Consider the following 144,179-nt stretch of genomic DNA (forward strand, 5'->3'; position numbering starts at 1 on the left):
TATTTGGTTTTGACAATTTCTTACTGACCTTCATGTGCTATATCAACAACACATTCGCTCAATGAGTGTGGAATGACAAGACAGTTGCTGCATAACACAAGATCAAATGCAATTGCAACAGTGAACTCATGTCGAGCATTGTGAAAACCAATTTTGTTTGTAGACACTCTCTCAATCATGTCTTCTCAGTTTTGGGATTCCATAATCATTATATGTGGACGCAACACCTCTTGTTTTGTTGTCGCTTTGATGTCAGCTAGTTTTATCGATTTTGGCACTTCACTAAACTTGACCTCAATGCAGGCTACCATCAAATCATGCATGCAGGAGAACTGAGATATCTTACAGTATTCTCAACTCACCTTTTTGAGAGAAGAGGCTCACATAGTTACCATGTTGTTTGGCAGACTTTTCTTCATGACCAGTAGGACTGTCAACAATGGATGTTGCAAAAGATAGTCGGCTGGGTTGAGCTTGTCTGGCTGATACTCAACATGGATGTATGTGTTTTTTTTGTTATGAGAAATAACAAAGGAGCCAGCTGGACAGACCACAACAAAGACTTTCATTTGTCTGTGGAATTTGCTTGTTGAAATCCTAGGACAATTTTATTCTGGCTCCACCAATGATGATTAATCATGTATCTGAATCTCTGCATACAAAGAGGCACTGTCTCAGAGTCCAAAACCTGGAACTTGCATTTATATTATGCCTTCAATATAGAAAACATCCCAAAGCACTTGACAGAAGAGAGAGAGAAAGAAGAAATAAAGAAACAAATACTTAAGCAATAGATGGAGAGTTATGAGAGATGAAAAGATGGGTTTTCAGAAAGTTTTAAAGGTGATGGAGTGACAGCTGGAGGGACTTGGAGAGAGAGTTCAGCAGAGCATGATCAAACTAAGGATTTGCTACCAATAGTGGGCCAAAGGGAAGGGTAAAGGATGGGGAAAACAGAGAAGGGACTGCACAATACAATACAATCAATCAATCATAAAAACAAACCATTCCATTAACTGTTTGAATTTGTTTTGGGCATGAGAATAGTAAGGACAAGGAAAATATAGCAGGGTATGATGTTTGTATCCAGATATTGGCCTCCATGGCTCATTTCTATCAATTTAGTGATATGCAAAGTGCCCACCAACAAAGATCAGACTGTTGGTGACTCAGGTCATGAGATTTGGAGGCCAAGGAGACTGAAGGTCAAGGGATTGAAGATCATTGGGGGAGGGAGGTAGCCAGTGTACTGGAGGCCAGGGACATCAAACCTTTCGCTGCAGAGATAGTGGATGCACTAGCTATGATTTTCCAAAATTCCTTAGATTTAGGAATGGTCCCATTGGAGTGGAAGTGGTAAACGTCACACCAATTTCAAGAAAGGAGGGAAAGGGAAAACAGGGGACTACAACCATGCTGTTAGCCTAACAACAGTTGTTGGGAAAATGCTGGAATCTATTATTAAGGAAGGGTTAGCAATGCATTTATAAAAGCATAGCATGATGAGAGCAAGTCAACATGGTTTTACGAAAAGGAAATCCTGTTTGACAAATTTATGCAGTGGAGTAGATAAAGGTGAACCAGTAGATGTAGTTTACATGGGTTTGCTGAAAAAAGACTTTTTTGTCAAAGCTTTTTGTCTTGCACTCATCAAGACAATTCACAAGAATACCAAATGTAAAGGGATCATCAATTTATACTGTATGAGAAGAGAGTGCTGATTAGTTGGCAAGTGGACTCTGAGTGGTAAAGGCATTGCCATGGAGAATGCACCTGCTAATGGTGACTGACAGTTAACTGCCAAGCATTGTTTGAAATTTAAACCAAGTTGCTTGACTCTGATTGGTCAAGGCATTGCCCTGAGGAATAAACCAGTGAATGGGTGTCACTTACTTTGTTTAGATGAAACAGGCACAATCTGTGTACAAGCTCTTTCTGTCTGCAAAAAACAGGGCCCTGTGTATTAATATATGTAGCTTCCAGTACACGCAAATGCACGACATTGTGAGCCCAACTGACAATCTTAAATTGGTTGTCAGTGTCATTCTTAGCACAATGAAGATTATTTAGCAAATGTTGTCCAATCGCAGAATCACAACTAATGTTGGAAAATGTGTTTTAAGTTTTGCCAGCACGGGCTGATTGGGTACAGTCTGTACCTTACCCACTGCGAACAACGAAAGGGGCATGCCATTGATACGATCTGTCAGTCTTTGGGACATATGGCCTACATACCTAGCATCGCACGGGCACTGAAAATCATGTACCACATTACTGACTTGTGTGATAGGCAGAGCATCTTTTTGGCTTTATCGGCAGCATCCTATTAGTGGTGAATACCACTCGTGTTACTACTGACTAGTAGCAGTATGAAACAGCTAGCTTCACCTGTTACTCAAATGTTTGAGATACCTTGCCCTTCCAGAGTAATCTGACTGGCACTTTTCAGGGCTGAAAGTGGCGGCCTTAGGCCCGTTCATGAGTTTGCTTGATATACAATGCAAAATGATCTGATCAGGGTAGCCATTAGCCTGCAGGATACCTTTGATGCACCCTATTTCAACATCAATGCAGAGTCATTTTTCTCTCTCCAGTTTTGGAGCTAGTACAATGGGAGAGCTCCAGCTGCTCTGGCAGGGCTCAATAACATCACTGTCTAGCATGTATTCTTGCCTGACCTGAGCTAGCTTATCAGAGTTCAGTTGGTAGGGATTCTGCTTTATCGGTGGGATATCCTCCTCATCCGCATCATGGGGTACATTCTGGTTGATCACTATAGAGTTCTTTAAATTCCCTGAGCAGGGTGGCTATATCTTCCCAGTGCTCATCTGCCAGGTAAGTGAACAGGGCATTTAGATTTTCTCGAATTTCAGTATTTGTCAGCCCAACAGTCAGGGGTTTGGTCTGGGAGTCCTCTATTCTCTCCTCCTTGTCTGACTCTTCCCGGCTGTCCCCTACGACCCCTAGTCCCTGGGAAGCACTTACGGGTTGACTAACTTCTCGGCTGTGATACTTCTTTAACATATTAAGTGGCATAGTTGGTGTTTCTTTCTCTGGTCAGGAATGTGGACCAGATAATTTACCTCACTAATCTTTTTAGCCACCCGATACAGGCCATTAAATTTGACCCTGAAAGAGTAATCTGGCAATGGCAGCAGCACTAGGACATGTTCTCCTGGCTGGAGAGTTCAGGTTTCAGCGTGACTCTCTGCCTGCCTTTTCATGACTTGCTGGGAGGCTTTTAAATGTTCCTTGACCACAGCACAGGCATTGAAGAGTCGTTCTTAGGATGTGGACACGTACTCGAGCACTGAGGTGCCTCCTGTGGGTTCCAGAAACTTTTCTTTTATTAGTTTCAGGGGGCTTGTAATTCATGTCCGTAAATTAATTCAAGTAGACTGCAGACTGTGGACTCATTAGGGGAGTCCCTTGTGGCAAACAGCAGAAAGCCTAAGCCTTTATCCCAGTTTTGAGGGTATTCTGCACAGTAGGTTCAAATCATGGTTTTTAGGGTCTGGTGAAACCGCTCTCAAGCCCCTTGAGTTTGAGGCTGGTAGGCCGACGATTTCAGCTGCGTTATTCCCAGGGTGTGAATAACCTCTTGAAACACATGGGACATGAAATTTGTCTCCTCGTCTGATTGGAGCACTTTTGGCTGGCTGTACCAGGCAAAGTACCAGGGCAGTCCCTTGATAGATGGGAACACAACCACATGGAAGTTCCCTTCCAAGCCACTCACCACCCTGACTTAGAAATATATCACCATTCCTTCACTGTCACTGGGTCAAAATCCTGGAACTCCCTCCCTAACAGCACTGTGGGTGTACCTACATCACATGGACTGCAGCAGTTCAAGAAGGCAGCTCACCACCACCTTCTCAAGGGCAATTAGGGATGGGCAATAAATACTGGTCCAGCCAGTGAAGCCCACATGCCATAAATGAATTTTTAAAAAAAGATCATGACTTTTGCTATGATCTTCTTGAGGGGAATGGCCTTGGGAAATCAGATGGCCAGGTCCATTGTGATAAAGAGATACTGATAGCCTGTCATGGTTTGGGCAGCAGCCTTACATAGGCTATCAGGATTCGGTTAAAATGTTCACCAAATGCTGGTATGGGCCTGAGGTTTCCCTGCAACCTGACAAGTGTGACAGGTTTTGCAGTATGCTGCCTCTACGGACCAGAAGTCCTCAAATAGTGTCTGCTTATGCAAGTGAAGGTTTTGCTGGTACCCACATGTCCAGCCACCGGGATAGCATGGGCAATTTGTAAAATTTCCTTACAATATTCTGGTGGGCACTACAACCTGGTGGAACATCGTCCATTCCTCATCTCCTGGCCTCCCAAGGTGTCTCCACTTCTGCATTGCTACTTCATCTTGCTAGTAATAGAACTTGGGGACCTGGGCAGCTCCATGCTCAGAGCAGGCAGTCTGTGCTATGTGCTTTAAATCAAGATCTGCCTGTTGTACTTTAATTAGGGATATTCATCTGAGCACCACCCCTCCTTCAGACAGGTTTCCAAAGAAGGTTTCAGCTAACTGGACTAGTCCAGCTGGGGTGCTGGCTTGTTTTCATTTAAATTTGCCTGTCTGGCTTGGGACTGGGTCACTACACAATTGGGAAAAATTCTTAGGACTTCCTCCTGTGGCTTCTTGGTTTCCCTTTTCTTGCTTGGTTGGTCTAGGACTATAGGGGCTGCTACCTCCTTACTACCAGCCAAACCATTCCCAAGTAAGAATTCTATCCCTGCCACTAGACCCAGTGGCTAGGTGCCAGACTATATCACTCTGTAAGTGGACTTGATGGAGGGGAGTAAACATGGACCCTACTCCAAGTCCATTGATTAAACTTGCCATTCAAGGAAGTTTCTGAGGTAGGATCAGGTCTTTATGCAGCATCAAGGATTGAGAGGCCCCAGTACCTCTGTGCAATATGATAAATTTTCTCTTTTTTTTCAAGGGGTACAGGGACACTGTTCCTTGAAGGACAAAACTCTATTGGCTCTTGGAAAATTTTGTCAGGCTCCACCACACATAAGGCTTCAAGTGGGGGTAATTTCTGCATCTGTGGGTCACTGCCTGATCTGCTGCACTACTTACACAGGCCTAGTCTTGTGCAGTCCTATAAGGCCCACAGGCTTCCCCTTGAGTTTCGAGCATTCAGATTTAGTGTGTTCTGTTTTATTTCAGTGAGGACACACGGGCCTCGGTGTGTCATTCCAGCTTCCTATGCCTTCTCTTCGGGCTTGGCAAGGACTTCTCACATCCTCATTCTTATTTTCTTTGTGTGCCTACCCTACTTTCTATTGTATTCCTCTTTATCTTTTCTAAATTCCTGGAGGTTATTAGGGAAGGGTCTGCTCGAATACCCAGGTCTATAGGTTAAATCATAATCAACAGTGAGGACTGCAGTCTTCCTGGCTGTTAAAACTTTCTGTTCCTCCACATGAGTCTTGAGGCAGGGAGAGAGGCAGTTTTTAAACTCCTCCAGCAATATTATTTTTCTTAATTTGTCATAGGTACGGTCAATTTTTAAGGCATGTATCCACCGGTCAAATGCTAATTGTTTAATTCTCCCAAATTCAAGAAAAGATTGGGTGGGTTTTTTATGAGAGTTTTGGAATTGCTGGCCGTGCGATCTGGAATGAGTTCATAGACACTAGCATAGATACTTTTGCCTGTTCATAATTTTCACAACTATCAGCAGGCCAGAGAGAATAAACCTCCTGTGCACCACCCTTTAAATGACCTTGCAGCAAAAGAGTTCATACTCTTCTGGCCACTCTAATATGGCAGCAAGCTTTTTAAATCACATGAAGAATGCCTCTATATCATTCTCAGCACATTATGGGTACTAACCTTGAGCACTTTACAAAATCAAATGTCTCTGAACTAGGGTCAGTCAAATCACCAGTGGCTTCCCCACTATGTAAAGATGACCCCTCCCCAGCCAATTCAATTTGCCTTAAGTCTCTTTCCTTTTGAAATTGCATGTTTAGCTTTGCCAGCTGGAAGACGCGTTCTCGCTCCTTCTCTCTTTCCTGGAATTCTAATTCTAGCTTCTGCTCTTCTAGCTGTATCAGGATAACCTGGTCTAACTCAGGGGCAGGATTTTCCGGTCATCAGGCGGGCGCAGTGGATGGGCCCGGGAGCGGCCCCCTGACCGTGATTTCACACTGACTAGCCAATTAACGGCCAGCCAGTGTGAAACGCACGTTGAGTAACACAACGCTGCCGGGGTTGGGGACAGGCGGAGTGCGAGCGCAAAAGTCTGCGCATACGCCGGGGGAGAGCATACCGAAAGCTCCCTGAAGACACAGAGCTGCCTCAGGGAGCTGAAGAAATTGTGGAAACAAAAATAAAGATTTGAAAGATGAGAGAAACATGTCCCCACATGTGACTCAGTCACATGAACAGGGACATATTAAAAATGATGTGCAAAAATTTTTAAATTAAAAAAAAATTAATGCTGAAGCCTCATCCCACCTGTGGATGTGGCTTCATGAAAAATCCAAAGGCCACCTGGCCGATTCGCTCACCCACCAGCCGTAAGCATAAAATAGCATTCAATTATTTGATTAAAGGCCTTAATAAGCCTCTTCAGCGGACATGCTGCTGACTCTCTCACACACGCCCGCCGACCAAAATATCGCATGCTATTTTACGCCCGATCGGGTTGGGAGCGTGTCCGCCCACGGGATGTAAAATCCTGCCCCAGGTTCTGAATCCTCTACCTTTTCCAACTCTGGGGTGAGGGAGAAGTGCACGGCCAGCACTTTCAACACCTCGTATTTCAGTGCTTTCTGACGTATTTTAAATTCCATAAAATAAAAGCAAAACACTGTGGATGCTGGAAATCCGAAATAAAAACAGAAAATGCTGGAGAAACCGAGCAGGTCTGCCAGCGTCTGTGAAGAGAAAAACAGAGCTAAGGCTTCGAGTCCATGTGGGTCATATTTTCAGTTCCACCTGCTTAGCTATGGCTCTTAGTTGTTCCATGATTAGGGATGCTTACTTAACTCAAGTTAAGTCCTCAAAGTCAGCCACCTTTCTATTGTTAGTATTCACAAAGCTTATTACTGGAATTTCCTTTTTTGTTTCTTGTTTCAACAATTTTGGCTATGTCACTTTTTCCCTTCTACTTCCAGTTTTCTTTTAAAGTCAGATTTAGCTTGTTTGAAATGGATCTAGAACGTGCACGAGTCCCCAGCTCTATTACAGACAGAATTTACATAGTCTTATCCAGTCCATAATCCAGGGTGTTTGTGTCTCTCTTCACCCTCAGAGCGATTTTTCCTAACCTAAAATAAATTCCAGCAGGCAGCTTTTGGTTATTTTAAAAATAAAGAAGGTTATTTATTATTACACACTTGCTCCAGATGTCCGAAACGCAGCGGGCAGGATTTTCAGCACCCGCCCGCTGCTGGGATCTTCCGGTCCCGCCACAAGTCTTCTGGCTGGGGCGCCACCTCGCCCGCGGCAAGTCCCGCCCACAATGGGGCCGGGAAATCCCGGCCAATGTCTCTTTTGGGGAAACTGGAGATAGTAAATTGGGAACAAAAACCCATGGTTGCATACAGTAACATCAAATTTTCACCAGTTTTATGTCCCTGTAAAAAAAAAATCAGCCTCCGAATGTTAAGGTGGAGCTGTTTCAACTCTTGTGTTCAAAAATACAATGTACAAATCATGAACTGGTTTTATTGAACAGTGTCTTATAAATGATTTATTTGTTTGGCTACTTATTGAGGTTCCAAGTCCACTGCCTGAATTTTTAAAGATGGTTGGGGCATCCGAAGAGTCAGCTGCAAACACATCCCCGCTGACTCCAGCTGTCCTACAGCCATTTTAGGCTCAAATGAGCAGTGATTAGCAGTCGGTGGGACTTCCGTCCCTCACTTGGGAGGAAGTCCCACTTTGGAGAGCTGCCGGCCAATTAGATTGGCCAGCAGCACTCCAGTCCCTGCAGCAACAGCGCCGTAGTGACCGGAAGAGTAATTGCACAGTGCTGCCTGAGACCAAGTCTTGGGAACTGGAGACCCAGCTAAGTGTTAGGGGTCCCAAGGTGGGAAAGATAGGGAGGCCTGGGGGTTCACCAGGCGGAGTAATCGGGGTCTCCTAGGCTCGGGAGGTGGGAATTCCGGAGGTCACCTGGCCTTAAGGGGTGGGGGCCCCCCCCCAGTCAGAAGGGGCTTCTGATGGAGGCACGTCCCACCCCACCTCCCTGCCCCACCCACCTTTCCCACCCGAGATCAAACTTTCTTTATTTTCAGGTTTCCCCCATGGAGTTGCAATCTGCCCACCAGCCAAGATTTGAGATGGGGCGGCAAGCAGCCTTTAAGTGGCCATAAATTGGCCACCTTAGGGCCTCAACTGGGGCAAGGGCGGACTTCCCGTCTAAGGCAACGTCCACCCCAGCGTAGAATTGCTGCGAGGTTGGGTGGGTGGGAACCCGGAGGGAATCCCGTTCATGCAATTTCGTGCACCGCACCCCCCATCCCCCGCCTCAAAACCCAGCCCAGGTTTATGGATATATACACGAGTGCAGCCATCAGGTTCAAATTCATTAAAGAGGCACTTTACCAAAATATGTTTGGTAAATGATTTTTCTCTTTCCCAATCATCCTGATGGTACACACTCGGTCAAACAGCCTCACTGTGATATGAAAATGCCATCATGTTGTACGTACTTGGCTTCATCGTGGCAAAAGTGGCACAGAGTCCACACATTCTTCTCTCTTTTCTATCCCTCTCTCTTAGAAAGAAAGATTCACAGTTATATAGTACTTTCCATGACCACTGGATGTCCCAAAGCGCTTTACAGCCAGTGAAGTGCTTTCAAATTGTTGTCACTGCTGTAATGTAGGAAAAACAGCAGCCAATATGCGCACAGCAAAATTCCCACAAACCAGAATGTGTTAATGACCAGGTGTTCTATTTTTGTGATGTTGAGTGAGGAATAAATATTGGCAAGGACACCAGGGATAACAGCACCTCATCTTCCGACTAGGCACTTTACAGCCTTCCGGACTTAATATTGAGTTCAACAACTTTAGATCATGAACTCCATTCCCACCCCCTTTCCGATCCCCCCTTTTCCAATAATTTATAATTTTTTATATATTTTTTTTTCTCTTCCCACCTATTTCCATTATTTTTAAATGTATTTCCGTCCATTGTTTTATCTCTACCTTTTAGCCTATTTCAATCCCTTCCCCCCACCCCACCCCCACTAGGGCTATCTGTCACTTGCTTGTCCTGCTTTCTACCCTTAATGTCACCATTAGCACATTCCTCAGCTAATATCACCACCGTCAATACCTCTTTGTCCTTTTGTCTATGACATCTTTGGCAATCTCTTCTTTGCCTCCACCCATCACTGGCCCCTTAGCCAGCTCTACCTGTCCCACCCCCTTCGACCAGCTTATATTCCACCTCATTTCTATTTATCTTGGTTCTGATGAAGGGTCATACGGACTCAAAGCGTTAACTGTGTTCCTCTCTGCAGATGCTGTCAGACCTGCTGAGTTTTTCCTGGTATTTTTGTTTTTGTTCCCAGGATAACTCCTTTGCTTTTCTTCGAAATAATGCCATGGGATCTTGCACATTCACCCGAGCAGGCAGACGGGGCCTTGAATTAATATCTCAGCCAAAAGATGGCACCTAGAACAATGCAATTCCAGGTGTGCACTGGAGTGTCAGCTTTGATTTTTGTACTCAAGCCCTTGAACCTGGAACCTTGTGACTCAGAGGCCAGAGAGCTACAAACTAAGCCACAGTTATCAATTTTGGAAAGAAAATAGGGAGCATCATGGTGTGGATTTCACTGTAACTTTAACAGAAGATCAGAGGAAACTCTGGATCTGATTATGCTGTTTATCTAGTGTTTCAGAGTTAGCAGGACCCCATGAAACACCCAGGAAGAGAGTAATTGGAGATAAGTATTCATGATTAGTTTTTATAATAACCCTAGAGACCTTTAATTCTCTATTATACAGTGGAGCAGGCAAGCTGTCAGGCCGCTAGAAGTCAATAACATTCCCTCAGCAGCAGTCATAGACATTGTCACATTCAAACCGTCATTGTGGGAATTTGGGGCCTGATCCACCATTCACCAACCTGTGATTTTCTTGTTTTTTATTCGTTCATGGGGTGTGGGCATCACTGGCCAGCCCATTCCTAATTGCCCTTGTTCAGGGAGCATTCCAGAGTCAACGAAGTCTCATGTAGGCCAGATCAGGTAAGGACGGCAGATTTCCTTCTCTAAAGGACATTAGTGAACTAGGTGGGTTTTTACAACAATTGACAATGGTTTCATGGTCATCATTAGACTTTTAATTCCAGATTTTTATTGAGTTCAAATTCCACCATCTCTTGTGGTGGGATTTGAACCCTGCTCCCCAGAGCATTACCCTGGGTCTACCGGATTACCGGTCCACTGACAATACCACTGTGCCACTGCCTCCCCCTATTTCTGCCCCTTCACCACTTCTCCACTGGCTAGGCTGCATTCAAGAAGCTTGGTTTTATGTCAAATATGCCCTTTCCCCTGCAAAACTGCCAATAAACAGTAGGGCCTTCAAAGAGGTGAATACTCTAGCAAGGCCTTCACTCTCCTGGCTAGGTTACAAGAGAAAGCTTGTTCTAGATAGAAAAGAGGGGTAAACTATCTCTATCTTTGATCATCATTTCCAAACATTTTCACCGCATTCACTCCATGTTATCAATATTACTGTGGTCAGTGCTCTTTTTAACTCCTTTTTCACATTCTAGACACTCTACCTTTTTCCTATATTCCTGCTCTGCTGTAATTAAGGATTGTTATGCAGCGATTTGCATTTATTCCCACATCACCTTAATAATATGGAATTCTTTTACTTGCCACAATCTTTCCTTTCCTCTCCAATTATTGTGCTTTTAAAACCCAAGCTTGGTGTCACTAATCATTCCTTTCTGATTTTGAGGGTTTGCTCTTATTTGGTTTGTGAACAGCCTGTCTGTAGACCAATTGGAAGCTCTTTTCCTGAATAGTTTCCTGTCCTGCCACATTTTGTTTCACCAACGGAGGCAACACATCCAAGGGTCCAAAAGGAAGGTAACATAGAAGGATACAGTTTCGCAATTACAGAGATTCTTTCTCTTTATTTTCAATGCCTTGTTTTATTTGAAACAAATATCAACTCTTCAAGGTTTGGATAGCCTTTGTCCTTGACAGTAAAACATTGTGCAATCGTTAAAATAAAAATCTGTGCTGTCTAACATTGAAGAGCCAGTCCCTTTTATACTTATCAGCATGTTGTTGGTTTAATTTTTTTTCAAAACCGAATTATCTCTGTCTTTATTTAACAGTGTGGGATGACTCATTACCCGAATACTCTGGGAAAACTTTATCGAAAGATTTACCAATGAAAGGAAATTGTATTTGAATGAGTGCATAGTTCAAGAATACAAGTTTATGAGGCACAGCGTGAGATAGTAACTGGGATCTGAGTAATAAAAGCTGGTTCTGTCAATTCTCAACCATTCAATTATCATTTCATGCCCCCAAAAAGCCAATGCACTATAGCTTGTGTGCTATTTTAAAATGCCTGAATAAACCAGAAAAGGCCTTTTTTTAAAAAAACACACTCAAAAATTGGAAATGATCAAGAACAAAAATTATCAACACACTTGGATGCCGAAATCATTTATCATATTTTATCATGTCAGGAAGCATTGATGATCTTGACTATCCTTTAACCATGTGATCTTAGATCCAAAGGTCGCCCTGCAGGCACAGGAGGAGCAAGTGGTACCTTTTAGCAAATTGTATTTTTACATCTTAGCATCTTAGAGTTTGGAAAATGATATAAGTATCATATGAAAAGCCAGTAGGATAAAGAGTCGAGAAAGGAATGATCTGAACAGAGCCGAAGTCAGCAGCCTTTATAACTTACAAAATAAGGAGCGGAAAATCCTGAAATAAGGCAGGTTAACTTCATATCCATCATGGTCCTTGTGTTTTTTTTTGGAATTTGGGAAAAATTGTTTAGGTAAACAATGCAATACTGTCTTTAAACTTTGCCATATCTTTGTGATGTGTTTTTTTAAAAAATTATGGAGGAACTGCAAAACTATTATTCTTAAACTTTTTTTTGAGCTCCTCTAGTAACTTTGCACAACTGAACCATTAAGGCAGGCAGGTCCTAAATTCGAACCTAGTCTCTGCTGAACAAGCTGACACTGGGACTGGCTCTGGGGGAGATGTCACCTGTACAAGCTGGACGGATTGCATCTGATCAGAGCCGGGACTGAGTTCCTTGCAGGTCGTTTTGCTAGTGCTGTTGGGGAGGGTTTGCACTAGCTCAGAAGGGGTGTGGGAACCAGGGGAGAATATTAGAGAGGAATACCAGGGTGCACAGAATGCTGGGAGAGGCAGATAGTAGCACTAAAATAGAGAATAGTAAGTTAATAGATGGAGTCGGAGTAAGGGAGCAAGTAATGAAGTCTAAATCAGGGTTACACTGCATGTATGTGAATGCACGGAGCATAGTTAATAAAATAGGGGAGTTACAGGCATAGATTATCTTGTGGGATTATGATGTTGTGGCAATAACGGAGACCTAGCTTAGGGAAGGGCAGATCTGGGTGTTAAATATTCCTGGTTACAAAGTGTTCAGAAAAGAAAGGAAAGGGGAAAAGGGAGGAGGGGTGGTGTTTTTCATTAAGGAGAGTATTGCAGTACTGGAGAATGAGGATGTGTCAGAGGATTCAAGGACATAATCGATTTGGCTAGAGATAAGGAATAAGAAAGGTGCAATTACATTGCTCGGTGTAATGTATAGACCACCAGCTAGTGGGAAGGAGATAGAGTAACAAATCTGCAAGGAAATTACGGAGAGGTGTAAACATTGTAGAGTAGTTATAATGGGGGACTTTAATTACCTGTATATAGACTGGGATAGTGGTCGTGTAAGGGGCAGTGAGGGATAAGCCTTCCTAGATTGTGGTCAGGAGAATTTCTTACAGCAGTATGTGTTGGGAATGAGGTCGGCCAAGTAGATCAAGTGATAGTAGGGGAACATTTAGGGGACAGTGATCAAATCGTAAGGTTTAGGATTATGGTGGAAAAGAATATTGGGGTCAATCCAGAGTAAGAATAATCAATTGGCAGAGAGCGGACTTCAATGGGGCAAGAATGGAGCTGGGCCAAATGGACTGGAACCAAAAGTTGGCAGGAAAAACAGTAGCTGAACAATGGGCTACCTTCAAAGAGGAGTTGGTTTGGGCACAGTCAAGGTATGTTCCCTCAAAAAGGAAGGGTAGGACAAACAAATTCAGAGCTCCCTGGATGACAAAGGAGGTAGAAATTAAGTTAAAGAAGAAAAAATGTGCTTCTGACAGTTGTCAGGTAGCAAATACAATTGAGAACCAAGCTGAATACAGAAGGTTCAGAAGGGATGTGATAAAGCAAATATGAGAAGCAAAGAGGAGTTATGAAAAAAGATAGGCAGTTAACATAAAAGGAAATCCCAAAGTATTCTATAAGCACATCAATAGTAAAAGGGTGGTAAAAGGAGGAGTAGGGCCGATTAGGGACCAAAAAGGGGATTTACACACAGGAGGCAAGAGGCATGGCTGAGGTATTAAATGAATACTTTGCATCTGTTTTTACCTACGAGGCAGATGCTGCCCAGGCCATGGTGAAAGAAGAGGAAACTCAGTCAGTAGAAGGGTTTAAAATTGATAAGGAGGAGATATTGGATAAGCTGTCGGTAGTTTAAGTTGATAAGGCACTGGGACCAGATAAGATGCATCCGAGAGTATTGAAGGAAGTGAGAGTGGAAATTGCAGAGGCGCTGGCAATAAGCTTTCAATGTTCACTGGATTCGGGGGAGGTGCTGGAGGACTGGAGAATTGCAAACATTACACCCTTGTTCAAAAAAGGTTGTAAAGATCTGCCCTGCAATTACAAACCAGTCAGTTTAACTTCGGTGGTGGGGAATCTTCTAGAAACAATTAGTCGGGATAGAATTAATAATCACATGGAAAAATGTGGATTGATTCAGAAGAGTCAGCATGGATTTGTTAGAGGAAAATCCTGTCTATCTAATTTGCTGGAGTTTTTTGAAGCAGTAACAGGGATGGTTGATGAGGGCAAGGCTGTTGATGTAGTGTAGATGGGCTTCCAAAAGGAGTTTGATATAGTGCCACACAACAGGCTTGTGAGGAAAGTTATAGGTCATGGAATAAAAGGGGCAGTAACAACATGGATACAAAATTGGCTGAGAGATAGGAGACAGAGAGTAATGGTTAATTTCTTGGGCTAGAAGAAGGTTTGTGGTGGAGTTTCCCAGGAGTTGGTATTGGGATCCTTGCTCTTCCTGATATATATAAATGATCCAGATTTTGGTGTGCAAGGGGCAATTTCAAAGTTTGCGGATGACACAAAACTCGAGAGAACTTTAAACTATGAGGAGAACAGTGGAGAACTTCAAAAGGAGATTGACACATTGGTGGAGTGGGCAGGAAGGTGGCAGATGAAGTTCAATGCGGAGAAGTGTGAGGTGATACACTTTGCTACAAAGAACATGGAGAGACAGTATAAAATAAAGGAATATAAAAATAAAAGAATATAAAATAAAGGATACTATTCTAAAGGATGTGCAGGAGCATACCTGGGTGTATATGTACTTAAGTCATTAAAGGTGACAGGACAGGTAGAAAGAGCTGCTTCTAAAGCAGGCAGTATTCTAGGCTTCATTAATAGGGGCATAGAGTACAAGAGCAGGGAGGTTTTTTTTTATCCATTCATGGGATGTGGGTTTCACTGGCTGGGCCAGAATTTATTGCCTATCTCTAGTTGCCCTTGAGAAGGTGGTGGTGGTGAGCTGCCGCCTTGAACTGCTGCAGTCAAAAAAAGAAAAAAAAATGAAATCTAGAATACTGTATGCTTTAGAAGCTAATATAAGATACTGGTTAGACCTCAGCTGGAGTATAGTGTACAGTTCTGGACGCCAGACTGTAGGAAGAATGTGAACGCATTGAAAAGAGTGTAGAAGAGGTGTGTGAAAATGGCTCGAGGGGTAAGACACTTCAGTTATGAGGAAAGATTGGAGAAGTTATGACTGTTTTCCTTGGAGAGAAGAAGGCTGAGAGGAGACTTGATAGAAGTGTTCAAACTAATGAGGGGTCTGGACAGAGTAGATAGGGAGAAACTGTTCCTGCTCGTAAATGGATCGAGAACCAGAGGGCACAGTTTTAAAGTGTTTTGTAAAAGAAGCAAATGCGAGGTGAGAAAAAACTTTTTCACACAATGAGTAGTTAGGGTTTGGAATGCACTGCCTGAAAGTGTGGTACAGGCAGGTTCAATTGAGGCATTCAAGAGGGCATTGGATGATTATTTAAATAGAAACAATGTGCAGGGATGCAGGGAAAAGGTAGGAGATTGGCACTAAGTTAAAATGCTCAGAGAGCTGGTGGAGACATGATGGGCCAAACAGCCTCTTTCTACACCGTAACAATTCTGTGTTTCTGAAGCTGATAGTAATCGATAAGTTTCCATGTCAGTCAGAAAGGATGGGGGAAATGGATTATGATTTCGCCTTTCTAATTGCTAACCAATGACATGAAAGAACGTGCATTCAGATGCTTAAGTCCGAAGCTATGGAGCGCCCTCTCTAAATCTCTTTGCCTTGTTACCTCTCTCTCCTTCTTAAAGCTTTCCTCTTTGGCCAGGTTTTTGGTCACCTATCTCACGTTGGGTTCAGTGTTAAACTGTGTTTGATAACCTGTGATGTGACTTGGGACTTTTTACTACATTAAAAGATGTTATATAAATGCAACTTGTTGCTGGATGTACACAGCTATTAGGCGAGGACAGATTCAACTGTGATGGTACCTGTGGTTGGAAAACCTGCTCAGTGTAGGCTATTACAGGAAAAATGACCAGTTTGGACAAGTTCTGGGGAAGTCAACCAACACACGTAGGACCTCCCCCCAACAAGGATTTAACAGGGTTGAAATTATTATTTTTCTTAGCAAAAATCTGAAATAACCAAAGATAAGTTATACTCCATGTGGAATTTTTCTCCATTGAGTCAGTGGAAGGAGGAGCAGCAGAGGGTGACGGCAGGCAGCAAAGCCCAGTGATGGCAAAAAGTCAATAGTAAGGAGAGTAAACAGCTCAAATGTTAACTGCATGTTACACAACAATAACATTAAACTGATCTGCAGCTGGCCCACAGAATAAAATCCACACATAATTTGTAAACCTTGCCCTTAGTGCAATTCAAAACATGGAGAAAGGTGAAGCTAAGAGCAGGAGCATCGCCACCTGCTGTTGGGAGGGATGAACAGTGAGTATAATGGTAAATGTGTGCTATCCTACAGTTAATAATAGACATAGTAGGGAAATAGTGGAAGTTCAGTATGAACACAGAAAATGCAGCAAATGCAAAGTGGAATTTGTAGGGTCATGATATTCTGCAGTAGATTTCCCCTTTGGGATGACAGCTGGGTGCTGGCCAAGGTGGTAATCTGGGTTGCCCACTTTTGTGGTTGTTGGGCCTAACTGATTTTCATGGGCCCAGCTTGTTCCAATGGCACTGGTGGTATGTCCATTGGTAGCACTGAAAGGCAGCCACCCCCCACCCCCCCCACCCCCCCGCCATGTTGGAATGTGGCATTTCCTTTCAAATCTCCAATATTAAAAGTTTGCATGTAGTTTTAAAGAGGGATGTGCAGTTGGCCTAAGAAGGCAGCTGTGGAACTGAGGTAGTCTTTGAACACTTGTTATTGGGCCTGCAGTGTAAGTCCTGCTATTTAATTCTGCTATTTGAGGGACAGGTGGTACGGCACGGTCCAAGTACTTGGGGCATTCTGCGGCAGCGTGGCCAGACCCATCCTTCGCAACACCAGGGACAGGTAGAACCTCAGCACGTAGTGACACTTGGTGTTTTAATACTGAGGGTCTATGCACAGCTTGATGCAGCTGCACACAAAGGTGGCCAACAGGATGAGGGCAACATTGGGCACGATTTTCCTCACCCTCTATCCATGGTGACCCTGTGGGCACGATCCATCTTTGATCTCCAGATAAAGTAGAAAATGGCTCGAGTGAGCTCTCCGGCACAGGATTGGGTTATGGGCCACACCTGCACCTCATACAGCAACACCAAGAGCACCTCACACCTGATGACCAGGTTCTTACCCGCAATATAGAGGGAGCATCGCTCCCACATGTCCAGTTTCTGCCTCACCTTGGCTATACACTCCTGAGTTTTTGGCATATGCCCAAGCCTCTCCGAACCATGTCCCCAGCACCTTCAGATAGTCTGACCTGACGGTGAAGGGGACAAAGGATGGGTCAGACCAGTTACCAAAGAACATGGCCTCGGTCTTGCTACGATTTACCATGCATCCTGAGGCCAGCTTGAACTCAGTTTGCACACTGTATCACCTGTTTGTGCAGAAAAACACTGTTGACCACAAGTCCATCAGGCAGTGCGCTGCACGTGACATCCTGGAGCCCCTGTGGGAAATGGAAATGGTGGATCCTGTCAGATGGTTCCCTGAACAGGCTGTCAAGGTCATTTGGCAGAATGCCTCATCGCCAGAACTTTCCAACAAGCAGCAAGACCTCACTTGGCTGGTGTTGAGAAGGGCCCTCCTCATCAGATCCTTCATGCACGCCACTGCGTGCTCCCCTCGAGTGGAATGTGTCTTTGCAAAGAAGGTCTGGAGAGAGATGCAGTGGTTTTTGTTGAGGTTCATCCCGAGCAGTTCTGTGACACAGGACTCTGTGCTGTACAGGCTGTTCCCAGGGTCACACACCGAGACAAACATCAACTACAGCTGGAGGATCATCAACTCGGTGAAAGACGCTCTTTGGTCTGCCTAAAACTTGCTGGTCTTCCAGTGCAAAGAATTGACCCTGACCAAGTGTTACAGACTGGCACATTCCAAGGTCCAGGACTATGTGCTGAGGGATGCACTAAAACTTTGGCAGGGTCCGCAAAGGTGCAATGGGGAAAGGTCACTGTCTAAGATCTTTCAACCGTGGTACACCGAGGAGCTGGTAACTGTAAGAACTCCTCAGACTGTAAGCATGTTGTTGACTGTACATAGTAAATGCAACTGTGTTGAAGCACCTCAGAGTGCAACATGATCTACGTAGAAAATGTGAATATCATTACACTTTCCTGTTATGACAATTTGAAATGTTTTGTAATGTTCTTTTAGATATTTTATGAATAAAGTATATTTTTCCAAAAATAAAATTCTACTATTAGAGTCATAGTAAAAACTGGGCATGTGCGAGTGATCAGGTGCGATGTGACGCAGGTATGGCCCACACCGCACTCCTGCACCACCATGATCACACGAGAAATCTTCCACTTTATCTGAAGATCGAAAATGGACCATGTCCACAGGGACATGATGTACAAACCCTTAGACAAGGGGGGAAAATGTACCCAAGTATCCCTCATCCTGATGGCTACCTTTGTGTGTGGCTGCAGCAAGCTTGTGCGTAAACCCTTGTAACCCCACGCAAGTGTCACTATGTGCTGAAGTTCTACCTATCCCCTGTGTTACGAAAGTTAAGTCTGGAACATTCCTCTCCGTTGGACTGTGCTGTACCACCTGTCCCTCGTGGAGAGGTTTATGCAGAAAAATACCTTTGATCATAAGTCCAGTTCACTCCTAATGTCCTAGAGGCCCTGCAGGAAAAGCAAACGGTAGATTCTGTTGAATGATTTCCTGAGCAGACTGTCAAAGTCATTTGGCAGAATGCCCCATTGCCAGAAATATCAAACAAGCACCAAGATGTAGCTTTGCTGGTGGTGAGAAAGGCACTCCCCGTCAGATCCTTCCTACGTGCCCAGAATCTCACCCCCTCCACATGTTGCCCCCAAGGCAGCTGCGATGGGGAAGAAACCATTGCTCACTTTCTACTGGAATGTGCCTTTGTAAAGAAGATCTGGAAAAAGATGCAGTGGATTTTTGTCAAGGTTCAGCCTGAGCAGCTGCACACTCAGGACTCGGGGCTCTATGGGCTGTTCCCAGGGATGCACACCAAGACAAACATCAACTGTGGCTGGAGGACCATGAACTCGATGAAAAATGTTCTTTGGTCTGCCTGAAACTTGTTGGTCTTCCAATGTAAAGAATTTTCCACAACTGAGTGTTGCAGACTGGCAAATTCCAAGGTCCAGGATTACATGCTGAGGGATGCACTAAAGCTTGGAGCAGCTGTTGCAAAGGCTCAATGGGGGAAGGACACTATCTAAGGTCTACCTACCAAAATATACTGAGGAACTATAAATGCCTAGGCAGTATCTTTAATACGGAATATATCTTGTAAGTGTAATTGCAATTATATTGAGGCACTTTTGAGTGCCACATGCTGTGTGGAAAGAACGTGAATTGTATTGCACTTTGGTAGTGTCCAATTTTAACTCTTATGGACTACAGTTTTACATATTTTTATGAATGAAGTATATTTTTGGAAAAGAAAATGCTGCTAATTGATTCTTAGGTGTTTATCCTGTCACACTCAGAAGTATCATTTCTTGTTGCCTCACTAGCTTGCAGCATCTGCTGAATGTCGAGGGCAAGAAAATTACTTCTCAGTGACATGGCAATGTGAGTAGCACTGGAGCCAGGTATGGAAGAGGAGTCTTGCCCTTTGCTGCTCATACCCTACACATAGTCTCATACAGCATCCTGGGAGTTCACTTTGTCACAACCACAAAGCCTTTCACTCATCCGCTAAATCCTTCCACCTTTTCTCACCCTCTCGCACAACAGCACCTTTTTACAAACGTTGTTGTTTCTCTCTCGACATGCTCTCCAGCTGAGCAGCAGATTAAAGCAACTTGATTTGCAAAGGCAGGTGGCACATTGCAAGACCGAGAGAATGAGAGAGAGAGGACCCGAGCCAGAAGAGCAGCTGTGCTCTCCAAGACAGATGGAAGAGGAAGTCATACACCTAATGGGCAAAGGATCCAGAAGAAAAGATTTTAAGCTCATAAATAGGTCTACAAATTACTACTATAATAACTCCTAACTTCCCTAATTAATCTAACTCCCAGTTACACCTCTGTTAAGGCAACAGTAAAACAAATAAATTTCAACAGACCCAAACAAAGCACACAATACCCTGCACAGTGATATTCAAAGTGAGTTTTCTCAGCTTCGGTTCCTGTAGAGAGCAACTAGATGCATAGAGACTGGAGGCTTTTTATACTTGTGTTAGATCTTAGAATGCCTTCATCCTTACACATAACCTCAACTCCTTTATACATGTTTCTCCCTTTTTAATGTAAATTCCTTTGTTCCAATATATCTTTGCAACCTTACTTTTCTCATAATATGAGCACTATGAAAGATTTAAATTATCAGTAACCTTTGGGAAAAATAAACACACTGTTTGGTTAGGTGTAACATCTTACCATCTCTGAAATTCAAACTAACCTAATCTATCTAAAAATGTAAATGTTCCTCACACCTCATATTCTAAAACTTCAGTCATGTTTATGTATTTAGCATTTAAAACCTAGCTTTCCTTTTGATAACGCAAAAGCTTTAGACCAGCTGCCTCCAATTCAATTAAATCCCCTCCCCACACACATCCACCTAGAGGAACTAATCCAAACCCCACTATTAACCTACCTTTACAATAAATCACAATAATATTATGTAAAGTATTATATTTTCATGACATCCTCACTGCTATGTTAACTGTCACCTCCATGATAAGCCTTGGCTCTTCTCCAGGTTCTCTTTGACCTTTGGAGCAGGAAACTGAAGACTTGGAGATCCCTCCCACAGAAGTACTATCACTCACTTCATGTTCTCTGGCCACTAGGTCAGAGAGAGACAACTCAGTTGGGATAGACAGTGAGACAGAGGGAGATACACAGGATGAATTAAACACAGTGTTTGTGATCAGGAGCAGGAGACGGTGCAAAGAGAGGTCCAGGCCATGATTTTCTGGAATTAAAGCCCAGGTCCCTAGCTGTGTAACAGAGGGCGGAGAGGCAGATCTCAGAAGGAGATCCTTTGACATGCACCAGGAACTGTGGAGATATTGTTCAGCCTGTTTAGGAGCAGCCTGTCTAATGGTATGGGAAAGTCCCATTCTGGCAAGTGCAGTATTCCGGCCACTGGAATCAGCAGTCTGCAGTCTACAATGGACCTTGTGGGTGACCTCCTGTGAACAGGAGCTTTGCACAAGGGTCTGTATCACTTTGATGGACAGTCAGGTTGCTGCTGTACAGGCTCAGGTCTCCTCAGTAACTGCTGGCTTTGAATTGCTGGTGAATTAGTTGGGTGCTGGCTTCAATAGTGCATGGATCTCCCATCAGATCAGTAGGAGTGAGATCCTGCAGGCCCGTGGGAGTGGCAGTGGTTTAATGGGAGTGGGATCTGCTGCCCTCCCTCAGGATGGCAGCATGTCAGCTCTCCCACCATCCCCTCAACCAATGTTTACAATGGTGCCCAGGAGGCAGCTGAACCAGACAAAATCTCATGGTCTCTGGTTGGCCCTTCACGGCCCCAAGTTGCAAGAGGCCACTGGTGGTGGAGGTGGAACAATACCAGGTTGTAACTGCTTTGACTGCCACAGTGTGAAGACAATAAAAATGTTAACAGCTGAACGATGCTAGTGTGTGTGTTGTAGGGATTACAAAGAGATACTGATCGATCAGCAAATGGATATCATTGGAGAAATGTTAGGTCAGAGGGACAGTTTCTTGCAGTGTGGATTGGTGTTGAAAAACTGTTATGCAGGACTGATATGAAGGAGTTAATTTGGAATTTCATTGGAAATGAAAATATCCCTCGACAACTGCCCTGGTTGACTGCTGGTTATTAAAGTGCCACCTTTCAGCTGGAACACATGGGTTGCAGGAATGGTGCCTTCAGCCAATGTAACAGCATGTAGCCCATGTATCCTGGAATGTGCTCTTCCTCAGATGTTGGTGTGATGTAGAATGAATGCACTTTGGCTGTTTCCGGAGTATCTGGCATGTACCTTCATGTTCTTACGCGTTGGTCGCTTGCCAGTTGGACATTGAGAGAGTAAAATGAAAGATCCAATATCGCATGGTAATTCCTTAGTCACCACATGAGTGCAGTCAACAGCAGCCTTTGGGAAGCTGGAAAACTGCAGCAAATCTCGTTGCTCTGACGTGATGACTTTAGCAGGGAAAGTTGATTTATCTTCTCAAAGGGAGCAATTATCACCCAACTTCCTGCAACCGTGTGCTGCCACCTGCCCAGACATATCTCCTGCTGCAGCCCGGGAAGACCTTGACGCATAAAAATTGAGGGTGACGATCACTTTGACCACTACTCGCAGAGAGTGATCAGGCACCAGAGAAATGGTGCAGTTTCTGCTAGAAGGAGAAGGTGTGGTTCTGCAGCCACCTGGTATGAGGGGAGAGCCTCTTTACATATCGCTCCCCCGTGAGCTCCAGGAAACTGATTCAGGAGCTGTAGATCCTACGTGGAATGTGGGGTCACTTGAGTGTAACCCCCATCATCCGCACTGTTCTAAATATGATCTGCACACCTCTTTTCCTAATCCTGTCTGCTGCTCATGTAAACTCTGCGCATAGGGAGGGACAGACGCACCATTACCAATATATTGCCTTACAAATCTGAAAACAGAAAGACTGGCATTTTTATAGTACATTTCATGGCCTCAGGCTGCTTCAAAGTGCTCTACAGCCAGTGAAGTATATTTGAAGCGTAGTCACTATTGTAATGTAGAAAATGTGGCAGCCAAGTTGTGCACAGCATGCTCCCATTAACAGTGATGTGATAATGGCTGGATAGTTTGATTTAGTGTTGTTGATTGAGGGATAAATATTGGTCAGGACACCAGAGAGAACTCCTCTGCTCTTCTTCAAATTGTTATGGGAACTTTTACTTCCACCTGGGAGATTAGATAACATCTCATCTGAAAGAAAGCATCTCTGACAGTGAAGCATTCCTTCAGTTCTGCCACTGGAGTGTCAGCCTAGAATTTGTCCTCAAGTTCGTGCAATGCACTGACTGGCTTATTGTGTTTCATAGGCTCATAGATGTTTACAGCACAGAAGGAGGCCACTTGGCCCATCGTGCCGGGCCAGTCAACAAAGATCTGACTACATTAATCCCATTTTCTAGCGCTTGGCCCATAACCCTGGAGGCTATGGCAACACAAGTGAATATCTCAATACTTCTTAAATGTTAATGAGGGTTTCTGACTCAACCCACCCTTTCAGGCAGTGAGTTCCAGACCTGCACCACTCTCTGTGGAGAAACAATTTCTCCTCGAATCCCCTCTTAGACTTCTACCTCTTACCTTAAATCCATGCCCCCTGGTTACTGACTCCTCTACTAATGGAAACTGTTTGAAAGAGGAAGTCAATGTTAAAATGTATGAACATTCTGAAAGTCACTAATCAGTCTCATGGCAGTGAATACCTGCAGTTGGAATGTAAAAGCTCAAATTTGAATGTATTTATGCTCCCATTGTCCTGTTATCTTAAACTTAGCAATGCTGCCAACCGGCATAATAACTGTGAAAAGTACACTCCGTAATTTGCCCAGCTTGATATTCACTTTTTCCTAATTGATGTGCTGTGAACTGGATCGAAGTTGTAGCGTAAAATATTTTTTCATAACCAAAGCTAGGTTTCCATGAAATTAACTCTTCACTTATGAGGAACAAAGTGAGAATCACTTGTGGAATAAGATATGTATCAAATTCTGCTTATCATAGGGGTACAATCAAGTCTAGGCATGAAAAAGGGGAAATGATGGACTGACGGTGGTAGTGTCACACAACATGATGGAGGGTATCCTCAATGTGAAGGTGGGACTTTGTCTCCACAAGGACTGGTCACTCCTACCAATGCTGTCATGGACAGATGCTTCTGCGGCAGGCAGGTTGGTGAGGATGAGGTCAAGTATGTTTTTCCCTCTTGTTGGTTCCCTCACAACCTGCCACAGACCCAGTCTAGCAGCAATTCCTTTAGGACTCAGCCAGCTCGGTCAGTAGTGGTGCTACCAAGCCACTCTTGGTGATGGACATTGAAGTCCCCCACCCAGGGTACATTCTGATGGCATTCTCTCAATTCTATGGGCTAGGACAATGTCTAAACTTATTGATTTGTCCCAAGCTGTTAAAAAATAGAAACACGCATTTATTTGGTAACATTCATTAGCTCAGGACACCCCCCCCCAAAGTGCATTACAAATAATGAAGTACTTTTTAAAGTGCAGTTACTATTGTAATGTAGAAAAGGCGGCAGCCAATTTGTGCACAGGAAGCTTCCACAAATACCGGTGAAATAAGATCATCTGTTTTTTAATGATGTTGGTTGAGGAATAAATATTGGACATGACATGAGGAGGGGAGTGGTGGTGGGGTGTGGTTGGGGGGGGGGGTATCTTCCCTGCTCGTTTTCCAATAGTATTGTGGGATCTTTTGTGTCCACCTAAGAGGGTAGGCAGAGACTCATTTTAGTGTCTCATCTAAAAGACTGCACCTCAGACAGTCCAGCACTCCTTCAGTATTGCTCTGAAGTTCCCACCTAGATCTTGTGCTCAAGTGTCTGAAGTTGGACACCTGCCCCCACACCTTCTGACTCAGAGGTGAGTGTGTGTCTTTTATTGCAAGGGGATTGGAGTACAAGAATAAAGAGGTTTTCTTACAATTGTACAGGGTTTTAGTGAGGCTACATCTGAAATTCTGTTGGGGTGGTGGTGTAGTGCTATGGTGAGATTTGAATCCAATAAAAATTTGGAATTAAAAGCCTGATGATGACCATAAAACCATTGTTGATTATTTTTAAAAACCCATCTGGTTCGCTAATGTCCTTTAGTGAAGGAAACCTGCCGTCCTTACCTGGTCTGGCCTACACGTGACTCCAGATCCACAGCAATGTGGTTGACTCTTAAATGCCCTCAGAATTGGCCTAGCAAGCCACTTGGTTGTATCAAACTGCTAAAATGTCTAAAACTGGACATGACCATCTGCATCAACCTAGGCACTGGAAACAACAAAGGCAAACTAAACCTTGTTGACCCTGCAAAGTCCTCCTTACTAACATCCCTGGTTATGTCCTGTCCCACTGGCAAGACAGATCAAGCAGAGGTGGCAGCACAGTGGTATATAGTCGAGAAGGATTTGCCTTGGGAATCTTCAACATCAACTCCGGATCCCATGAAGTCTCATGCCATCAGGTCAAACATGGGCAAGGAAACCTCCTGCTGATTACCACCCCCACCCCCCACTTCAGCTGATGAATCAGTGCTCCTCCATGTTGAACAGCACTTGCAGGAAACACTGAGGGTAGCAAGGGTGTAGAATGTACTCTGGGTGGGGGACTTCAATGTCCATCACCAAGAGTGGCTCGGTAGCACCACTACTGACCGAACTGGCTGAGTCCTAAAGGAATTGCTGCTAGACTGGCTCTGTGGCAGGTGGTGAGGGAACCAACAAGAGGGAAAAACATACTTGACCTCATCCTTACCAACCTGCCTGTCGCAGATGCATCTGTCCATGACAGCATCGTTAGGAGTGACCAGTCCTTGTGCAGACAAAGTCCCCCCTTCACATTGAGGATACCCTCCCTCATGTTGTGTGGCACTACCACTGTGCTAAGTATGTCCGGCAGCCAGGAGAACCTGTCAACTCATTCATTAATGATCTGTGCAGGATGACTGAAAGCTGTGATTATGGAGTCCTAAAATCTGAACGTACCAGGAATAGAATAGTTGTAGGCGCAGCGGATTCTCAGACATGCTGCAAGCGAGGGAAGATCTAATCCTTGAGAAAGCTATCCAGATTGTTAGGCAGTCTGTACTGTGTGTGTAGCTCAGGTCCATTTTAAGAGGAGAAAGTAAACTGTAATACATTGGAAACCCCACAGTCCAGCTGGTTAAACAGCACAGAAACGGGGACACTCCAGGCTAACGGAAGCAATACTCTAGTCGTCCAGTAGCGTGACCATGCCAGTGATGTGGAGGCGAGATCAATGTCCTGCAAGTTCTGCCCAATGCTTTCAATGTAACAGAATTGGATACTTCAGCAAACTGTGCAAGGCCAGAACATCTAAAGGCACAGAAGAGCCAAAGATGATTCATGAGGTCAAGACTGCACACCAAGAGGAGGCACAGCCATGCTTCTTGGGTGAGGTCAGAGATCCTGGATTTTTGTATTGAAATATGGACATTTCAGTTAACGGCCATCTCACAAACATTAAATTGGACACGGGAGCCAGTGTTATGGTCCTGTCAGATAGAGAACCATGGCTGATGTCACACACGACACACCTATATGGAGCAGGAGGCATAAACACATGGATGCTGTATTGGTTTGCAGTGCAATGTTTGAGGAACTTCCTGTTATGGACAAGAGGAGGTTTAATTTAAACAGCCCTGATTTCTCCTCTCACCATTTGTCTATAAACAGAAAGATGTTTGATTTTGATTTCCCCCTTTATAAGTGGTGCTGTATTTCCAAACTCCTCAGATTTGGTGTGATCCAGTGTTTATTAATAACCTCACAGCAAACTCAATATAGGGTAAAATCAGAGGGTTAGTTTATTTGCACACACCCAAAACGCGGGAGGGGCAGGCGCTACGTAGCCCTTGGTTAAACTCATACAATAAAAGAGTGATAGAGAAAGAAATATTTACAGCGCAAAGACCACAGAGCAAAGAATTATTGTTTCATATGAGTCCAGAGTCCAGAATCAAAGTCCAATGGTGCATTCTTTCACAGGGGTCCACAGGGTAGAGACTGCGTATGGGTGATTCACTTTTCCAATAGAGATAACTTCCATGATGGGATAGCACACAGATGAATTAGTCTTGTAGGCACTGGTGCAGAAGTTCCAGTAGAAACAGTGTATATGGGGGCCAGGCATTTAAAAGCTCAGCAGAGCTCTGGTTCTGAGCTGCTGCTTGCTAGATGGAAGATGGCAGACTGACTGGAAGTGCAGCAAGACAAGGTAACTGGTTCTCCCAGCAAGGAGGGTCATGTGACATGACTCCTGCTTCTCCACAATGGCTTTGACAAAGATGTATATTCCTTTGTCTGGATTCTTGAGATTTTTAATGTTAAACTATTAAGAATTTGAAAGGAAAGGTGCAGGATTCTTTGTCCTAGCAGACTGGTCATCTCTGTTGGCCAGGCCTGGCTTAGGAAATGTAGATGGCCTTTTGTATTCACCCCTTTGAATTTGATCTCTGCAGCCACAGGGGTCATTAGTGTCTCTTCAGAGATTACGAGGCATAAGTTTCTCTGATATCGCCAGAAAGTTCCCTTTGTTTAGCGTTACAGGGAGACAGAGCTTCAACCTCTTTAAGGTTTTTGTCCAGTTTTTTAAATTTTAGGATGTAGCCATGTTGATAAATATATATTTCATAAAAATATGCATGAGGTCTTAGCTCTGCGACAATGACAAGAGACTCACAACAGTCTCAGAATGTCCGCAGGAAGCAAGGCTAACACTGAATGAGAAATGTGAGTTCTCCAAAACATCAATTCAGTTCCTGGGCCACATTGTCAGCAATAAAGGCATCACAGCCTCAAGCTATTAGCAAGTTCCCAACCCCATCCTTGATTCCAGACCTCCAGCAATTCTTGGGGATGGTGAAGCAGCCAGCAAAGTATTCACCAAATTTGGCACAGGTCACAGAACCTTTGAGACATCAGCTTAAGAAAGATCAGGCATGGTGCTGGGACTCACATCAAGACGATGCTACTCTCTACTGATATTCTGGTCCATTATGACTCCTCCCTGCCCACTACTATAGTAGCAGATGCTTCATCCACAGGCCTTGGATCGATCCTATTCCAGGAACAACTGGATGGAAGTCACTGGCCAGTGTACTATGCTTCCAGAGGATTGTTGGACATGGAAACAAGGTACGTTGTCATAGAAAAGGAAGCCTTCGCAGTCACATGGGCATGCAAGAAGTTTTCAGACTACATCATTAGCCTCAGGGTCACAATTGAAACAGACCATAACCATTACTAAATGGGAAGGAGCTGGCAAAGATGCTTCCCAGAATCCAGAGATTCCACCCACGCCTTATGAGGTTTGCCTACGAGATGGTATACATCCAGGGCAAAAACCAAACAATGACAGAAACACTTTCCATGGCCACAGCAGACCTTCCAACAAAACAGGATGTCAATCTCATCAAAGAACTGAAAGTGTACTCCCAATTGACAAGGATTCTCCTACCAGTGTCCACAAGTAAACTCCAACAGATCTGCCAGGAACAAATGCAGGATGAGGAGTATGCCCACATCCACTGTTACTACCAATGATGGTGGCCATAACAGAAACCAAGGGGTGATGCCATGAACAACTTGGTTCGAATAATAAAAACACTTTACTGTCATTGACGATCTCCTGGTCTACAATGAGCAGCTGGTCAATCCAGTTTCCCTTTGGCTGGAGATCCTACAAAAAAATACACCAGGGTCACCTGAGCATCACCACGTGCACAGCCTGGTGGCCAGGCATGTCCAGTGTGATTGAGGACACCTTGGCAAGCTGTCAGGTGTGTGTGCTGCACAGGCAGGACCAAAGAGAGCCACTCATCCCCACACAATTCCCTACTAGGCCATAAGAGAGACTGGGCATCCACCTGCTTCTCTTCAACAGTAAATTGTTCCTTATATTGGTGGATTACTTTTCCCGAAGGGTTGAGGTGAAACAATTATACTACCATAGAGGCAGCAATTAAGGCACTGAAAGAGATGTTCATGAACCACGACATCCCAGATGAGACCGTATCTGATAACAGCCCACAATTTTCAAATGAGTACTTTGTGCACTTTGCCACCACATCCAGCTTCCACCACTGTACCAGAGATACTCACAGTCAAATGGGGAGGCCAAAGGAGGGGTCTGCACAGTAAAAGCCCTCATAAAAAAAGAATGAGCACTGTTCAATCATTACAATGCGGCCTGGCCCGATCTGAACTCCTGATGGGAAGAAAACTGCGCATACAACTTCCAATCCTGTCAAAAAAACTAATACCAGAGTTGGTAACCAAGGATTACCAGGACATCCAAGCAAGAGAGTAATCCTACAGGCAGAAGCAGGCTTCTGTCTACAACAAAAGGTACCATACCAGACACTTGCTACAACTACGAAAGGATGACAAGGCCTGGATTAAAAACCTCAAGAGAGAGGGTACTATCATCAGGAAGGATGACGATCAACCCCAGTCTTACCTGGTTGTACCCTCTGGGGTGCCAATCAGGAGAAACTGGATGAGGCAGTCTCCTCCTCATCCCTAGACCACATGTTCCCACTGTACAGTGGAGAGAAATGGAGGAAGATACCAGATGCCAGAACAACCTCTAAATCCACAAGCATTTATCTGCAACGACAGCCTACCACTCCTTTGACAATAATGCAAATGAGATATAGAAGGGTCAGAACTCAGAATGTTGAAATGGGGAGATGGGGTAGTAATAATGATGTAAGTACATGAGGTAAAAGGATAATTTGAAATACATTGGAAAAAGATTTGCGGGAGGTGTAGTATAAGGGTCTGGCTCATATAGGGTTAACTTGGGACTGTGTACAGTCCTACCCATACAGTGATGTAAGAGGACTCATGATCCATACCTAGAGGTCAGTCCAGTGTTGGACAGAGCCATGTACACAAGCAAGCATGGAGACAGCCCGTAGCTTGAACCCTTCATGTCCATAGTTCTTGTAGTTAATAAATATATACAGTTAACCTACTTAAGACTATGAAAACTTCATTAAGACCTACCTGAACAGCTTTTGACAATGTGACTGAAACTCCTCCTCCACAATGAAAGACCATCATTTGCCTTCAATCGTGTATCAATGACCATTCAACATATGATTGAAACTGCCTTCTGATTTTGAAATCCTTTTATCCAAAAACGGAGAAAGAGAGACCAGGCAATCTGCAGAACACCAGCAACAACATCACAGCTGCCAAAGAAAGGCTGTGTCATTTTACTTTTTCAAGACCTTGAGGCTAAAAGACTTTTAAAAGCCTCCTCCAACCTGTTTTGAACAGCTCTGAGTTTGTCTGTAAGAAATTGGACCTCTGGTTACAACCACCACCAGGGGTTATCTATATGACCCGCTGAACAGTCTTTACTTCTTCACTTTGAGGGAACTATACAGCTAGTCTGGGTTTGACCCCAGCCATCTGAACTTACCTGAACTTCACTACCAGAGTGCAAAAAGCTCCCTCCTTCACTGGAGTCTCTTAGACATGTGAACTGCGAACTATTCCAGTTTTAATATTTGGAGAGGTGCGCTACTCTCTTTAATTGTATCTTTCTTGGCTGTGTGTTGTGTGATTAATCTGGCGATAGACCTTGCCAGGGTGAATGTATTAATGAATACTACTTCTTGTTTAAATCCATGAAAGTCTGCTGCTGGTGACTCCTAAATTGACCGCACAGCAATGATGGGGGTTGGTGGGTTTGGGAATACACATCAGCTTTATCAAAATTAAACTGCACTGATTACAGACAGAAGGGAAAGGGAATTGGGGGTTTCAGTCTATCTCTCTGCCCCATCCATAATCTTGTGGTTTGTCAATGGAAGGCCAAATGCAAAGTTAACAATTGCTTGCTGAAGTAGGATTCCTAAAATACTCATCAAACTGCTGGGAATTTAAGTTCCCACAATGGTCCATCAATACAATTTCCTCTTCATCTTTCTGTGCTGTCTAAAAGTATCAGGTTCAATTTTGTCACATGTGGTTTCTTGTACCAGTTGTAAATCAACCTGCACCAAGTTGGTATATCATCTAATCCTGAGAATTAAACATCCTTTTGTATTTTGTGGACGCTGAACCTGACATCTATGCTGTGACTCTCAAACCTGGTCCCATCCTGAGCATCTCAACAAATGCTGAGAATTAAAATTAAAGTCAGGCCCAAGGGATGTTAGCCAGGGTTTGATAATGGGAAGACTAGCTGTTACAGTACATACTATTTCAGGTGGCTGGAAACATACTATTTGTGATAGGTGTGTTATAACCAAGGCCACTGATTTTACTGCAGCTGAATACTTTTAGTGCTGCTCTCTATTTAACATGGAATTACAGGATTTTTACTGCTGTTTTCTTTTAATCACACTCTGCTATTCAATCCATTTCAAATCAGAGTTATTCACTTATAATGGTTATATCAGTCAAATTCTGTTTTTATTACGTGGAAATCCAGGATTTTCACAAGTTTTTAAGACTGAATTCTCTGCTCCCATCCATTTTACTACAGAAACAATAAATCAGCAGCTTTGATTATATAAGTGACAATTCATGTTCCTTAGCACCATAAAGGCTGATTAGAAGGAGGGTGTAAGCTGGGTATGGGTGGCACATGGAACACACACCATTGCTATTGTTAATGCCACTATTAAAAGTGATGGTATTCTCCTAACCACGACTGGCTAAACAGATTTGTGTTCTTTATAGATCACAGACAAAGATATTGACCCGAGTTTCGTGGACTGTCGTGAATGAATGATGTCTATACTTATGGCTGCCCACAGGCTTTTTGTGAGCTTTTGAGCAGACATATACAGCTATTAGAGATCTTTAACAGTGCAGCGCCCTCTACAGACCATCTATGACATGTGTGAGCAGAACAAGAAACTGTGTTTATCCTCAACCAGTCAGATTGAAGAATGTTCACTAAGCCACGAGTCTAAATTAGAATATTTAATTCAATGTAAAATCACGTACTGCAAAATAGAGAGAAAGAAAAAAATCGGATTAGCAGAGAAAAAAAGGTTCAGAAAGAAAAAAATAAACAAAAATTATTTTAATTTTTAATAAACCTCCAACAATAATTGAATACTGAATGTTTGAGACTCCATAAGTTCATAAGAAATAGGAGCAGGAGTAGGCTTTTTGGCCCATTGAGCCTATTCCATCATTCAAGATCATGGCTGATCTGATTTTGGCCTTAACTCCACTTTTCTGCCTGTCCCACAGACCCTTGACTCCATTATAGATCAAAAATCTGTGTAACTAAGCCTTGAATATATCAATGAACCAGCCTCCACTGCTTACTGGGATAGATAATTCCAAAGAGTAACAACCCTCTGAGAGAAGAAATTCCTCCTCATCTCCATTTTAAATGGGAGACCCCTTATTTTCAAATTGTGTTGCTTTGTTCTCGAAACTCCCATGAAAGGGAACACCCTCTCAGCCATCTAACCTGTCAAGCCCCATCATAACTTATATGTCAATAAGATCACTCACATTCTTCTAAACTGCAATGGAGTACAGACCCAACCTTCTCAACCTTTCCTCATAAAACTTTCATCCCAGGAATCAGCCTGTTATGGCACAGCAGTTGATAAAGGTTATGTTATTTAAAATCCCAGAGGGAAACTTTAAACAACTGTCGTAACCTATATTTTCAATTGATATGTTTGAGATGCAGCTCTGAATTGAGGAATAAAACCCACCAAGCCTCAAGAGTTTTTTTTTATATAAATTAAACATTTATTAATTTAACAACAAATTTAAACACCTACCCAAGTCTACAAATTACTACCATAATAACTTTTAAAAACATTCCTCAAATGAATCACTCCCAGGTAATCTTCCCCCAAGGCAACAATGACCCATAGACTTAAACAGACACCAGGCAAAGCACATTTTATCTTTACGGATTCAAAATGAGGTTCCTTTCAATTTGGTTCCTTCACACAGTTGTAGGCTTATAGGCGGCATGCCTGACTTATACACCCAAAACTCTTTTTTGTCTATACCTAGCCTTCCCTTTAAAAGTAAATTCTTATTGTATCACCAGGCCCTTTGAATTCCACCTCTTCTAACAATAAAATCCCTTTCATAGTACCAATTTTATTAGTAATATAAACATAATGCTTGGTGTCTCCTAGCCAGGTGCAATATTTCACCCCCAGCATTTGAATGATTTATTCAACAAAATGCAAATGTCCCCTCTACCTTACTGTTTAACATCTCAAAACTATTATACATCAAAGCACCCAGGCTAGCTAGCTTTAATCCAACTAAGACACACACACTCACACCCACAGACACAGACCCTACAAGGCCAATTTAAAATAATTTCCAATAACATTATATACATTAATATCTTCATGACATCCTGCTCCCTATCGAAAAATGAACCGTCATAATTCTAAAAGACGGCTTCATTTTTTAATAACCCATCTCACATTATCAGATGCATGAATTAACATTATATATATTATATATATCAGAAATCACTCCAGTTCAGTGTCCAGGTTTTTATAAAATGTCCAATTTTCCACTAATCTTCAAACTCTTGATAAGTTATCTTAGAACAGATTCTCTCCACCAGCAACAGCTATAATCTGTAGATTAAATTGTTGTAATAATAGGCTCCACCTGAAAAGTCTTGCACTTTTGTCTTGAAATTTGTCCAAAAACTTCAAATGATTGTGGCCTGTATAAACAATTGTTTCTGATGAATTGTTTGCAACATAAGTTTCAAAATGCTGCAACGCTAACACCAAACTCAAAGTCTCCTTATTGATCATTGAATATCTTCTCCTTTGTACATTCAGTTTCCATGAAAAATACCCTATCAGTTTTTCATTTCTAGTGTCATCTTCTTGTAACAGTACAGCTCCAATGCCTGTATTGCTTGCATCAATGACCAAATTGAATTGCTTGGCATAACTGGGTGCTGTCAAAACTGGTGTCATAGTTAATACAGTTTTCAAACTATCAAGTGACTTCTGACACTCCAGCGTCCATTGAAACTTTTTGTTCCTTTTTAATAGTTCAATCAGTGGAGCAACCACACTGCTAAAATTTGGTACAAATTTCCGGTAAAGCCCACTCATGCCCACAATCTCAAAACTTATTGTTTTGTTGTAGGCACTGGGAAATCCATTTTGGCCTTTGACTTTTGCATCTCTCGGGGCCACCTTACCATGTCTAATGATATGGCCTAGATAGGTAACTTGCACTTTTGCAAATTCACTTTTAGCCAAGTTCATCACCAAATTAGCTTCTTGTAGTCGAGAAATAGTCCTTCCAGATGCTGTAAATGCTCCTCCCATGTAGGACTGAAAACTATTAGATCATCAATATAAACAGCAGAATAGCTTAAGCCTGCCACTACTTTGTTTGTCAGTCTTTGAAATGTCACAAGTGCATTCTTCATACCAAATGGCATGACTTTAAACTGATATAGTCTGCTTGGCGTTACAAAAGCCGATATCTCCTTTGCTCTCTCCGACAACGGTATGTACCAATATCCTTTCAGCAAGTCAATGTTTGTGATAAATTTCATTTGTCTCACTTTCTCATTGCAATCTTCCAACCATAGTATAGGATATGAATCCGCTTTTGTCACCGCTTTCACCTTTCGGTAGTCCACACACACAGTGGGATTTTCCACACAAGCCCACGATCTTCCAGTCCTGCCACAAATCAATGGACTTCTGGCTGGGGCGTCGCCTCACCCATGGTGGGTCCTGCCCGTGACGGGGCCGGAAAATCCCGGCCACAATCTTTGTGTTCCATCCAGTTTCAGTACCAGCACAATAGGCGAATTCCAGTTACTGCAACTACACTCAATGATCTCATTTTGAAGCATGAAATCAATTTCTTTTTGTACTTGTGATAACTTTGCTGGGTTTTATCCATAAGGGTGTTACCTTATTGAAGATGAAACCTGTACAGAGACATCATGTACAGCTAAATGTGTCTTTCCCAATTTATTCCCACAAATAGGTTTGTGTGACTGCAAAGGCTTTTCCAAATCGCTTTGCCACTGGAAGGTAACTCAATATTTCATTTAAATTTTCAAGCACCTCCTCATTATCCAATTTGATTAGAAGAAAATCAATTTCAGAGTCCTGCACTTCTACCTCTTTCTCATCATCCACCATCACTAATACCTCTTTTTGTTCCTCTTCCCTGTCAAAGTATTTTTTAAGCATATTTACATGACACCCCCTCTGCTTTTTTCTTCTACCTGGAGTATTTATTAAATAATTTACTTACTCAATTTCTTTTCAATCCTATAAAGCCCACTAAATCTTGCATTTAATCACCTAGTACTGGTAACAAAACTAATACTTACTCTCCAGAAACAAAACTGCAAGTGTCTCACTAACTTGATCGAGTTTTTCAAGGAAGTGACAAAGATGATCAACGATGGAAGGGCAGTGGATGTTATCTACATGGATTTCAGTAAGGCCTTTGACAAGGTCCCTCATGGCAGACTGGTACAGAAGGTAAAGTCGCATGAGATCAGAGGTGAGCTGGCAAGATGGTTACAGAATTGGCTTGGTCATAGAAGACAGAGGGTAGCAGTGGAAGGGTGCTTTTCTGAATGGAGAGCTGTGACTAGTGGTGTTCTGCAGGGATCAGTGTTGGGACCTTTGCTGTTTGTAGTATACATAAATGATTTGGAGGAAAATGTAACTGGGCTAATTAGTAAGTTTGCAGACAACTCTAAGGCTGGAGGAGTTGAAGATAGTGAAGGGGATTGTCAAAGGATACAACGGGATATAGATTGGTTGGAGTTTTGGGTGGAGAAATGGCAGATGGAGTTTAATCCGGACAAATGCAAGGTAATGCATTTTGGAAGGTCTGATACAGGTAGGAATTGTACAGTAAATGGCAGAACCCTTAAGTGCATCAACCGGCAGAGGGATCTGGGTGTACAGGTCTAAAGGTCACTTAAAGTGGCAACGCAGGTGGATAAGGTAGTCAGGAAGGCATACGGCATGCTTGCCTTCATCGGCAGGTGTATTGAGTATAAAAGCTGGGGAGTCATGCTGTGGCTTTATAGAACCTTGGTTAGGCCACACTTGGAATATTGCGTGCAATAATCCTGACATTATGCTCTCGTCATGGTTTTTAAAGTTTGATGCCATCTTTCCAAAGCTCCTTGTCACTCCGGATGATAAGCTGTTGACTTAAATTGTTTTATCCCCAAACTGTTCATTACTTCTTTAAACAGCTATGACATGAAATTTGACCCTTGATCTGATTGTATTTCCTTAGGTAAACCATCTCTTGTAAAAAATTTAGTTAACTCCTCTACAATCTTCTTAGTTGTAGTATTTCATAAAGGTATCGCTTCAGGAAACCTGGTAGACACATTCATTATTGTTCGTAAGTACTGATTTCCATTTTTGTCTTAGGGAGGTGTCCTACATTATCAATCATGACCCTAGTAAAAGGTTCTTCAAATGCTGGTATAGGGATTAAAGGCGCTGGCTTAATCACTGCTTATGTTTTCCCTGTTACTTGACATGTATGACAGGTTCTATAGAATTTAACTACAACCCTATGCAATCCTGGCCAAAAAAAAAATACCTCTGTATCTTTTCCTGTGTTCTCCTAATTCCTAAATGTCCCCTCATTAGAATTTCACGAGCAATGCTCAGAATCTCATTTGTTCTTTAAAGACAGAAAGAACATGCACACTCATTGTACCTGATTCAGCTAAACAAAATAAATGACAGCCATTTGCTGGTTCATTCCCCAGGGCAATGTCTTGACCAGAGTCAAGCTGCTTGGTTTAAATTGCAAACAATGTTTGGCAGTTAACTGTCAGTCACTATCAACTAGTGCATTCTCCATGGCAACACCTCTACCAATCAGAGTCCACTTGCCAACCAATCAGCATTCTCTCATATAGTATAAATATGTTCTTTCCCTTATATTGGTATTTTCTTGCGAATTGTCCTGATGACTGCCAGACGAAAAGCTTCAACAAAAAAAATCTTTTTTTTCAGCAATGTAGAGAACTATCGATCTCAGTTTTGAACATACTCAATGACTGACCCTCCATAGCCCTCTGGGAAGAGAATTCCAAAGATTTACCATCCTCTAACTGAAGAAATTGCTCCTCATCCCAGTTCTTAATGGCGCGCCCCTTATAATGAGACTGTGTCCCTTGGTTCTAGACCACCCCAACCAGGGGAAACATCCTTTCTGCATCTACCCTGTCAAGCACTGTATGGATTTTGTATGTTGAAATGAGATTTTTTTTATTATTCATTCACGGGATGTGGGCTTTGCAGGCTGGGCCAAAATTTATTACCCATCCGTAATTGCCCTCGAGAAGGTGGTGGTGAGCTGCCTTCTCGAACCACTGCAGTCAATGTGGTGTAGGTACACCCACAGTGCTGTTAGGGAGGGAGTGCCAGGATTTTGACCCAGCGACAGTGAAGGAATGGCAATATATTTCCAAGTCTGGATAATATAGAGCTTGGAAGGGAATTTCCAGGTGTTGGTGTTCCCATTTATCTGCTGCCCTTGTCCTTCTAAGTGGTAGTGGTCGTGGGTTTGGAAGGTGCTGTCTAAGGAGCCATGGTGAATTCCTGCAGGGCATCATGTAGATGGTACACACTGTTGCTACTGTGCGTATGTGGTGGAGGGACTGAATGTTTGTAGATGTGGTGCCAATCAAATGGGCTGCTTTGTCCTGGACAGTGTCAAGCTGAGTGTTGTGGGAGCTGCATTCATCCGGGCAAGTGGGGAGTATTCCGTCACACTCCTGACTTGTGCCTTGTAGATGGTGGATATGCTTTGGGGAGTCAGGATGTGAGTTACCCATCGCAGAATTCCTAGCCTCTGGCCTGCTCTTGTAGCCACAGTATTTCATATGGCTAGTCCAGTTCAGTTTCTGGTCAATGGTAATCTCCAGAATGTTGATAGTGGGGGATTCAGTGATGGTAATGCCATTGAACATCAAGGGGCAATGGTTAGAGGAGTATCTGAGGAGTTGCGAATGGTGCTGAAAATTGTGCAATCATCAGTGAACATCCCCACTTCTGAATTTATGATGGAAGAAAGCAGCTGAAGATAGTTGGGCTGAGGACACTACCCTGAGGAACTCCTGCAGCGATCTCCTGGAGCTAAGATGACTGACCTCCAACAATCAAAACCATCTTCCATTGTACTAGGCATGACTCCAACCCATGGAGACTTTTCCCCTTGATTCCCATTGACTCCAGTTTTACTAGGGTTCCTTGATGCCACACTCGGTGAAATGCAGCCTTGATGTCAAGGGCAGTCACTCTCACCTCAACTCGAGAGTTTAGCTCTTTTGTCCATGTTTGACCCAAGGCTGTTACGAGGTCAGGAGCTGAGTGGCTCTGGTGGAATCCAAACTGAGTGTCAGTGAGCAGGTTATTGCTAAGCAAGTGCCGCTTGATAGCATTGCTAATGACCTTTTCCACTGTTGATCGAGAGTAGACTGATGGGGTGATAATTGGCAGGGTTGGATTTGTCCCACATTTTATGTACAGGACATGCCTGGGCAATTTTCCACATAGCCGGGTAGATACCAGTGTTGTAGCTGTACTGGAACAGCTTGGCTAGGGGCGCAGCACTTCTGGAGCACAAGTCTTCAGTACTATTACTGGAATATTGTCAGGGCCCATTGCCTTTGCATTATCCAGTGCTTTCAGCCGTTTCTTGATATCACGTGGAGTGAATCGAATTGGCTGAATCTGTGATGCTGGGGACCTCTGGAGGAGGCCGAGATGGATCATCCGCTTGGCACTTCTGGTTGAAGGTTGTAGTAAATGCTTCAGCCTTATCTTTTGTACTGATGTGCTGGGCTCCCCCATCATTGAGGATGGGGATATTTGTGGAGCCTCCTCCTCCAGTGAGTTAATTGCCCACCACCATTCACTACTGGGTCAACCATATTGCTGTGGATTTGGAGTCACATGTAGGCCAGACAAGGTTATTATGTTTATTTTTCCCAAAAAGTACTGACCAAATTGGCAACATGAAAGACTTTTATATTATGGGAAAAGTACATTTCCAAAGACATATAGAACAATGGAATTTACAGATTAAAGAGAGAGAAACATATATAAGGAAGGAAGGAATGTGATGTTATGGGGCCAAATAAGAACCAAAAGGAGTGTGTAAAACAGCCTTGGGGAAGCCTCCAGCCATGTTTGCAATGTCTGCTATAACTAAAGAAAAGTCTTTGGACTTCCACTGTCAAGTGGGTGCTGTGGTAAATGTGCTGGCTTGCTATTTAAATTAAAAATCTATTTTGGACTGTTGCCTTAAAGGGGGCGTGTAGTTGGGAGTCAGTTTAATTTGGAATTTTGGGATTTGTTATAATATTAAGTAACTGTGATCTTATGCATGTACTTGAAAATCTTTTATTTTGTTAATAAATATTTTAATTTAGTTTTTAAAATCTCTAAAGCTGTTAGTGGACTCATTCTGAATTCAGTGTCCAAATCTTCTAATAAATACAATTGCAAAACCATTGTGATAATGTGGTCAGGTTTTCCTTGTGGATTTGGTCTGCCTGGCACACATCACCTGCTACATATTTTTTTAGTCATCCTTTGCCAATTTCTAAAATTTTCCCTATCCTCTGGCCTACCACTAACCTTTACAGCATTGTACATCTTTTCTTTTAAGTTGATACCATCCTTAACTCCTTTAGTTAGCCATGGATGGTGTAACACTCGTAATAAGTAATTTTTCAATGCCAGAGAGGTTGTTTCTGGTTTGTAGTTTGAATACTATTTGGATCTCTCTTCCCAATACCTATGAGTAACTTAGGTCTAATTTTGGTACGTTTCTTCAGAAACTCCTTTATTTACATGATAGTACACTCTAAGCTTCTAGGTAGGTGCATCTCTCTCTTGTACTATTCCAACTTCTCAGTCTCTTGCACACTGCTGTTACTGTTACATTTCATTACCATTAATTGTGACTTGTCATGTTGTTAAATAATCATTTCAATCACCACCTGAATACATCAGCCCTAACACTTTCTGGAATATTTAATGGCAAGTACAGAAACATCACCCCATTAGATGGATTTCAATGTCAAGTCTCTCAGTGATGTAGCAGAGGAGTCAGCATGTGACTTCCCCTTTTCTGGGTTCAACTTAATGTGCATTTTTCTGGAATTTTCTATCTGATTCACTGCACAATAACATAGAGCGCTGAAAGCCTATGTGTTATTCTGAGCACAAAACCTGTCCAAGGATAACCCTGCTTCTCTTTCCACAGATGCTGCAAACCTGCTGAGTATTTCTTTCATTTTCAGTTTTTAGTTTAGATTTCCAGGTTCTGGAGCATTTAAAAAAAAGTGTATACATATAAGATATCTTTCAATTTAACTTTAATTATATTAGTTTTTCTTACGTTTTAAACTTTTGAAAGATGTTAACATTGAGTTGGTTGTCACTTATCAATGACATCTCTGTCTGAGCCAATATCAGACCCATCTGGCCCCTCTACTGGCTGCTGTCGGCAGGTAGGGTGGAGATATGGCCCTAAACTTCTGCGCTGCCCAGTGTCGAACTTGGGGTGGGGGTGCGTTGTATCCCAAAGATGCGCTGGGAAATCCCTCTGGCAAGTTCCCAGGTAAGGGTTTGCACGGCAATTTCCCAGAAGTGCACACTTCCTCTGGGTAATTGCTCTGTGCTGGGAACCATCCGAAAACCGCAAACTTTAGATGGTTCCGCCGGGGTTATACCACCTGTTATCCAGGAAAAGTCAGAAGAATTAAAACATCTTCTAACTTCTGAGTAACTATTGCAAAGGCCCAGCCACCCCACAGGACTCCCCACCCCCTAAGCACCCCCCCAACCCCCTTCCATGGGAGCCACCCTCCTCCCCTGTGACCTTGGAACACCCCCGACCTCAGACCCCCACTGACCTCGGACCCCGCCACCCACGGGAGCCTCCCCACACCCCCCCCCCCGACCTTGAACCCTCCCCCCGACCTAGAACTGCCCCCCCCCCCCCACCGACATCCGACCCTCCCCAACCTTGGACACCCCTGACCTCGGACCCCCCCTCCTCAGATCCCCCCCCACCCCGACCTCAGACCTCCCCGACCCCGGACCCCCCCCCCCCCCACCCCCCACAAACGACCTCGGACCCCTCCCCATGATCTTGGGACCCACGCCCTGATCTCAGATCCTGCCCGACCTCGAAGCACCCCCCTTGCCCCCAGCCCGAGTCTCCCCTCCTCCAAACGCCCTCAGACCCCCAAATCCTTTTCACTTCACTTGGGCACTTAACCTTCTCCCGGGCCTGTCAATTCCAAGGGGACCTTTAAACTGAACTGATTTACGGCAGCTGATGCCGTAAAAGGAAAAGGTGGGGGCGGGGCGTGTCCTCCCCTTTCCAATTGGACGTTTCTGGGCTTCGGCGACGGTTGAGGCGCGCGGATCTTCCCCCCTCGCCCTGAGTCGGAAGGTCGGGCGAGCGAGCGTGCGTGCGGGCGGCAGGCACGGGAGGAACTTGGGGTGGGTTAAAGGAGCCCATTTCTCTTTCTATTCCGTGTGGGACGGGGCTACTGGCGAGTTTTAACGCGCGTTTCCCGTGGAAAGTTGCTGGGGAGAGGGAAGCGCTCGACGCCCCCCCCCGCCCGCAGGCGGAGCCCCGGGAGTTTGCGCTGCAGCCTCGGCGGGGAGCTGGAAGCTGACACCTGGAGGCGAGAGGGATGTGTCCTTCCCCCCCACCCCGCGGCTCTTTTTGTTGATGGCCGTCACCTCGCCGCCCGCTCGTGATTAAACCTGTTAATTGTGGGGTTGCGGTGCATTTATTGGTCGGGATTTTACACAACCTTTGTTTGCCAACACCTCTAACTCCCCCCTTCCCCCCACGCCCTCCCGTGGTTTCCGAACTGCTTTGCCATGGGCTCCCCACCTCTGCTCTTCTGTTAGGAAGAAAAGATCATGAGAAAGTGGAGAAGGCCATTCGGGCTCTCCAGCCTACTCCACCAAGTCAATAAGATCATGGCTGATCTGATTGTAGCCTTAACACCTTTTCTGCCTGTACTTCCCCCCCCCCCCCCCCCCATAAACTCCCTTCGTCAATCAAAAATCTGTCTAAACCTTGAATATATTTAATGACCCAGTTGCCACTGCACTCTGGAGGAGAGAATTCCAAACACCAATGTTCCTCACCGCCCCCCCCCCCCCCCCACTTTTCCTTCATCTGCTTCCGATGCTCTGGACTTAACCTTCAGCGAGGCCTTCATAGCCTCCGTTTTGGGGACAGTAGTCCCAGCGGTGGCCGCTGCTCGAACCTGGTGCTGCTGAGATTGCAGAGCTGCCGGCTAAATGGATTGGCCGGCAGCTCTCTCAAGGCAGGACTTCTTCCCCAGATGAGGCTGGAAGTCCTGCCGTGAGCCATTTGACACCCTGCCAAAGCGTAACATAGCTGTGGTGCAGCCAGCTTTGTTGTGGACAGACTCCTGGCTGACGTTTTAGTCTGCGTGATGGAAGAGTTGTTGGGGGGGGGGGGGGGGGGGGCGAGGAATACATGGCCCCCCCCCATAAAATCCAGTCCTATTTTTCAATGAGATCACCCCCTCATTTTTCTAAACTTCAGAGAATGTAGGTGCAATTGACTCAGCTTCCCATCATTAGGACAACTCTGTCATCTTGTTGATTTTAAAAACGTTTAAACTTCACAAATTGATTTTTTTTCTAAAAAGCAGAATAACATTTGGATTTTCAACAAACTATTTCTTCCCTGAAGCTACTGCCACAGCTTTTCTCCCATGTCCAGTCCCTCCCCCCAGTTCTGAAAGCTGCCCAACCATTGGTCCAATGGTAGTAATATTAATTCTCAGTTAGAAGGTTGTGGTTCAAATCTGAATGCTGGAACTTGCAATATAAATTTAGACTAACATGCTAGTTTAGTACTGAGGGTGTACTTTCAGATGAGTTGTTAAACTGGGGCCCTCTCGGGTGGATACCAAAGATCCCATGGCACTATTTTGAAGAAAAGCAGAAGAGTTCTTTCTAGTGTCTGTTTATCCATCAACCAATACCTCAATTAGACTAGGAACACCTTTGGTCTGTCCACAAGCATGACCCAGACCTCCCTGCCGCTTGCCATTTCAACACTCCACCCTGCTCTCATGCCCACATGTCCGTCCTTGGCCTGCTGCCTTGTTCCAGTGAAGCTCAACGGAAACTGGAGGAACAGCACCTCATCTTCTGACTAGGCACTTTACAGCCTTCCAGACTGAATATTGAGTTCAACAATTTTAGATAATGAACTCTCTCGTCCATCCTCACCCCCTTTCCGATTTCCCCCCTTTTTTCCCCAATAATTTATATAGATTTTTCTTTTCCCACCTATTTCAATTATTTTTAAATGTATTTCCATCCATTGTTTTATCTCTACCTTCTAGCCTATTTTGATCCCTTCCCCCCACCCCACCCCCACTAGGGCTATCTGTACCTTGCTCGTCCCACTTTCTACCCTTAAGTCACCTATTAGCACATTCCTTTGATAATATCACCACCTTCAACATCTCTTTGTCCTTTTGTCTGTGACATATTTTGGTTATCTCCACCTATCACTGGCCCTTTATCCTGCTCTACCTGTCCCGCTCCCCCTTAAACCTGCTTATATTTCACCTCTTTTCTATTTTTCCTTAGTTCTGTTGAAGAGTCATACGGACTCGAAACGTTAACTGTGTTCCTCTCCGCAGATGCTATCAGACCTACTGAGTTTTTCCAGGTATGTTTGTTTTTGTTTTGGATTTCCAGCATCTGCAGTTTTTTACTTTTACCTCAACTAGACTATTGGGTCATTATCACACTGCTGTTTGTGAAACCTTGCTATGTGAAAATTGGCTGTTGCATTTCCTACACTATAACAGTAACTACATTTCAAAGGTATTTCATTAGCTGCAAAGTGCTTTGGAACATCCTGAGGTCAAGAAAGGTGCTATATGAAGTCTTCTCCCTAGACACAGTCCACATATACACTGTACTCAACATCTCATCCTCTAAAAGAAGGACCCTGCCCTTGCCCCCAAGTCATTGGAATCATTAATCACATCTTTTTTAATATCAGATATATAACCTAGAGACAGTAATATGTCTGACGATAAACTTAATGTATTAATTTAAGCATTCATCTTAAGACTGCATACAGGGCAGTACACACAGTCCCACATCTAGGGCAGAATTTTACGTCTCGTGGGTGGGCATGCCTGACCTGATCTGGTGTAAAAATCGTGCAAGATGATGTCAGGTGAGTGTCCCGATGGTTCGGCGGGGGCGCGCAAAAGTCGAAAACACACCCCCCCCAACAAGAGGGCAATTAAGCCCATTAATGGCACAATTGTCTCCAAATTTATGGCCCGTCCAACCTTAGGGTGGGCGGACGCGTAAATTGGCCAGGCGGCCTTTACATATTTCATCAAACCTCATCCAGGGGCGGGAAGAAATCTCTGCTGTGAAACAAAATCAAAATAAATATCTGTGGGCAGCATTTTTATGAGGTATATTTTCAGGGGCTTGATTGCGATGCATGGATGTTTTTTTTGCAGCTTTTTAAATCTTTTTTTCATCATTTGAAGGTCTGCAGTCCCCCTGAGGCAGCTATCTGCCTTCAGGGAATTCTCTCGCAGCGCCACCCATGCCTGCGGTCACGTCATCGTCCACCTTCTTCCCGCCCCCACCTCGGCAGCGCTGAGATTTTCAGCACATGTTTCATGCTGGCTGTCTGTTAAATGGCCAGCCTGCGCAAAATTGCGGTTGGCAGTCCGTTTCCCGACCGATCCTGGGCCCAGCGATCGTGCGCACCCGCCAGAGGTAAAACTCAGGTCCTAAATACCTGTACGTAAAGATCTTCCCAGGGACTGTGAACAATCCTTATCCAAAATCATTCACTGTACCTTGCATTGAAGATAACTAAAGTTCCTACTGAATTTTACTTCATATCGGCCATTTGTACTAATTTTGAAACATGCTTTATGTGGCCTGTTAGGTGCCTTAGTGCTGTTGCCGCAATTCTTTCTATCGCAGCTTACAGCAGTTCAGTTGCTAGTTATGTTTCAGATGGAAAATTAAGCATTATGTAAACAATGATATTATGAATAAGAGTAATTTTTCATAACCTCTACCAGGGGCGTTGGTGGCGTGCATTGGGGGTAGCGCGGGGCCGGGCTAAGAGTTTCACCAAACACACTTCCCCATTCGATCTGTCTGACTCCAGAAATATTGAAGCCTACTGCTGTAACTTCATGCTGGCATTGAGAAAACTGTTCCCATTATTGGTCTGTAAGGTTGAGTATCATAGCTTAGTTTGATCTTTCTGGCAAGCAGATAACAGACTATTCTGTTTTGTGATGTTCCATCAGCCAGTCATTCAATACAAGAATAACTATAGTTTTTGCACCATCTAGCCTCACTGTGAGTTAAGAATGTGGAGGGAAAAGGGACAATGGTAGCTGAAAGCGGGAAGTATAAGGAATGCAAAAATGATTTCAAGCCTGTTAAGGTGTAAATATGTACAGGTATAGTACCTTGAAGTATGCTGCATAAATTGCCCTCTGCTTTAACAATAGATTTTTTTTGCTGTAAATTTAAAAATAATAACTTAAGCCAGTAAGGGTGTAAAGATCTTGACTCGATGTCAACTGTCAAATAGAGCACATGCAGCATCCCACCTATACATTGCTTTTCCTATTTCCCTTCATTTCTTTGTTTCTCCATCCTTGTGTGAGTGAGGAAGTTAGCAAAATGGTAGTTTCAGTGAGTGTTTCTTTACAGCAGGTTTAATTACCCCTTATGTTGCTGAGTGGTGTTCTATTCAGTTGGACCCAGGAACATGCTGTCCTGGTGAAAACAATGTGGTTGACTCTTAGTTGCCCCCTGACAAGACTTGCATTTATATAGCATCTTTAACGGCCACAAGCCACCCCAAAGCACCTTACAGCCAATTAAGTACTTTAATTGTAGTCAATGTTGTAATATAGTTGCTGTAGCAATCACCTACTTCTACCTCTGTAATATAGCTCATCTCCTCCCCTGTCTTAGCCTCTCTGCTCACCACCACTTTCTCAGGTACAATTAGGGAGGTGCAAAAGATATTGGACTTACCATCGATGCCCACATCTCGTGAATGAGTTAAGAAGGCCCCCTGAAAATAACCCAACTCCAGGTCGATTTCCTTACATAGTCAATAATGATGTAGCTCTCCTGTTGAATGGAAATTTAGACAGAAGCCCCTTTTCGTGCCTGTTTTGGTTGGGAGATTTTGGATTTGGGGGCCAGGGCAGTCGACTAGTCAAAAGGAATTTTAAGGTGGTTTATTAAAAAACAACAGTTTAGATATGCCACACCATCTCATTAGACAGAATAAGTCTATGACCTGTGATATGTGCGAGCGGTTTATTAATCCTAGACGGCGGACAAACGGTTGGCACAGAGTATGTTGATCTCATCTTTCTCCTCCTCCTCCTCATTCATTATGACCGTATTATAACTACTGGTGAGCACTGCAACCTCACACCACCTCAGCTCCTACTACCAGTATATATACCCTTTTTTGGGGGGGGCTGGTAGCTCACCCAGTGTCAATCATCTATCCAAACCCTTCTGACTATTGGATATAGGACAAGTACCCAAACTGTCAGGGTGGTTACCTCCTCCCTGCTCGAAGTCAGCTTTTTAGTTTACATCACGCTAAGGGTGATGTAAAGGATCCTAGTCCTTTCTAAACAATATTATAGATAAGGCGTGCACAAGACGCCATCCTACCAGTTTAAGAATGTCAGAATGGCAGCCTGAACTAAGACTGTTTAAAGGTGGGTGGAAGTGTTTAGAAATTCTCTTTCCAAAGAAGCAATCAATGCTGTTTAGAAAATCTTATGAAGGTTCTATATTATACAGAAAATACCTGTTTATTCAAGACCCCAATTTCTTACATGCTTTATTATCTCAGAACAGAATTTGAATTTGAATTTGGCTGCTTTATTGGCACCGCAAATATCGATCCTGGGATTAATTAAATATACTGTTTCTCTCTTTCTTTCCGTACAGACCATGGACAAGATCCGAATTGCTGTGATTGGAGCTGGTGTTGTGGGATTATCTACTGCCATATGTATAGCGGAGTCTATTCCAGGTTGCTCCGTTACAGTGATTGCGGAAAAGTTCTCTCCACACACGACCAGTGATGTAGCTGCAGGAATCCTCAGCCCACACTTCTCTCCAGGTGACCGGGCAGTGAATGAGTTTGCACCACATTTGAATGCAGATTTGCAGCGAAAAAACTATAGCAAGGATCAAGCTGCAAATTCTATTCCTGGAATAAACAATGCAATCATATTGCAATATAACAACAGCTTTTATAAAGCAAAGAATGAAAGATTTGCATTTATATGGTGACCACTGGATGTCTTAAACTACTTTACACCCATTGAAGTACTTTTAGGGAATAGTCACTGTTGTAAGTAGAAACGCGACAGCCAATTTGCACACAGCAAACTCCCACAAACAATATGATAATGACTGAATAGTGCCTTTGACATAGTCAAACTTCCCGAAGTACATCAAATAAAATTTGAAATGGAATCAAACAGTGAGATATTAGTATAGGTGACCATAAGCTTGGCCAATGGAGGTAAGTTTTAAGGAGTGACTTACAGGGGGGAACACAGGTGGAGAGGTTTAGGGAAAGAATCCTACAGCTTAGGGCCTAGGCAGCATTAGGTGGGTGGGTGGCGGGCGATGTGGGGAGGGTGTAGAAATTGAGGATGTGCAAGAGGCCAGAGGTGTAGAAGCACAGAGAACTAAGATGATCCTAGGGCTGGAGGATGGGACAGATGGGGAAGGAGCAAGACCATGGATGGATTTGAATGCAAGGGTGAGAATTTAAAATTGGAGGTCTTGCTGGACCAACAGCCAGTGTGGTCAGTGAGCATGATGAATGAACAGGACTTAGTGTGAGTTATAAAACGGACAGCAGAGGTTTGGATAAGCTGAAGGTTCTGGAGCGTGGTAGGTGGGAGGCCAGCCAAGAGAGAATTGGATTAATTGAGATAACAAGAACAAGGCTGAGAGTTTCAGCAGCAAGATAGCCCATCTCCTCCTCTGTCTCAGCCTATGTTAGAGAGGTAGAGGTAGGTGGTTACAACTCATTACAACAGTGACTACGCTTCAAGGAGTGCTTACTTGGCTGTAAAGTACTTTGGGATGTCCTGTGATTGTGAAAGAGGTTCTATAAATGCAAGTTTTTACTTTATGTGGGGTCAGAATCTCAGTTTAGAGTCAAATAGGATGTCGGGGTTGTGAACACTCTGGTTCAGCCTCTGGCCAGAGAAAGAGATGAAGTTGAAGGCTAAGTGAACAGAGGCGTTGGTGGGTACCAAAGACAACATTCCTTTACAAGTCTTAATAATCATGTAACAAGTATGAGGTACTCCAGGACAGGTGGAATCAGAGTTGAGAGAAAGAAATAAAGTCTAAATCAGGGTCAGTATGCATGTATGTGAATACATAGAATGTAGTTAATAAGATTGGTAAATTATAGGCACAGATTGCCTGTGGAAATACAATGTTATGACTATAACAGAGACCTGTCTCAAAAAAGGGCAAAATTGTGTTAAATATTCCTAGGTACAAGGTGTTCAGAAAAGATAGGAAAGGAAGAAAAGGAGGAGAGGTGACAATATTGATATAGGAGACCATTGCAGTGCTGGAGAAAAAGAATGTCCCAGAGGGTCCAAGGACAGAATCTATTTGGCTAGAGCTAAGGAACAAAAACAGTGCAACTACATTGCCCGGTGTAGCCTGTGGATCACTAACTAGTGGGAAGGATGTAGAGGAACAAATTTGCAAGGAAATTACAGAGAGGTGCAAACATTATAGGTTACTTATAATGGGGGACTTTAATTATCCAAATATAAACTGGGATAGTAGGAGTATAAAAGAGAGTTCCTCGAGTGTATTCAGGAAAACTTTCTACAGCAGTATGTGTCCAGTTCAATGAGAAAGGAGGGACCTTTAGACCTGCTTGCTGGGAATGAGGTGTATCAAGTGTCAGTAGGAGAACATTTAGTAAACAGGAAAATTGAGAAGACCGTCGGTGCAACAACACAGCCTTTCTTGACCCCCGTCCGAACGTGGATTGGGCCTGTGGTGGATCCATTGGTCAGGTTCACAGCTTGCATGTCATCGTGCAGCAACTGGAGGATGGTGACAAACTTTTGGGGGCAGCTGAAATGTAGGAGGATGCTCCATAATCCTTTGCGGTTGGCAAAGCATCCGGGAAGGAGCCAAACACCTCGAGTCTCATCACCAAGGGCTAGGTGAAGCCAAGCATCAACAGCAGAAGGAGCGTGTGGGGACCCAGACACTCCACCCATCTGTTCCCCCTACCACCATCCGCCCCACCTGTGACAGCAACTGTAGGTCGCGCATTGGACTCTTCAATCACCTGAGAACTCATTTTTAGTGTGGAAGCAAGTCATCCTCGACCCCGAGGGACTGCCTCAGAGAAGAAGATTTAGTGGGCAGTAATCATGCCATCATTAAGTTTAGGCTGACTATAGAAAAAGACAAAGAACTATCCAGAGTAAGAATAATTAAGTAGGGGAAAGTCAGCTTCAAATGGGATAAGAACAGATCTGAGCCAAATAAATTAGAGACAAATTTTGGCAGGAAAATGGTACATAAACAGTGAGCTACCTTCAAAGAAGAGGTATTTTGGGCACTGTCAAGGTGTATTCCCTCATATGGGAAAGATAGACCAAACAAATTCAGAGCTCCCTGGATGACAAAAGAGATAGAAATTAAGATAAAGTTGTAGTATACTAGTAACGGATGTCAGGTAGAAAATACAGTTGAGTACCAGGCTGAATATAGAAGGTTTTGGGGTGAAAAGGCAAATAAGAGAAGCAAAGAGGGAGCATGAAAAGAGACTAGCAACCAACATAAAACGGAATCCTAAAATCTTCTATAGGCATATAAATAGTAAAAGGGTGGTAAAAGGAGGAGTAGGGCCGATTAGGGACCAAAAGGGGGATTTACACATGGAGGCAGGAGGCATAGCTGATGTATGAGCACAATGGGACAAAGGAGGACAGAGAGAGAGAGACAAGAGGAAAGAAAGGATTGAGGCAGCAGATGGCCAAACTACTGCACCCTTTCCCAAACCTCCCTCTTCCCAGCAGAGTGAATCAATGGAGGAGGAGTCAGCAGACGATCAACTGGGGGAGTGGCAGCAGGTGAAGAAGACCAAAAATAAGGGGCTAAGAAGGGACCAAGCCACTTCACAGATGAGTGGCAAGAGGTAACTCCCAACTAACACAGATGACAGGGGCTGATGCTCTTCAGATGGAGAAAGGCGAAGAGAAGAAGAAGTGGCAAAGCTCTAGGGAGCTGGAGGAGGAGACACATGAGATCCAGAACATTGGAGAGAACGAAAAGGTCAATGCTCTGCAACTTCGCCCTCAGCTTGAAGAGGCCAGTGCACCCCAGCTCCAGGAAGCTGGGAGCAGTGAAGCGCTCAGTGCACCCCAGCTCCGGGAAGCCAGGAGCAGCAATGCCCCAGAGGGGGAGAGGATTGGAGAGACTTCTCCAATAGAGAACAATTCAAACCTCGCTCCTTGCACGAGCCCCCCTGATGTCACCTGAGTGGAACATCTCAAACGGGGCCGTTCAGGACAGTTTCCTCAGCCCATCCAAAGTGAGACAATTTGTGAACATATGGGTACGCAGGAGCTGACCAAAGGACTGGAACTGTCAAAGACAACAGGTCTGGTAAGTGACAAAATGCTTTGAAAATGGGGATAAAGATTGTGTCCATCAACGTGCATAGCATTAAATCTACTACTTGATGTGTTGTGACCTTGGATTACCTTGCTAAGGTCAAAGCTGACCTGTTTCTACAGGAGTGCGCGATACTGCACCTCAGTCCCTACAGGCAATGTTCACGATGGTGGTCCCATGGGCCATCGATCTGGTCGGGGAGAAAAGACTCATGTTCCTCTGGCTTGGGTATTCTGCTGCAGGGAGGCACCTTCACCATCGCCAAGGTTAAGGAGGTGGTGGGCGGGTGCCTTCTTGTAGCAGACATATTGTACAAGAATGCTCCACTCCGATTAATTAATGTGTATGCCCCGGCACAAAAGGGTGAGCAGCTGGCGGTCTTTCAGCAGCTTTCACTACTGCTGGCGACTTGCAGGCCGATCGTTCTGGGCGGTGACTTCAACTGCATCATCATTCTTGTGGCTGGGTGATCCGGCAGGACCGACAACAGATTGGGTGTAACGTCCAGACTCCTGATAGAAACAATAAAGGATGTCAAGTGCACAACATCTTCAGCAAATGGAGCGCAGATGGAGAGCAGCATAGATACACCTGGCCACGGCCAGACGGGTCTATCCGTTCCAGGATAGACATCCTGTTTGTGTCCCGAGCATTCACAGTCAGATCCACCGATGTCAAGCTGGTGTTCTTCTCTGACCATTGCCTCCTACTGGCTGACTGTCACTTACAGGAAGACCAGAGGGTGGGCAGGGGGGCATGGAAGCTGACCCCAGAGAACATTGAGGAGCTCAAGAGGGATTACAAAGGTTGGAGAACTGTGAAACCCTTCTTGGAGTCCCTGGCGCACTATTGGGACATGATTAAGGAGAACATCAAGAGGTTTTTCTTTCCTCAAAGACGTTCAGAAAGCTAGAAAGGAACAGAGGGAAATGTCCCGACTCCAGAAAAACATGCAGAACCTGCTTCGGCTGCAGTTGATGGGGGTCGATGTCAAGGAGGAACACCAAGGTGAAGAGCCAGCAAGCATTGCTGTTTGCCTCAGAGGCCTACAAAATTATCACCTGGTCCAGAGTGTGCTTCGTGGAACAGGATGAGACGTGTTCACATTTCTTCTTCCAAAAGGTACACACACACAGGTCTGTGATCAGCAGCCTGAAGGAAGAAGATGGCTCAGTAAAGTCATCGCACTCCGACATTTTAAGGATCTGCAAATCCTTTTATGCTGGATTGTATGAAGTAATGCCCACAGACAGCATGGCCTCCCAGTCCTTCCTGTCCTCTATCACGGAGGTTCTTAGATGACAGTACACAGGAGAGTCTGGACAAACCAGTAACTCCGGATGAACTGACTAAGTCCCTTGAGTCCTTCGAGGAGACTAAAACTCCCATAAGTGACGGCTTATGGGCTGAGTTGTATTTGGCTCTGTGGGACTGGATTGGACCAGACCTGCTAGAAGTGTACAAGAATATGCTTCTGGCCGGCAGCATGTCAGAATCCATGAGGAAAGGCATCGTCACTCTCATCTGCAAGCGGAAGGGGGAAAGAAGGAAATTAGAAATTGGCAACCCATTTCACTGTTGAATGTGGAATATAAGATTCTATCCAAAGTCATCGCCAATCAGGCCAAGTCTGCTCTGGAGTTGGTGATCCACCCTGACCAGACCTGCACTGTAACCGGCAGGAAGATCTCTGATAGACTTGTGCTACTCAGGGATACGATTGCCTATGGTACTGGACAGGGGTGTGGGCACCTGCCTCATCAGCCTGGACCAGGAGAAAGCCTTTGACAGAGTTGCGCACACCTACATGGTGGATGAGCTCTCCAAAATGGGGTTTGGGGAGGGAATCCGCAACTGGATCCAACTGCTCTACACTAACATCTGTAGCACAGTTTCAATCAATGGGTGGGAATGAGAAAGCTTTCCAATTAAGTCTGGAGTCAGGCAGGGCTGCCCTCTCTCCCCTGTCCTGTTTGGGTGTTGCATAGAACTCTTTGCTGAATCCATCAGAAAGGATCCGGGCATAAGAGGAGTGACAATCCCAGGCAGTGGAGGCACTCAGGTCAAAGCCTCCCTGTACATGGATGATATCACTGTCTTTTGCTTGGATCTGCTGTCAGTGCGTAGACTGATCAACATCTGTGACCTGTTGGAACTGGCCTCAGGAGCCAAGGTAAATCCTGGGTAGAGTGAGGCCATGTTCTTTGGGAACTGGGCTGACTGATCCTTTATCCCTTTCAACGTTATGTCAGACTGCCTGAAGGTGCTGGGCATATGGTTCAGAGGGACCAGGGCATGCTTTAGAAAATTGAAGGAGCGAGTGGCTATGGTGAAATGAAAACTGGGCATGTGGAAACGACACTCCCTCTCCATTGTGGGTGACAACCTGGTCATCAGGTTTGAGGCACTGTTGCTGTACGTGGCGCAGGTCTGGCCCATTCCTTACTCCTGCGTGACGGTGATCACCCAAGCCATCTTTTGCTTTATCTGGAGGTCGAAAATGGATCATGTCCGGAGGGACGCGATGTACAAGCTTCTAGATAAAGGGGGGAAAATGTGCCCAACATCGCCCTCATACTGATGGCCACCTTTGCGTGTGGCTGCATCAACTGTGTGTTGACCCTTGGTATGCAAACACCAAGTGTTATTACGTGCTGAGGTTCTACCTGTCCCTGGTGTTGTGAAGGATGGGTCTGGCCATACTGACATGGATCGCTCCAAGTAGTTGGACCGTGCCGTACCACCTCGTGGAAAAATTTATGCAGAGAAACACCTTTGACCACAAGTCCATCAGGCAGTGGTCACCCATGTGATATCCTAGAGGCCCTGTGGGAAAAGGAGATGGTGAACCCTGTTGGTTCGTTCCCTGGACAGACTGTCAAAGTCATTTGGCAGAACGCTTCATCGCTAGAACTTTCCAACAAGTACTAAGACGTAGCTTGGCTGGCGGTGAGAAAGGCCCTCTCCGTCAGATCCTTCCTACACGTCAGGAGTCTCCACCCCCCCCCTCCCCCCCCCCGCCATGTTGCTCTGGAGGTGGCTGTGGGGTAGGGAAGAGACTGCTGTTCACCTCCTTGTGGAATGTGCCTTTGCAAAGAAGGTCTGGAGAGAGATGCAGTGGTTTTTGTTGAGGTTCATCCCGAGCAGTTCAGTGACACAGGATTCTGTGCTCTACGGGCTGTTCCCAGGGACACACACCAAGACAAACATCAACTGCAGCTGGAGGATCAACCACTCGGTGAAAGCCGCTCTTTGATCCGCCTGAAACTTATTGGTCTTCCAGTGCAAAGAGTTGTCCCCAACCGAGTGTTACAGACTGGCACATTCCAAGGTCCAGGACTATGTGCAGAGGGACGCACTAAAGCTTGGGGCAGCCGCCGCAAAGGCACAATGGGGAAAGGTTGCTGTCTAAGACCTTTCAGCCATTGTGCATCGAGGGGCTGGGAACTGTATAGACCCCACGGGCTGAATGACTCACATTAAATGTATGCAGTGAATACTAAATGTATCACAGTTGTATTGAAGCGTCTCAGAATGCAACATGATCTATGTAGGTAACTTAAATACCATTGCACTGTCTGACTGTCTGTAATTACCAGGTTGAAGTGTCTGCAATGTTCATTGATTGTCCTGAAGCACCTCAGGGTGCAACATGGTCTATGTGGAAAACTTGAATATGATTGCACTTTTTGTGATGGCTATTTTGAAATGTTTTGTAATGTTCTTTCAGATATTTTATGAAAAAAGTATATTTTTTTTTAAAAATTACTTTGCATCTGTTGTTACCAAGGAAAAATATGTTACCCAGGTCATGGTGAAGGAGGAGGTAATTCAGACACTTAAGGGTTTAAGATTGACATGGAGGAAGTAGTGGATAGGCTATATGCACTTAAGTGGATAAGGCACCAGGACTAGATGAGATGCATTCCAGGTTACTGAGGGAGGTGAGAGTGGGAATTGCGGAGATATGGGCCATAATTTTTCAGTTTTCCTTAGACTCAGGAGCTGTGCAGAAGACTGGAGAATTGCAATTGTTACATCCTTGTTCAAGTATAAAGATAAGCCCAACAACTACAGGCCAGTTGGATTAACTTCAGTGGTGGGGAAGCTTCTAGAAACAATAACGCAGGACAAAATTAATAGTCATGTGGACAAATGCAGGTTAATTAAGAAAAGCCAGCAGGATTTCTGAAGGAAAAATCATATTTCTCTCACTTTCAGGAGTTTTTTGAAGAGAAAGAGTTGATGAGGGCAATGCAGTTGATGTGGTGTATGCGGACTTCCAAAAGACGTTCAATACAGTGTCACACAACAGACTTGTGAGCAAATTTATAGCTTGTGGAATAAAAGGGACAGTAGCAACATAGATATGGAATTGGCTGAGTGACAGGAAACAGAAAGTAGTGGTTATTTGGTGGTTTTTTTGGAGGAAGATTTGTTGTGGAGTTCCCCAGGCGTCAGTGTTGGGACCCTTGCTTTTCCTGATATATATTGATGACCTAGACCGTGGTGTACTGGGCACAATTTCAATATTTGTGGATGATATGGAACTTGCATGAACAGTGAGGAGGATAGTGTAGATCTTCAAAAGGACATAGACAAGTTGGCTGAATGGGTGGACAGCTGGCAGATGAAATTCAATGTGAGGAAATGTGAACTGATTCATTTTGGTAGGAAGAACATGGAGAGGCAAATAAAATAAAGGGTACAATTCTAAAGGGGATGCAGGAACAAAGGAACCTGGGTGTATATGTGCATTTGTCAATGAAGGTGGCAGAACAGGTTGAGAGGGTGGTTAATAAAGCATACAGTATACTAGTCTTTATTACTAGGGGCATAGAGTACAAGAGCAAGGAGGGAATGTTGAACTTGTATAAGACACTAGTTTGGCCTCAGCTGGAGTATTGCACCCAGTTAACGTTGACCAGAAACTGAACTGGGCTAGCCACATAAATACTGTGGCTACAAGAGCAGGTCAGAGGCTGGGAATTCTGTGGCGTGTAACTCACATCCTGACTCCCCAAAGCCTGTACACCATCTACAAGGCACAAGTCAGGAGTGTGATGGAATATTCTCCACTTGTCTGGATGATTGCACTTCCCATAACACTCGAGAATCTCAACACCATCCAGGACAAAGCAGCCCATTTGATTGGCACCCCATCCACAAACATTCATTCCCTCCACCACTGACGCACAGTAGCAGCAGTGTATACCACCTACAAAATGCCCTGCAGGAATTCACCATGGCTCCTTTGACAGCACCTTCCAAACCCACAACCACTACCATCTAAATGGACAAGGACAGCAGATGGATAGGAATGCTACCACCTGGAAGTTCCTCTCCAAACCACTCACCATCCTGACTTGGAAATATATCACTGTTCCTCCACTGGAACTCCCTCCCTAACAGCACTGTGGGTGTACCTACACCACATGGACTGCAGCAGTTCAAGAAGACAGCTCACCACCACCTTCTGAAGGGCATTTCGAGATGGGCAATAAATGCTGCCCTAGCCAGCAAAGCCCATTTCCCATAAATGAATAAAAGTTCTGGTCACTGCACATTCGGAGGGATGTGAAGGCATTGGAGAAAGTGCAGAAAAGATTCATGAGAATGGTTCCAGAAATGAGGAACTTCAGTTATGAAGATAAATTGGAGAAGTTAGGACTGTTTTCGTTGGAGAAGAGAAGGCTGAGAGGAGATTTGATAGGGTATTAAAAATCATGAGGGGTCTGGATGGAGTGGACAGGGGAAAACTGTTCCAACTCATGAAAGGATTGAGAGTGAGAGTGCAGAGATTTAAAGTAATTGGTCAAAGAAGCAAAAGTGACATAAAAATCTTTTTCATTCAGCGAGTGGTTAGGGTATGGAATGCACTGCCTGAGAGTGTGGTGGAGGAATGTTCAATTGAAGCATTCAAAAGGGAATCAGACTCTTATCTAAAAAGGAAGAATGTATGGGGAGAAGGCTGGAGAATGGCACTAAGTAAATTGCTTATTCGGAGAGTAGGTGCAGACACGATGGGCTGAATGACCTGTTTCTACCCTGTAACACTTCTGTGATTCTGTGTTAATGATTAACCAACCAATTGGCTCATTGGCCTTAGAGGGGTAAAATTCCAATGAAGGATGAGGGACTTCCCACTTAGTTCCAAGCAGTCCTGTGTGGCACTGCCAGAGTGGTTATTGCTAGTCCTTGCTGAACAAACAACAGGGACTGGACCAGAGCTCTGTACTAGTAACCTGCATGATTTTATCCAATTCCAGTAGACTAAGCCTTGGCTCTTTTCTTTTCCTAAAGTACCTAGACTTGGGTTACTTGCAAAGGGAGCAATTATGGATTCCACATCTTGAGCAGAACTACTTAAGTAAATTCTGCAAGTATCTTGTTTTGTAGATTGTTGCAAACTTGCATGGATTTCCATGGGTGTCAAACAGCCAGTTAACAAAAAAAAGGTTCCTGATCCGATTGTGGTTGGCAAAAACCAGCATGGAGACTTGAGGTCAGCACCAGAATTCACGTGTTAGTGAAGTCAATCTGGGTTCATTATGGAGAACAAATTTAATATGGAAATATTGTTTACCGCCTTTCCACTTGGAAAGTATCTTCAGCCATTTCTGATAAAAGGGGTACTGTAGCTTCAAATCACAGAATCATGCAGCACAGAAGGGTGCTGTCTGGCATTTGAAAGAGGTATCCAACTAGGGTGCACTCTCCTGTTCTTTCCCCATAGGCCTAAAAATTTCCTCTCTTAAAAGGGAATTTGCCTCTTTTCCTCTTACCAATTGACCAATGAAATTGCTAAAAGGCATTTGAAATGTTGGGCTGCATTTTACGTGCCCCCGTCGGGCGTATTCCGTAGGAGGGTGGATGCACACCAACATCGGGAGTCTGCCCGCCATACTTGAATGAATAATCAAGGATGAATTGGCAGAAGTATGGTTGAAAGCTCCAGGCAATTGTGAGGTAAAAGCCAATTCAAATTCAGGTTTTTGAAAGAGCTTGAGGCCTTGAAGTAACAATTTTAAATGAGAGTATTAGAAGATGCTGAAGGCACATAGGTGAGTTTAAGCACGTTATCGTGAAATAGTTCATGGATAACAGAATTTTCAGCTGCCGGGAAATGATGGATGAAATCTTTTTCAAATAGTATTGATTCGTTCATCAGCAAACTGATGCAAAAGTTCCCCTCCAAGTCACTCACCATCCTGACTTGGAAATATATCGCTGTTCCTTCACTGTTGTTGCGTCAAAATCCTGGAACACCCTCCCTAACAGCACTGTGGGTATACCTACACTACATGGACTGCAGCGGTTTAAGAAGGCAGCTCACCACCATCTTCTCAAGGGCAACTATGGATGGGTAATAAAATGCTGGCCCAGCCAGCGAAGCCCACATCCCATTAATGAATAGTAAAAAAAAAAATGAAAGAAAGACCGGTCTAAATATTTCAGTGCTTCACCTTGAAGTACTTTTGAAGCGCAGTCACTGTTGCAGCATGAAAAATGCAGTAGTCAATTTGAGCAGAGCAAACTCCCACAAGCAGCAATATGATTTGCAGCTCAGATAAGGTTTTTCCATTACAAATATTTACATATAGGGGTAGAGTTTTCGCATTGGGCACAATCAGCAAAATGGATGCAAAAATTATGCTGGTTTTGAAAGGCTTTTCTTGAGTTTCTGCTCAAACTAATTTGCATATTGCCAAATGCAAAGTCTGGCTTGAATCAACACAAGCAGCATTTTAAACTGTAACTCTTTTATAAAAAATCTACTTTAAAAAAAATTCCTTGAGCACTAACTAAGTGTGGTCTGTGATTAATACAGCTGAAAATGGGTTTATCACAAAAAAGTAAGCATTTTTAATGTGTCAATCCACCAACCTGCAATAACCTGGTTTCAAATTATTGAAAATGACATTTTAAAAATATACAAAACCATTTCCTAGTTATGGGCACACAAGTCTACCTGATGGCAGTGGTTCCCAACTGGTGTGCTGCCGCACAATGGTGTGCCGTAAGGGTTGGCCAACTGTGTCTTTGAGAACGCCAGCGAACTTTGGGCCTCCTGTGCATGCGCCGACTGGGAACGGGCAGCATATACGGTGTTTGTCAGGCGCAGGACAAGCCCCATGTGCCTGCACAGAAAGAGCAAAACGAAGAAGGACATGAAACCCAGCTCATGTGACTGGGTGCGCAGGGCCATTGTCACCAGAGAGAGGGACAAGGGAGGTGGACAGCCAGAAGTCCCAAACAGGGGAGAGGAGACAGGGAGAGGTCCCAAAAGGAAGTTTCAAATTAGGGAAGAAGACAGAGAACTGAGAAGGCAGCTGAGGTTGATAACTCCATGCTGTGGGGTGTTATGGCTTGGACATCCATTTGAAGCAGTACCCGGAATGAACTGCTGGCATATAGTATGATATACACAGCCATGGATAAGTTCTTGAAGAGCAGAAGTGAAGAACCCTACTCTGATTCAAATGTGGCCGGAACAACAGAATCTCGAGAGAAAAGCCAGGTGCGTCCACGGATAATACAGTGACAGCTACTTGACCTTCAGATTTTTGTGGATTGGTGATGCCACTTGCCCTGTCCTAGGATACCTAATTTGCAAGGAGAAACTCTCAAACACTGCAATGGTACCAAGTAAGTTGAGGTGCCATTTGAACACAAAACACCATTCACTCGCCAGCAAGTACTTCAAGCACCTGAGAGACCAAAATCGTAAAGCAAAATCAACGTATGATGGAATGTGTGCAGGTCTCAGATAACGCGCACCAGTTACCTGGTGGCTGAGCTTGTAGCGAAATTGAAGAAGCCACACACCATTGCCAAAACTCTAATTCTGCCAGCATGCAAAAGTATTGTGAGAGTAATGCTGGGAGTTGATGCTGCCAAAGAAGCTGACAAAGTTCCTTTTTCTGATAATATAATCAAATGGCGTATTGACGAAATGTCACTTGCTGTTGAACAGGTGCTTCAAGGGAAATTAGTGGAAAATATGTCCTGGGGAACGATGATTCCTGAGGTATTAGCGGACACTGCCAGCCCTTAGCCAATGTCAGGTATGTTGACAGGGATTCTATCAAAGAGAATTTCTGCTTTTGTAAAGAATTGCCCGGTCACGAGACCCAAGAGGAAATCTTTGTGTCACAACTGCTTACTTGGAGGAAAACGATCTTAACTGGACCAAGTGCAATAGCATTAGCACTGACAGACCAGCTTCCATGATGGGAAAAGTCAATGGATTTGTGAGTAAGATGAAAGAACAGAATCCTGACATCCAGGTCAGCCAGTGTATCCTGCACCATGAAGCCCTTGTTTCCAAAGCAATGAGTTAGCTGCAGTATTAGACCAAACAGTGAAAAACATGAATTATGTAAAATAGCGTTCTTCGAAATCATGCTTGTTTACTTTTCTGTGTGAGGGATGGGAGCCGAGTGTACCAGGGTTTACTCATGCACACAGGAGTGCGATGACTATCTTGGGGGAAAATCCTTCCCTGTGTTTATGAGCTCTGTAACGAGCTGAAAGAGTTTTCGGCTCTGCATGAATTGCCACACAAAATTTTAATACGTGACGATTCTTGGTGTGCTGAGCTTGCGTATCTTTCAGATATATTCAGCCATCTGAATGAGCTGAATGTTTAAATGTAGGGGAATAAAACGAGAACATTCTGACTGCCACAGATAAACTTCAAGACTTCAGACCAAAACCGGCCCTTTGGCAGGAAAAAGTGGCAAGTGGGTCGATTTGAGATGTTCAAGCCAGCATCAGTGAATCCTGCTGGCAAAACGCTAACCTCCTCTCCACACATCTTAAAACACTACAAGAGAAGCCCGAAAGCTACTTCTCCTCCACGAGTATGGAAGACTTTGACTGGATACGTGATTCGTTTAGATCACTTTCTTTTGAATCGTCAAAGAAGTTGTCATTAAAAGAATAAGAGGAATTCACAGAGCTCAGGATAAATCGTACACTGAAACTGAAGTTGGCAGAGATGTCTCTGGACACATTTTGGTCATTTGTGCAACAAGAATATCCATCTATTTCAGATCACGCTATAGCAATTCTTACTGTTTCCTACCTGTACGAGTTAGTGTTCTCAACACAGGCTTATGCAAAAAAAAAACATAAGGAGGGAGCACCTGTCAGTGGAGCCCTGTCATCAGTTCCTCCCCTAATCAAGAGACCGCTCATAGAGGCAGGCCCAGGTGTCGCACTAATGTTGTCGGTCAGCTGCTGCTCACAGTATTACCTTCATTTGCATTCTGCTTTGTTTCATATACTTTTAATTTCAATAAATTTTTTTTAATGATGAATAAAAAGAAAACTTCTTTATTGTCACAAATATGAACTTCTGCACTGTGAAATGCAGACTTAAAAAACTGAGAACAATCGAAATCGTTAATGGGAGACACTTTAAAATCGTACACATTTCTATAGGAAATGTTATATTTGACATGCAACTGGTGATAGGGCTTTCATTGTAAACTGCTTAAACTAATGAAAATTGTATAAGGTTGTGACTTGACATGTTTTTAGGAGGTTTTAGAGTTAAAAGGCTTTTGTTAGAGGGCTGTTCAGTTGAAAAAAATAGGAGGTGTGCCTCAAATTGTTTTGCTATAAAGCTGTGCCGTGACATACAGAAGGATGGGAACCATTGCATTAGGGTGCAGTAGTCAGTTTCAAATAATAAAAAAAAAAATTACGTTTAAAAGCTTTTAAAATGTACCTGTTAGTGCCCTTGCACCCAAAAGAACCTATTTCATTTTTGTAGCCTCCTTGAAGGCCCACTATGTAAGTGTAATTAGCTATGCCTAATTACCAATACGCTAAGCTACCAATGGTGATTAATTCAGGTGGGGGCATGGCATGTTTGTGGGCATGGTTCTGCTCTTAGATCAATATTGTTTAAACTTGTGCAAGATTGTGAATTGAATTTGCACATAAAATAACATGACCATTTGTGCCAATTTTGGACAAATTATGCCAAAAAAATCAGTGCAACCAAGCAGGAACTCCAGGCTTTAGACTTCTAATATTCAATGTTGATTTTAGAAAAGTGTGACTCCATCATGACAGAGAAAGTAAGTTTGTGTTGACAGGGAGTGTGCATTATATGCAAGACTTTTAATTATGCATAGGCAGATGCAAAAAGATTACGAGGTGGATTTTCTGGCATGGGTCGGAGCCCAGACATTGGGCCCATTTGGGGGTCCGGAACCCGCCCACGTCATCAGCGTGTCTGCTGGCACAACCCTCAGAGAGGCAGCCTCCTAACTGGCTACCTCCATGCTCGCCCAATTATTAAGGTTGGTGGGCGGACTCCCGATGCTGCAGGCCCAGTCAGAGGGCACACAGCGATGGCAGGCTGGCAACCCCTCCAGGAGAGGTAGCTGCTGCTGTTGTAGGCATGGAGGAGCGAAGGCTACCCGCATAGAATTCTTGAAGTAAAGACACCCGAAGTCTGTTGGATTAGAGGGCAAACCTCTCCAAAGGAATAGTCACGAATGGGCTTGCAGCCTTCCACGCCTGCAACCCTGTCATTGAGGCATGAAGCCTCTGGCTCCATTGACATCTACCACCAGAGGCTGCCTTGATTTGAGCTGGCAGCCTCTGCATTCGGGTCATTTTTATCACAATTTGAACACTTGTGAAAATTATGGTAGGCTTTTGTCAATAATAGTTGTTTTTTTTGTATCTTTTCTAAGCCTTAATGAATGTATAATGGATGTGTATATATGTTAGTGATTAAGTTTAGTTTAGTTTTTACTGATCCTAGCTTTTACAAGTATCGTCTCTTGTTCAACTTAGAGACACCAGTCGATCGTCAGAAGCGCTGGTTTGAAGATACATTTGCTCACATCTTCTCTATTGCACAGTCAGCAGAAGCACCTGTTATAGGTGTACAGTTCTTGTCGGGGTAAGGAGGTTAATTTTAGATTATATTATATATTAAATTGAGGACTCACTTTTGAACCCTGACCTGTTATGACACAGCAGTTGGTAAAGGCTGAGTTGTTTAAATCCCAGAGGGAAACTTGAACAACTGTCATAACCTAAATTTTCAATTGGAATGTTTGAGATGCACCTCTGAATTTAGGAATAAAACTACCAAGCCTGAAGAGGTTTTTGATATAAAACTACATTAAACAATTATTAATTTAACAACAAATTAAACACATACACATCTACAAATTACTACCATAATAACTTTTAAACAAATCCCCAAATTAATCACTCTCAGCTAAATCTTCACCAAGGCAACAATAACCCATAGACTTTAAACAGACACAGGGCAAAGCACATTTGACCTTACAAATTCAAAATGATGTTCCTTGCAATTTGGTTCCTTTTCAAACACAGTTGTATGTTTACAGGCTAGTTAGACCTTAAATGCCTCTGACCTGCACATACAGAAACTCCTTTCAGTTTATATCTAGCTTCCCCTTTGAATGTAAATTTTTCATTGTATCCGAGGCTTTTACTGTCACATCTTCTCCCATTTTCATCCCATTAATTTTATCAGTAATATAAACACATTGCTTGGTGTCTCCCAGCTAGGTCCAAGATTTTACCCATTCTTTTGAATGCTTTATTCAACAAATGCCTATACTCTTTACCTTCTATCCTTAATTAATGTTTACCCAATTAACATCTCAAACTACTATACATCAAAGCATCCAGACTCGCTGGCTTTAATCCATGCAGTCAAACTCACAGACATACACACAGACACAGACTCTACTACAAGTCCAATTTAAAAATAATTTCTAGTAACATTATAGACATTAATATCTCTTCATGACAGACCTATCAGTGAAATTTGACGGGTCCTCATCATTCAGATATGGCATAAAACATAGACCCATCTACCTTTTCATGGAATCGACGGCACAGAAGGCTATGCTGGCTCTTTGAAAGATCTACCTAATTGTAGCCACTCCTCTGCTGTTTCCCTATAGCCCTATAAGGTCATAAGATAATAAGAAATGGGATCAGGAGTAGGCCATCCAGCCCATTGAGCCTGCCCCACCATTCAGTAGTATCATGGCTGATCTAATTGTGGCCTTAATGCCACTTTCTTTGCCTTAAATCCTTTTGACTGTCTTGTCAATCAAAAATCTGCCTAACTCAGATTTGGATATGTTTAATGACCCAACTCTACTGATATCTGTGGAAGAGAATTCCAAAGACTAACAACCCTCTGAGAGTAGAAATTCCTTTTCATCTCCATCTTAAGTGGGAGAACCCTTATCTTTAAACTGTGCCCCCCACCCCCCCGATTCTAGATTCCTCAACAAGAGAAAACATCTCTCAGCATCCACCCTGTCAAGACCCCTCAGAACCTAATACGCTTCAATAATATCACCCCTCATTCTGAATGACTATAAGCCAAACCTGCTCAACCTTTCCTCATAAGACAACCTCATTCAATCCAGGAATCAGCCTAATGAACCTTCTCTGGCCTGCTTCCAGTACAAGTATATCTTTCCTTAAGTAAGGAGACCAAAACTATACTCAGTACTCAAGGTGCAGCCTCACCAATGCCCTGTACAGTTGTAGCAAGGCTTCCTTACTGTTATACCCATCCTCTTTGCAATAAAGGGCAAAATTCCATTTGCCTTCCTAAATTTAGAGAGGTGGTCACACTGCAGCTGAAGGGACTTGAGTAAGGAAGGGAATGGGTGACCACCAGGCAGTCCAAGAGAAACAGGCAAGTAGTTCAGGAGTCCCCTGGGGTCCCGCTCGCAAATTGGTATTCCATTTTGGAGCCTGATGGTTCCCCCAGGAAGTGCAGACAGAACCAAGCTTCTGGCGCCACAAGCAGCCTGTCTGTACAGGAGGGGAGGAAGAGCAATAGTAATAGGGGATTCTCTAGTCAGGGGAACAGAGGTGCTACTGTGGCCGTCAATGTGACTCCAGGATGGTTGCCTCCCTGGTGCCAGGGTCCGGGATGTCACTGAACGGCTGCAGGGCATCCTGAGGGGGGAGGGTGATAAGGCAGAGGTCATGGCACATGTTGGTACCAATGACATAGGTAGAAAGAGGGATGAGATCTAGCATCAAGAATTCAGGGAGTTAAGCAGTAGACTAAAAAGCAGGACTTCTTGGGTTGTAATCTCTGGATTATTCCCAGTGCCATGTGCTAGCGAGCATAGAAATAGGAGAAGGGAGGGTGAGTTTTAGATTCTTGGATCACTGGAACCATTTCTGGGGAAGGTGGGACCTGTACAATCGGGACGGTCTACATCTGAACCAGAGCGGGACTAACATCCTTGTGGGTGAGTTTGCTAGTGCTGTTGGGAGGAGTTTAAACTAATTTGGCAGGGGGAGGGGACACAATGTTAGCAGATTAGGGACACATCATAATACAGTAAAACAATCAAGTCAGAGGGAGTACAGCCGCATTAAGTTTCAAAGGAGTAAGGAAAGGCTGGATGGCCTCTACTTTAATGCCAGGAGTATTACAGGCAAAACGGATGAGTTAAGGGTGAGGATTGACACGTGGAATTATGATATAGTAGCCACCACTGAGATGTGGTTGAGGGAGGGGCAGGATTGGCAGCTCAACATTCCGGGATATAGAATCTTCAGGCAAGTCAGGAGAAGGGGTAAAAGAGGAGGAGGCATTGCATTATTAGTTAAGGAGTCAGTTACTGCAGTAAAGAGAGATGATATCTTGGAGGGGTCATTGAATGAAGCTTTGTGGGTAGAGCTTAGGTGTTTATTATAGACTCCCAGATAGTCAGCGGGAAATTGAGGAGCAAATATGTGCACAATTTGTGGAGGTGTGTAAAAACAATAACAATAGGGTAATTATATTAAGTGATTTCAACTTTCCCAACATTAATTGGGATAGACATAGTGTTAAGGGCTTGGATGGAGTGGATATCTTGAAATGTGTACAGAAGAACTTTTTAGGTCAATATGTAGAGGGTCCAACAAGGGATGGCATAGTACTGGACCTAATTCAGGGGAATGAAGCCGGACAGGTGACTGAGGTCGTGGTGGGGGAGCATTTTAGTGATAGTGACCACAACATGGTACAAATTAAGCTTGTTATGGACAAAGAAATAGACATGTTGTAAAAAAACGTTTTGGATTGGGGGAGAGCGGATTTTAGTAAAATAAGGCAGGATCTGGCCAAGGTAGACTGGGAACAGTTACTTGTGGGGAAATCTGCAGAAGAGCAGTTGGGGGTGTTCAAAAAGGAAATGGGGAGGGTACAGGCTCAACATGTTCCCTCTAGGATGATAGGAAGGAGTAACAAGCCCAGAGAACCATGGATGGCCAGAGATATTCAGGATATGGTGAGAAGGAAATGAGAGGTGTTTAGCAGGTACAGGGGGAGCAGTTCAGTGCAGGCATTAGTGGAGTACAGGAAGTGCAGGGTGGAGCTTAAGAAAGCAATTAGGAGAGCAAAGAGGGGATATGAGAAAGCTCTGGCTGGTAAAAGTAGGGAAAATCCCAAGATATTCTATAAGTATATCATTGGGAAGAGGATAACCAGGGAAAGAGTAGGGCCCATAAGGGGGCAATCTATGGGTGGAGCAAGAGGACCTCGGTAGAGTGTTGAATGAATACTTCACATCCGTCTTCACCCAAGAGAATGAGGGTAAAGGTATGGAACTCGGGGAGAGAGAGACTGTGAGGTTCTTGAGCAAATTGATATAGGGAGTGACAAATCTCCAGGTCCGGATGATTTGTGTCCCAGACTGCTGAGGGAGGCAAGGGAGGAGATAGCAGGGGCTCTGACGCAAATTTTTAATTCCTCTCTGGCCACGGGGGAGGTGCCAGAGGACTGGAGAACAGCTAATGTGGTTCCACTATTTAAGAAGGGTTGTAGAGATATGCCAGGGAACTACAGACCAGTGAGTCTCACATCAGTGGTAGGAGAAAATTCCGAAGGAGAAAATCTATCTCCAATTGGAGAGGCAAGGTTTGATCAGGGATAGTCAGCATGGCTTTGTCAGATGGAGGTCATGCCTAACAAAGTTGATTGAATTTTTTGAGGAGGTGACCAGGTGTGTAGATGAGGGTAGTGCAGTTGATGTAGTTTATATGGATTTCAGCAAAGCCTTTGACAAGGTCCCACATAGGAGACTTATAAAGAAGTCAAATGCACATGGTATACAAGGTAATTTGATAAGGTGGTTTCAAAGTTGGCTTAGCTGTAGGAGACAGAGGGTGATGACAAAAGGATGCTTTAGTGACTGGAAGCCCATGTCCAGTGGCGTACCACAGGGATCTGTGCTGGGTCCCCTATTATTCGTCATTTATATAAATGACATAGATGACTATGTGGGGGGTAGGATTAGTAAGTTTGCGGATGATACAAAGATTGGCCGGGTGGTTAACAGTGAGGTTGAGTGTCTTGGGTTACAGGAAGATATAGATGGGATGGTCAAATGGGCAGATAAGTGGCAGATGGAATTTAACCCTGATAAGTGTGAGATGATACACTTTGGAAGGAGTAATTTGACAAGGAAGTATTCAATGAATGGCATGACACTAGGAAGTTCTGAGGAACAAAAAGACCTTAGCGTATGTGTCCATAGATCTCTGAAGGCGGAGAGGCATGTAAATGAGTTGGTGAAAAAGGCATATGGGACACTTGCCTTTATCAGTCGAGGCATAGAATACAAAAGTAGGGAGGTCATGTTGAAGTTGTATAGAAACTTGGTGAGGCCACAGCTGGAGTACTGTGTGCAGTTCTGGTCGCCACATTATAGGAAGGATGTGATTGCACTGGAGGGGGTGCAGAGGAGATTCACCAGGATGTTGCCTGGGATGAAACATTTAAGTTATGAAGAGAGGTTGGATAGAATTGGGTTGTTTTCGTAGGAGCAGAGAAGACTGAAGGGCGACCTGTTCGAGACGTACAAAATTATGAGGGGCATGGACAGGGTGGATAGGGAGCAGCTGTTCCCCTTAGTTGAAGGGTCAGTCATGAGGGGACACAAATTCAAGGTGAGGGGCAGGAGGTTTGGGGGATGTGAGGAAAAACTTTTTTACCCAGAGGGTGGTGATGGTCTGGAATACGCTGCCTGGGAGGGTGGTGGAGGCGGGTTGCCTCACATCCTTTAAAGAGTACCTGGATGAGCACTTGGCGTGTCATAACATTCAAGGCTATGGGCCAAGTGCTGGTAAATGAGATTAAGTAGGTAGGTTAGGTGTTTCTCACATGTCGGCGCAGTCTCGATGGGCCAAAGGACCTCTTCTGCACTGTGTGATTCTGTGATTACTTCTTTTCATATTTTTGTCCAATAACCTTTTGAAAGTTATTATTGAACCTGCTTCCACCAGTCTCCAGGTGGTGCATTCCAGATGGTAACAACTTGCTTGGTTTAAAAAAAAAGCTTTTTCCTTTCCTCCCCTGAACTTATTGCCAATTATCTTAAATCTGTGTCTCGTGATTACCAACCGTCCTGCCAGTGAGAGCAGTTTCTCTATATTATTCGCTCATTCATTGGTTCATGCATTTGTTTTCACCATAGTCTTAGTGGGGCCGTTGCCATGGTCTTGTTTCTTCTGTCTTTTTTCAAGCATCCCTCAGTCCACGTCTCTGTCAGGAAGATATAATAATTCTCTTAATATTTTTGGAATTTATTGTAAAATAGAGTAATAGTGGGATGTGTCTATATGTGTCTGTGTGTGTAAGATTTAATTGAATTAGAGGCAGCTAGTCTGGGTGCTTTAATGTAAGAGGGGAAGTTTGGTTTAAAGTGTTAATTAGATAAACATGTAGAAGTTTAGAAACATAGTTGTCAAAGGAATATTTACAATTTTAAATAGACCAGACGAGATTGTTTTCAAAGGAGGGGTGAAATGTGTCACCTAGCCAGGTGAAGTTTAGAAATAGTGGCCAACATTTTCCCCCTTTCGGGCGGGCGGCCCTCCGATTGGCGTCCCCGTTTGGGAGCGCACTGCCATTTTACGTCGGCAGGCCAATTAAAGTCCACCCAGCGTGTTGTCCTCCAGGAAGCGCTATGCGCTCCCTGTGCGGCCGGGCGGGGGGGTGACTCTCTCAGGCAGGAGTGTGCTCTTTCGGGCATGCGTGTGAAAGAGAGCACAGAGGCAAAGTGCTGCCTCAGGGAGATTGGCTGTGATGTAAAAGTTGAATTTCAGGTAATAAAAAAATTTCCTTGTCACTGACACTGATACTATCACATGAGCTGGGACATGTCCATTACTTTTATTGAAACATTTGTTAAAATTTTAAAAACCCTCGTGAAACCTCATCCTGCCTGTGGATGAAGTTTCATGCTTTTTCCGAGGCCTGCATGGGGGCCTAAGGTTGGACGGGCAGGTCCATCAAACAGGTTAATTAGTTTTTTTAATGGCCTTAATAGACTGGTGGCAGTTCGGTGGGCACGCAGCCGATTTGGTTGTGCGCCCGCCGAACTGAAAATCTAAATGACGCGGGGTGACATCGGGATGCATGCCCGATGTATTCCCACGTCATTTTACGCGTCGGCAAGCGGGGCCCGCCCCTGCTTGCCGACTGGACAAACCTGCCCGGTGTGTTTATTTTTCCCAAAGATTACTGGTAAAACTTAGTGCTATGAGAAGGTTTTATTACCAGGAAGATAAAGTCCAAAGACATAGTAAAACAATGGGTATTTGCATTCAAAGATGAAAATATGTACAAAAGGAGCAAAGGCTGTGCGTAAAAAAAGGTATTTTAAGATCTTACAAGTGTGTGAAAAAGCCTTCAGCATCTATGCCTCAAGTCGCTGTCTTCAAAGTACTGAAGTTAAGAAAACTCACTTAGAATTCGACTTGTTCAGGGTATCATGTTTCTTTGCCTGGGTCTTTTAAAATCTATGTGTCTTACTGTTGCCTTAACAAAAGTGTAACTGATTGATTAGGCGATTTAGAAGTTATCATAGTAGTAATTTGTAGATCTATGTATGTATTTAAAATCATTTCTCTTATTAATAAATGTTAATCTAGTTTTGTAAAACTATAAGACTTGGTTATCTTATTACTACTGAATTCAAGGCATGCATCTTGAAATTTATACAAATTGCAAAACAAGTTGTGGCAGTTGTTTCAAGTTTCCCTCTAGGATTTGAACAGCTCCACATTTACCATCGGCTGTGTCATAACAGTCTCAATGTTATCCACCAGTCCGATTTTTCTTCTTCCTCTTCTGTTTTTACCCTCAATTTCTCCTTCAGTTGTTGCCAGGTCAAGGCTTTGTTTCCAATGTCCATACTTGGCTTTCTCTCTCTCTCTCTAACTGTTATTAGCAGCCCTTTTGATTCCTGAACTTCTACTCTTGATCTAACCCACTCATTTGTTATATCTCCAAATTTGCAGATCACACAAAGCTGGGTGGGAGGGTGAGCTGTGAGGAGGATGCGGAGATGCTTCAGTGTGATTTGGACAAGCTGAGTGAGTGGGAAAATGCATGGCAGATGCAGTATAATGTGGATAAATGTGAGGTTATCCACTTTGGTAGCAAAAACAGGAAGGCAGATTATTATCTGAATGGCTATAAATTGAGAGAGGGGAATGTGCAACGAGATCTGGGTGTCCTTGTACACCAGCCGCTGAAGGTAAGCATGCAGGTGCAGCAGGCGGTAAAGAAGGCAAATGGTATGTTGGCCTTCATAGCCGGACGGTTCGAGTACAGGAGCAGGGATGTCTCGCTGCAATTATACAAGGCCTTGGTGAGACCACACCTGGAATATTGTGTGCAGTTTTGGTCTCCTTACCTGAGGAAGGATGCTCTTGCTATAGAGGAAATGCAGCGAAGGTTTACCAGACTGATTCCTGGGATGGCGGGACTGACATATGAGGAGAGATTGAATCGGTTCGAATTATATTTGCTCGAATTCAGAAGAATGAGGGGGATCTCACAGAAACCTATAAAATTCTAACAGGACTAGACAGGGTAGATGCAGGAAGGATGTTCGCGATGGTGGGGGAATCCAGAACCAAGGGTCACAGTCTGAGAATATGGGGTAGACCACTTAGGACTGAGATGAGGAGAAATTTCTGCACCCAGAGAGTGTTGAGCCTGTGGAATTCGCTACCACAGAAAGTAGTTGAGGCCAAAACATTGTATGTTTTCAAGAAAGAGTTAGATATAGCTCTTGTGGCGAAAGGGATCAAAGGACATGGGGAGAAAGCAGGAGCAGGCTATTGAGTTGGATGATCAGCCATGAACATGATGAATGGCGGAGCAGGCTCGAAGGGCCAAATGACCTACTCCTGCTCCTAGTTTCTATGTTTCTATGTTTTCTCCATTACGGGTGGTTTTTGACTTTAGGACTTTTATAAACGATAAAATCACACAGACACAGGATTTGGCTCAACCACAAACTTGTTTATTTTTAAAAAACCCTCCTAACTTCCTAATACAAAGACCCCTAAACTAGTTTAAATGGCACCACACAACACCTCAGCTGGTTAGTCCGATTTAAATCCCTCCACGATTTAACCTTGGCTTCCACCCAAAAACACAAAGTCAACATGACCTATTTGAAAACCTTTACTGAAAAACCACAGGCAAAACCCCACGTTTCTGCCCCAAACCTTCCTCAATGCAAATTCAACCCCCTCACCCAGGATTTGGTTGTTACACTTAAGTCCTGATACCCCTTGGATTTGGCTGATAACTTGCAATCCTCCTGCGTGTTGGTCCTTTCTGGTGTGAATTTTAGGTTCGCGAGCCAGGTTAACCATTCCTGACGCTTCTTCTTGACTGCAGTCCAAACCCTTCTATCTTGCCCTTTTTATGATGATTCTTATTGGAATATCATAAACACATTTCCTGAGGCCATTCTGCTGGATGGTCAGTGCTCAGCACCTTTCAATCCTTTGCCCTGATCCAGACAGACTCACTCAGTGCTGATGTTATTTCCACAACTAAAAATGATGGACTCCACCAAGTTCCTCTCCTTCCTTGACTGCAGCGAATGCTGATGTGTGATGGCTGTTGTCTGGGGCCATTTGGTTGTAACAATGGCCTCCTCAATTTCTTAATTGGGTTACATTATGGCAGTTATCTTGTACTATTGTTGTGATAATGTCCCCATTTCTAGTCCTTTAATTGTGTCCGTTCTTTTGCGATGTTGGTATATTTGAAATTAACCCTTTACAGTATAGCCTGTCTCCATGTTTTGTGTTGAGGTTTGGCTTTTATTTATAGTACTTGCGTCTGGGTGTTTTGGGGTTTTTCATATTTCATAAGGACCAGTTGGAGGGGATTCTGATCTCATTGAAGTAAATAAGCTGCAGTGAGTAAGCAGAAAGCCCTAACAGCAGTAATTAGTAGGAGCAGAGGTACTAAAAAGTCCTGTAATCAGTGCTTAGGTTGAAATTGGGAACAGAATTTTCCATTTGTGAAGGCAGCTGCAAGAAGAAAGATCACCTTGCCAAGGCATGTTGAAGGAATGTAAATACAGAAGAACCTGGCTGGAGGAAACAGCAGTCACTGCATACGGTTGGTCGAATAGCACCAGGTCCATGAGGGATTGGTTGGGACCCATAGGATCTGACATCCAAGATGTCCAGTGGAAATTCGCAGGGTATCATGGCCCAAGTAGCGTTGGATGGAGCTCTGGTAAACATGGAGCTCAACACGGGTGCATCAGTTAGCATGATTCCTGAATCACTATACCGTGAAAAGTTGAGACAACGTCAACTGGAGAAGTCCTGCATAAAACTATAAAGTTATGGGGGAAAGAACATTCCTATGATGGGAAGTGTGTCGGTTCCAGTCACATACAAGGGGCAATGTCTAAAAATGGCCTATCATTGTGGTGAAGGGTGAAAAACCAGCCTTGTTAGGAAGAAATGAGTTAACAGCACTTAAGTTCAATTGAGACGAGCTTTTGCGCAGAGAAGTGAAGTTCACAACGCAAGACGACATGACTGCCAGGACCCTCTGGTATTTAGTGAAACTGGCAAACCAATTCAAGGATGTAAGTTCAACGTCAGAGAAAAGCAGGACCAGTTTATTGCAGGCCTCATCCAATACCCTATGCTCTAAGAGAGAAACAAAAGCAAGAGTTGAAAAGATTTGAGACTGAGAACATTAGACCAGAGTAATTGGGCTACTCCCATGGTGGTAGTACCAAGCCCAGATGTTGTGTAAGAATATGTGGTAACAATAAGGTACAGTAAATGAAGTACTGAAATTGATAATCCACCCAATACTTTGGCAAATACGGAGGATCTGTTCGCACTGTTGTCAGGAGGCCAGATTTTTTCAAAGTTAAATCAGACAAGCACTTAACTGCAACTTGAATTGGATGATGAGTCTAAACCATATTTGACAATTAATACAAACATGGACCTATTTCTGTTTCATAGGTTGCTATTTGGTGTTTCTTCAGTCCCTGGAATTTTCAGAGGGATGATGAACTAAGTATTGCAAGGAATTCAGGGAGTAGTGTGCTATTTAGGTGACATATTTATTTCAGCTCCAAAAAGACAGACCCATGATGAAAAGCTGGAAAAGGAGCTCCCGCATTTGGTGAAGCATGGCGTTTTGGCAAAGGCTCTTAATTTTTTTTCATTCTTTCAAGAGATGTGTGCGTAACTGGCTAGGCTAGCATTTATTGCCCAACCCTAATTGCCCTTGAGAAGGTGGTGGTGAGCCGCCTTCTTGCACCGCTGCAGTCCATATGATGTAGGAAGGGACTTCCAGAACTTTGATCCAATGACAGTGAAGGAACAGCAACATATTTCAAATCAGGATGGTCTGTGGCTTGGGAGGAAAACTTGGAGGTAATGGCGTTCCTATGCATCTGATGCCCTTGTTCTTCTTGGCGGTGGAGGTTGTGGGCTTGAAAGGTGCTGTTGAAGGAGCCTTAGTGAGTTTCTGCAGTGCATCTTGTAGATGGTACACACTGCTGCCACTATGTGTGGGTGGTGGAGAGAGTGAAAGTTTAAGGTGGTGGCTGGGGGAGCAATCAAGCAGGCTGCTTTGTCCTGGATGGTGTCGAGCTTTGAGTGTTGATGGAGCTGCACTCATCCAGGCAAATGGAGAATATTCCATCACGCTGCTGACTTGTACCTTGTAGATGGCTTGGGAGAGTCAGAAGGTGAGTTACTCACTACAGAATTCCCAGCCTCTGACCTGTTCTTATAGCCACAGTATTTATTTGGCTAGTCCAGTTTAGTTTCTGGTCAATGCTAACCCCCCAGAATGTTGACAGCAAGGAATCCAGCGATGTTCATATCATTGAATGTCAAGGGGAGATGGATGGATTCTCTCTTTTTATAAATGGTCATTGCCTGGCACTTAACGGTCCAAGCCTGAATGTTGTCCAGGTCTTGCTGCTGTTATCATTTTTGTATGTATTTATATATATGGTCAAATCTGAATAAACTATTTTCAGTTTGGCACTTGATTCCCATCTAGCACACTTTTTCTGTGATAACCCTGCAGGATATACACATAGGATTGTAATGGCCTATCTAAATCTCTCTGGAGGAGACCATTTGTCTCGAGATCTTTCAGAAAATACTTTGAAGTTGTCATGTAAATGGAGTCGGTTTAAATTATTCATGTAGGTTTGCCAGATCAAAGAAGCTCTAAAAGTAACTTGTAAACAAGGGTGTTTCTTGATGGAACCAGTGAGCCAGATGAGATAGCCATTATCTCAATTAGAGATAAAAATTATTCATATGGATCACAGAATCAAAGGGTTGTTTTGAAGGTAAAAGATAATTAATTATATTTCTGCTGAGAACATTCCAGATATGCCAAGTTGTTATGGAAATAGGCTATGCAAGGAAGTATTCTTTTGTTTTGGGTTATTAACCTGTGTGTTCTCACACAAACAAGCACCTAACCCTTGAGCAGCTTGGAAACAGGCAGTCAGCTTGGCTGATATTTGGGGAAGGCAGAGGGAATGGCTGCCAGGAGCTGGAACCATAGCAAAGGGCTGTCAGAAACATGAGGGGTTTTCTGATTTTAAAAGTCACTAAGCAAGTCTGTAAGTGAAACCCAACCTTGAGCTGAGAGATTTATAATCATGAGGTCTTGAAGGTGAATTGGATGGTTGCTTAGCCAGTTGTTGGTAGAAGGATCCCCATGAAATCACACACTTCAGAGAAGAATTAGAACACTGAGGAGAAACCAGAATGAATTCCCAAGAGCTGTGGCATACCTTGATTTGGTCCTAGAAGAAGTGATTGAAGCCTAAGATCCTCTAATATATGGGAGGACTCTTGAGTGGAAGTAAAAAGTAGAATGGCATTTAAAACTTAAGTGGTTATGCAATATAGCGTTAAGCTAGTAGAGTTTGCTTTGTTTCATTTTTGTACAATAAAGTTTTTTTTTGTTTAAAACATGAAATCTTGAGGTGTAGTTGTTTTAATTAATAACTGGGAGTTTGAATTGCTCTTTAAACGTTAATGGTCTGTACGGGGATCATAACACTCTTACCATTGGTAATGAGAGAAACTGATGGAGAAGATGAGAGCCCACGAGAGTGAATAATGGTGTGTATTAAAAACTCAGCAGTAAGAAAGGATTCAAGACAAGAACATCCAGGACAGAGCAGTCTGTTTAATTGGTGCTCCAACCAGTGGACTCAGCATACACACCCTTCATTAGTGGCACAGGATACACATCCAGAAACTTGAGATGGATTTCACAGCATATCTCTCCACTGCTACCTCGACCACCAAGAAGGACAAGAGCTGTGTCCTTACATGGTCTTACAGCATTGTTCCTTCAGAGTGACTGGATCAAAATCCTGAAATTTCCTGCCTTACACCATTATGGAGCACAGTTTCTAGAAGGATTGCAGTAGTTCAAGAAGGTCTCACCCTATGTTTCCATGGCAACAAGGGGTGTGTACCAACACAGCCTTGTTAGCATAATCCTCAGAACAAATTTTTTTAAAATCTGGCCTGGAGTGTGCCAACCCAACTTTAGAAGACAATGATGGAGAAGAGAAGAAAAGTCTACCAACTAGTGTATAACTTGATGCTAGAACACTGAGAGTTGCACGTTCAAGGTCATGACACAGATACAAGGGATGAGACTGTTTCTCATGTTTGTTGCTTTGTTTGTGCCTCAGGAAAGCAAATAATGGTTTGATTAATCTTTTTAATAAAGTGTAACCAGACCAAATAGTATCTCCTAAAGGAAAACTATGGAAACAAATATGATGCAACATCCAAAATTGTGCTAAAAATCTTTAAGCTGAGACAGCAGTGTTAGTACTGGTTCACTTATTTATCAAATACTATTTCAATCAAATCTGATCTCCATTTGACTGTGGGTTGCAAGAAATCTGTTTGTTGGTTGTAATTATAATGAAACCCCACCTAGATTAAGGCCAGGATTTTCCACTTGTTGGATGGGCTCGATGGGAGTGGGCAGGGGCGATCGCAGAGCCGGCTGCCCTCCGCAACTGGCTCCGCACCACGATTTCACACAGTGTGCCAATTACGGCCCGCCCTGCGTGGATCACGAGCCGTTTCAGCGCTACCTGTGCGGGCAGGGGGAGAAGGGCCTAGCGTGGTTTGCGCACGCGTACGAAAAAGCGCTTCAATCTCAAAGATTGAAGCGCTTTTTAAAAAAATAAATAAAAACGTGAAAAGTTTAATGAAACATGTCCCCTCATGTGACTGTGTTACATGAGATGGGACATGTTTTTATTTTCAAAATAAAGTTTTTATTTCATCAGCATTAGCTTTAGGAAACCTCATCCCGCTCGTGGATGTGGTTTCCTAAAAAACGTAAAGGTCGCTTGGCCTTTTCGCCTGCCCACTAACCGTAAGGTTGGACGGGCAGCGTAAAATTCACCTTAATTACCTAGTTAATGGCCTTAATAAGCCTTTTAATGATGTGGCTGCCGAACAAAATATTGCGCGAGTTTGCGATGATGTCAGGATGCATGCCTGACGTCATTGTGCATCATTTTACGCTCTGGCGTGTTGGGCACACGCCCGCACACCGAATGTAAAATTCTGCCCTAAATTTCATGAAAATGGAAGACCAGTCAATTTCATTACCTTAGCATTCTGAGCATTGCAGTAACTCAGCCACTTCCTGCTATTTAATAAACTCTAATTAATCTACAGTAAATAAACATTCTGACATCTGGACTCAGCATGTAAGACAGTAAGTAAACAAGAGAGAATATATGGATCTTATTGGAGTGATTGAGGCAAATAGCATTGATAGAAGCTAGGTAAGCACTTGAGAAATAAAGGAATAAAGGGTTATATTGATAGGATGACAGGAGTTGGTCCAGTTGGACTGAATGGCCTTATTTAGTACTGGTAGCCAGCAGTATAAATAGAAACAGAAAATGTCAGAAATACTCTGCAATTCAGGCAGTATCTTTGGGGCGAGCGGTGGTGACAGGGGTCCAGATCTTCTGATGGCAACAGTAGTGCATGTTGATACATTCACTGCTGTTGCATGCTGGAACCCTGAGGAAGTCCCAACCTGAGCACATGTATGGTAATTACCTGGGAAGTTTAAAATTCTGATGGGCAGAGTTACGCTGCCCCGGGCCACTCCGAGAATATCCCTGGCACTGACCTTAGTGTCGGAGACTTGGGTGCGGATTTCGGACTCCGGATTTCAGATTACCCAGTACCCCCGCCCCCACTGTCCACCTGTGCAAACAGAAAGGAACTCACCAATTCGGCAATAATCATAGAGGAATCTCAACCCTCCCGAATGCTTTGCCGGCAAAGTCTTTGCCAGAATTCTGATCCACAGTTCTGGGACAGTTCAGGGGTGGGCAGGAAGGCAGTCGGTTGGCAACCCACTTTATCTTACATGCCCCTCTGCCACCACCCCCGTACTCAAATACACTGGTGGTGGGCTGTATCATTTACCCCTTGGGCTTGATGCCCTATACTTACTCAGATATTTACCTCCAATGTCTCCTGCTGTTAAACTTGGGTGTATGACAATGATTAACAGCGGGGGCTGTATTGGGAAGGCCTAAAATGCAACCCCACATCCCAGACAATGCTCACTTCCCTGCACCCCTGACAATGCTCACGCCCCCCCCTTCACCTTAACCTCCTTCCTGACAATACTGACACCCCACAACACCCCTCGTGACAATGCTCATGCCACACCGTACCCCTGACAATGCTCACCCATTCCCCCTGCGCACCCCCTCCAATGCTCACTCCTCCTCCAGACAATGCTCACCACCGCCTCCCCTCCCCAACCACCCCCCTCCGCTCTACACCCCCGCCAATGCTCACCCCCTCAATTGGTTGTTTGAATAAATTTGGTGTACAGGTCAGCTAAGAATGCAATCAGGATTCACCAAGCAGAGATGCTGGGCTGTAACACTGTGGAAATTGATCCTTGGTCCTTTTATGGTCAGCCACCTTAGAAAGGGGGCAATTATCATTGCTGCTGATGGAGGTGTCTGTCAGCAACCTGCCCCACCTAACATATTACAGCTAACTAAAGCTGCATTACACCTGCCATGCACACACTATAGTGGGTGGTCAACATGTGCCCATATTGACTTAAGCAGCCACAATGCATTCATAATCCATGGATATATTAATGTATTAACTCTAGAGACTCTAGCAGCATGGGAGGATTGGGGAAATCAAAAATTTTTGGGATCAATAATTTGCAGGAAGTTGTGATAAATTGGTAGAGCATTTTCTTTTCCTGTTCCAATTCCATTTGTCAAATGCTCAGATTTTGTTGGATGTATGTTTGATCTTTGATACTTTCACAGGTAATGTTGAGAAGTGATGCCCACCATTATGCTCTTCGGAAGTCCTTCTGACAACTCTGTTATGGATGCAGTGGTAGAATTGCCAATGCCCACAATTTACTCGAGTCATGAAATTTTTGGGAATTTATTTAAAGCTTATGATTCATGTGCCAGATTTAGTAAGGGTTTCTGTCTGTCTTGTTCATCCTTTGCCGTGAAGATGACCATTTCATTATCTGGGGTGTTTGATAGTGTTCTGGAGGGGGCATAGGTGACTGCTAAGGCTGATCTGTACCCGAAAGGCTCTGCTGCAAATAAGACACAATGCCTTAGACGATCGAGTTTTGGACAAGTTGCTGGTTTGGGATTTCCTCTGCTTGCCTTTTCTCTCTGCCTCTGATTTGTCATGATCAGAAGATAGAAAGGAATATATATATATATATATATATATCATCCTGGCTACTTTATAAACTTATTACATTTTTAAAAATGGATGAATGACTGGACTGATAAAATGGCCCCTGCTGACCACATAATGTTAGTTCTGGAAACTTCTGAGGATAACTCATCAAATTCCTGGAAAGTAACACTTCTTGCATTGTATAAACATTCCAGACAAGCCAACACAGAGGGCTAGTGGATGAGGCGTCTGCACCAGCCAGTGCTGGACAAAGACAGAGCTATTGGGATCCTCATCTCCAAAGTTGTGATACTGGTTCTACAGTTACCTGCTCAAATCACAATAAGTTGTAACAAGGGGACCTCGTTAGCTTAATAGCTCGACCTAAAATCGCCCTATCACATGATTGAGACTTGAGCTGTTTGAGTTCCTTTGATTATACAGCTTTTAAAGTTATCTTGCGTTGCTGTTTAACCCCAGAAGAGAAAGCTGGACTCCAGGCGAGCAGCCTGCCTTTGACTTCCATTTCACTCCAAGTCTGATTTCCAGTAAAAACCCTGTAGTTTGCCTTCAGAGTGAACTAATACCCAGGATACAAGAATATTTTGCTGCATCTTCAACAGACTTGGCCTGCAACCGAATTCCTAGGACCAAGACCAGGAATTTTGCCAGACAGAGCCACGTGAAAGAACCTTCCTTGGAAATTGATTCTGGACTCTAGACTCACGTGGAACCATAATTCTTATTTTTATTGCGGTCTTTGCCCTGAACCATTTACTTTCCTTATTTCTCTTTTATTGTATAAATGCAAAAAGGGGCGGATGCTGCGAAACACCTTCACACGTTTTTACACCTCTTATTTTACCCTATCCCTAGTTTGCTGTGGGGTTATTAATAGAGGATTGAATAACTCCAAAACTAAAGGTTTGGGGAAAATACTACACTTATAAAGGGGGAAATCAAAAATCAGAAAACACCTTTCTTGATGGGTAACGAGTGGAGAAATTAGGGTTGTTTAAATTTATCCCCCTCCTGTCCTTAACAGATATGTGTTTGTTTTCGAATGAGGGCGCAATGTTTTTTATTTGGTTGCATCGGGGTGCAGCGATCCTGGGCGAGCTTCTCCCAGGACTCAAAGTCGATATAAGAGCTCCTAAGTGAAGCCTTCAGATTATCCTTTAAGTGCTTCCTTCGACCATCATGAGAGCGCACCCCAGACTCAAGCTCTCTGTAGAAGATTCATTTCAGTAAGTGAATGTCAAGCACTTTGGCTACATGGCCAGCCCAACTCAGCTGTGACTGTCTCTATATGTTGTGAATTCTTGGCATGCCAGCTTGGGTGAGCACCTCAGTGTCTGGCATTTTTTCCTGCTATTTGATCTTCAGAGACTTCTGAAGGCAGCTGAAGTGAAAGTGTTGACACTGGTACACAGTCAAGTCTCGCATGTGTGGAGCAGAGTGGGCAGGTCTCTTGCTCAACAGGCTTTCAGTTTGGTAGGCAGACTTGCTCTTCTTCATTCCCAGGTTGATGTTCAAATTCTGCTGATGGCTACACTTACTTTGGCAATCCACACATTTGTCTCATTGTCAGTATAGAAAGCTGGAGAGTGTGTTGCCGAGAGGCTGACAATGTGCAACTCTCCCTCATTGTAATTCAGTTCATGTGCAAGTCATGTTCTTCATCTGTCATGTTAACAATTACTTGGAGCCACAGATGAGAGTGAGATGACAGGATGGGCCAGTCCAAAGAGTTTGGTGAGCCCAGCTGTGAGAGGTGTTACCCCTCCCTTACGCCCCTAGTAAAGTGTTAGGCTCTGCAAACAATTTATCATCTTAATTTTGGTAGGAAGAATGCACAGAGACAATAGAAAATAAAAGGTACAATTCTAAAGGGGTGCAGGAGCAGAAGGACCTGACTGTATATGTCTTTAAATCATTGAAGGTTGCAGTACAGGTTGAGAGAGCGGTTAATAAAGTATACAGTGTCTTGGGTTTCACCAGTAGGGGCATAGAGCAAGGAAATTATGTTAAACCTGTATAAACACTGGTGTGCAGCATTGACTAGAGTATTGCTTCCAGTTCTGGGCACTGAACTTCAGGAAGGCATTGGAGAAGGTGCGGAAAAGATTCATAAAAGTGATCCCAGAGATGAAGAACTTCAGTTATGAAGATAAATTGGAGAAGTTGGGACTGTTTTTCTTGGCGAAGGGAAGGTTAAGAGGTTTTCAAAATCATGAGGGGTCGAGACAGAGTAGATCGGGAGAAACTGTTCTCACTTGTGGAAGAATCGAGAACAAGAGGACACAGATTTAAGGTAGTTGCATAAAAGGCAATGGCGACATGAGAAAAAATATTTTTTACATAGTGAATGGTTAGGATCTAGAATGCACTGCCTAAGGGTGTGGTGAGGCAGATTCAATTGAGGCACCCAAAAGGGAAATGGATCATTATTTGAAAAGGAAAAACTTGCAGGCCTACAGGGAAAGCCGGGCAGGGGCACCACATGAATTGTCCCTTCAGAGGGCCAGCACTGACATGGTGGACTGAATGGCATCATTCTGTGCTGTAACCATTCTATGATTCAATGAACTACATGCATTTATTTTTCTTTAAAACCTTCCAAAAATCACTGGGTGCAATATTGCTGGCAATATGAAATGTAATGAGAAATGCAATGGGAAATGTAATGGGAAATACAATGGGAAATGTAATGGGAAATATACTGGGAAATGTAATGGGAAATGTAATGGGAAATGCAATGGGAAATGCAGACCACTTAGAACATTTATTCAGTTTCAACAACTTTGACATTAAATGGCTTCTTTAAATTTGGCATATCTTGGCTTTCAATACAACACCAACTTGCATTTAGATAGGACCAGTCACTTCGTAAAATATCCCAGGATGCTTCACTGGACAAATTTGACTCCAAGGCACGTAGCAAAATATTAGTACCAGTAACTAAAAAAGTAGGTTTTAGAGAATACCTTAAAGGAGGAGAGAGAGAGGTAGAGAGGTTTAGGAACAGCAAGATAAATAAAATATTACAGTATTGTTCGGGCTGATTTTTTTTCTTTCTTTGCTTTTCCAGGTGGGAGATATTTAAAGAGCCTCCTAAGGAACGTATCCCATTCTGGGCTGACAGTGTGCTAGCATTTCGGATTATGAATGACAGTGACCTGAAGAGGTTTCCACAGGTCACATTTGGCTGGACGTACACCACTTTGCTTTGCGAATGTACCTACTACTTACCTTGGTTGGAGAAACGGTAAGTCTTTCAACCCTAATATGGGCAGATGCTTCTGCCTTATCAGCTGTGGTTCAGTTGGTTGCACTCTTGCCTCTGAGCTATAAGGTCCCAGGTTCAAGTCCCACTGCAGGATTTGAGCACAATAATTAAGGCTGATACTCTAGTGGAAGACTGTTGGAAATGCTGCATTTCAGATGTGATGTTAAACTGAGGCCTTCTCTGCCTTCTTGGGTGGATGTAAAAGATTCCATGGCACTGTTTTGAAGAAGAGCAGGAGAGTTATACCTCGTGTCCTGGACAATATTTATCAATCAGTCGCTTGATAGTACAGAACTTGAATATTGCTTAAAAGAGAGACATGTTGCTGAAACCTTTCATCTTGCACTCATCAGGACAAACACAAGGATGAAAAATTCCAAAAGGTGACAAGTTATACTACAGGAGAAAAGGGTGTTGATTGGTTGGCAAGTCGGCTCTAATTGGCTGAGGTGTTGCCATGGAGAAAGCAGGGGGAACTATAGGCTCCCTATGCCTCCAGGTAATTCAAAAAAGGCACAAGGCTTGAACATATTCCTTTTGTTCACAGAGAACGGGGCCTTGTGTATGAATGTAAGTCACTTCTAGCAGGTATAAATAAGCCACATTACAAACTTGACTGATTATCTTAACTTGATTGTTAGTGTAGTTATTAGCACAGTCAGGATTATTCAGCAAGTGCTGCCCAATCATGGAATCACATCTAACAGTAGATGTTTTGCATTTGGTTTTGCAAGCATGGTCTGAATGAGTACTATCTGCAATCTGCCTATTATGGTCAGCTGAAGGAACATGCTGTTTAATTTGATCAGCCAATCATTAGGAAGTATTGCCTGTGTACCTGGAATTGCACCAGCACTGAAATTCATACATGACATTGCTCAATTGTGTGGTAGGCAAAACAGTATTGGAAAATATCACTTGCATCTCTACTGCATGGTAGTAATGTGAAATGGCTTGTTTAACCTGTTATTCAAATTTTTGAGATACTTTGCCTTTCTAGGGTAATTTGAGATGGACCAGGCACTTTTCAGGTCCAAAAAGTGGAATCTATGGCCCCTTTGTGAGTTTGAATGATATACAGCAAACAATGATCTGATCAGGATAGTAATTTTCCCACAGGCTAGCTTTGATGTGCTCTCTTTCTGTAGTCAAGCTTGCAAGCTGAGAAAATGGCTCGGGCCCTATTTACAAGATTTCTGATAAGCACTCTTATGGCGCGTGAAGCGATACAAATCCCAGTACCTATGTTGAATGGTGAAGGCTTGCAGTAGACAGTGATGGAGAACTATTCACTGATTTCTCAACAGGTTAAGCAAGCTGTTTCATGCTGCTACTGTGGAGTGGCAATGCAAGTAGTATTTTCCACTAATAGGACGCTGCCATCAGTCCAAAAGAATGTTCTGCCTACTACACAATTGAAAAACATTGTGTATGAATTTCAGTGCTGGTGCAATGTCAGGTATGTAGGCTGTATGCCCCAGTGATAGGCTGATTGAATCAAACAACATTTCCCTTGGTTGTTGGTAATAGTGCTGTGAATATCTAATTTATTGATTTGAAATTTGGCATTCTTGCATTTTTCCTGATGACTACATTTTGAAAAGCTTTGGCAAAATGTCTCTCTTTTCAGCAATATTCAATATGGATCGCTTAATCGAAATTTGCAAAGAACAGATTATCTGTCATTATCACTGTGCTGTTTGTGGGAGGTTGCTGTGCACAAATTGGCTTATGGTATTTCCCACACTACAGTAGTGATTTCACTTCAAAAGTACTTCATTGACTGTAAAGTGCCTTGAGACGCCTGCTGTACAAATAGTCATTTGGTGGTACAGAACTTGAGTTATGCTGAAAAAAGAGACATGTCGAAGCTTTGCATCTTGCACTCATCAGGACACTGGCAAGAATGCCAATATAAGGGGAAAACAGCAACTTATGCTATTTGAAGAGAGTGCTGATTGGTTAGCAATTGGCGTTGCCATGGGGAATGAATGCACCATTGATGGTGCCTGACAGTTAACTGCCAAGCATTGTTTGAAATTTAAACCAAGCAGCTTGACCCTGATTGGTCAAAGTATTGTACTGAGGAATGAGTCAGTGAATGGCTGTCATTTATTTTGTTTAGCTGGAACAGGAACAATGTATGCACATGTTATTTCTGTCTGCAAAGAACAGGGCTCTGTATTAACATATGTAGCTTCCAGTATACGTAAATGCGCCATACTGCGAACCTGACTGACAATTTTAAATTGGTTGTCAGCATAATCCTTAGCACACTGAAGATTATTTAGCAAATGTTGTCCAATCACGGAATCACATCTAATGTTGGACTCTGTGTTTTGGGTTTTGCAAGCACGAGCTGGTTGATTGCAGCCTGTACCCTGCCCATTGCGAACAGTAGCTGGGACAATCTGTTTGATATGATCCGACAGTCTTTGGGACATATGGTCTACATACCTAGCATCACACTGACACTGAAATTCATATACCACATTACTCATTTGTGTGATAGGTAGAATGTCTTTTTGGCTTGACGGCAGCATCCTGTTCGTGTCGAATACCATTCGTGCTGCTACTGCATAGTAGCAGCGTGAAACAGCTAGCTTCACCTGTTGCTCAAACTTTGAGATACCTTGTCCTTTCAGGGTAATGTGAGGTAGACTGGGAACTTTTCAGGGCTGAAAGTGATGGCCTTAGGCCCGGTCTTGAGCTTGCATGTTATACAGCACAAAATTATCTGATCAGGGTAGCCATTATCCCGCAGGATGCCTTTAATGTGCCTATTTCAGCATCAAGCTTTCATGGTGACTAAATGGCTCAGGCCCTATTTACATGGTTGTCGATAAGACCAATCTTATAGCATGTGGAATTATAAGAATCCCAACACGTATATTGATAGTGAAGGTAGGCTTGCAGTAGACCATGGTAGAGAACCCCCTGGCAGATTACTCAACCAGTACATCAAGGAAGGAGAGTTCATTTGACTGCTCCATTTGAAAGGTGAATTTGAGTGCAGGATGGAGCCCATTAAGACAGGTAAGAAAATTCTTACATGCAGCTGCGGATTTAGATATAGCAAATTTATCATTCACATATCTGAAATTTGTGAGAGGTAGGAGGTTAGGTGTCATTCTATCGAAGACATATTTCTCATTGAACCCAGCAAAGATGTTTGCGAGTGCTGGGCCTAGAGGAGATCCCATGGCAATACCATCTATTTGGACATACATGGTGTCATTAAAGCTGAACTCAACTGCGTGAGTTGCCTAGTTCATAAGCTCAATAAATATTGATTCACACAATGGTCGTTGCAGCACAAACATCTATGGGTTCCTTAAGTGGAACATTGATAATAAGGTTAGCAATGTCAAATGAGCACATGGATACAGCATTGTTATCAGTATGCAACTCATGTATGGCCTTTGCAAATGTGAAGGAGTCCTTCACCCCGTGTGGGGAAAATTTGGCCAAAACTGGTTGTAACAATTTGCCCAACCATTTGGCCAATTCATGTTGTGCAGAACCAGTCATAGATAAGATGGGGCGTAGAGGGACATCACATCTGTGTCTTGGCCAGCCCATACATACGCAGACATAGCAAACCGTGAGGACGAACCTTTTCATATATATCATATACTTAAATCTGCAGCTGCATGTAACAATGTTACATGTCTTAATGGGCTACATCCTGTGCTCAAATTCATCTATGAAATGGAACAATCAAATGAACTCCCCTTCCTTGATGTACTAGTTGAGAAACCTGCCAGGGGACTCTCTACCAAGGCCTATCACAAGCCTACCTTCACTGGTCAATATCCTTAGTGTGCTAAGAGTTATGCTGACAACCAATTTAAGATTGTCAGTCAAACTCGCAGTGTGATGCATTTGCGTGTGCTGGAAGCTACATATATTAATACACAGGCCCCTGTTCTTTGCAGACAGAAAGAACATGTACATACATTGTGCCTGTTTTAACTAAACAAAATAAGTGACAGCCATTCGCTGAATCATCCCTCAGGGCAATGCCTTGACCAATCAGGGTCAAGCTGCCCCATTTAAATTTCAAACAATGTTTAGCAGTTAACTGTCAGTCACCATCAACAGGTGTATTCTCCATGGCAACACCAATTGCCAACCAATCAGCACTTTCTTTTGTTTTTCCCTTATATTGGTATGCTTGCGAGTGCCCTAATGAATGCAAGGCGAAGAGCTCAGACATGTCTCTTTTTTTCAACAATGCACCTGATGCTTGTGAAAGACACTATATTAATGCAAGTCTTTTCTTTTTACTGTATTTCTCTTCTGGAGTTTTGGTGGCAGGATGAATGATGTACATTCAGGGTAAACATTCCACAATGAATAAGCAGAGGCAAACCTTTGAGCATAATATGGGACAGAAATTCAATGAGCTCAGCAAACTGGAACATTATTAGGTTAAATATCTTAAATTTCGGATAATCCTTCGGGGAGATTAAATCTGTAATGCCTCCTATGTTCATGTTAAGTCACTACTGTGATAAACTTTACAATTAACTAGACATTTTCGTTCATTGTTGCCTGACATTGATAACTTCAGTGTACCTTATGATATAGTACAGTACTGTGGAAGCTCATTATAACTTTGCAAGTCAAATTGTAAAGGGTATATATTACCCTTACAAATCGATGTACCATTTTTCATTTACTTTGATATTTGTTGTTGACTACATTGAAATGTTGCCATCTTTAATGCAAAATCAATCTGCCATGCTACTTGTGTACAAGACCAGGAAAGCTAGATTGCATATGATGGGAGGTCAGGGTAAATCATGTTTCTTTGTAAAAGACTCGCCGCTTAGCAGCACATCCAAGTCAATATCAACGCATGATAATTTATTACTCTTTGATAAGGTTTATAATTATCTGGTTAGTAATTCTAAAATTGGTTGAATGGTTTTTAAGTGTTGCTATGAAATGTCAGTGCCAGTTTGAAGAACGCATGTGTTGTACCACTTTGGTAACTGAGCTTTTGGGGAACAGCAGGGACAGTAATGTTAGTGGACACTTGATTACAGTCAGTGCCCCCATGTGAGTATCCGTGTGCCTGACACTGCACCTGAAGTTCATATAATTTGGTTACTTTTTAAGTGCTTTTAATTTAAAAAGTTTTCTCAGCTGCACCAGTTAAGAAAAAAACCATGGAATCAATGCATTTAGTGAGTGGTTATATGTTGAGAGCAACTCATGAATGATCTTTAGCACAAGATTGTAACTAGAAATGGAAGATCAGAGGACACTCTGTATCAATGAACCTTATAGTAACAATGGCTTGTGGAAAAGCTTAAAAAACAACCATTCATAATTTTTAAAAAATAAAACTGCTGTTGCTGCAATGCTATAAAAGTGTCAATCAGCCAGACCTTTAAAGTATCAATAACAGAAGCTATAAGCACTTGACACCTCTATCTTGTGCATATAAACATTGAGCCACTGTTAAAAGAGATCACAGGAAAAATAGCTTATTATAAAATCATAAACCTGCCAATCTTCTCTTCATCTGTGTCAGCAAACTCACGCCCTTTTATGGGAGCCTCATGAAGCATGGCTGAGTTGGCATGGAGAATATGAGGGGCCATTGGGAGTGGGTGGGGAATGGGTTGGCATAGATGGAGGGTGGGGGTGAGGGGGGGGTGAGGGGCGATGAGGGGTGAGGGCTTAAAATATAAGCAAACTATTGGACGAAGTCCACCCGGGCACTCGGCTGCCCCTGCTTCCAGGGCAGTGGGCCCAGCCCTATCCCACACCTTGGAGTGAAATTGGGTCTGATGGGGCATTTTCTATGAAGCGGGTCTGCTGAGTTTAGAAATTTCCCGATTCTGTGATTCTGTAAGTGATCGCTGTCAACATTCTGGGAGTTACTATTGACCAGAAACTGAACTGGACTGGCCAAATAAATATTGTGGCTACGAGAGCAGGTCAGAGACTGGGAATACTACAGAGAGAGACTCACTTCCTGACTACCCAGAACCTGTCCACCATTTATAAGGCACAAGCCAGGAGTGATGATGGAATACTCTCCACTTGCTTGGGTGAGTGCAGCTCCAATAACACTCGAGAAGGACCACACCATCCAGGACAAAGCAGCCCATCTGATTGGCACCCCATCCACAAACATTTGCTCCCACCACCGTCGTCACACAGTGGCAGCAATATGTACCATATGCAAGAGGCATTGCAGCAACTTACCAAGGCGTCTTCGACACTGTCTTCCAAGCCGATGACCTCTATCACCTAGAAAGACAAGGGCAGCTGATGTATGGGAACACCACCACCTGCAAGTTCCCCTCCAAGCCACAAACCATCCCCACTTGGAAATATATCTCCATTCCTTCACTGTCGCTGGTCAAACCCCTGGAACTCCTTCCCTAACAACACTATTGGCATTCCTACACCGCATGGACTGCAGCGGTTCAAGAAAGCAGCTCACCACCACCTTCTCAAGGTCAGTTAGGGATGGGCAATAAATGCTGGCCTAGCCAGGGAAGCCTACATCCCCTGAATGAAAGAAAAAAAAATTGAGCTACCTGTTTTGAAGATGAAAACCTGGTCTCAAATGGGTTAATGGGTCCTGGCTGTGCCTGCTTTTTTGTGGGGTATGTGATACATTCCTTGTTCCAGTCCTCCTCATGCCTCCTCTCTCACTTTTTTCCCTGGTGCATTGATGATTGAATCAGTGCCATTTTCTGCTCTCGGCCTCAACTCAAAAATTTAATCAACTTTGCTTCCAGTTTTGACTGTGCTCTTACCTTCACCTGGTCCACCTCAGACTCTTTCCTTCTTCAACTTTTTAGCCTTCCATTTCTGGGGCAAGGCTAATATTCACTATAAGCCCACTGACTCCCTCAGCTACCTCGACTATGCTTCTTCATGCATTACTTCTTGTAAGGACTCCATTCCAATCTCCCAGTTTCCGTCGCATCTGTTCCAACGATGCAACGTTCCATTCCAGGGCTCCTGAGACATCTTCGTTTTTCCTTAGCTGAGGACTCCCTTCCTTCCCCCTCCAACCTCCCTCACCCCTCACAGCCCTCACAATAGTTGCAGGACTCTTGACTATGTCTGACCATTTCCCACACCTTTCCACCCTGCCTGCCTCCATATTCAACAGAACATCTTTCACCATTCCCAGCATGATGCCACCACCTTTCCTCTGTCCTCTCCATCCAGTGCCCTGAAGGTTCTGGTCCCGCCATATCATCCTGGTCCATTCCTCTATCACCCCGAACAACCCATCTCTTTTCCACAGCACCTTTCCATGCAAGCGCAAGAGATGCAACACCTGCCCTTCTACCTCCTCCCTCCTCACCAGTCAAGGCCCCAAACACTCCTTCCAAATGAAGCCATGATTTACTTGTACTTCTTTCAATTTAGCACATTGTATTCGCTGCTTATGGCGTGGCCTCTTCTACACTGGGGAGACCAAATGCAGATTGGGTGATGGCTTTGCAGAACATCCCTGTTCAATCTGCAAGCGTGCCCCAAGCTTCCAGTCGCCTGTCACTTTAAACATTTCTCAATCTTGCTGTCAAGTGGAATTCTGTGCTCTTGGCCTCCTGCAGTGATCCAGTGAAGCTCAATGCAAGCTTGATAAACAGCACGTTATCTTTCGATTAGGCACTTTACAGCAATTCAGACTCAACTATGAGTTCAACAATTTCAGATCGTAACCTCTGCCTCCATTTTGTTTCCTTTCCCTTTGCAGGTTTTGGTTTTTCTGTCATTTTTCTATTATTTTTACTTTTGGATGGCAGATGTTCATCATATTGCTATTCACACTTCTCTGGACACATTTTTTGATTCTTTACTTGTCCCATTACCATTCCCTTTGTCCGTGCACTACCAATTCTTTTACCCTTTAATCTCTCCTGTCTTCCACCCTATCAGAGATCTTCCCCTTGGTTCTTTTTACAACCCGCCCCACTTTCACTTGCTTAAAACCTAATACGTTTATAATTTTTCCCAACCCTGATGAAACTGAAATGTTAACTGTGTTCTTTTTCACTCTGCAGTTACTGCCTGACTAGCTAGGTGTTTCCAGCATTTCCAGTTTTTATTTCAGACTTCCAGCATCTCCAGTACTTTGCTTTTGTAATTTGTTCTTTGACTATTTATTGAAAAATTATAATCAATATTTCTGCCTGCCGTAAATGCTCCTGTAATTTGGAGTGTTGTTAGCTTTTAAGTTAAAACTGGCTCTTGATCCCCTCAAAGAGGCAAGGGACTTCAATGAAATTGTTCTTGGGATGTGGATCACATTGGCAATGACTCAAGTGCTGCCCATTCCTAGTGCACTGACAATTGAGTAGCTTGCTAAGCCACTGAAGAAGGTACTGAGGCACATAATGTGAGTAGCCAGTTGGCCAGATCAGATGGAGGTAGCAGAATCATTTCCCAGAAGAATAATAATGAATCAGCCAGGGCTTGTTTGACAACCCAACAGCTTCTGAGCCCATACTTGCTGAATTTGGTTGCCCCATGGCCTCTCGGTTGTCATTTCAGTGCGACAGCCACTGCACTACCATGTCCACCCTCAACAAACTTAGAAACAAAACTGAAAGTGCTGGAAACATTCTACGTCAGCCAGAATATGTGGTGAAAACAGATGTGTCATTGTTTTGGGCAGACTATGAGCCGGATCATTGGAGGTAGAGATGGGATCAAGAAAGTAAAAAATTCCGAATTTGCAGTGCCTTCCCAAACCCAAGCTATTTATGTGTGGATTGATGACTGTATCGATGCTGCCTCCTGTGGATCGATGACGGCATTGATGCTGCCTCCTGTGGACTGATTACTGTATTGATGCTGCCTCCTGTGGACTGATGACTGTATTGATGCTGTCTCTTGTGGATTGATGACTGTTTCGATGCTGCCTCCTGTGGATCGATGACTGCATTGATGCTGCCTCCTGTGGACTGATAACTGTATTAATGCTGCTTCCCGTGAACTGATTACTGTATTGATGCTGCCCCCTGTGGATTGATGACTGTATTGATGCTGCCTCCTGTGGACTGATGACTGTATTGATGCTGTTTCCTGTGGATTGATGACTGTATTGATGCTGCCTCCTATGGACTGATGACTGTATTGATACTGCCTCCTGTGGACTGATGACTGTATCAATGCTGCCTCCTGTGGACTGATGACTGTATCGATGCTGCCTTTGTGGATCGATGACTGTATTGATATTGCCTCCTGTAGACTGATGACTTTCGATGCTGCCTCCTGTAGATCAATGACTGTATTGATGCTGTCTCCTGCTCTCACCATGAACTGGAAAGCTTTCCTGACTTTGGTTCCAATTTACACCCTTCCCTCACCTTCACCTGGTCCATGTCTGACTGTTCTCTTCCTCAACTTCTCTGCCCCATTTCTGGAGGGAGATTGTCTACTAATGTTCATTACAAGCCCACCAACTCACACAGCTACCTTGGCTATACTTCCTCACAGCTTGCTTCCTATAAAGACTCCATTCCATTCTCCCAGTTTCCCCATCTCCATCGAGTCTGTTCCAATTATGTAACCCTCCACACCAACGCTTTTGACTTGCCTTCCTTTTTCCTCAACCGAAGATTCCTGGCCAGCTTGGTTGACAGGGTTATCCACTGTGCCTGATCCAATTCATACACTTCTGCTCTTACCCTCCACCTCCCTCCTAGAGCCATGATAGGGCTGCCCTTATCCTCACCTTCCACCCCATCAGCCTCCATATTCAATGGATCATACTCTGCAATTTCTACCAATTCTAGCATGATTCCACCATCAAACACACCTTCTCCTGCCCTTCCCTTTCAGCATTCCATGGGAACTGTACCCTCCATGACACTGTAGTTCACTCCTTAGTCACCCCTAACACCCCCTCACTTCCCTACAGCCCCTTTCCATGCAAGCAAAGAAGATGCAATATTGCCCTTTCACCTCCTCCTCTCTCACTGTCCAAGGCCCCAAATACGCCCTCCAAATGAAACAGGGATTTACATGGACTACTTTCAGTTTAGTCTACTGTGTTCACTGCTCACGATGTGGTGGGCTGTACATTGGAAGGCCAAATGCAGTCTGGATGACCACTTTGCGGAACACCTCTGTTCAGTTCACAAATATGACCCAGAGCTTCGGCTTGCTTGTCATTTTAACTCTCCACCTTGTTCCGGCTCTGACCTTTCTGTACAATGTCCCAGTGAAGCTCAACATAAGCTCGAGGTGGAGCACTTTACCTTTCAACTCTTCACTCTACAGCCTTCTGGATTCAACATTGAGTTCAACAACTGCCTCCATTTTGTTCTGTGTATTTTTTTCTTTTTGTTTTGCTGGGTCAATCTTGTCTTGTTTCTTTCTTTATCCCCTTTCATGTTGCATTCAGATTGTTGCTATGTAGCCATTCACATCTCATTTGTTCACAACCTTTGTTTCTTTACCATATCCATTACCAATCTCTTTGGCTGTTGCATCATGAAATCCTTTGCTATTTAATCTCCCCAGCCTCTACCCTATCACAGACCTTTTCCTTTGTTCTTTTTGCCCCCAACCCCTTCCACTGGCTTTAAAACTATGACATTTCTATCTTTCTTCAGTTCTGATGAAAAGCCATTGACCTGAAATGTTAACACTCTTTCTCTCCACAGATCCAGCCAGACCTGCTAAATTTTTCCACATTCTTTGTTGTTATTTCAGATTTTATAATCATGCAGTATTTTGCATTTGTGTAAGTTACATTGACGACCATTGTGCATTAACATGCATTACAGTCCTTTTCCCAATGGAGAAAGTGCCATAATGCATTCAAAACTGTAGAAACTGTGCTGGGAAATCCTTCTCATGTTTAGGACTGAGATTTAAATATCCAGTGATACTTTGTTTCAAAAATAATGGATTTGCTGTTGAATGTTTAAAAAAATCTAAGTACCTGCTACACGCTATTGATTGACAGGAGGTCTGCTATATAATAGAAATGAACGCCATCTGCAACTTAAAAAAGGGCCACTTGGTCTTTTACTTTCAATGGACTGCACTATTGACATTTTCCAGAGTTTATTTTGGTAGCTGGGGCTGTTTTGAATGCTGGTCTTAGTTTCAAAAGGTCCAGAAACACTTATCAACAGAAGGACTATGTTCATATTTTGACTGCTAGTTTTAAGAGGTTATTAAAGTATTATTTATCTATGATGTAGTAGGTGGGTAAATGTGTGTTTGTTTTTACAACAGATTGTAGATACACCCACAGTGCTGTTAGGGAGGGAGTTCCAGGATTTTGACCCAGTGACAGTGAAGGAATGGCAATATATTTCCAAGTCAGGATGGTGAGCGGCATGGAGGGGAGATGTTCCTATGCATCTGCTAGATTGTAGCTGTCGTGGGTTTGGAAGTTGCTGCCTAAGGAGCCTTGGTGAGCTTCTGCAGTGCATTTTGTAGATGGTACACACTGCTGCTACTGTGCGTCGGTGGTGGAGGGAGTGAATGTTTGTGCAAGGGGTGCCAATCAAGCTGGCTGCTTTGCCTTGGATGGTGTTAAGCTTCTTGAGTGTTGTTGGAGCTGCACTCATCCAGGCAAGTGGAGAGTATACCATCACCTTGTGTATACTTGCACCTTGTAGATGTGGGACAGGCTTTGGGGAGTCAGGAGGTGAGTTGCTCACTGCAGGATTCCTAACCTCTGACCTGCTCTTGCAGCCACAGTATATGTAGGGCTAGTCCAGTTCAGTTTCTGGTGAATGGTAACTTCTGGGATGTTGATAGTGGGGGATTCAGTGATGGTAATGCCGTTGAATGACAAGGGGTGATGGTTGGATTCTCTCTTGTTGGAGATGCTCATTGCCTGGCACTTGTGTGGCACCCATGTTACTTGTTACAAATGTTAGCCCAAGCCTGGATATTGTCCAGATCTTGCTGCATTTGTACATGGACTGCTTCAGCATCTGAGGAGTTGCGAATGGTGCTGAACATTGTGCATTCATCAGCAAACATCGCCATTTCTGACTGTACGATGGAAGGAAGGTCATTGATGAAACAGCTAAAGATGGTTAGGCCAAGGACACTACCCTGAGGAACTCCTGCAGTGATGTGCTGGAGCTGAGACTCACTGGGGATAGTGCACTGTAATATCAAGCCCCATTGTTCCCTGAGCCGCAACAAATGTGAAAAAGTTTGATCAAAGCACCAGATTCTACCTAACTGTTTAATTTAGGTTAACAGAATACAAGCACCAGGTTTGTAAACTTAATAAGAAAATAACTGTTCATTGAACAAATTATCTTGAACTAGTGGCAAAAGAAATAAATATGAACTGCTAACGTTTAACACTATAACTTAAACTCTATTCCTTTCTTAAATCCCTATACATACACACACTCACATACACAAGACAATAAGATGCACAAAACATGAATTTTAAGGGTGGGGTAAAACAGTTCAATAGCACCGATCCGGAGTACAGGATTTGATGGGTTGGTTTTGATCGATGTCTTCCAAATTCCTTTCATTTCTTGTTGATGACATGAAATAGTCTTCCAGCACTTTCAGTGTTTAGTTCACAGGTTGAGAACTCGCTTTTCAATGTCTTTAATAGTGGTTTTCCTCTTTTTCTTTTATGGGGGTTTCCTTAGATCATAGCGATTATAGAGAAATGAGGAAGAGAGATTTTTAGATGTTTTTCTCTGCAGGCCAGGAGCTTTCTGCTTCCCTGCTCTTCACACAAAACCTTGGTCACATGGTTGGGAGCCAATTAGAATGCTGTTGTCAGGCAGCTCCCTTGGTCCAGGACTCCTTTCCAGTGCCATCCTGTCTCTCATGGCATAGTCTGTTCCAGGGACTGCAACATTGTTTATATCTCTCATCCTGTTCCAGTGGACATGTCTTTCAACCTGCAGCTTTTGTAATTCTACCACAATCCAACAGAAAATAAAAAGGTCTGTTCTTTACAACAGTCCAGCAGAAATAAAAAGATATGTTCCTTACATGCCTCCGCCCTTAAAAGAGATGAAACGCCATTTCATAAATGCGTTTCATCACAAGATATGTGACACATGGACACCAAAACATGAGACTCACTTTCATTCATCCTTTCTCCCCCTTATACAATCTTCAGCATTACTTATCTTATTTTAACTTATTTTCATATTTTACATTCGGGATGATGCATCTGCGATCACATTATCCTTACCGGCAATGTGAATGATCTTTACACTGGTTGAAACAATAAGCTCCATCTAAACAGTCTTGCATTTCAAGTTTTAAACTTTTCAATGAACGTCAACATATTATGGTCAGCGTAGATTAGTGTTTCTTTGTTATCGTGTCAGCCATAAACTTCAAAGTGTTGAAGAGACAACAACAATGCTAGAGTTTTTTTTTCTACTGTAGAGCACATCCCCTGACATGAGAACACAGTGTCTAACTGTCCCAGCATTGTTGTATTGGCTAATCAAATTGTAGGTGGTTCGCTTTGTGCACTGTCTCCTTCTCCTTCTACCTTACTCTTAATGTCTCTGTCATCGTCCACTACTCCTACCACCTGGTACACTTGCTCTACGATGATATTGCTTCAACATGTTTATGTGACACAACTGTTTCTTCTTCCTATGTGCAGGAGTATCTATCAGATAAGTCACTTTATTAACTCTCCTAACTATCTTATAGGGGCCGCTGAACTCTAGTTGTAATGTGTTTGTCTGCCCATTTTTTCATTTTGGCTTGGGAAATTTTTAAGTGCTCTTGTGCTACTTTCCACGGGGCAGAAATTTCCCCCTGTTGGGGGTGATGTGCGGGCCGGGTGGGATGGGTATTAAAGGTGCTGGTTTGATTACATGTTGAGGTTTAGCTACTGCCTGCCACGCATGACACATTTTTACAAAATCTACATCCTTATGAGTGTTGATTTTGGCATAAACATTAGGCCCAAAAGCAATTGGCACAAATAATGCCCAAGGTAGGAGAGCTGCTTTTACCAATAACTTTATATTCCAAATTTAAATTGAATTTAAATTCCACTAGCTGCCCTGTTGGGATTTGACCTATGTCCCCAGGAGTTTAGCCCATGCCTCTAGATTACAAGTCCAGTGACATTACCACTATGGCACCATCTCCCCAGTATCCTGGCTATGATCTACTCTGCCCCTCATTCCCATCCCCACCAGTTTTAAAATCAGGTTACGAAGTATCTGGCATGGTCACGATGGGCCAAACAGCTTCTTTCTGTGCTGTAATGACACCATCTTTATGTAACTGTTTAGACAACCTCAGAATGTCAAGAGGGAAGAAATTCCTCAGTGCATTATATTTAACGCAGAGGTTAACAAACTCATGGCAATGTTCTTAGAAACTCATTAACCAGTTTATTTTTGTTAAAATGGTGCACATGGGAATTTGATAGAGCCGCATGGATAGCATTCAATTTGTACCAGCCAGTAATGTCACTGAATCCTCCTGAGGGAAGTTGAATATTGCATTTTTGCACAGGCTTCTCGGGAAATAGAATTTCCAGCAATTGTAAATATTTAAAAATTGTGAGTAATTGCACATTATCAAGAAAATAAAGAAATGAGATTTCGATAAAGAAATTGTGTGCTCACCTAATATTGTCTGTGTTAAATTGAGAATTTAATCTTAGGAAAGTTGAAGAGTTAATTCTATGAACAAGTGGCTTTTATGAGTCATCTAATCAATAAGTAGGGATCTGAATAAATCACACATTGCACAATTGAAATATTGTTCATTTTCAAAAGTATTTGAAGTGTGGCATTATATGACTCAACTTAATAGTTGCAGTGGCTAATTTGGACCATTAGGCATAAGTGAAGGTATCAACTGATGAAAATACTCTATCAGTATCTTTCATGTAATAAATTAGTGGTAACTGTTTCTTACTCTGTGAACAGAAGTTACACATTTCTAATTCAAATCTTTTTGCCTGAACTGTTGTATTCCCTTTGAATGATTTGAGGAGGTGAAAATGTAAAAAAAACCAAGGAAACGTTTTCAATAAAATACCGTGAGAGTATAAGTTGCAAACTCTTATTTTGATGGTTTGTAAAGGCAGTGTCCTTAAATGCCTTCTTCTAACAGAATTACAGGATGTAGATGAGTTATTGCAGTTATGAGTTGTAGACGAGCAAGTGATTCAATGGATGATGGTGCAATGCTAGTTTTCTCCAGTTGATGTCACACTCATGCTTTATAAATGGCACACAGCACAATCCATCCATATCCAGGTACTGAGGCAGGAGATTCGCGAAAAGGTGTTTTGGGAACCAAAGTTCAAGTGTACATTTTCAGTAGTGATGCTGCTACTCCAACCAAGCGAACAGAGGTCTGCAGTTCTTCTCTGCACTCCATGTTATCCATGCAGCTCCATCAAATTCCCATGTGCACCATTTTAACAAAAATAAACTGGTTAATGAGTTTCTAAGAACATTGCCATAAGTTTGTTAACCTCTGCATTAAATATAATGCACTGAGGAATTTCTTCCCTCTTGATATTCTGAGGTTGTCTAAACAGTTACATAAAGATGGTGTCATTACAACACAGAAAGAAGCTGTTTAGCCCATCGTGTCCATGCCAGATACTTCGTAATCTGATTTTAAAACTGGTGGGGATGGGAATGAGGGGCAGAGTAGATCATAGCCAGGATACTGGGGAGACGGTGGCGTAGTGGTAATGTCACTGGACTTGTAATCTAGAGGCATGGGCTAAACTCCTGGGGATATAGGTCAAATCCCACCATGGCAGCTAGTGGAATTTAAATTCAATTTAAAAATTTGGAATATAAAGCTAGTCTCAGTATTGGTGACCATGACAGCTATCACTGGTTATTATGAAAACCCATCTGTTTCACTAAAGCCTCTTATGGAAGGAAGTCTGCTGTTCTTACCTCGATCTGGCCTATATGTGACTCCAGACCCACAGCAATGTAGTTGTCTCTAACTGCCCTCTGAAATGGCCTAACAAAACAGTTCAAAGACAATTAGGGATGGGCAACAAATGTTGACTTTTTCAGTGATGCCCATATCCCATGAAAGAATTAAAAAAGTCTGCCTGTTGTTGCTGTTGTTTTCCTTACATTCAAGTTGTTGAATGCTTCATCTCTGGAGAAAGGTAATCAGGTTGTCAGGTTTTCACAGGTATGGTGCACAAGGCCATTTCATCCTATATGTTTCCCTTCCTAACAGCAATCTGGGGCAGAATTTTGAGGGCGCCGGGTGGACGTGGTGGGTGGGCCTGGGACCGGCTGGGAAATGGCCTGCCGCCCCGATTGGCCCTGGACCGTGAATTGAGGCCCACCCAGTGTGAAATGCGGCTCTGCACTGGCCAGGAAGGGGCAATTCACACTCACTTGAGGTGCAGGAGGAGGCAGAGAGGGCCCAGGGCGCCTCAGGAATGATCCATTAGGCGGCAGATGCTGGATATCCAGCGGGATGTGCGGGACGATCTGGCGGAGATCCATGAGCATATGCGTGCCTTGGTCGCCGTTATGGAGGAGTCCATGCAGAGCATCAGCACTGCATTGGCCCTCATGGCCGGCTGACCTGCTGGTTCCTTGATGGCCACGTGTGCAGTCGATGCAACTGTGGACAGCTGATTGGGAGACTCCACAAAGATCCCCCACTGAGCCCTGGAAAGAGCCAGAAGCATAGAAGTTGTAGAAGTTGAGGGCCGCTGTCATCTTCAGAGCAACTGGCCTGGGGTGTCCACCCACACAATCGGAATTGATCTCAGGCCCAATCACCTGACAAATGTCTCCCTTAAGAGGCATTGCACCTCTTACATATTGAGATAGTTGCATTGCCACCTGTAAACCCTGGCAGCAGGATAGTGGCATCTTCTGCAGCCCCTTCCACCTTGGACTTCCTGCTGGCCCTGCACCTCTTGTGCCTGCGCCTTTCCTCCACAAGTCGCTCCCCTGAAAGCTGCATTGGGACACCTGGCCTCCTCTCCCTTCTGTCCCTCTCTTCCTCCTCAGACGAAGTGCCACCAGCAGAGACCAAAATCCCCATTACCAGGGTGACAGAAGGCTGTCTGACACCTGGAAGGGTCCACACGGTGTGAATCCTCCGGGGGCCTTGCAGATACCAAGGAGTCCTGAAATGAAGCCTGGAAATGCTAAGAATGAAGCCCCGAACAGAGATGAAGCTGCCAAGTATCAAAATGCAACCAGCAGCAAACTATCTCCTAAACGCCTTACTATTCACACTGGCAATGCTGCTGACCCTTTTTATCCTGCCCTTGGGTGAGGTCTTTGAAAATGTTTGCTGGCCGCCTGCCCGTTTTGCCCATGTGACGAGTGCAAAATCACACAGCAATGTAAAATCGCCATCAATTGGAACTGTTAATGGCTTTAAGTGGCCTGTTAATTAATGGCAGGCGTGGCTCCGGCATGTGCTCATGCCTGCTGAGCGAAATATCATGTGAGTGCGCGATGATGTCGGGACACTTGCCGGATGTGCTATTTTACACCCAATCGGATTGGGTGCGTGACCGCCCCGGGACATTAAATTCTGCCCCTGGTGTTCCAACACCACATGATCTGCAGCTCACCACCCTCTTTTCAAGGACAATTAGAGATGTGCAATAAATGCCAGCCTAGCCAGCGACAACCACATCCCATGAAAGGAGAGATTTTAAAAATGCACATCTGTTTCCTTGTGACCACCCCCTGCCCCACCCTGTGCGACTGAAACTAGGATACAGTGCCCTCTTTAATTTAGTCCCTGAGATGAGAGGCTTGGCTATTTCCCTGAGCCCTTAGGCACTGTTGGGCAGCTGCAGCATTTCTTCCAGTCTGCACCATCTAGGATCCCTGCATTGTGAAGCCCCATGAATCCTATGAATGTAGAATTAGGTCAATCTGCAGTAGCTTCAAATTTCCTCTATTAGGGAGCAGATTTTTCATTTCACCTCCAGTGTCAACAGAAGAACAGACTTTCACCTGCCTTTTCAGACACAAGACCACTGACCATCCATCACCTCACCCATCTCTGTGGTGCCCCAAGCTGATCCAGCAAGCCCGCTGCCTGAAATTGCTCATCCTTCTGGTGTGGGGGAGCCCATGACTTCGTACAACTTGATCAGCAGCTTCTGCTGGTTATTTAGGCTGCGTTGCCATGGACTCCACTTCCCTGTGAGCTTGCCTGGGTGACTGGTTGACTGTCAATGTCGCACCCTCCCCCCGCACCCCAACTAGGTTCCCCGCCCTTCTCCCCCCCCCCAACAAAACCACTCCGTAAAATTTTGAATAAATTTTTTTTATTGCGTATAATGATGGAGTGTGAGTAAAATGCACTCTGCCCTCTCAGAACCTTTTGCTGCTTCAGTGCCTTGCATTATTCTGTTTCCCCAGCGACCTGTGTCTGTGAGTTTTATCTCCCGCTGTTCATAGCCGGAAGTTGGATCAAAAGCTTTCCAACACAATGGATGAGAGATGCTTTCCAGTTGCTGAGACGGTCTAATGAACTGATTATTTAGTCTCTGGGGAAGCAACATCAATGCCAGCTCATTAGCAGCTCAGTGTCTCTTCATGACTTGTGTGAAGTGACTGTGCTGTTAAAGTGCAACATTAACATAGCTCTCTCTCAAAATATTTTCTGAGGAAAAAGCAATTATAATGTTAATATTCTCTAGCAATGTTGCTCTCGTATGCACTGTTTTCCTGCTAATTTTCTTTCTCCTCCTCCCTTACAAGTGCTGTGTTACATTTCCACAAGGCTATGAATAGCTCTCTAATATCTCCCTCAGTTGCCCATTGTTTGTGTATGGAGCCGGGTCACTGAGGAAATGGAGGCTTTTCAAGCAGGTGGGAACTTTTCAACTGAGTCCAGCCCTCTCCTCTGCAACAGTCATTGCATGGGGATCCAAAAACCCTGGCCTACAGTTTATTCCCTTATACAGTACTTAAAGTTGTAGTTGAGTTCCTGAAAAGTGCAACTTTAAGTGAAACGACTTTAAGGGAATCAGATTTTACTATTAAAACCAATGTAAAAGCTGTAGTTAGGTTCTGTAGGACCTTTCTTATCAGGAAAAGAATTAAAACATTAATTTGTTTGTTGAAATACTTGACACTGCTAAATTCCTATAAAATAAAATAACTAATAATATAAACAAAATATGATAATCTTTCAAATTATCTCCCACTCGTTGCTGATCTTGCTTCCCAAACCTCCTGCTCACACACATTCCGCTCCCTGGCCCTCCCCCTCACTGCCAACTCTCCAGGCTCATGGCCTCTCCCCTTCCTCTACTCCCGCTCTTGCTGATGATCCTCTGAGCTTTCTGCCTCTGCCACTCCTTGAACCCCCTTCTCACCAATTCTCGCTCTCGCTGGAACTTCTACTTTTTGCTGCTTCCCTCTCCTGAACCCTCACTGCATGCAAGGGCTCTGGAGATGAGTGGCGTGAGGCAGGAGGAGCAGCTTCAAGTTGCGGAAATTCAAAGCTGCTCCTCCTGCCTCTCGATGCTCATCTCCAAAGCTTTCACTCACAGCGAGGGTTCAGGAGAGGGAAGTGGTGAGTGGGAGAGTCGGGGACCTGGTGTTGTAGCGAGAGGGGATTCAGGGAGTGGCAGAGGCTGAGAACTAGGGGGGTGGGGGGGTTGGTGGTGGCAGCAGGAGAAGGGGTCAGGGAGCAGCAGAAGCCGCTGAAAAATGGCACCAATCAGGTCCTACATTAGACCGCTTAAAACAACTTTTAAAAAAAAAACTTGAGACACTAAAAAGAATACAGTCCCCATTAAGTGACTGGCTTTAAAATGTAAAACGGGGACCTATTGTAGTTTAATATAATGCATACAGATATTTTGATAGAATTAAACTATGGACAATTGCTGTATAGGTGTACCTCATCATTACTGCCAGTAATTCTATAATTTAAACAGCATCATGCATGAGTGACATGCAGCACAATAACTATTGATGACTGCCATGATAAATACAGTAACAGAGAGCAGTCTCAACAATAGCCTCCACGAATTCCATGAGTAGTGCTAGAAATAACAATACCACAGACGAAATTTCAAGCATATAATCTCAAGGCTTGTAGAATGGCCATAAACATCCTTCCTAAACTCTCAACCCCTCTATTACTCCAGCATTGCCTTATAACCGCTCCTGGAGAACCCATATAGGACTGAATCCGTAATAACCTCATAAATCAGTTGTAAGCAATTAGAAAATGTTATCATGGCTGCCTGTAAATCATGTCATACTCCTTCATGAGTGTCATGTTTCAACCTTCTACCCAGTACAAATGTGATCACAGCATTGATTTTATACCTGGCAGTAACATTCTCCTCACGGTGCTTGGTCTCTGCAGTGAACATAATGGCACTGCATTACTAATTTATTATTTTCACTAGCAAGCACAGTTTTGCAGTAGAGAAGATCATTGGATTTTCTTTGAGTGTGCGCAGAGAAGTCAACAGGAAAGGATTGCTGGAAGGGAAGAGCATGGGGTGGGGTGGGCCGAGGGGGTGGGGAAGAAAAGGGACTATTGTTAGCAATGCAATATTAGAGTGTGGAACCAGGTGTATAAGGAGAATATAAGAAAAAGTCTTCAACTGTGGAATAAATTTGGGAAATAAGGACAGCAGGAAAGTATGGATTGCACTGAAGTTGATTTAAAATCACAGTAAAGGAGGTTATGAAACTGGATGTGAGAGCGAAAATAGAAAACTAGTTTAGGATCACAGACTATATTAAATGAGATATCAAGATTTCTATAAACATACTTACAGCAAACAAATGAAAAAGAAAATGGGAGGACTATTGAAAGAAACCCAGTGACCAAGGAGTAGCAAGTACACTAAATGAGTTCCCTGTACTCACGCAGGGTGAGTGGGCAGGAGCATTAAAACCAAGCATTTAGATAAACTGGTCAGCAACAGGGGGTTAGAGGAAGACACAGTAGGAAGTCTGAGTGAACTACAGCCAAGTCACCCTGAGGAAGTGCACATAACTTCCTGTCTCTCGTAAAAGGAGGGTTTGAGGGGGCCTGAGTATGATCAGAACAAAGAGGATTCAAAGTACCTTCGCAGCAAAAGGCTTAGCTAGGGCCCAAATTGACTCCCATAGCAATGCCATTTATCTGAGTGGAGAGGCAGGGAGTGGAGTTAAAGAGACATGTGTTCAAAGTGAGAGCTCGTTTGGCCAAACAGAGGAAGGTGTTGGTGGATGGGGACAGACTGAGTTGTAGCTCACAGTAGAAGCAGAAAGAGCATTGAGGTATAGAGGTGTGGAGGAACTCTGTATCCATCATGAAAAAGGGATGGCTGGGGACTGAAACCCAATATTTGTTAGAGGTGAGAGGCTGTAAGAGGCTTTTTAATATGGTGTAGATTTTTCTTTTTGTATTTATATTTTTTAAATTTTGCTATTAATTATAAAACCATCTGCTTTTTGTGACTCCACTCACCCACCATCCACGCTGGAACTGTTTTCATAGACTGGCATTCAGTCAGTCAATGCACCAGGCATTCAGCTTGACCCAGTTACATTATTAAGTGAATAGGTAAAACCTCTGAGATTTTTTTAAAGGGCCGGGAGGTTTGATGAGAAAATCTATTGGCAGTTCAGTCCATTAGACATACAAAAAGTAATTGCCTTGTTGGCCATTTGAACATTTATAAGTTATGCACATAGCTAGTAATGCATCAGGAATGTTTTCCACATCCATTTTTTACAGTAAGTTTGTTCCAGTATGCAGAACAATCAGTACAAATATGTAACAGCTAGTTTGTTCTCTCCCTAATAGCACTATGTACCCACACCACACAGACTACAGCAGTTCAAGGTAGCAGCTCACACCACTGTCTCAAGGGCAATAGATTCTAGCCTTTACAGTGATACCTACATCCCATGAATGAATGGAAAAAATACAATAAATGTAATTCCATATGTCTTTTCTAGATTCATGCAATAGTGCAGCACAGAAAGAGGCTATTCAGCCATTGAATCTGCACCAGCTCTTTAGAAATGCAATCCAGATAGATCCACTCCCTGCTCTTTCTCCATATCCCGGCAATTTTTTCTCCAGTATTTATAAGTATAAGTCCTTAACTTATTAAGTATAAGTTATAAGTATTTATCCAGTTCTGTATTGAAGGTTATTATTGAATTTGCATTCACCACCCTATCAGGCAATGCATCCCAAATCATAACTGGCTGCGTAAAAAAGTTTATCCTCAAACCTCGTCCCCCTTCTGGTTCTTTTGCAAATCACTTTAAATTTTGATACGAACTCTTCAACCACTGGAAACACTTTCTCTTTGTTTAGTCTATCCAAATCCTCTCTGAATTTGACCACCTCTATATAATCTATTCTTAACCTTCTCTGCTCTAAAGAGAACAACCCAAGCTTCTCCAGTCTATCTGTGTAATTGTAAATCTGTTTTCTACCCTCGCCAAAGCCCACACATCCTCCTTAAAGGATATATGTTGGGTAGTACTGGTCTGCTAATTCTGTTACTGTCACAAAGAATTCTGGTAGACTTGTGAGGCATAACCTATTACTATCCCTGCAGCCTCTATTTAGAGGAATGTTGATAGTTTCTCATAACTTACTTAAGAATTTTCTCTGTAACTGGTCTCTGATAAGAGTAATAGTTCCCTGATTCATGTTTCACTGCTTTATTGCAACAGTGTGATTACATTTGCTCTACTCCTTAGGCACAATTTAGGCACCATGGACATTTTTGAAAATGTTAGCTGAACCTTCATCTACTTTGTCAATAACTTTCTTTCGGGCTTGAAGAATGTTGTCCTACAGCTATCCTGTAAACATTGAAAATGGTTTGAGTTGCTGTGCAAGCAAGTGCTTTACTGATCAGATTCATGAGGGCATATAAAAGGGAATAACGGCAAATGCTGGAATCTGAACTACAAACAGAAAGCACATGACAATCAGTCAACGGCTTTAAATAACTAAGGCAGATGATGGTGATAATATGTCAGGTGTACCCTTCATCAAAACTAGGCCCTAATGGATAAACAGGCATATTAGATTCAAGGCAGAGCTTGACTGTCTTTTGGCATTAGCTAAGAAGAATTAATTGAAAATGCTATGGTCATTTTCTGATCTATTGTAAGACTTGAATCCAGTTTCTACTTCCATCCCTCTTACTGCTATTGATCCATTTTTCTATTTTCCCTCATTCCGTCTAATGCAGTCAGTTTTATTCTCTGTGTCATACAACAATTAACTGATTAGAATCTGCAGATTTTAACAACAGAGAGGAAGGAGATTAGAAATTTTCTGGCAAATTGTAGATCAGTTACACTTGCTGGTTGACCCCATGTTTTAAGCATCTTGGGATTTTTACTCTGTTAAAGACGCTACACAAGTGCAATTGTTAATGTATTGGAAAGAGGTGGAATACTCTGATGGGTTTTTTGGTGAGACCTGGCTTTGCCACCCTTATGAGGTCCACATCAATTAAGGGCTATATAGTCTAAAGCTACTGATTTTATGTTTCTTTTTAACCTGTTATAACATATGTTCAAGGTTTGTGATGATTAGATTAAATCTCTTGTTTTAAGCTTTATGTAAAATGGATGCTAGCCCAGGTTTTGTATTGCTAAAAGAGTTTCTGAGGTGTTGTGTTACTTATAATTTTGTATCTAAAGAGGTATAAAAGTCTGTAATCAAGTGTAATATCTGTTATATTGTAACACCTCAGCTCCTCTGGCACCATTCTACCAAATGTCCCAATCCTTAACCTCAGTTCCACCAACTGACTGCTAAAGTGTTGCCAAAACTCCATGAACCCTCCAATACCACTTGGTTCCTGAATGGCAAATACCTACCTTCGATCTGTTATAACTTCACTGTTATCCTCCTGCCTATTCTACATTTTAATCATCAGGAAGACAAAAGTCATTGTGTCCGCCCCTGACACAAACACTTTACCATTACCATCAACTTGATTCCCCAGCCCCTCTGCCACAAGGTAGGTTGAGCTATACTGATTACAACTTTGCTGAACTTCCTCTTCATTGCAAAGACCGTCTAATTCTACCTCTGTAACATCATGTTCCTAACTCCCCCAATCTGCTTTCCATTCATGAATTTGTCATCTCCAGACTTAATTACATCAATGCTCTTCTGGCTTCCCATTCTTTGCCTTCATTCAAAACTCTGCTGCCTACCCATATCCTATCCTGCACCATGTCCCATCACCCATCACCTTTGTTCTTGCTGACCTACGTTGCTTTTCAGTCCTTAACACTTCAAATTTAAAATTCTCACCCTTAGGTTTAAGCCCTCCATGACCTCCCTCTCTGTAACTTTCAGCAGGGCTGTAACCTCCTTCCCAAACTGTCTGTTCCTCTGACCCCAGACTGCTTTTGAAGCCCCTTTTCCCTTCGCTTCACCATTGGCAGAAACACTTTCAACTACCTAGAGCTCACACCCTGGAATTTCCTGTTTAAAATCCTCTGGCCCACTATTTCCTTCTCCTTTAAGAGCTTCTTTATTATCCCCCTTTTGATATGTTCTTTGGTTTGTTGCACATTATATTCCCTTGCACTTTTGTGAAGTGCCTCATGATGTAATTTTCTTACATTCAAGGGTCTGTATTAACTCAAGCTTTTGCCATTGTAAAGAAGAATGAAGACTAAAAGAAACGACTATGTGGTAAAAAGAGCATATATATTAACCATGCTCACTGAATACAGTTTTCTGCAGAAAAGTGGATTTTCTGAAATTTAATCTTCAAAACACTAGCAAAAATCATAGAAATTCATCCAGTAGAAATGTAATTTCATTCATTCAGTTATTGTCATTGGACAGACATGACAGTAACACTTTGGGTGAAATTTTACGCCCCCTGGGGACGGGCTTGCCCACTCTTGGGCTAATTGAGACCCTTAAGTGCCCAATTATTGGTAATTAAGGGCATCCTCCCACCCTTGTCCTTCTGGATGGTAGTGGCTGTGGGTTTGGAAGGTGCTGTTTAAGGAGGCTTGGTGAATTCCTGCAGTGCATCTTGTAGATGGTACACACTGCTGCTACTGTTCATCGGTGGTGGAGGGAGTAAATATTTGTGGATGGGGTGCCAATCAAGTGGGCTGCTTTGGCCTGGATGACGTCAAGCTTCTTGAGTGTTGTTGGAGCTACTCCATCACACTCCTGACTTGTGTGATTATCTGGAATGATATTTCATTGCAGTATTGAGGGAGTGCAGCACTGTTGAGGGTGTTGTCTTTCAGACAAACATTGGACTGAGTTCCCTTTTCCGTTTGAGTTGGACATAAATGATCCCATAGCATTATGAAGAAAAGGAAGGGAGTGTCCTGGCCTACATTTGTCTCTCGGTTAATAACACAAAAACAGATTATCTCATTGCTGCTTATGAGACCATGCTGTGTACAAATTTGCTACCATGTCTCCTACATTACTATAGTGGCTACATTTCAAAAATATTTCATTGGCTGTGAAACACTTTAGGAAACCCTGAGGCTCTGAAGGGTGTTAAATAAATGTAAGTCCTTTCTTTAAAGCCTAGCCACAGATTTGAGTAATGTCAGACTTAGCCACATGACATCAATTTTCTTTAAACTGAGCTGCTTGTGTTGTGGATGGGAAGGTGAGATGGCTTGGAGTGAACACCCTGGCAGGGAGGTCGACATGTTTGCTGTCAACCTGCTTTTGTCTGTCTTCAAATCTACTGGGCACCACAATAGTTTACCATTATTTTCTGTTTTAACTTCATATCTGGTTTGCAGATTTTGTTTGTTATTAATGTCTCCTTTCTTCTTGTTTCTTCCGTGGGTTGCCTTTCATTCTCTGAGCTTTTCAAATTATTTCCCTATTATCTTTAACATTTATTTCCATTGTCTGACAGTCTCAGTCATCTGGTCAATCCCCCAATTTCATTTTAAATGCTTGAAAGGTCAGCTTACCAATATTTTCTCTCAATGTTTATTGTTGGGTTTTTATCAGCAGTTTTTATCAGGTCATTATCTTTGTTCTGAAGAATGTTAGCTCATTTTTCAGTTTGAAAGAAGGCTAAAGCAGGGACATTACTTTTGTCTCATCTCTCCTCAGTTCTGATTGATCTATTGTAAGTTTCCAGATTTTTGATTTTTTTTCAGGTTTCCAATATTCACAGCTTTTACTTATTATTTTTATTGTTTGTGTGTGTGTATTTATTTAGGGGTCCAAATTGCAAACACAGTGTGACCCATTGACATTTTATGGAATATTTGATTTTTTTTTTTGTTCTTATTCACATAAAAGATTTGAAATTATGTAATTTTAGTTAAATGTGTTTTAAAACAGAATACCTTTACACAGGTTTAAAAAGCTGATGCTAACTGCATGAAGGGTTGATTTGTTTATGGGTCAGAAATTGAAGGTGTGCATTAAAAACGGACAAACCAGTTTGTCTCTTCTAATTGTCTCTTCCCTGAGCCAAGAGAAAAAACAGGATTGTGTTCTTTAACGATGTGAAGAGACGAGAGGAGAAGGAGCTGGTTTTATTGGCAGGCTTACTGGTGAATCACTGATTAGGTAAGGAATCAGAGAGCAAATGAGAAACTCAGAGAAGGACAAAGGAGCACAGAGCCTGTCAAACAGGTATATGTTATAAAACAAAAACAGAATTACCTGGAAAAACTCAGCAGGTCTGGCAGCATCGGCGGAGAAGAAAAGAGTTGACGTTTCGAGTCCTCATGACCCTTCGACAGAACTTGAGTTCGAGTCCAGGAAAGAGCTGAAATATAAGCTGGTTTAAGGTGTGTGTGTGGGGGGCGGAGAGATAGAGAGACAGAGAGGTGGAGGGGGGGGTGTGGTTGTAGGGACAAACAAGCAGTGATAGAAGCAGATCATCAAAAGATGTCAACGACAATAGTACAATAGAACACATAGGTGTTAAAGTTAAAGTTGGTGATATTATCAAAATGAATGTGCTAATTAAGAATGGATGGTAGGGCACTCAAGGTATAGCTCTAGTGGGTTTTTTTTTATAATGGAAATAGGTGGGAAAAGGAAAATCTTTATAATTTATTGGAAAAAAAAGGAAGGGGGAAACAGAATATTATAGAATGTTATAGGCGGCTGAGCATAGCAATGGGAATCTGAATCATCTCAAGCCTGAAGACCGCATAATCAGAAGACTAACCATGAAAAGTTAAGCAAACCGACAAGTGCAGTGTGACTCTACTATTTTTCTTTACTGGAGGAGGATGCTTAGTTGGTTGAGTCAGGGTGACTACAACTGTTACTGCCTTCCTCACCCACTGGCTGTAAAATAAAGTTCCTTAATGGTTTTTATCTGCCCTTGCCTCTTACTAAACTGTTTCAGTTTGCCTTTGGAAAGATGAGAGAAGCATACATGAAGGCATGAGTGATCTCCAGTTCAGATTACAAGTGCGTTCTACTGTTACAACCCCAGGGTATGCTATTGCATAATGAGATATTCAGCAGCACAGGCACAGCCTTGACAGTAAGATCTGGGATTGCTTACAGGAGTCACCACTGTACCCTTGAGAATATCTAAGGCAGGCTTGAAATTTCTAGCACTTGAATGCCTGGATTTGACCCACCTCTGATCTTTTTAAGTTCCGATGCACTTTAGCTCATTAGAGAGAACCTTTGACTGTGCTTGCCTATCATTATTTTTCCCAATATCAGTTTCACACTGTCATGATTGTTCACACTTGCAGCTGATAACAGATAGGGATGGATTGAGGGGGGTATCAATTGCTGCAGGGGTCTACTGAGGGGAAGAAGAAAGTTTCTGATGGGAAAAGAAGTCAGGTGGAAAGAGGCACAAATCCCTGTCAGTCAAGTGACAAGTAACTTGATTCCTGACAGGTCCTTCAGATTCGGGACAGAAGCTTGATACTTCAGCTTCTATCCACTAATCTATTGATTATCACTGACTGTAGAATGCTCTTTGTAAACACAGTATATTGATGAAGTTTGAATTATTAATTTCAGGTTAAAGAATGCTGGTGGCCAATTGCAGGCTGGGAAGATCACGGATTTCTGGGAGCTTGATGGAAAATATGACATTATTGTGAACTGCTCAGGTATTGGAGCCAGGGCACTTACTGGGGATATGAAAATATATCCAGTAAGGGGCCAAATCTTTAAAGTTCATGCTCCTTGGCTGAAACACTTTGTCCGCTTAGGCAATGAGAACACTTATATCTACCCAGGAATCTCCAGCGTTACTCTGGGTGGAACAAGGCAGAAGGATGATTGGCAGATGTCAGTTGACCCGTGTGACAGCAAGGCAATTTTCGAGGCGTGCTGTGCTTATGAACCAAGTCTCAAGCTCGCCCGTACATTATTTGAAGGAGTGGGCCTGAGGCCAACCAGAGCAGTGTTGAGGCTGGAAAAGGAGAAGCTGGAACGTGACGGGCGCCTGATGCAATTGGTGCACAATTACGGCCACGGTGGGGCTGGTGTTTCCTTCCACTGGGGAACAGCGAAGGAAGCTGCCCAACTGGTGCAGGAGTGTGCAATGGAACTGAGATGTCGGCCCATCCACAACAAGTGCAAACTGTAAACAGGAAGTCACTAAATCACCTTTCTATTATGGCAACTTTGGTGTCAAAATAAACAACATATCAGCAGAGGTAATTCTGTCAATGCCTGTATTCCAGCTAATAAATCATAAGTATAATCACAGAATATACAATTTGGAAAACAAATTCATTTGGAAGAGTATTCTGAGGATGGCGTTATGCATGTTTCCACAGTAATTCGGTGGTGTGTCTAATTTGGGCAATAAGCTGGAAATGTACCAAACAAATCCATACATCAGCATCTTTAATTTAGTCATCAGTGATTGTGTTTTTACTTTGTGATCAGCACTTTATGCATTTCTAATTTGTATCTATTGTCTTAATGCGTCATTGTTTTAATGCCTGATGTGGGAATTTAACAAAAGTGTTAAATATTTTCAATAAAGTGCTCAATAATAATCATTAAAGTGAAAATGGTGAATGAATTACAAAAACCATCACCTCCAGCTGTAAGGTTTGATCAGATGCCCGTCTCCATGTTAGCCTTAGGTAAAAACCCTCGGGGTGTATTGTATCAGTGTGACCCACAGGGTAATACAATGTTGAGGTGGGTTAGCTGTAGATGGCTTAAATGATTAGACCATGAAGCCTGTTGGACATCTATTGACCACAGTGGGGAAGCACCTGTGGTAGTGAGGTCTGCCTACGCAAGAATATCCCCAATCTTTTAAGAACTTGAAAGAAAATGTTAGTGTGGTCCTTTCCCAGAATGTGGTCCAGTGCCTGTAAAATGCTCCTGGAACTCAGAGCTCATATAAAGCCTATTGGCCCATTCAGCCTTCCCAGTTCCTATTCCTTAAAAGGGAGTCTGATTGCTGGTTGCATCAATCTACTGTTTAATATAGTGTTTATTTCATGGATTTCAGTTCTGTATGTATTCACAACCTTCATAATGCTGGATCCCATTTCCCGTCTGTGTCTCACAAGTAAGCTCATTGCAATTGAGTTCTGACTGTCTAGGGAATCCCACTGGGCACCACTCTCCACATTCTGAATCCAGAGGCAGAAGGACATTGTCACAGGCATCCACAGAGGGTTGTGAATCTTTGGAGCTCTCTGCATCAGAGGATTGTAGATTCTCCATGGTCGAGTATATTCCTAGCTGCAATTGACAAATTTTCAATCTCTGAGAGAATAAAAGGATATGGGGAGCGGGTGGGAAAGTCGAGTTGAGGAAAAAGATCAGCCATGATCATACTGAATGGAGGAGTAGGCTCGAGGGGCTGTAAGCTTCATTATTGCTCCTATTTCTTGTGTTCTTATGAAGAATGCAATATAGACTATCAAGGCTCCCAAAATTCTGATTTCCTGTTAATTTAATGCAACTTCACCCTGCAAAGGAGTCTCCTCATGGAACAGGCAGAAGACAGACAGCAGTATGTGGCAAAAGATGGTGCCTGGCTATTAGACAAAAAAACCTGTCTGCACAAAGAATCATTCATAAAGCAGTTGTGATAGATGAGACATTTGATTCAGCACCAGAGGCATCCAAGGCACAAAAATAATCTGCAAATGTGTCCAGTACCCTTGCCAAACAATGCAGTACTTTCGTTGACCCTAGTCATACATCAAAACACATAATTACAAGTGTTTCTCCATAGCTATATCAACCTGTCCATAACCAAAAGAATGTCAGGATACCGTCAAAATCACGCATTTCAATTTTGACAAACCACAGTGTATGATTTGGATGTGATTAATGCAATTGCCCTCAGCGCCTTCTCTTAGTGAAGATGTGGAGTGTGTGTCTTCTATGTCCGAGTTGGGGGAGGCATGTGGATGGCTGTTAGGCATCAGTGTTGCCATTATTGGATGGATATGTTCCACTACTTCCTTATGCTGAACCAGTAGACATCTCTGCCTCATTGATGTGGTGACTACCTGGGCAAGGACACTCTAATATAGCTGTTGTTATTTGAGCAGAGTTGGGGGATAACTGTATCTCTATCAGATAATTAAAGGGGCATTTTTTCAGAGTTGCAAAGAAAACAGGGAGGAGTGGGACTAATCAGATATCTCTTTCGAAGAGCCAGCACAATAGGCCGAGTGGCATCCTTCTCTGCTGCATGATCCTCTGACTCTAAAAGGAGGTGGCCGCATCCGAAGGGCCAGCAGTGTGGCTCATGCTGGTTTCTACCATTCCGTAACTGCCGAGCGATCCTCACTGGGATTGGAAATCTGTGTGGGAGCTGACTGCTGGGTGGTGAATCTATTCCAGAGAAGGCAAACTGCTCAAGGTTGGAGCCCAACATCTTTAGAGCCCCCTTCTAGTATTGATTAAGGATGAAGGAGGCTCCAATGTAGGAGTACTGGAGTGGCCATGTTCTCCATACTGATCTGCAGTCATGCACTGAGGTGTGTTGTGGTCTCCTTCACAATTGGCTCCAAATTAAACAGAAAGTTCCATGCACTATCAAAGCACTAAATGAACTGTTGATATTAAGCTACTGACAGACCCTGCAGAAGTTTGATTCCCTTCAGCCAGCAGCTGCTGGAGGGACTTTGAGCTAATCCTGTGGCCAGAAGTTTGATCTAGCCTCAGTTGCTCTGTCTCACTCATGCTGTGTTTCACCAAGTGCTTTTTGAGTGATTGCATGAAAAAGTAAGAAACAAAGATCAAAGGATGAAAACTGCCTTGGCCTGGCTTCCAATGCCACTCACCTTGTTGCCTCTATCCTCACAGTGAAGGAGCCAAGGACCTTTCATTTGGTAACATCTCTCCAGTCTGTATGTCCTTCTGTTGCCTGCTTATATGTGATTTTTCCAGGACGCAGATGCTGATAAGAGGAACCTGAGGGAAGATTTTGCACCACCCAAGTATTCAGACATTCCATGAGTTTACAAATATACAGCTTTGGCAGTCGGCTTAGTGTTTGTTAGGCAGATTACCAGTGATGCAGCTCTCCTTCCATGGGCATAACCATCTTTATCCCAAGCTGATAAGGTGGTTAGTCCTATACAGTGAGAGGGTTTTATAGACATCCACATCCCATACCATGAGTAGGGCCAACCACACCCACCAGGTGAGAGTATAATTTCGATTGTCAACAATCCATGAATCAAAGACAGCACTGACTGGACTGGGGCAGCTTTTCCAAACATTGCCCTTTCTGACTCAAAGGTATGTGAGGCACCACTAATCTAAAAGTGCATGGATAGTGAGTAGTGGGTAAAACATGAGCATGTTTGTATTTTAGCAAAGTGTGTGAGCAGTTGCCAGACTGCTGTGTATTCTCCCTTTAATGTTATTAATGTGCGACATTAGCCATCATTATAAAACATAAGGTGATATCACCACCAGGTGCCCTGTTTCTAAAAGCAAAATCTTCTTACAATTGACTTTTTTTATTGTACCTAACATCCCTCTGTATTTCGTCCATGTTGGTGAAATGTCGCAGTTAGACTTTGCAGACAGAGTGAGGCTTTAGGGGCTTTTCAATGTGAAGAACATAATGGTGCAGTATCAGTTTTCTGCCAGCTGATGTCGCACTCATGCCTTCTAAATGGCACACAGCACAGTACATTCAAATCTAGACCAACAGGAGGTTCACTGAAAGATGGTTCGGGAACGAACATTCAAGTGTTCCCAATAGCAGTGCTGGTAGATCCAACCAAGTGATTAGGGCGTTGACTTTCCTTCCTTTGCTATTTTGGTGCTCTGTTTAATGTACTTCCATGAAAATCCTGTGTGCTCCAGTTGAACAGAAATAAAATAGATTCCGCACAGGAATTTGCCATGAAAGTGTTAACCACTAGGTTGAATATAATGCTTTGAGGATTCTGACCCTCTGATGTCCTGTGGTTGTGCTAAGCAGTTACATAAAGACGCTCCATAACCTGATTTTGTACCTGCATTCAGGGTGGGAGGTGGGGGGTGAAATGGGGAGAACCTCCCAAGGGTAGTTTTTGCTTACAACCTATTCATCAAGTTGGGTTGAAAACATTCAGATTTAATGCTCCTGGGGATGTTTTGATGCATCTTATTTTGATAAGAGCTTAACAAAGAAAGTGCCAATCACTGTTTATAAAATAAAATTTTGTGAACTGTAGCCTGCAAAAGTTAGTAACAGTCAAAAAATCCAACTATTCCTCCATCACAATAAACTGAAACATGAAAAATATCCTTAGGTCCCGACTGCACTGCAGGAGGCCATTCCTCATTACTGCATTATCTGGGAATGAGAACATCATTGCAGAAATGTGATGGATGACACACATACATAATAAAAAAGGAAAGGACTGAACTGAAAAACATCAGCCAAAGGTAGAATGCATTATTAGTTTTAGTTCCAGTGCTGACTTGCATTTTGAAATAAATGTAAATGTAACATCAAGCTCTTAGGATCTCTCAGTGGGAATTGTGAACTCCGGAGCAAATGATCACCAATGCTTAGAGAGCCCCTTGCTGGAAGAAATATCAGAGCACATTTCACCTCTTAAAAACAAAAAAACTGCGGATGCTGGAAATCCAAAACAAAAACAGAATTACCTTGAAAAACTCAGCAGGTCTGGCAGCATCGGCGGAGAAGAAAAGAGTTGACGTTTCGAGTCCTCATGACCCTTCGACAGAACTTGAGTTCGAGTCCAAGAAAGAGTTGAAATATAAGCTGGTTTAAGGTGTGTGTGTGTGTGTGTGTGTGTGTGTGGGGGGGGGGGGGGGGGGGGGGGGGGGGGTGGGGGGGGGGTGCGGAGAGAGAGAGAGAAGTGGAGGGGGGGTGTGGTTGTAGGGACAAACAAGCAGTGATAGAAGCAGATCATCAAAAGATGTCAACAACAATAGAACAAAAGAACACATAGGTGTTAAAGTCGGTGATATTATCTAAACGAATGTGCTAATTAAGAATGGATGGTAGGGCACTCAAGGTATAGCTCTAGTGGGGGTGGGGAGAGCATAAAAGATTTTAAGATATTTAAAAATAATGGAAATAGGTGGGAAAAGAAAAATCTATATAATTTATTGGAAAAAAAAGCAAGGGGGAAACAGAAAGGGGGTGGGGATAGGGGAGGGAGCTCACGACCTAAAGTTGTTGAATTCAATATTCAGCCCGGAAGGCTGTAAAGTGCCTAGTCGGAAGATGAGGTGTTGTTTCTCCAGTTTGCGTTGGGCTTCACTGGAACAATGCAGCAAGCCAAGGACAGACATGTGGGCAAGAAAGCAGGGTGGAGTGTTAAAATGGCAAGCGATAGGGAGGTTTGGGTCATTCTTGCGGACAGACCGCAGGTGTTCTGCAAAGCTGTCGCCCAGTTTACGTTTGGTCTCTCCAATGTAGAGGAGACCACATTGGGAGCAATGAATGCAGTAGACTAAGTTGGGGGAAATGCAAGTGAAATGCTGCTTCACTTGAAAGGAGCGTTTGGGCCCTTGGACGGTGAGGAGAGAGGAAGTGAAGGGGCAGGTGTTGCATCTTTTGCGTGGGCATGGGGTGGTGCCATAGGGGGTTGAGGAGTAGGGGGTGATGGAGGAGTGGACCAGGGTGTCCCGGAGGGAGCGATCCCTACGGAATGCCGATAGGGGGGGGTGAAGGGAAGATGTGTTTGGTGGTGGCATCATGCTGGAGTTGGCGGAAATGGCGGAGGATGATCCTTTGAATGCGGAGGCTGGTGGGGTGATAAGTGAGGACAAGGGGGACCCTATCATGTTTCTGGGAGGGAGGAGAATGCGTGAGGGCGGATGCGCGTGAGATGGGCCGGACACGGTTGAGGGCCCTGTCAACGACCGTGGGTGGAAAACCTCGATTAAGGAAGAAGGAGGACATGTCAGAGGAACTGTTTTTGAAGGTGGCATCATCGGAACAGATGCGACGGAGGCGAAGGAACTGAGAGAATGGGATGGAGTCCTTACAGGAAGCGGGGTGTGAGGAGCTGTAGTCGAGGTAGCTGTGGGAGTCGGTGGGTTTGTAATGGATATTGGTGGACAGTCTATCACCAGAGATTGAGACAGAGATGTCAAGGAAGGGAAGGGAAGTGTCAGAGATGGTCCACGTGAAAATGATGGAGGGTTGGAGATTCGAAGCAAAATTAATAAATCTTTCCAAGTCCTGACGAGAGCATGAAGCAGCACCGAAGTAATCATCGATGTACCGGAGAAAGAGTTGTGGAAGGGGGCCGGAGTAGGACTGGAACAAGGAATGTTCCACACCCCATAAAGAGACAGGCATAGCTGGGGCCCATGCGGGTACCCATAGCCACACCTTTTATTTGGAGGAAGTGAGAGGAGTTGAAGGAGAAATTGTTCAGCGTGAGAACAAGTTCAGCCAGATGGAGGAGAGTAGTGGTGGATGGGGATTGTTCGGGCCTCTGTTCGAGGAAGAAGCTAAGGGCCCTCAGACCATCCTGGTGGGGGATGGAGGTGTAGAGGGATTGGACGTCCATGGTGAAGAGGAAGCGGTTGGGGCCAGGTAACTGGAAATTGTTGATGTGACGCAAAGTGTCAGAGGAATCATGGATGTAGGTGGGAAGGGACTGGACAAGGGGAGAGAGAAGGGAGTCAAGATAACGAGAAATGAGTTCTGTGGGGCAGGAGCAAGCTGAGACGATCGGTCTACCGGGGCAGTTCTGTTTGTGGATTTTGGGTAGGAGATAGAAGCGGGCCATCCGAGGTTGGCCGACTATCAGGTTGGAAGCTGTGGGAGGAAGATCCCCAGAGGAGATGTGGTCAGTGACAGTCCTGGAAACAATGGCTTGATGTTCAGTGGTGGGGTCATGGTCCAGGGAGAGTTAGGAGGAAGTGTCTGCGAGTTGACGCTCAGCCTCCGCGAGGCAGAGGTCAGTGCGCCAGACAACAACAGCACCGCCCTTGTCAGCGGGTTTGATGACAATGTCAGGGTTGGACCTGAGAGAATGGAGTGCAGTAAGTTCAGAGAGAGACAGGTTAGAATGGGTGAGAGGAGCAGAGAAATTGAGACGACTAATGTCGCGCCGACAGTTCTCAATGAAAAGGTCAAGAGAAGGTAAGAATCCAGAGGGAGGGGTCCAGGTGGAGGGAGAATATTGGAGATGGGTAAAAAGATCCGTTGAACTGGGAGAGGACTCCTACCCAAAGAAGTGAGCCCGGAGACGAAGACGGCAGAAGAAGAGTTCAGCATCATGCTGAGCCCGAAATTCATTGAGGTGAGGGCGTAAGGGTATGAAACTAAGTCCGTTGCTGAGCACTGAACGTTCAGCATCGGAGAGGGGAAGGTCAGGGGGTATAGTGAATACACGGCTGGGGTTGGGATTGGAAGATGGGGTGGGGACGGAGGGACGGGCAGGGGTGGAGGGTCCTAGATGGGTGTTGGTGTCGATGAGTTGTTGGAGCTTGCGTTCCTTAGCAATTGAGAGAAAGAGAAAAAGTTTCTTGTTGAGGCGTCGGATGAGCCGAAGGATAAAATGAAACTGGGGGCACGTGCAGCTTTGAAAAAGGGTACGGCGGTGCTGCTGGAGGGAGAGGTCGAGTGTGTTCATATGGCGGCGCATGGCACTGAGTGTGGATTTCAGAATGTGACGGGAACAGCAGTCCGAGAAACGTTTTATGTCCCGGAGGTACCTGTAATCCTGGGTGGGTTCGAAACATGAGGGGTGGAATTCCACATGGGGTAAGTTGGAGACGGAGACAGTCACTGAGAAAGGAGATATGGCTATGAAAGCGGGTTTTAGTAAACACCTTGTCAAACACCAGGAGGGAAATGGAAAGCAACGAGGTAATCCAGGTAATTCTGTTTTTGTTTTGGATTTCCAGCATCCGCAGTTTTTTTGTTTTTATCTCTGTGTTTAATTGACTGCCACTGCTCTTCAAGAAATGCCTACCTCCTTGAAGAAGTTCTGTTCTTTTCTGCGACAAGATTTCCGTTCCTCTCTTTTGCCTTGCTCGCCTTCATTGCTTTCCATTTCCCTCCTGGTGTTTGACAAGGAGTTTACTAAAACCCGCTTTCACAGCCATATCTCCTTTCTCAGTGACTGTCTCCGTCTCCGACTTACCCCAATTGAAATTCCACCCCTCATGTTTCGAACCCACCCAGGATTACAGGTATCTCCGGGACATAAAACGTTTCTTGGACTGCTGTTCCCGTCACATTCTGAAATCCACACTCAGTGCCATGCGCCGCCATATGAACACACTCGACCTCTCCCTCCAGCAGCACTGCCGTACCCTTTTTCAAAGGTGCGCGTGCCCCCAGTTTCATTTTATTCTTCGGCTCATCCGACGCCTCAACAAGAAACTTTTTCTCTTTCTCTCAAGTGCTAAGGAACGCAAGCTCCAACAACTCATCGACACCAACACCCATCTAGGACCCTCCACCCCTGCCCGTCCCTCCGTCCCCACCCCATCTTCCAATCCCAACCCCAGCCGTGTATTCACTATACTCCCTGACCTTCCCCTCTCCGATGCTGAACGTTCAGTGCTCAGCAACGGACTTAGTTTCATACCCTTACGCCCTCACCTCAATGAATTTCGGGCTCGGCATGATGCTGAACTCTTCTTCTGCCGTCTTCGTCTCCGGGCTCAGTTCTATGGGCAGGAGTCCTCTCCCAGTTCAACGGATCCTTTTACCCATCTCCAATATTCTCCCTCCACCTGGACCCCTCCCTCTGGATTCTTACCTTCTCTTGATCTTTTCATTAAGAACTGTCGGCGCGACATTAGTCGTCTCAATTTCTCTGCTCCTCTCACCCATTCTAACCTGTCTCTCTCTGAACTTACTGCACTCCATTCTCTCAGGTCCAACCCTGACATTGTCATCAAACCCGCTGACAAGGGTGGTGCTGTTGTTGTCTGGCGCACTGACCTCTGCCTCGCGGAGGCTGAGCGTCAACTCGCAGACACTTCCTCCTACCTCTCCCTGGACCATGACCCCACCACTGAACATCAAGCCATTGTTTCCAGGACTGTCACTGACCTCATCTCTTCTGGGGATCTTCCTCCCACAGCTTCCAACCTGATAGTCGCCCAACCTCGGACGGCCCGCTTCTATCTCCTACCCAAAATCCACAAACAGAACTGCCCCGGTAGACCGATCATCTCAGCTTGCTCCTGCCCCACAGAACTCATTTCTCGTTATCTTGACTCCCTTCTCTCTCCCCTTGTCCAGTCCCTTCCCACCTACATCCGTGATTCCTCTGACACCTTACGTCACACAATTTCCAGTTCCCTGGCCCCAACCGCTTCCTCTTCACCATGGACGTCCAATCCCACTACATCTCCATCCCCCACCAGGATGGTCTGAGGGCCCTTAGCTTCTTCCTCGAACAGAGGCCCGAACAATCCCCATCCACCACTACTCTCCTCCGTCTGGCTGAACTTGTTCTCACGCTGAACAATTTCTCCTTCAACTCCTCTCATTTCCTCCAAATAAAAGATGTGGCTATGGGTACCCGCATGGGCCCCAGCTATGCCTGTCTCTTTATGGGGTATGTGGAACATTCCTTGTTCCAGTCCTACTCCAGCCCCCTTCCACAATTCTTTCTCCGGTACATCGATGATTACTTCGGTGCCACTTCATGCTCTCGTCGGGTCTTGGAAAAATTTATTAATTTTGCTTCCAATCTCCACCCCTCCATCATTTTCACGTGGTCCATCTCTGACACTTCCCTTCCCTTCCTTGACATCTCTGTCTCAATCTCTGGTGATAGACTGTCCACCAATATCCATTACAAACCCACCGACTCCCACAGCTATCTCGACTACAGCTCCTCACACCCCGCTTCCTGTAAGGACTCCATCCCATTCTCTCAGTTCCTTCGCCTCCGTCGCATCTGTTCCGATGATGCCACCTTCAAAAACAGTTCCTCTGACATGTCCTCCTTCTTCCTTAATCGAGGTTTTCCACCCACGGTCGTTGACAGGGCCCTCAACCGTGTCCGGCCCATCTCCCGCGCATCCACCCTCACGCATTCTCCTCCCTCCCAGAAACATGATAGGGTCCCCCTTGTCCTCACTTATCACCCCACCAGCCTCCGCATTCAAAGGATCATCTTCCGCCATTTCCGCCAACTCCAGCATGATGCCACCACCAAACACATCTTCCCTTCACCCTCCCTATTGGCATTCCATAGGGATCGCTCCCTCCGGGACACCCTGGTCCACTCCTCCATCACCCCCTACTCCTCAACCCCCTCCTATGGCACCACCCCATGCCCACGCAAAAGATGCAACACCTGCCCCTTCACTTCCTCTCTCCTCACCGTCCAAGGGCCCAAACACTCCTTTCAAGTGAAGCAGCATTTCACTTGCATTTCCCCCAACTTAGTCTACTGCATTCATTGCTCCCAATGTGGTCTCTACATTGGAGAGACCAAACGTAAACTGGGCGACCGCTTTGCAGAACACCTGCGGTCTGTCCGCAAGAATGACCCAAACCTCCCTATCGCTTGCCATTTTAACACTCCACCCTGCTTTCTTGCCCACATGTCTGTCCTTGGCTTGCTGCATTGTTCCAGTGAAGCCCAACGCAAACTGGAGAAACAACACCTCATCTTCCGACTAGGCACTTTACAGCCTTCCGGGCTGAATATTGAATTCAACAACTTTAGGTCGTGAGCTCCCTCCCCTATCCCCACCCCCTTTCTGTTTCCCCCTTGCTTTTTTTTCCAATAAATTATATAGATTTTTCTTTTCCCACCTATTTCCATTATTTTTAAATATCTTAAAATCTTTTATGCTCTCCCCACCCCCACTAGAGCTATACCTTGAGTGCCCTACCATCCATTCTTAATTAGCACATTCGTTTAGATAATATCACCGACTTTAACACCTATGTGTTCTTTTGTTCTATTGTTGTTGACATCTTTTGATGATCTGCTTCTATCACTGCTTGTTTGTCCCTACAACCACCCCCCCCTCCACTTCTCTCTCTCTCTCTCTCTCTCTCCGCCCCCCCCCCCCCCCCCCCCCCCCCGCCCCACACACACACACACACACACACACACACACACACACCTTAAACCAGCTTATATTTCAACTCTTTCTTGGACTCGAACTCAAGTTCTGTCGAAGGGTCATGAGGACTCGAAACGTCAACTCTTTTCTTCTCCGCCGATGCTGCCAGACCTGCTGAGTTTTTCCAGGTAATTCTGTTTTTGTTTCACCTCTTAAAGTCTGCTGTGTAATAGTTTGTCTTTGACAACACCAAATTACCGCCTTTCCCACCTCCCAATGCAGGGACATTTCATCATTGCCCATTCTACTACACATCAACACTCATTGCCAACAATCATTATGTGAATGAATGGGCAGGATTTTACCAGCCCCATGGTGACAGCCTGAAGGCAGGGGTCATGTAAAATTGGTGGGGGAATGCACCCCACCGTTGGCCAAATTTCCCAGGGCAGCAATGTTCGAGACTGTGTAAGTTGGCACTGGGCATGCAATTGAAGCTGTTAAGCTGACAGTTGACCATGCTTTTCCACACGGGTCCCACAGAGATTCAGCGGTTCAGCTGCTCATAGGCAGTAAGAGTTGAGTGGCAGGTAATTGTTGGCTGTAACTAGCAGCCATCGATTTTTGCCTTTACAAGCAGGAAGGCCAAGGTGAGAGAATTGAATGCTGGGACCGTTAAGAGGGAAGGCCATCACAGAAGGCTTGTAGTGGAAGATTATCTCCCAAGCTCACTGTAGCGAGTACACACATGTCAAAGATGTGAGAGCCATTGCACATGCTGGCTCTATAGGGAGATGGACGCTCTACACTCTGAGTTTGACTTCAGTCAGGAGGAGAGTGGGAGAGAGAAAGCAACAGTGTCAGCCACATGGGGAGAGGTAGCAGTGGGCAGAGGAACACCAGCGGCATGGCGCTGTGAAGAGACACCGACATAGAGGGCGTGTAGGAACAATAAGGTTTTGAGTAAGTGAAAGCAGTGGAGAGAGGAGAACAAAAAGGAAGGTCTGTGATAGGATGGGAGAGATTAAATGACAAAAGAGGTGTCAGGGTACAAAAGCCAAGGGAGTGGTAAAAATTTAAACAACTGGGCAGGAGGTTGGACTCAGGAACTCGAATGTTTTAAATTTTAACTCCTTCCATGCACCACTCTACTGGGTAGGAGGGGGTTAAAAACAGGGCTAATTGATGTAAATACTCTGCGTGCTCTAGGTTCCTACACATTTTTTCCCCACCTATTTTAATGCTTTTTCTAACTTTTGAGGGCCAGGCTCACAGGAAGGATTGGCCACCCACGCTCTCCAAGCTGCCTCATGATATCTTGATCCTGGCAAGAGTTGCTGCTGAAGTGGAGCTCTGAAGGTTGCTGCTCCTGGGAAGCCTGATTTGGTAGCTGAATGATGACTTAAAGGCAGCAGAGAAGAATTAAAATCCGCGTCACAGCGGCAGAGGGTTCAGGCAGGAAATATTCCTGGATAACCTGAACTCGGGTAGGGACAGAAGCCGTGTAAGGATTTGAAAATGAGAAGAGGGCATCTTGGAGCCAAGTAATGAATCTTTTTGAGAATAGGACTAAAGAGAAACTAGGGCATTTGGAGATCTGAGAATATGGACTGTCTGTCTGTGGGCTGTGGGGGGAGGGGGTGCGGTGGGACAGCATGCTCTGGCTTAAAGGCACTGTAGTTCTGTTATCGCTCTCCTGTGCACTATCATATCTGTTCCAGTCATGTCAAATACTCTCCAGGACTGATTCCACAGTTGGACACTGGCAGGAAGCTCTGGCCAGGAAATCACAGACCTCCACCCCCCCCCCCCCCCCAGTGACAGACATTCTATTAGTTTTAATGAATTGACAGAAAATCAGGCAGGCCAATGATGTCTCAACCAGCTCTCCCTGCAAGTGCTCCTCTGCACTGGGAACACCCAACCACTGAGTGAGTCCAGCAGTGCACAACACTAAGATCCCCCTTCTCCATGCTCCTCAAATTCAACAGGGAAGGATGTAGCTGAGGTAAAATTGATGATCAGCAAACGTTTGCTGAAACGATTTAGAAGGGATGCTGACACGTAGACAAATGGGATTTTACTGCCTAATCCCCCATAGTGTAGAAAACCAGAGAATAAAAATGAGCAAAGTCTGTTTGCATAAAGAGCACAAATTATTTATTGCACAAATCTAATCTATAATGCACTTGAGTGATTCACTTGAAAGGATACTAATATTTTTGGAATGCAAGGTTGGGCAGCTTCATCAGTAAGAGCTTTCCAACACGTCATCATGTTTGCTTTTTATAGGTAAGTGCTTTGTCCTGTGCATATTTTCTGCTGATATTTCTTCCTCCTAAAAGGAATGATGCTGCAAAGCTGGGTGAGAGAGTCATCCTTCTGGAACCAAGATGCACTATTTCTGCCTCCATTGTTTTATTAATTCTAAATCATATCAGGATGTGTTAACTCATGCTGTCTGTTATAGGAAGCAGTCTTGATCCATGGAGACTCCCTCTGGATTAGGTTTGGAGCAAAAAAGCACCAAATTATCTCTTCACTTGATCCAAATAAATTAACAAGATAGCAGGGAAAACATTCTGCAAGTCTGAATTTTTTTTACAGTAGTAAATGGATATGCAGACACTGCTGTATGTGCCTGCTGGGCATTGCTGTGTGTACCTGGACACTGCTGTACCTGATGGGCACTGCTGTGTGCCTAGACACTGCTAAGTGTGCCTGAGCATCACTACTATCTGTGCCTGGGCACTGCCATTCTAAAAGATGTAGCTGCAGAGATATTGGCAGGAAGCACATGTGAGGAGATATTGGAGATATTGCTTATGATTTTTCCAAGATTCCACATATTGTAGAACGTTCCCAGTGAATTGGAAGATTGCAATTATAACTTGTCATGCCCAGTGAAGGCTTTTCTTACCCATAACTTTAAATATGGATTCTGTTTTCATATAGAAGTTTCTGGAACTGTCTTTTATTTAAAATGGACACAGATGAACTGCTAAGATGGCTGCCAAGAGGTCAGGTGATTTTTGCTTATTCAACAGACTACCTCAGGCTTCTGGAAAGGTCTTAATTTGAATAACCATGGGTGGGACCTGTCCCTTTACTGGACAGATCCAGACAGCATCCCTCTGTGGAATTCACGCCTGCCATTGTTCAAAGCTCACTCATAACACAGAGTCAGTGGACTTCTAGACTCTATATCTAGAAGTCCACTGTTGCAATTCAACAAAGGAAAGATGACAAGACCGGTCATCCACCAGTTAAGTGTGAAAGTCCACCATCTGTCTCCTATTGTGTAGTGATGGCTTTGGACTTCCAAACCATTCTGATTGGACGATGCCCATATTGCTTATGTGATTGAAACCGACTCGAGATAACGTTACTCAGAAGTGACCTGGGCAGCCCGAAGAAGAGAACCACAAGCAGCAGCTGCATAAGGCTCTGTCATCTTGATCTTTTAAGAACCAGAAGGCTGTAGAGTCTTTAAAAGTCTCCCAGCCTGATTCCAAAGCTCCAAATCCACCTGTAAAGAAATTGGATCTCCTAATAAGGAAAGCACAAGGAACTGACTTCATGATCTGTTGAGAAGCCATCTCTCTGAGGAAATCCAGCAATAATCCTGATATTTGACTCCGGTTATTTGAACTCATCTAAACTACAATTCGAGAGTGGAAAAAGACTCCTCTTTACTGGGCCTGCACTGACTGATCACCTGCAAGAAGTTAAATATCTGAACCGTTAACTATCCTTTTGGTTTAACATAGAAACTAGGAACAGGAGTAGGCCATTCAGCCCTTCGAGCCTGCTCTGCCATTCAATATGATCATGGCTGATTCTCTATCTCAACACCATATTCGCGCTTTCTCTTGATGCCCCGAATATTGAAAGAATTATCAATTTCTTTCTTGAATATATTCAGTGACCTGGCCTCCACAGCCTGCTGTGGGAGAGAATTCCACAGGTTGACCATCCTCTGAGTAAAGAAATTTTTCCTCATCTCAGTCCTAAATGGCCTGCCCCATATCCTGAGACTGTGGCCCATGGTACTAGACTCCCCAGCCAGGGGAAACATCCTCCCTGCATCCAGTCTGTCTAGCCCTGTTAGAATTTTATATGTTTCAATCAGATCCCCTCTCAGTCTTCTAAACTCTAGTGAATACAGGCCCAGTTGAACCAACCTCTCCTCATATGACAGTCCTGCCATCCCCGGTATCAGCCTAGTGAACCTTCGCTGCACTCCCTCTAATGGCAAGTATATCCTTTCTTAGGTAGGGAGACCAAAACTGCACACAATACTCCAGGTGTGGTCTCACCAAGGCCCCGTATAACTGCAGTAAGACATCCCTACTTATGAACTCAAATCCTCTTGCAATGAAGGCCAACATACCATTCGCCTTCCTAGTTGCTTGCTGCACCTGCCTATTTACTTTCATTGACTGGTTTACAAGAACACCCAGATCCCTTTGTACATCTGCATTTCCCAATATATCACCATTTAAATAATACTCTGGTTTTCTGTTTTTCACACCGAAGTATATAACTTCACATTTATTCACGTTATATTGTACCTGCCATGTGTTTGCCCACACACACAACTTGTCTAAATCGTCTTGAAGCCTCCTTGCATCCTCCTCACAACTCATAACCCCTCCTAGCTTTGTGTTGTCAGCAAACTTGGAAATATTGCAGTTGGTTCCCTCATCCAAGTCATTTATATATACTGTGAATAGCTGGGCCCAAGAAACTGATCCCTGTGGTACATCACTAGTCACCGCCTGCTACCCAGAAAAAGACCCATTTATTTCCACTCTCTGTTTCCGGTCTGTCAACCAATTCTGATTCCATGCCAGTATATTACCCTAAATCCCATGTGCTTTAATTTTGCCCATTAGCCTTTTATATGGGACCTTATCAAAAGCCTTCTTGAAATCCAGATACACTACATCCACTGATTCTCCCTTATCTATTCTATCTATACAACCTCAAAAAATTCCGGGAGATCAGTTAAGCATGATTTCCCTTTCATAAACCCATGCTGACTTTGTCTAATCCCATTAATGCTTTCCAAGTATTCTGTTACCATGTATTTTATAATAGACTCTAGCATTTCCCCCGCTACTGATGTTAGGCTAACTGGCCTGTAATTCTCTGATTTTTCTCTCTCTCCTTTTTTAAATTGTGGGATTACATTTGCCACCCTCCAATCTGTAGGAGCTGCTCTAGAGTCTATAGAATTTTGGAAGATAACCACCAATGCATCCAATATTTCTAGGGCCACTTCCTTTAGTACTCTGGTGTGTAGATTATCAAGCCCTGGGGATTTTTCAACCTTTAACCCCATTAATTTTTCTAGCACAATTTTTTTTAAACTAATACTGATTTTCTTCAAATCTTCCCTCTCATTAGACCCTTGGTTCCCCAACATTTCTGGGATATTATGTGTGTCCTCTTTTGTGAAGACAGAACCAAAATATGTGTTCAATTCTTCTGCCATTTCTTTGTTTCCCATTATATTTTCCCCTGTTTCTGACTGTAAGGGACCTACATTTGTCTTCGCTAATCTTTTTCTCTTCACGTCTTTATAGAACTTTTTACAATCAGTTTTTATGTTCCTTGCAAGCTTACTCTCATATTCCATTTTCCCCTTCTTGTTTAATCTTTTTGTTCACTTTTGCTGAATTCTAAACTGTTCCCAATCCTCAGGCTTGCTGCTTTTCCTGGCAATTTTGTATGTCTCCTCTTTGGGTCTAATACTATCCCTAATTTCTTTTGTAAGCCATGATTGGCCCGCCTTTCCTGTTTTATTTTTCCACCAGTCAGGAATGAATAATTGTTGTAGTTCATGGGCAGAATTTTCCTGTTGTCGTACTGGGGATGGGTCCCACACGTCCGTGGGTAAAATGACGCACGGTGACATCGGGCGAGCATCCTGACATCACCACGTGCCATCGCGATGTTTCACTGGGCGGGCACGTGATGATGTCCGATGTGCACCCGCCATTAATTAACGGGCCACTTAAGGCCCTTGAGTATTCATTCGACACCAATTTTTCGGCAATCTTTGGGTCGCAGGTAGGACACGTTTGTATTAACCTCATCCACATCTGGGATAAGAGGGCTCACTGGGGTCGTGAATGTGCACAGCCAAGTATTTATTTTTGAAAGTTTTTCAAACTTGCTTGTGTGATCTGCAGTACTTCAAAACATATACCAGCTGCTTGGTCTGGACTCTTAACCTTCAGGTCAGCACTCTGCAGTGAGGAATCTTTTTTGGGCTTGCAGGTTCAGGAAGCCTTCCCTTAGCCTGGGAATAGGAGCTGAACTGTCCACTGGAGGCTCCTCCTCTGAGGAGGAAGGGAGGGCTTGAAGGGGGAGGGGGCCAGGAGTTCACATTCAGCCTCCAGGGGAGCCACCTTTGGGAGGACAGGCGCAGGCACAAGGGACGCAGGGCCAACAGGAAGTCCAAGGCGGAAGGGGCCGCAGAAGAAGCCACTATCCTGCTGCCAGGGTATACAGGTGGCGAAGCAGCTACCTCAATATGTCTGAGTTGCAGCACCGAAGGAGGTTCTATCTCTCAAGGAAGACAGTCAATTATATCTGTCAGATGATTGGGCCTGAGATCTCCGCGAACTGTGTGGGTGGACACCCCATGCCAATGGCTGTAAAGGTCACAGCTGCCCTCAATTTCTGTGCCTCTGGCTCCTTCCAGGGCTCGATGGGTGATTTTTGCCGTGTCTCCCAATGAGCTGACCACACTTGTGTCAAGCAGGTTACAGACGTTCTGTTCAGACGGGCATTAACCTTCATCCACCACCATTGGGACCAGACAAGCCAGACATAGCGAGCCAGAGGCTTCGCAGCGATTGCTGGCTTCCCCCGTGTCCAGGGTGCAATAGACTGTACACATGTGGCCATCAAGGTTGAACCATGGCTGAGGGAGCCTCTTTTCTTCTGCATGTGTATGGCTTCCAAAGCTGTAATGAGTGCTTTGTTGGACATTCAGCTTTATTATCAAGGCCTTTAGTTACTGTTGCTAACTTGGCAGATTTTGCACTTAGGTGTCGAGTATCGATCCGACAGCCCAGGCTTGTCCTGATGGACCATCTGTGGTGTGCTAGCTGAAGTTTCGTTGGATTAAAGCATCCCAGGTGTCCCTGCCTCCCTGGAGTATGCCCGGGTCAGCGTCTATCCCCTCAGCATTTCCCTGTGCGTGCTTATCCTCGGACTCACTGCTGGACTCATCGTGTGCAGCCGCAGCCACTGCGTTGACGTCTTCATTGTCCACAGTGTCCCCCCTTTCCAACACAGGATTGTGGAGAGTGCAGCATGCAACCACTATCACCGACACACGATCTGGGGGCTACTGGACGGGTGAACCCGGTGCCTTCGTCAACAGGATGGGCTTCCACTCCGTGAACGTGTAGAAAGTGTGTGATCACAGGATGCTGATTGTGCAAATATGTGCAAGGTACCCTGGCAGCTCCCACGACGCCTACATCCTCAGACATTCCCAGGTGCTGGGGCTCTTCAGTGCACTGGCCTGGCTGGATGGATGGCTGCTGGGTGACAAAGGCTATCCCCTCAGAAAGTGGCTCATGACGCATCTCCGCCATCCAAGAACAGAAGCTGAGGAGCACCACAATAGGAGCCACGGTACCACAAGGGCTGTGGTGGAGAGATCCATCGGCCTTCTCAAGATGTGCTTCCGATGCCTGGATCGCTCAGGGGGCGCATTCCAGTACCCCCCAGATCGCGTCTCTCTGATAGTGGTAGCATGCTGCACTCTCCACAATCTTGTGCAGGAAAGGGGGGACACTGTGGACAATGAAGACATCGACGCAGTGGCTGCGGCTGCACACCATGAGTCCAGCAGTGAGTCCGAGGATGAGCACACACAGGGAAATGATGAGGGGGTAGACGCTGACCCGGGCATACTCCAGGGAGGCAGGGACACCTGGGATGCTTTAATCCAACGAAACTTCAGCTAGCACACCACAGGTGATCCATCAGGACAAGCCTGGGCTGTCGGATCGATACTCGACACCTAAGTGCAAAATCTGCCAAGTTAGCAACAGTAACTAAGGGCCTTGTTAATAAAGCTGAATGTCCATCAAAGCACTCATTACAGCTTTGGAAGCCATGCACATGCAAAAGAAAAGAGGCACCCTCAACCATGGTGACATGTCTGAATTTAGTGTGTCAAGCAAAGCAACTTATTACAAAAAAAAGACAACAGTGTTAAAAATCAAATAAAATCATAAGGGCCTCATCTTGGGCCAACACAAAAGCACCAGTGATAAACCCGTGGTGTGCCTAAGGTGCTTTATGTTTACATTTCCGGGTGCTACATCTTGGGGCTGCCCCATCGCTTAGGGACTGGCATCTGAGACAGCCTGCTGACTCTGCTGTCCTGTTGGCCTTGATGACCTTGGCGGTCGTCCTCGGGCCCATGGAGCCTGTGCTGGCCCCACCTGGGAGGGAGCTGCCAGTTCCACAGCTGGCATCTCCCCAGTCATTGTACCCTCACCGGATGATAGGTTACTGGGAGAAGGGCGGAGAAGCTGCTGCCCTCATCTGGAGTGCCCTGAGAGGAGCTCGCAGAGACGACATGCAGCTGCTGTGCCAATCTGAGGTTGCCTCGGACCTCCCTGCTCACCGTGAAGAGATGGGCACCGAGCTGGGAAATTTGATGCCCAGACCATCTCTCACACTGGCACTGACCAGCTGAGGTCAATGATGATGTGAGGGCTTGCTGGTCAGAGCGCATCCCCAGGAAGCCCTGACTGGTCTCCTGGAGTAGTCACCACTGTCTCCACGAAGGACGCATGGTGCTCAGACATGTAGCTCATTGCTTCGGCAAGCATCCGCATAGACTCCTCCACCACAGAGACCAAGCCAAGCATAGCCTCATGTATCTCCCTCAGATTGTCCCGCACACACGGCTACATTTCCTGCGCTTGCTGCGTCGCAGACGACTCCAGAAGCACATCATCAGGCACCGACTGGGCACGTGCCTGGTCTCCTGCAGTCCTCCGACTGCTGGTGCCATGGGCACCCTCTGTCTCTGCCAGCTCCTCCAGCACCTGTGAAGTGCCCTCACCACTGCCCCCCGGTACACTAGCCGATGCTCTCATTCCCACCGAGGTGCTAGTATCTGCGCTGGTGCCTGTCTGGCAGAAACGGTGTGACGCTGGTGAGACTTCAGGGCCCTCAGGTGTGAGAGGGGACCTCAGCTGCTGCTCCTCCCAGCCCTGCTCCGATGATGCAGAAAGGAAGGACAAGGACAGTGGATCACTTGGCGTGGAGACAATGACAAAGTGCTTCCCTGTCCCCCCAGTCATTATGCGCTCATCCTTCCATAGCCAATGGTCAAACCATGTTGCACATTTAAATTATTTAACATGCAGCAGTGCTATAGCTGTTGGGAGGACAATGGCGACCTCACTGTTGGGCATAAATACCTGGCCGTGGCACCCCAGCCTCACCGACACCAGTGGGCCTTGGTGCATGGCGCCTCTCCAGATCCAGGGCCTCTTGCTCGAAGCGGCTAAGAATGGCGATCTGCACCTGGCCGCTGCCAGTCCTCGCATGTTCTGCCACGTTATGAGTATTCTTCTCCTGAAAATGAGAGAAGAGCATTGATTAGTCAAATTGTACATGGAGTCTCTTCGCACACAGCCCACCCCAATCAGAGTGGGACATATCAGGGCTCCAGTGCCTCCTCACCCCGCTGCTGCCGATCACTCACACAAAGATGCTTGGCTTGCTCCACACCACCGCCCCCCCAGCTTGGCCACATGCTGCCTACATCACATTAGGCACCACATGGTATATCCTTCCATAGCAAGGAGGCGCAAGCAGGTGGTTTGTTGCCACGCCAACTTGAAGCTCCCCTCCCAGCATCTCATCATCCTGACTAGGACATGTCCTGGAGTTCCAGCACTGCGCCTAGTTGCAGCTCCTCTAGGTTGACCAGTCATGTGGGTCTCAGTGTAACATGTGCTGTGGGGGCAAAACACATCTCCTCATCACCCTCTCAGGCTGACCTTAGCATGGGCCAAGGACAAATGCCATCAATGATTCAATGCAGTCATGACACTCAGACTGGGGGCGGGTGGTTGTGGGGGGGAGGGCGGTGCAGTAGGGGGGAAAGCCTACTTGCTGGGTTAAGTGACCAATGCCAACATGGTACTCATCCTGTCAGAGCACAACAAGTCATTGAAGCACTTGCAACATTGGATCCAGGTGTGTCGCACCATGTTGCAGGAGCTCACCACCTCCGCCACCTCCTCCCAGGCATGTTTCTTCATGTGTGGGGGGCCTCCTCCTCCCATCCTGGGGGACCAGCACCTCCCACCGTGCTGCCACCTCCTCGAGGAGGACAGCAAAGCAGTCATCCAAAAAACAAGGGGTACACTGGCCCCACCCCCCCCCCACCCTCCGGGCTGGCCTGCTCACCAAAGGCCCTCTGCTATGGCTTTGCACTTGCCATTGTGAGCAGCCTTGCAAAGGCTGCAAGGCCTTCATTTAAACAGGTTGCTGGGTTGCCATTGGACCCAGCGGTTTGTGTACACCCGCTGCTGCCCGCCCACTCCCGCTATCCTCAAGAGTCAAGAAATACTAAAATGGTGGCACAGACCCGATTGCGGGCGGCGATCGAGTCCGCACCCACCCGCACCCACTCCTGCTCCCCCCAGCCCGGGCAACCGGAAAATTCAGGCCCATGTATATGCTCCTTAAATATCAGCCATTGCCTATCCACTGTCAACCCTTTTAGTAAGGTTCCCTAATCCATCATTGTCAACTCATGCCTCATACCCTCATAGTTCCCTTTATTTACATTCAGGACACTAGTTTCGGATTCAACTTCTTCATTCTCCATCTTAATGAACAATTCTATCATTTTATGGTCGCTCTTCCCCAAGGGACCCTGCATAACAAGATTGTTAATTAGTTCTTTCTCATTGCACAATACCCACTCTAGGACAGCCTGCTCTCTAGTTGGTACCTCAACATATTGGTCTAAAAAACCATCACATACACACTCCAGGAAATCCTCCTCCACAGTATTATTGCTAGTTTGGTTTGTCCAATCTATGTGTAGATTAAAGTCACCCATGATTACGGTTGTACCCTTATTGCATGCGTCTCTAATTTCCTGCTTAATGCCTTCCTTTACATCTCCATTATTGTTTGGGGGCCTATAGACAACCCCCACCGATGTTTTGTGCTGCGTGGTGTTTCTTATTTCCACCCAAACAGATTCCACATCATGAATTTCCGAGCCAATAACCTCCCTCACTATTGCGTTGATTTCCTCCTTTACTAACAATGCTACCCCACCTCCTTTCCCTATTTGTCTGTCTTTCCTAAATATTGAATACCCCTGGAAGTTTAGTTCCCATCCTTGGTCACCCTACAATCATATCTCTGTAATTGCAACTATATTATAACCGTTTATATCTATTTGCACTGCTAATTCATCTACCTTATTGTGAATGCCCCATGCATTCAAATGTAACCCTTTAGACTTGTCTTTTTAACTTGTTAGTCATTTTAACTTTATTTTGCACTATGACCCCATTTGTTTCTCACCCTTGTTTTTTCTGCCTTCCACTTTCACTTTTTACTTTTCTGCCTTTTGTTTCTATCCTTGTTTCCCCTTCCTCTGTCTCCCTACTTAGGTTCCCATCCCCCTGTCATTCTAGTTTAAACCCTCTAGTTTAACACTTACAGCCATGCCCTATCTTCTTTAATTCTATCTTTCTTGAGTCTGTGGTGTGTGAATGACGTAGCTTTTAAGCTTTTTCAGGTCGTGTTTGTGAATAAATAACCTGCTTTACTTTTGAACCCATAAAAGTCTGCTGCTATCTCTTTAAATTGATTACATGCTCCAGGGGCTTGGAGACATGCAGCTACCTTTCAAAAACAACCACTCTAATAGCGGACCCCGTAAGGGGAGGGAATTGGGGATTTCAGTTTATTTCTCCTCCCTTTTCTGAAACAAACGCCACTGTTCAAGAAACAAGTGAGAGTGAAAACAGGGAACTACAGGCCAGTTACCATGACATCAGTCGTTAGGCAAAATGCTCGACCAACTATATCAACATCATGGCCACAGGGTAGAGACCGGATACTCTGTGAAGGATGGTTCACCATATAGCCTCTTTACCATCTATAAGGCTAATCAGGAGTGTAATGGAATACTTAGCACTCAGCTAGATGTGTGCAACTACAGCAATACTCAATAGCAGCTATCGTCAGAGAGCCGCTGCTCAGGAATCCGCCCCTCCGTCCTTTTCAATGGTTGGCAGAGAGGAGGGCTGTGGCCGCAGGGTTGACCAGGATCGGGGACGTGCTGAGTGGCGGAGGACTGGGCTGGATGCTCCCGCAGGAGTTGGCGCGTCGAGTGTCTGTGAGTGTCCAGGTCGCAGTCGATGCCATCCAAGACCTGAGAACGGTCGTGTTCGGACCCGATGTTATTTTAGGTCTTGAGGTGGCCCAGGTGCGCGGTGATCTTCCGTCTGAGCGTTCCCCTGTTCGGACAGAATTCCACATTGGCCCCAAGCCCCGAACCCTCCCTCGGGTGCTGGTGCCCCGCAATATGAGCCGCCTCGGGGACATGCCCTCGGTGCCATTTGGCACGGCAAAGAGGAGCTTTTTGTACGGACTGCTGCTGCACACCTTCCATTTTCTCGCCCTTGTCCGCCACCCGGACACGCCCTGGCATGCCCTGTTGCCGTCCGGCGGCGGAGGCCCCCGATGGGAGGCCCTCTATGGAGGTGTCCTCCCCCTTTCTATCGAGGACCTGGGTTGGAGGGTTTTGCATGCAGCAGTCCCTTATAACCGTAGGATGCATAGGTTCACAAACTCTCAGGACACATGCACTTTTTGCGGTCTTGTGGAGTCCTTGGACCATGCATATATAGGGTGTGGTAGGTTGCACTCCCTTTTTAGTTATTTGAAAAACCTTTTATTGATGTTTTGTTTGCACTTCAGCCCCACGCTCCTGATCTATGGGCACCCGGTGCGGAAGGGGGTCGGGAAGGAGGAGGACATCCTCGTGAACCTGCTCCTGGGCCTGGCCAAGTTGCCTATTAACAGGTCCAGGCAGTGGGCGATCGACAGGGGAGTCCCACCTGATTGTTTGTCCCTCTTCCGCGGCTACGTTCGCGGCCGGATGTCCCTGGAGAGGGAGCACGCGGTGTCTGCCGGCACACTCGAGGTCTTCCGTGCTTGGTGGGCACCGCGGGGACTAGGGTGTTTTATTGACCCCTTTAATCACATTTTGGTTTAAAGTTTGTAAATTTCCTTTAAACTTTGTTCTTGGTTTTACAGCTGACCTTAATTAGGGGCTATGCCTGATTTATCCCAATTTTGTTAATTTGGTTTTATTGGTTTTAACTCGAAAGAGTTACAGCAACACTCAAGGATCTACACTATCCAGGACAGAATAGTTTGCTTAATTGATGCCCTGCCACTGGGCTCAATATTCACCTCCTCCACCACCAGCACAGTGTGTACCATCCAGAGGATACACTGCAGCAACTCACCAAGGTCACTTTGAGACCAGTTCCCTCCCTTACAATCTTTGCCACTGAGAAGTACAAGAGCAGCAATATCAGGGGAACACGACCACCCCCAAGTTCCCCTTCACATCACAGACCATTCCGACTTATCATATATTCCTCCATTGTCACTGGACCAGTTTCCTGCAAATCCCCACATTGTGGGAGCATCTTCACTAGAGACTGTGGTGGCTCGAGGAGAAGACCCACCACCAGCACCTTCTCAAGGTAACTAAGGTTGGACATTAGATGTGGCTTTTTCAGCATCACCTGCATCCTAAGAATGTGTAGTTTCTTTTAAAAAAATACTAGTTAACGTGCATGAGATTCTGTTTAGCAAGTCAAAACAAGGAAAAATCTAAGAGCTATAAATATGTCAAACTAGCTTTAAGAGATTTCTTCAATAAACAGTTTGCTAACTTGCTTGTGTCTGTTTTAATCAGGAGCTGCACTGCAGAAGAGAGTGAGGGAGTCTGTTATGGTAACACTTTGCATCAATTTAAATAATTTTGTAATATATAATGAGGTGATAACAAATTGAAATTCTTCTCAGGCAGAATCCTTTCAGTCCCAAGTGTGCTGTGCCTTACCTTTACAATTCCATAGGATTTATACATTACCAGTGAAGGAGCATTTCCCCAAGAGCTTCATCAGGGAATGAGCTCAATCATCTCTAGATCACCAGGTATTAAAGTGTGTTCTTTAGTACTCTCCCTCATGTACTGAATAAAGAAACAATCATTCAGTGTGCCAATAAGTAAGGCCTCAGTCTGGCCTCGCCATGCACTTGACTGCTCACATCAGACTACTTAACGGGTGAGCAGTTAAAATCCCCCGTGGTAACTGCAGTACAGTCCACCACTGCTCCACTGATCTGTTCACAATGTTTCCTAACTTTTTCTACCTAATTCCATTCTCCAGCTGAACCCCAACCATTCCCCTGTAGTGCCACATATGAGGAGATCCTGAGACTTACTGTTTGTCTAGATACACACTTGTCATTTGCTTAATGGTAACTGGCTGACACCATCCTTCATGGGATCAGTTTTGGGGTTGTGGTGGGTCCCAGATGGTGTGCCCAGACTGGAGCTTGGTTCACCTTTTTAGGAAGACCTGTTTATCTGATATTGGAGCCAGACAAGCCTGGTGTATTCCAGGAAACTGCTTCCAGTTGACCAGCCAGCCATTATAATGGAGGGGTAGACCTATCATTGAGGGCAAGGATCCTTTCTACTCGGCAGCAGGTAACTCTGCTGTAAAGGATGTGATCATCCTGGTGAGACAAGCATTAGGAGACCTATCAATATTCTGCACTGTCGGCTAGGCAGCTCTAGTTGATTAAATTATTGCAGCACTTCTATGCACATTGGGGAATCTTCAGGAAGATTTAGCTCTGTCAACGTCCATCTAAACTCCCTGGACTTGAGTCAGTCACTTGCATCACAGTGGGGGATAAGTATGCACCCCTTGTGAGACAAACAGAAAGTCTACCTTTGCATATTTCTTGGAGACCCATAAATCTGATGACAGGTTTCCAACTGGTGAGACAACAGCTGACCAAAAGTAAAGGGAACTTTGACTTCAATTTGAGAAACATCTTTGTCAATGTGATCTCAATTTTGCTTAAGGTCACAAACAAAAGAGAAGCTCCCAGTTAGCTCAAACAATGCTATTGACTTTGAAAACAAACCTATAATGTACATGTAGTATTAATGGATTAAGTTGTGTTTTCACTGGGATAAGTCACACTTAATTGCAGCTGGCTGTATTTAAGTTCACTCGTTTCATGAATAGACAATGAAGGCATTGCTGGAAGCCTGTGTGCAAAATCAAATATGACTGAGTAAAGAGAAACATCAGAAAACAACTGTCCTCAATTTTCTTGTCTCCAGACAAATAAACATGCAAAGCTGATTGTTATTGTGGTTTATTGGGTTAGGTTCTATCTCCTAGAGGAAACACATATGCTCCCCTTGACCCACAAGCAGTGCAATAAAGGCAATTACCTCATTGATTCAGCACCCCTCACCTTCTATGAGGTGCTGAGTTTCCTGAGGCCCAGAAATCCTGGCCACCTGTGGTTAAAATAGAATGACTGCTAAAATGAAGGCATGAAATCTCATTATAATATTTAAAAAGCCAGTAGCTAAAGTTTAAATAGGTGAGGTGAGAGTGACTGCCCTTGACAGCAAGGAACCATTTGCCCAAGGAGCCCTAGCAAAACTGAAGTCAATGGGAATTTGTGGGAATACTCTCCACTGGTAGGAGTCATACCTAGCACAAAGGAAGATGGTTCTCGGAGGCCAATCATCTCAGTCCCAGGACATCTCTACAGGAACTCCTCAGGGTAGTGTCCCAAGCCCGACCATCCATAGCTGCTTTGACATTTCCTCCATCATAAGGTCAGAAGTGGAGACATTCACAGATGATTCCACAATGTTCAGCACTATTCGTGACTCCTGAGATACTAAAACAGTCCAGGTCCAAATGCAGCAAGACCTGGACAACATTCAGGCTTGGGCTGATAAGTGGCAAGTAACATTTGTGCCACACAAGTGCCAGGCAATGACCATCTCCAACAAGAAAGAATCCAACCATCTCCCCTTAACATTCAATGGCATTATCATCACTGAATCCCCACTATCAACAGCCTGGGGAAAGTGGACTGGACTCACCATGTAAATACTGTGGCTACAAGAGCAATTCAGAGGCTGGGAGTTCTGAGGCGAGTAACTCACCTCCTGACTCCCCAAAGCCTGTTCACCATCTACAAGGCTCAAGCCAGGAGTGTGATGAAATACTCTTCACTTGCCTGGATGAGTGCAGCTCCAAGAACACTAAAGAAGCTTGACACCATCCTGGACAAAGCAGCCCACTTGATGGGCACCCCATCCACCACCTTCAACAACCACTCCCACCATCACCAACAAACAGTGGCTGCAGTGTGTTCCATCTACAAGATGCATTGCAGCCACTCACTAAGGCCCTTTCAACAGTGCCTTCGAAACCTACAACCTCTACCATCTAGAAGGACAAGGGTAGCAGATGCATGGGAAGACCACCACCTGCAAGTCCAAGCCACACACCATCCTGACTTGGAACCAGGGCAAGCGAGAGAAATCATGGGCCGCATTGCTTCTCCTATTTCAGGGCCTCTTATCCCCTCCCCACACTTAACCATCACCCTCAATCATTCATGCTATCTTTTCCCTTTCAAGATTCACCAATCAATTCACCAAACAATCACAGAAAAGTCTGAGTAAAATAATAACTTCCATTGTTGGCATCTGTTTACAAATATTGTCTGATATATAAGCAGTGTGAGTCATTAATATTAAGAGTAGCAATGATATAATGCAATGACCCCACCACGTCTATTAAGCAAAACCAAGAGTTCAAATTTTTGTTTAACAGCATTGTGCAATATTGTTAATTTGACAAGGAAATATCCCATTAGTTATTTTATAATAGTGTGGAGATAACACTGATTTTGGTGACTGCCTCATTAACATGTTTTGCACATTGCACCATATGTACACAGTGACAGTAAATTCATATTTGGGGGAATGATTCAACACTTGCACCTCCCCCTCCCCTTCTCCCCTGGCTTTACCATCTCTAAAAGCACATCTTCCTCTTCTGTTCATCTTTTTTTCCTGTTTTTCCATGTGTTGAATGCATAAATCCCAGAGTAACTGATTTAAAAAACTAAATAATCTATATTTACTGAAGGTTATTAGAAAGATTTCGGAGGCTAGTGTACAAGTGGGAGAAGCAGGATCTTGGAGGACAGCTTTGACTTCCCTGCTCCAACAATCACTGCTCTGTTGTCAGTTTGACCTTCGGGCAGCTTCAAACTGGCTTAAAAGATTGGAAGCACAAAGTTGCCGAAGGTCAGAAGCAGCAGCGAAGCAACTCAGTGAAACTGACCTGAAAGGCTAGTTCGTAAAAAAAAAACAAGCCAGTCTTTCAGGTCTGAAGCTCCCGCTATTCAGTCTCCATTTACAAGAGCTCCATTTAAGACATTGAGCCTGGGCCCCACTAGCCTCAGGGCCCCGGTGTTTTACACTGGGTGCATCTTCCTTTCCTGGGCCTTCCGTGGAAATATATCGCCGTTCCTTTACTGTCACTAGGTCAAAATCCTGGAACTTCCTTCCTAACAGCACTGTGGGTGTACTAACACTATATGGCCTGTGGCAGTTCAAGAAGACAACTCACCATCACTTTCTCTGTATAAGGTGCATTCAGTTTCTGTTTCAAACGCTTTGCATTTTGACATGACCCACCCCCCCACCCCCCACCCTCCCCGACCCACCCCCTTTTAAGAGTTAAGATTCAGCCCCAAGCCATAGGTGCATACTCAGGTATGACAGGTATTGTGTCAGCCATGGCACAGTTGGTGCCACTCTTGCCTCTGAGTCAGAAGAGTGTAGATTCAAGCTCCACTCCATAAATTTAAACACAAAAATCCAGGTTGGTGCTCTCAGTGCAGCGCTGAATGAGTGCTGCACTGTTGGAGATGTCATCTTTCAGATGAGCATTAATCTGATGTCCTGTCTGTTCTCTCATATACCATCTCCAACAAAAGAGAATCTAACCATCATCCCTAGATGTTCAATGGCATTAACATCACTGAATCCCCCAGTATCAACATACCGGGGGTTACCATGAACCAGACACTGAACTGGACTAACCATATAAACATATAAATACTGTGGCTACAAGAACAGGTCAGACACTAGTGAGTAAACCAACTCCTGATTCCCCAAAGCCTGTTCACCACCTACAAGGCACAGGCCAGGAGTGTGTTGGAGTACTCCCCATTTGCCTGAATGAGTGCAGCTCCCACACTCAAGAAGCTCAACACCATCCAGAACAAAGCAGCCAACTTGATTGGCACCCCTTCCACAAACATTCACTCCCTCCAATATTGACAAACAGTGGTAGCAGTGTGTCCCATCTATAAGATATACTGCAGAAATTCACCAAGACTCCTTAGGCAGCACTTTCCAAACCCACGACCACCACCATCTAGAAGCACAAGGGTAGCAGAAAAATGGGAACACCACCACCTGGAAATTCCCTTCCAAGCCAGTCACTATGCTGACTTGGAAATATATTGCCGTTCCTTCACTGTCACTGTTAAAATCCTGGAACTCCTTTCCTAACAGCACTGTGGATGTACCTTTGCCACATGGACTGCAGTGGTTCAAGAAGGCAGCTCACCACCATCTTCTCAAGGACAACTAGGGATGGGCAATAAATACTGGCCTAGCCAGTGACACCCACATCCCATAAATAAATTAAAAAAGGTCACAGCCACTTTCAGGAGTTTTAAAACATTTTCTTTTTTTAACCTACATCTTAACACTTACAAATTGTCAGAAAATTTAAAGCATGCTTTTCAGATTTTATTTTTGTCTCCCCCCTCCCCCCCCACCTCCAAGTTTTTTCCCTCATTCTCCTGAAGGCAGTGATTGTTACTGAGGCACAGAGCTACAATGCAGTGGCCATCCAGTACATCAGTCATAGCAATCATTCTTCACGTGTGAGCTATCCATTTATTTATGCAAGTTAGCACAGCTGAGCTTCATCCTGTCAAAACATCCACATATATGCATTTTACAGAAGGTGTCAGTAGGTAACAATCAGAAGTTTATTTCTTTCTCCGCTCCCCCCCCCCCCCCCACAACCCTGCTGAACTCCCTGTTGAGATAAAATGTCAAGTTTTCCCAACTGAAGAGACCAGACATTAGACTTTCTTTCTTATCCTCTTTATATCCAAAGACCATTCCATGATCAATAGGAAGGTAGGTGACCCTCTCCTAGGTCCTTGCCTACAACAACAGCAACTTGCATTGATATAGCACCTTTTAACATTGTAAAAGAACTGAAGGTACTTTACAGGAGCATTATCAAACAAAACTTATCACCAAGCCACATAAGCAGATATTAGGATAGGTGACCAAAAATTTGGACAAAAGGTTGGTTTTAAGGAGTAACCTAAAAGGGGTGAGGCAGAGAGGTTTAGCGAGGGAATTCCTGAATTCAGGGCCCAGGCAAATGAATGCATGGCCACCTTTGGTGATATAATTAAAATTGAGGATGTACAAGAGGATCCAACTGGAAGAGCAAAGATATCTGGAAGGTCTGTTGAGCTGAAGGACATTTTTTTTGAGCCAGCCAATGATTGGATTGGGAAAAAAACACAGTGATTTGTACCCTAATTACAATTAAATCACAATGAGTCAAATTCAGCTGACATGAAATTCTGGCTCTGTCAAAGTTGTTAACGTTTCCGCCACAAAATAACAAATCCCATTCAACGATGCTCAAGATAAGGCAAAATTCCGAGTACTGATAACTTCGGATTAGCCGAACTTGTCTAAATTGTCATATGACTGAGCCAACCAATCAGAGCAGAGTTGGACCACACGAGTGCAAAATCATGGAGCGCTGGGGTAGCCATCATTTGACATCAAGATCTCTGTGGTGAAAGGATATGCAAAGCCTGCGAATATTGTTAAACCTGTGAGAAAATTAGGGCTATCTGTACCTTGCTTGTCCTGCTTTCTACCCCTAATTAGCACATTCCTTAGATAATATCACCACCTTCAACACCTCTTTGTCCTTTTGTCTGTGACATCTTTTGGTTATCTCCAACCATCACTGGCCCTCTATCCAGCTCTTCTTGTGTGTGTTCCCCCCCCCCCCACCCCCCCCGGCCCCTTAAACCAGCTTATAGTTCACCTCTCTTCTATTTTTACTTAGTTCTGTTGAAGGGTCACTTGGACTCGAAACATTAACTGTGTTCCTTTCCGCAGACTTGCTGAGTTTTTCCAGGTATTTTTGTTTTTGTTTTGGAAAATTAGAAGTGTTGTACATCTCTGAGAAGGTGAAGTTGATGCAGCGGGGAAAACCTTAGCATGAAGTGAAAAGCGGGCATCGCGAAGTAGTGGGAGATTCCACCACAGAGTTTGTCCACCATTATGAAACGCCAGGTGAACATCTTGGAAGAGGACGAGAATGGCTGCCTATCCCAACATTTCAAATAACTAGGGCTATAGAGAGGGCTTTAAACTAAATAGAGGGGGGTGATGGTTGTGGAGAGTGGATACGTAGGCTTGCAAAGCAAAAGGATATGGCAGTTTTGCAAGGCAGCTATTTAGGTATTGATACCCAGAGTGTGACAGGAAGGGACGGAGTGTACAAACATTAAAAAAACAGCATATAAGATCAAAGATGGGGAAAATGGTTAAAAAAGGCAAAATTAATGTCTCTTTACTTAAATGCATGTAGGATTCAGAACAAAATAAATTAATGAATGACACAGATAGAGGTTAATGGTTATGATCTTATAGCCATTACGGAGACAAGGTTACATGGAGATCAAAGTTGGGGACTAAATATTCAGGGGCATGTGACTTTTCAAAAGGACAGGCAGGAGGGAAAGAGTGGTGGGGTAGCTTTGTTAGTACGAGATGGAATAAACATGATAGCAAGAAATGATCTAGGATCAGAAGATGTAGAATCCATATGGGTGGAGGTAAGAAATAGCAAGGAGAAAAAGACGCTGGTGCGAGTAGTCTATAGGCCCCCTAGCAGTAGCTATACTGTGGGACAGAGAATAAATCAGAAGATAATGAGGGCATGTAGAAAGGGCAGCACATTAATCATGGGTGAATTTAATCTTCATGTAGATTGGGAAAATTAAATTGGCAGAGGTAGCCATGAGCAAGAATTCATAGAGTGTATACAGGACAGTTTCCTAGAACAATATGTGCGGATCCAACCAGGGATCAGGCTATTTTGGATCTGGTAATGTGTAATGAGGCAGGTTTAATAAATGACCTCAGAGTAAAAGATCCCCAAGGAAACATTGACCATAACATGGTAGAATTTAGCATTGGTTTGAGAGTGAGAAACTTGTGTTGGCAACAACTAGGCTGAACTTAAATAAAGGTAATTACAAAGGAACGAGGGTAGGGTTGGCTGGAGTGGACTGGGAAAGGAGTTTAGCAGAAAGGCGGTTGATGAATAATGGCAGATGTTTAAGAAAATAGTTCATGACTCACAACAAGGATATATCCCAGGGAGGATGAAGCATTCTAGGAAGGGGTTAACCGAGGAAGCCAAATTGAAAGAAAAAACATACAATGTGGAAAGGGTTGGTGGTAAACCAGAGGATTAGGATTTAAAAACCAACAAAAGGTGACCAAAAAAAAGGGAGAAAATAAACTTTGAGGGTAAATTAGCAAGTAATATAAAAATAGACAGTAAGAGCTTCATTGGATATATAAAAAAGAGAGAGGCCAAAGTGAACATAGGTCCCTTAGAGAATGAGGCTGGGGAAATAATAATGGGGAAGAATTGGCAAAGGAGTTGAATAAATACTTTTCATCAGTCTTCATGGTAGAGGAGACAAATAGCATTCCAAAATTGCTAAATAATCAAGGGGCAAAAGGGGGGAGGAAACAAATACAATAACTATCACTAGAGAAAAAGCACTAGGGAAACTAATGGGATGAAAGGCCGATAAGTCACCTGGACCTGATGGGTGGCATCCTAGGATATTAAATGAAGTAGCTACAGAGATATTGAATGCACTGGTAGTAATCTTCCAAGAATCCTTAGATTCTGGAAAAGTCCTGGAGGATTGCAAAACTGCCAATGTAACACCCTTATTCAAAAAGGGAGGGAGACAAAAAAACAGGTAACTATAGTCCAGTTAGTTTAACATCCGTCATTGGGAAAATGTTAGAGTCTATTATAAAGGATGTAATAGCAGAGCATTTAGGAATGCCTAATATAATCAAGAAGAATCAGCATGGCTTCTTGAAAGGGAAATCATGCCTGACAAATTTATTAGAACTCTTTGAGGAGGTAACAAGCAGGATAGATAAAGGGGAACCAGTAGATGTAATATATTTGCATTTCTAAAAGGTATTTGATAAGGAACCGCACCTAAGGCTACTTAATAAGATAAGAGCCATTGGTGTTGGGGATCGTATATTAGCATGGATAGAGGATTGGCTAACTAATAGAAGACAGAGAGTTGGGATAAGGGGGGCATTTTCGGGATGGCAACTTGTAACTGTGGAGTGCCACAGGGATCAGTGCTGGGGCCTCAATTATTTACAATATATATTAATGACTTGGATGAGAGAAATGAACGTACTATTGCCAAATTTTCAGATAACACAAAAATAGGGGGAAGGCAAGTGGTGAGGATGACACAAGGAGGC

The 144,179-nt window shown here is 44.1% G+C and overlaps 1 protein-coding gene across 2 annotated transcripts; it reads left to right on the plus strand.

Moving 5' to 3' along the window:
* The first annotated feature begins 41,230 nt into the window (after positions 1-41,230).
* On the plus strand, positions 41,231-110,876 carry ddo (D-aspartate oxidase). 2 transcript variants are annotated; one of them, XM_041188447.1, is made up of 5 exons: positions 41,231-41,295; positions 46,843-47,017; positions 62,395-62,503; positions 81,758-81,934; positions 109,913-110,876. In XM_041188447.1, the coding sequence occupies exons 2-5, from the start codon at positions 46,846-46,848 to the stop codon at positions 110,484-110,486; spliced, it is 1,032 nt and encodes a 343-aa protein (XP_041044381.1). In that variant the 5' UTR covers positions 41,231-41,295; positions 46,843-46,845; the 3' UTR covers positions 110,487-110,876. The 2 variants fall into 2 exon arrangements, with proteins under 2 accessions (XP_041044381.1, XP_041044380.1); XM_041188446.1 differs by lacking the exon at positions 41,231-41,295 and adding an exon at positions 43,515-43,528.
* The last annotated feature ends 33,303 nt before the right edge of the window (positions 110,877-144,179 follow it).

The sequence above is a fragment of the Carcharodon carcharias genome, chromosome 5 (assembly GCF_017639515.1).
Source record: "Carcharodon carcharias isolate sCarCar2 chromosome 5, sCarCar2.pri, whole genome shotgun sequence".
Taxonomy (NCBI): Eukaryota; Metazoa; Chordata; class Chondrichthyes; order Lamniformes; family Lamnidae; genus Carcharodon; species Carcharodon carcharias.

Bases quoted from the DNA above. Each gene is read 5' to 3' on its own strand.
- ddo (XM_041188447.1), top strand. From the start codon at position 46,846: ATGGACAAGATCCGAATTGCTGTGATTGGAGCTGGTGTTGTGGGATTA. The intron at 47,018-62,394 runs GTGACCGGGCAG...TGTTCAACTTAG, and splicing joins CAGCCCACACTTCTCTCCAG to AGACACCAGTCGATCGTCAG. The intron at 62,504-81,757 runs GTAAGGAGGTTA...TTGCTTTTCCAG, and splicing joins GGTGTACAGTTCTTGTCGGG to GTGGGAGATATTTAAAGAGC.